The 144,179-nt window shown below is 37.5% G+C and overlaps 2 protein-coding genes across 9 annotated transcripts in view; one reads left to right on the forward strand and one right to left on the reverse strand.

Annotated features, from left to right (window-relative positions):
• Window positions 1-15,990: 15,990 nt before the first annotated feature.
• On the reverse strand, window positions 15,991-111,789 carry Nnt (nicotinamide nucleotide transhydrogenase). Of its 4 annotated transcripts, none has more exons than XM_074077514.1 (22): window positions 111,525-111,789; window positions 104,913-105,117; window positions 100,888-101,117; window positions 98,631-98,848; window positions 95,646-95,733; window positions 91,077-91,165; window positions 86,392-86,579; window positions 70,413-70,546; window positions 69,820-70,011; window positions 69,169-69,322; window positions 66,169-66,330; window positions 64,871-64,981; window positions 63,514-63,659; window positions 61,714-61,909; window positions 59,025-59,258; window positions 57,777-57,937; window positions 55,557-55,736; window positions 38,594-38,753; window positions 35,927-36,008; window positions 20,130-20,248; window positions 18,707-18,822; window positions 15,991-16,929 (listed from the first exon to the last, which is right to left on the reverse strand). In XM_074077514.1, exons 2-22 carry the CDS (start codon window positions 105,061-105,063, stop codon window positions 16,780-16,782), a joined length of 3,261 nt encoding a protein of 1,086 aa, XP_073933615.1. In that variant the 5' UTR covers window positions 105,064-105,117; window positions 111,525-111,789; the 3' UTR covers window positions 15,991-16,779. The 4 variants fall into 4 exon arrangements, with proteins under 4 accessions (XP_073933615.1, XP_073933613.1, XP_073933614.1 ...); XM_074077512.1 differs by lacking the exon at window positions 111,525-111,789 and adding an exon at window positions 111,226-111,380; XM_074077513.1 differs by lacking the exon at window positions 111,525-111,789 and adding an exon at window positions 110,707-110,876.
• A 25,779-nt stretch (window positions 111,790-137,568) lies between these two features.
• Window positions 137,569-144,179, forward strand: part of Paip1 (poly(A) binding protein interacting protein 1) — a 25,257-nt gene continuing 18,646 nt past the window's right edge. Inside the window, exons 1-2 of one of the 5 annotated variants that reach the window (XM_074077521.1) lie at window positions 137,569-137,696; window positions 139,039-139,208. In XM_074077521.1, the coding sequence (XP_073933622.1) occupies window positions 139,110-139,208 (99 nt within the window). In that variant the 5' untranslated portion in view covers window positions 137,569-137,696; window positions 139,039-139,109. Of the gene's footprint in view, window positions 137,809-138,053; window positions 138,537-139,038; window positions 139,209-144,179 lie in introns of those variants that run through there. The other 4 variants (XM_074077519.1, XM_074077520.1, XM_074077516.1 and 1 more) reach the window with 4 other exon arrangements.

Genomic DNA, 144,179 nt, shown 5'->3' on the forward strand with positions numbered 1-144,179 from the left:
CATCAGACAAAGGACTGATAACCAGAATATACAGGGAACTTAAAAAACTAAATTCTCCCAAAACTAATGAACCAATAAAGAAATGGGCACGTGAACTAAACAGAACTTTCTCAAAAGAAGAAATACAAATGGCCAGAAAACACATGAAAAAATGCTCACCATCTCTAGCAATAAAGGAAATGCAAATTAAAACCACGCTAAGATTCCACCTCACCCCTGTTAGAATAGCCATCATCAGCAACACCACCAACAACAGGTGTTGGCGAGGATGCGGAGAAAAAGGAACCCTCTTACAACCACTCTGGAAAAAAATTTGGAGGCTACTTAAAAAGCTAGACATCGATCTACCATTTGATCCAGCAATACCACTCTTGGGGATATACCCAAAAGACTGTTAATCCAGAGGCACCTGCACATCCATGTTTATTGCAGCACTATTCACAATAGCCAAGTTATGGAAACAGCCAAGATGCCCCAGCACTGACGAATGGATTAAGAAAATGTGGTATCTATACACAATGGAATTTTATGCAGCCATGAAGAAGAACGAAATGTTATCATTCGCTGGTAAATGGATGGAATTGGAGAACATCATTCTGAGTGAGGTTAGCCTGGCTCAAAAAACCAAAAATCGTATGTTTTCCCTCATATGTGGACATTAGATCAAGGGCAAACACAACAAGGGGATTGGACTATGAGCACATGATAAAAGCGAGAGCACACAAGGGAGGGGTGAGGATAGGTAAGACACCTAAAAAACTAGCTAGCATTTGTTGCCCTTAATGCAGAGAAACTAAAGCAGATACCTTAAAGCAACTGAGGCCAATAGGAAAAGGGGAACAGGTACTAGAGAAAAGGTTAGATCAAAAAGAATTAACCTAGAAGGTAACACCCACGCACAGGAAATCAATGTGAGTCAATGCCCTGTATAGCTATCCTTATCTCAACCAGCAAAAACCCTTGTTCCTTCCTATTATTGCTTATACTCTCTCTACAACAAAATTAGAAATAAGGGCAAAATAGTTTCTGCTGGGTATTGAGGGGGGGGAGAGGGAGGGGACGGAGTGGGTGGTAAGGGAGGGGGTGGGGGCAGGGGGGAGAAATGAACCAAGCCTTGTATGCACATACGAATAATAAAAGAAAAAGGAAAAAAAAAAAAAGAAAGTAAGAGAGGGAGAGAAATGAAAAATAAAGGTTCCTTTCATTCCTTTAAAAAAAAGAAAATACAATCTGAGATGCATATTTGGTAAAATAAAGAGGTCATTGTCGACTTTCGAGAGTAATTTCATTGAATAACTAGAGTATGAGTTAATAAAAAGTGTTTAAGTGATGAGAATGTGAGTAAATCAACAATTGGAGAGTTTTGACTCATAAAGAAGATAATTTTTGAGTAGAGAAGATGAACTAATATTGGATTAATGTTAAGTTCTTCTGATTTTAAAAAACTGATAATTTTATGCAATTTTTGAGAAAACAAAAAGTCCTATGATTAAACTCAAGAGCTATATACTTACTCATCCTAGATTATTATCTAGCTTTAGCAAGGCTCTTCCTCTAATAATCAATAGTTTTTTATATTTTATTTAATTTTACATTTATCTTGTACATAAGCATATCAGAAAGACTATGAGTTAGTATATAAGAACTACAGATTGTTGAAGCAGAATTATTGAGCTAACTGTGAGCAGCAACAAATGAAAGACAATTTTCTGCAAAAACTATCAGCTCTCCTGTGAAGAAACAACCTGTGTAGAGAACCTTGGCCAGCATAGGGCAAAGAAGATCAAAAGATGATAAAGAACACAGAGAATAAAAGGAAGAGGATCAGAAATAGAGGACAGAGAGCCTACCCAAACCAGGATAGACTATAGGTTTTGTAATTTTCTAATAAGCAAAAAGTAGTAGTTTACTAGAACCACAAAGTGGTTGTGTAGTTGAATTGTTTCTGGTTGGGTACATGTGTATGCTTAAGGTCTACAGCTTTTTCATGAAAGAAGAAAGGGAAAATTGAAGATAGGGAGAGAGAAAGAAAGAGAGAGAACCCAAGAACAGCCTGCACTTCAGAACAAGCCCAGATCCTAGGAGTGACACTCATGATTCTTCTCATGAAAGCTGTACCAAAAAGAAGGATTCTGTATTCCTAAATGGTGAAAAAAATCTTTCAGAAAAATTGACTCTGCCAAACACATGCATGAAATTAAACAAATGTCAAGTTACTACATTAGTCTGTGATTCTTTGTTTCTTTGTTTAGTATCCTGAAGAGTTCCCAAATTACAAGTAGTTTCCAACTTACCAAGAAGTTATTTTGTTTTTTAAAAACTATTTTATCATTTTTGCATTTACTTAAATGTGTTTTCTAAAACTTAGCTAGCAAATCAGTTCTATAACAGCATAGTATTGCAGTTCCAAACGTAGCCAGAGGGCCCAGGTTCAAATCCTGACTCCACCACCTTCTTAATTAACTGGACTAACATCTGTAAAATGGGATATCTACTTGAAGGATTGTTCTGCTGTGGTTGAGTTATAACATGGAAACTCATTATGCTCTTTTTTTTTTTGGCAGCACTGAGGTTTGAACTCAGACCTCACACTTGCTAGGCAGGCACTCAACCACTTGTGCCACTCCATCAGCCCATGGAAACTAATTAGAACCACTCCTGGTGCTCAGTGAGTGCTGGATAAATGTTAGCTATTATGTCTGCATCCTTATGGAAAGAGGAAAATGAGAAATGGTCCCTAAAACAGCAGGATCCTAGAGCTGTGGCTGTGGGAATTAACAGGAGCGAGATGCCATGCCACCAGGGATTTGATCATATACATATCTGTCTATAAGCATAAGAGGAGGTTTCCCTAAGCTACATCTCTCAAAATATTTAGAGGAATCTGTTTAAATTTCAAAGAACTCACTGAACCAAAAAATAATTTTTAAACCTTAATTAAACTTAAGAAGCCATGACAGTTGGAAATGTTATATAATATGTCTTCTCTCCTTGGAGATTTACAGTGAATATTATCAATCATGGCTTTAAAAAAGAAGAAAACACCATTAATTTTGTTTCACCCACATTTTATAAATTTGTGTGACCTCAAAACCCATTTTTCTCTTACCTGCCATTAGCAGAAAATGCTCCTCTAGGCTAATTAATTCCCAGATATTCTGAATTGAAGAACAAACAGAGGACATCCCCAGGGGAGTAAAAGGGGAGGCTTTTGACTCATACCCCCCAGAGAACTATAAAAATGCTATTCATAAGTTGAATATTGGTTAAGCCATGATTACTATTCTTGCTCAACCCATTCAAAGTCAAAATAACAATGCTAAAAAATCTAAACCTCCATCACTTCCCTTTTCTGCTCCTATTAGTAAACCCACTATAAATAATTTTGTGTTTAAATTATTATAGCCTTTCATGAAGATAAATCTGAGCACTGAAAAATGTATTAAAGCATTTTAGTTCTTCCTTAACAAATCTGATATTATCTAATTATAAAAGAAAAGGAAGCTTTTAACAATTATTGCATGAAGAACAGGAATAATACTTATGGCATCCCAGTGATGTTTTTACAGTGCATGCTAGTACAATGCATGGTAGCTCTTATTAGTTTTCCTGCTTCTGGGAATGATATTGTTCCTGGGTAGACTCTAAATGGATGAGGCATTGTAAGGGAGCCCACATTGGTCTAACAAGTCTTTGTTTTAGCATAGGACTCTGAGCTTTAATTTTCCCTCTTGAACCACCTCACAGAGCTTTTAGGATGTCAGTTGCTTGCTTTCTTGACCCCAATAAAACACTAAGTGCAAGCACAAGAATTTCACTGGGGAAAAAAAAAGGAATTTCCAAAGTAAGAAGACAAAAGAGAGAGTCCAAGTGCTCAGCATCTTTGTTCGTTCATTCATTCATTCATCTAAAAATGGTCAGAGTGCATGCAAGGTACTGGGATACAGCAGTCCCTTATCCACAGCTTCACTTTCCACGGTTTTAGTCACATACAGCCAACCACAGTCCAAAGTTATTAACATTTGTCTTGATCCTTCCAAAATAGAGAGAGACCATAGTCACATAATTTTTATCACAGTATATTTTTTAAATTATCCTATGTTATTAGTTTTTTTTAAAACTGTGCCTTATTTATAATTTAGACTTTATCACATATGTGTACACATAGGAAAAAATATAGTCAGTACATAGCACTTGATACTATTTGTGGTTTCAGACATTCACTGGGGGTCTTAGATAAAATGTGTCTATTAGTCCTAGGCAGTATAAATATAATATATATAAAGAAGTTTGAATTACTACTACAAATAAGTGCTCTAAAGAGTAAATAGTTGGTATTATGAGAGCTATAATGAGAAAGTGGACTTAATCATAAGGGTCAAGGACCAACTCCCTAAAAAAGACATTAATAAAGTCGAGAGGTAAAGAAAGCCAGGTACAGTGGCTCATATCTGTAGTCCCAGCTCCTTGGGAAACTGAAGAAGTAGGATAATTTAAGGCCAAGGATTCAAGACCAGCCTGAACAACATAGCAAGACTTCACTTCAAAACAACTTTTTTAAATAATAAATAAATAAATAAAAGAATTGAAGGGAAAGTAGGAGGTTAATTGCATAAAGAATGCAGAAAGAGCCTGACAGACAGAAGTTAATGTGTGGGCAAGGCCTCTGGAAAGTGACGTCCTTGTAGGCAATCTGGCTCAGTTAGCTGTTTCCTAGGAAAGCTAACTGACAAACTAATCCTGGCTCAGTGGTGAATGACAAAAAACAGTGCTCTGTGTCCAAAGATAGTTTCATGTTCATTCTTAAAGACAGAAATTCTTAGACAAAGGGAAAAATTCATTATTTATGTAATGTTGAAGTTTTCAAGGACTGGGACAGGCTGTGAAAGATAGTCTGGGGTAAGCAGGGCTTGCCAGTGGCTCCCAACTCACTCTGCCTACAGGATCAACTTTCCATGGAAAAGGAAAGTGTAGACAATAGGAAGAAATAAGAAAACCAAGGAGAGAGAAAAAAAGGAGAATGGATAATTTTGTTGTTATTTTTAAAGAACTAAGTTTTTTGTTAAAGCTCTGCCATTGCTTGTTTCAGTCATCCACAAACCTTCCCTAAACAACAATTTACTATTTCTCAGATTCTGTTTTAAGGGACTCTGGCAAGGTTTCACAAGTGGTTTGCTCCATGTGATCCTGACTCATCAGCTTCCTTCATCTGGTATGGCTAAGACATCCTTAATTCTCCAAGACTCTCTCCACGTTGCCTTTCATGATTCAGCCCAAGCTTTTTTATAACATGCCATCTGCCTACCTAGATGGAACTTTCCAAAAAGCCAAGACCCAATGCACTAGTACTCATCAAGCCTTTGTGTGTGTGTGTGGTACAGGGAATTTGAACTCAAGATCTGCACTTGCTAGGCAGGTGTTCTACAACTTAAGCCATGCCCTCAGCCCTGTTTTGCTTTAGTTATTTTTCAGATAGGGTCTTGTATTTTTGATCAGGCCATCCTGAGACTATGGTCCTCCTACCTATGTGGGTGGGATCACAGGCACAAACCACAATGTTGCCTTGTTTGCTGAGATGGAGTCTCACTAACTTTTTGCCTAGGCTGACCTCAAACTACGATCCTCCTGAAATCTGACTCCCATGTAACTGGATTATAGGCTACCATGTATGGCTCCCAAGGTTACTTTTGCTGTCACTTGTCAATGACCCATGAGCCAACACAAGTTGTATGATCAAGCCCAATTAAAAAAGGGTTGATTCACATTTGCAGGGACAGTGTTCTTGGGATTTCTAAAAACTATGTTACCTTTTCTCTGTACGCACATACTGTCACCAAAATGTCATTTAAAATCTTTAGCTGCCTCCTTTTTTCTATCTGTAAACATTCTCCACAAACCCCATGTTCTGACACAAAAGAAAATGGATTTTGTAAGTGTTGAAGCTCCTGTGGTATTAAATTGTTTTCTTTGAAAAAGTGATCACTTTTTTGGTTTTTGGTGGGGCTGAGGTTTGAACTCCACTTGCAAAGCAGGCACTCTAAAGCTTGACCCATACCTCCAGTCCATTTTGCTGTGGTTATTTTGAAGATGATGGTCTCTCAGTTTGCCCAAGCTGGCTTTGCACTGTGATCCTCCCATCTCAGACTCCCAAGTAGCTAGAATTACAGGAGTGAGCCACCGGCACCCAGCTGAGAAGGAGATCATCTGTATTGCAGAACTAACTGTACTCATCATTCAATCCACATATAAAAGGCAGTGAAATGAGTCACCTAATTTTTGTGTTTGTTAGAAGGCATTGAAGTTATTAAATGAGATGTTTTGATCTCCTGTAATTTCAATGATTTGTATCTCCCAATTTCTCACCACCTTTAATAGCCATAAATAAGCTTTATTAGCATTCATGATGTGTTATACCAGTTAAGATTTAATCAGAGAAACAAGTACTATGAGTGATGGAAAGAAGACTTACCAGGAACTATACTTCACGTAATTGTGGATGTTGGTGAAGTCCATGAAAGGCTCTTGGATTTGCTTCTGGTGGTAAGTGGGCCTGAAGTGACACTAGATGAGCAGGGCTGCCAGGTAAACATGAAGTGGTGAAAGCAAGGACAAACTGGAACATTCACCTGTCTGTTACCACCCTGACACCCAGCAACAGAGGGGACCTTAAGAAGTTGCTAGTGCTCCTCCCCATGCAGCTGTCTATAAGTCTTTGCCATGATGTAGAGAAACTGAAGAAAGACATCTAGCAGGAGTTAGAGGAGCTGTGGTCCCAGCTGCCATGCCAGGCAAATGTATAGCCTTAGAGGTCAGTCACATAGCACACAGAGCTACAGCAGTGCTTGAGCATGGATCAAACCTTCAGAGCAAAATAGTGACTACTTCTCCTCATTTTCCAAATCTCACACAATTTCTTTTAGGGCTAACCTAAAATTGAACAAGGAAATAAATTCTGGGAAATACACTTTTAGCTAAACTGGCCCCAAACTACAGTGACTATTACCCACCACCAAAACAAGACTATGTCTTGCCTAATAGAGCTTCTGAAATCAAGCTAGCGGCAAATAAGACCCCAGAAGGTAGAGAATGATGTCTGGTTTCAATTGACTTAATATTTTCTTGGTAAATTGAGCCTTCTGTAAGGCAAAGAACATAGTGTTCTTCCTTCACTCATGCTCTGACAAAGGCAGAGTAAGGAACAGATTTTAAAAAATAGTGGGAATGCTAATTTTTTAATTTTATTTTTGTCTGAGAATACATAAGAGAGGTCTGTCAATACCAAAGTTGGCAAATGACTACTGACAGGTAATTTTTAAAAATACTGAAGCACATATATAGTCCTGACTACTTGAGAGGTTGAGGCAGGAAGATTACTTGAGGCCATAAATTTGAGGCCAGGCTAGACAACAGAGTAAGACCCAACCTCCAAACAAACAAAACAGTGAGCATTCCAAGAGTCACAGCCCCCTCCTCTCAATGACCTGAAAAATGATGCAGTACTCTAGCACAAGAGATTTACATAAAATTAACTATGCAAAATCTATATTGTCTTACCTCTGTGAAATTTATTAATTTGCTAAATTTTCATATTTTTCTTCTTCATTGAAAGATTATACCTGGTCCTTCTTTCTCTTTCTAAGCATCTCTTCATTGTCCTCCAGAACCTTTCTCCGCAGGAGCTCCCCAGAATCCCTCACTCAGACTATGTTCCTCCTCACAGTCTCTTCTATGATCTATCCCAAAACATGTAAGTCATTTAATTTTACACTGAATGGCGATTGAGTTGTGTTTATATGCATCCCATATACATTTCAAGGTTCTTGAAGACAGGAGCCATATCTCATGTATTTGTTACTTAGTACAGCACATAGCACATAATACATAATGGTATGCTTGTCACTGTCACTTGATCATATATTTTGTAGATGGGAGACCAAAGTGAATTAACACTGGCAGGAACAGAATTCAAAACATTTCAAATATAAGCAATTTCTCACATCAATTTACAATCTAAAAAATGCCATTTACTGTCACAATTAGATCCTTTTACAGCTTCTAGTTTGAATCACATGCCAAAAGGCTCTAATTTTTCTCACCTTTAACATCCCCTACCTCCATTTTGAATCTAAAAGAACTATAATACTTCTACTGAATCTCACAAATGCACTTTTGGTCTCTCTTCTTCCCAGGAGCTTTTCCTCCCTATCTCATGGAATATGGAAAGTCCTTTATACTTAGCAATGGTCACTTCACTCTTCTCAACCTGTGTTCCACCTTGACAAGCCTCTCTCATCCTGCTGGCTCAAGTACATGCAGAACATCTATTATGCTACTTCTCCATGTCTTCCTTTCCATCTATTCTAATTTCATGCCCAGATGGTAGTATGCAAATATTTAGTCATGGCAATTTTAAACATATCTACCTTTGCTCCATTTTATTCAACTTCTTTTATTTTTAAAGGGGGAAAAAATATTATTATAGAGGAGGAAAAAGATTATATATAAAATAGGAGACATGACATTTACTGAAATAACCAAGCACTTATCATTTTACCAAAAAATGTAGCTTATTGGCAGAAGATATGATTCTTACTATTCCATCTGCTATAGAGTAATTAAAGGAAGTTTGTGGTGTTTTCTGCTCCAATTTCTGCAGTGAAAATTATAATTAATAACATACACAGGAATCATTTTGGTAATTATTTCATGAGTAATACATCAGTACAAAAAAATCAGATGGTCTAGCAATGCTAACTTGTGTTCTTAAAATGAGAAATAATTATCAACAATTGTGCTTTGACCTTTCTGTTTCATATGTGCTCCATCTATGAATTGGTGATTCTTCTCAACTTTTGTCACTGCTGATAAATTAATAGCATTGCTAATAAAGTAATAGAAATTAGATGACAGAGTGATTTTTTATTCCTCATAGGACAGGAGGAAAAAACCTTCCCCAAAACAACTTAATATTTCACTAAATTTCTAAAAGTACAGAATTATGAAGTAATTTATTTTCCTTGTAGAAACAGTACTAATATTCCATTCTCAGAGGCTTTTAAATTTTTCACCCCAAATGTACATTGTAGTAGTAAGAGAAATTTGTCCAAATATGTTGAGATTATCATGCCCTCCAATTTGTGTATTTCCTTCTTCCAAATCCATATTGATTTAAGCATTAAAGTTTATTGATTTAAGCTTATTTAGACCAAAGATGTAGAGGAGTTTAATGTACAAAAATATCAGTAACCAAGAGACTGAACAGATGAAAACCAAAAATCAAATTTCCATCACCAAGGACTCAAAGGAGGAATTAAGTTCAGTTGTAAAGAAAATAAAGTCATATTTGGCACATCTAAATTTGTGACGTATGAGATGAAAATCCACAGCAAGAAACTCTTCGTCTAGCTGTGATACAGGAGGGTGTAAGTCAAGGCCAGCAAGGAGGTACAGCAAGTATGGTCATGGAAAGAGAAGCCCAGAGAGGTGGAGTCTCTGCCTCTTAGTTAAGACTTCCTTTTCTCTGCTCCTAAGGAGGAAGTATTCTCAGGGCTTGGGCTTTTGTGTATAAGACAAAAATAGCAATAGCTGCTTGAAGAAAGAATGGGTGGAAGCAAAATCATGACTAACCAACAACCTTCCTAATGTTAGGTAAAAACAGCAGGAACTTATTTTCTCCAGGAAGTTGCCAACATTTCCCTCAGTCATTTAGTAAATGGATCACACCTTCTTGCTGAGTCCGTAACTGGAGTTATTTTTAAGAAATGTAAGCAATTCCGTATGACATGGTTTCCCCCTTTCATAATGTCATCCTTCATTTTTGCTTAACAGAAGTCAATAGAGTGGTTAAGTGGACCTCACTATCGGCCAGATCTGAGTTCGTGTTGTAGGATGCCTTTTTCTATTGTAGGATACACTGAAACCCATAGGATGTTGTTTGGCAGTAAATAAATGCACATTAACTGGTAGCTATTCTTATTGTTATCAACCTGGTAAGTACTAAAATGAATGAGAGCAGGCTCTTTCCATTTCGAATATAAAAATAAACAATAAACTTACAGATGAGTCCTGAACAGAAGTCAATATGAAAAAAAAGTCAATGTGAAACATACATAAATGTACATGTCCCTCCCACTCCCCTACATGTGTGTGTATGTGTTTGTGGTGTGTGTGTGTGTGTGTGTATTATGTGTGTATGTGTTTGTGGTGTGTGTATGTGTGTATATGTGGGGCAGTTGTGTATGTGTATGTGGTGTGTATATGTGAGTGTGTGTGTGTAGTAGCACATACATATATAAAATGTCTTTGTGCTTACTTTATCAAGATGTGACCCATCTAGAAGTATAAATATGTGATTTACTATGTAGAAACAGTAACACCTCTCAAATATGCATCCCAGATTCAGCACTAAAATCCACCCAATAGTGCTTCTTGTACAGACAGTATGCTGGGTAAGATGCATTACAGAAAGGACCAAAGACAGTAAAGATAATCTAAAATGTTTATGTGAATGATATCACCATAACAATTTTATTATAGTCTTTGAATGTTCTATTGTTCTCATTTACAATGAAGATTCTAATCTTTCTAAGATCATGTTTCTAACCTACTATAAGGACACCCAATGTTAATGAAGCAGACCTTTCCAAGCAGACTTAAAGGTGTGGACCTGAAGTATTTTTGTGCTTCCAGGCCCGCATAAATCACAGAGCTAGCTATAATTTGAAAGCACAAAATTTTCCATGAATCAGTAAAGCCCAGAAAGCTTTAAAAGGCCATTTCTAGAAGGAGTGATTTTTGAAGCATAGTGTTCCAGTAAACTCAGAGACTAGTGACAAAACATTCTAAAGATAAAACCATGACATTCAGTTTCACCACTCTGGGGAAGAAATCATCTCCCTCCTGACACACACAAAGGGGTTATTTAATCCCACACTCTCCCATTCTCTGCAGAGTTTTAGACATGACCTTTGCATTCTAACTAGCTGAGCCTGCTGTCTCATTTGTGTCACAGAGAATAAAAAAACACAAGAGCTGAAGGGAATTAACCAGGAAGGGCCCTGCTATATTAGTGTTAAGTACTATGTTCTTATGAAAAGTGCACTTCCTAACTGGGAGAAAGAAAAAACAAAAATGCTGGCTGGTAATAACCATTGGCTTTTGGAAAATCAATTCCAGAAAAGAACATGGTTTATATAAAAGTTCACTGACTGCATCTTGCTCTATGCCTTGCTCAGACATTTCCAAGTTTTTTTTCTACAATAAGCCAAAAATGAAGTGGAAAATAGTGAGAAAATGGCCTAATTTCAGTTTCTTAAGGATCTGTTTCCAAGGGCTTTTATAACTCCCTGCATCCTATCATATGGCTACTGCATGTTTTTCATTTTCCCAAATGTTATGGAAAGGAAGATGAGAAAGGGCATATTAAATATTCATATTCCATCTGTATACAGGGGAAAATTGGAGCAACTCTAACCCCTGCTCTGAATTCTCACTGCCCTTTCCACTGATCTACCTTGTGAGAAAAGGAATTCACCACTATCATCCTATGTGTCACCAACATTCCCCAATTACACATTTCCTCGATTCTCAACGTCCACAACCATCATTTCTACTCCCATAATCCCAAGACTGCAACAAGCACCCTCTCCCCACCCACTGCCCAGAATTCAGTCACTTTAGGCAAGTAAGATCACTTTTCTTCTTTCCATCCCAATGCCTTCATGTTTTTATTTTCATAATCCCAAAATAATACAGTGTGAGTACACTGCTCTCTGGAGATCTAGTTTTGTCTATGGGTAAAATATGAAATATCTGGGAGCAAACTGGCTACACATCCTTTAGGCAACTTTTCTATGAATATTTTTTGTACAAAGATGCTTTCAGCAAGAACTAGACAGCAGAGTTCAAGGTGGTAATCTTTGACAATATGCAAAGTGCTAATATTTCATATAGAATGGAGCAAAGTTTTGACAATTAACATGACAGAGACAAAATCTCTTGCCTCTAGACTTAGGGTTCCAACTTTTAAACTTCTCCATAGTCATCAACTAGCTTTCTTTCTCTTGTACGGTGTGATTTCTCCTAGACACTCACATAAATTATCTATTATGATCTATTTTTCCTACACTATTTAATCATTATATTTAATATCTTGTATTACTTATTTTTCAACAACTACCTACTACATTTAAGAGTTCCAAATATTGGCTACTTTCCTGTCTTATCATATACCTCACTATGTTGCTAGTCTCCAAAAGATTTTCATTCAGAATTATAATGTGCAACAAGTTAAATGTCTCTAAGCACCTAAATTGTGCTAATTACACATTTAGCCAATGTGTAATTTCTAAAAGATGAAAGTTTAAGAACAGAATTTTGAGTGCCTTGAAATTTGTGTGTGACCATTTCTGCTGCTTTGCTGAACCAACACTTTAAAAGCTTCACGTAGAAAAGTTTTGTATTCTCCTTGTTAATTAACTTCTTTTTTTCCTTTGAGAATCTAAAGAGCATCTGGATTATGCAAGTTGCTGCCACTGGAGTAAAGGATTTAGGTTTGGGGCTTTTTAGGGGGGGTATGTTTTTCTTACCACTCTGGCCCAATGTTTGTTGGCAATGTCTCTCAAAAACTGGCAGGAGCCATAAATTACATATCTACACTACTCTCCCTAGTGATACAAAAGAGCTATCCAACTTTCCAGCACTAAAATGTTTTAATTCATAATAATATGTCTTAGGGGACTAGAAAATCTGCCTCTAAGTTAATTGAACATATGGGTTATGAGATATTAATTACACAGAATAAAGCTCAGGGATCAGATAAATTGAACCAAACCCTAAAGCTGACCGATGCATAATATATTCCATATTTTTGTTGGATGAGAGAATACAGCAAAACCTAAATGTTAGGGTCATGACGTGGGTGGAATCAGAAAAGCCAAGGTCCGGATTAATTACCAAATACTTAACTGATACCCCCTGACTCAGTAAAGGGCTGCTAAACGCCTACTGTATGAAGAAAGTCCTCTCTATTCTAAACCCTAGGAGAAAAAATTGTCTATAGAATGATAAAGAGATTCTATATATAAGAAAACTGTCCAGATAGCTATATAGAGATATAAACATCTATGTGTGTATTAAAACATATATATTTGCTTATATACATTTCTACTTAGATGAGTAATTTTTTAAAACTTCCAAGTTAAGACAAACAAGAAAAAAATAAAGGATGGTTAATGAAGCTAGTCTACATTAGGATTTTTACTACCTGAAGGTAATTGTAAGGCATAATGGAATATATATATGTAATATATATATAATGTAAATATATATATATATTTATATATATGTAATAATGTAAATAAATAAATAAATAAATATATATATATATATATATATATATATATATATATATATGTTCATGTGCTGGAAGCTTGGTCCCCAATGTGGTAGTCTTGAGGTCTATTAGGTGGGTCCTAATAGAAGGTAATTAGGTCCACCCTAATGAATGGGTTGCAACTATCTCCAAGAAGTAGGGCAGGTCTCCTAAGGGTAGATTAATTCCCTTAAAAGCAGGTAGTTTATTAAAAAGTAAGTCGTGCCCCTCTTCATTCTCTTGCTTCCTTCCTTGTGCTTGGGCTCCTTCTGCACAACAGCAGTTTCCTCTTCTGCTTCTCTGAACCACCTTGTGACACAATCAGATGTCAGGTCATGCTTTTGGAACTTTCTGGCCACCAGAATCCTGAACCAAATGGGCTTCTTTTCTTTAAAAAGAACCTCAAGTACTTTGTTACAGGAACATAAAGCAAACTAAGACCTTTGAATATCAAAAACATATAGTGAATAATACAAAAATAACTTATATCTGTATTTGAATTTCTTATAAGGAAAGAACAAATAATAAAATAGCATATGTGAAAATAATTTTCATTGTTTTTAGATTTTGCCATAATTAATAATCTAAGACCATCAACCTTTTGGAGAATTTAAGAAACTATGTATCTTAAAATCTTTTAAATATCCTAACCAATAAAGTTAAATAAATCCAACTGGAACATTATTTTCAGTTCCATTAACACAGTTGGATAACTAAGGATTGGAAGGTATCAAAGAATTAGAGCATACTAAATAAAAACTACATATATCTACGCAGATATATCTAGATCTATATCTATCTATCTATCTATCTATATCGATAGATAGATAGATAGATATGACTACTATAAGTGACCAAAATATATAAACCTAACTGTGATTATTTATTTTTCTTTTTTGAGAAAGGGTTTCACTATGTGAGTTCTAGGCTGGCCTGGAATTCCTGATCCTCCTGCCTCAGCCTCCTTAGTGCTGGGATTACAGGTGTGCACCACCACTTCTGGCTCTGTTTTTGTTTTTGTGTTTGTTTCCTTTGGTGGGGATCCTAAAAGCAACCAGAACTTAATCTGTGAAGCCCAGCCACTGTTTCTGGGATAAACACTGGGCTCTGTCTTCAGCATTGTCTACCATGACTACATCATCTTTTTCTGTCCTTCATACAACTAGAGGACTTTTGTCTGGATGAGGAGGCCAGCCCTCACTGTACTCTCTGCCCTAGAGAATTCATTCATGCCATCTGGATGAATGGCACTCAACAGCCAATAAGAGCACAGGACTCAACTCCAGGTGTGTGTCCCCTGGGTCAATTTAATTTTTCCTATTTTTGTAGTTCTCAAAAGCCTGAGATATTTACAGTAGCAAAGACCTTTATGTACATTTTCAAAGTCCTTTCTTCTGCTGCTAACAATCCTTGAAGGCAAACAGAACTCCATTAATCATTGATAGGCTCAAGGGAAAACAAAGTGATCATTGTTGTGCTATCCTCACTGTCCCCACCCTCCCCCTTTTCTGGAAAATTCAGCTTCAACATTTGATTAAACAAATGATAACATTTTTTCATGTAAACACATTGTGTGTCTAAATGCACAATCTCCATGCTTCAGACAGCATAAGTAGTATACCACGAAGAAAAAATAAGAGCAGAACAACTAGTGCAGACCAAGATTTCTTAATCTTGGCACTATTGACATTTTAGGCCAGACCATTCTTTGTGACTGGGGGTGGGGGACTGTCCTGCACATTTTAGGATGTTTAACAGCATCCCTGGCCTCTGCCCATTGGATACCAGTTGTACCTCCTAGTTGTAACAAACAAAAATGTCTCTAGACATTGTCAAGTGGTATCTGAGGGAAGAAAAACAAAATCTCTCCTCTAATATACTTAAGTTTAAATTGAATTCAGGAGCTACTTTCTTTAAATCAAGTGTTACTTTCTAAAAATACCTACAACTACTATAAGAGAAAGAACAGGACATGAATAGAGATAATGTTCAATTTTTCAAATATAACTCTCATGATAAACTCCAGTTCTGAGGTTACTAGTGACCTCAGATCCATTAACAAATTCATTTACTACTTGTAAATTTAAAAGAAATCTTTCCTGCTTTAACACACATACACACACACCTTAATCTCAGGCACAGCAAATGGAAATTGTTTATCAAACCAATAGATACCATGCATTTTAATAATAAATTTTACATCAAATATTTTTTCTGATTTAGAGATAATTTTTAATGAGTTAATAATTATTTTAAGAAACTTGGTACCAAATAGAGACAGATACTCTAATTATGCATCACACATTCTCCTACATCTAGAGATTTTGATATAATTGCAAAGAAAATCTAGAATTCTATCAAAGACAGAATCTTTACTGGCACTTGGCACTTAGATAAACAAAGAGGTAGCTTAAAAAGTGTCACCATTTCTCTTAAATGTTATCAAATTACATAATTCCTCAAAATATGCTGCAGTTTGAAAAATACCTATTCTTATAAACAGTTAAGACAGATTAATTTATTTCGTGGTAGAAGATTATAACGAGATAGAACTCATTACTATGTTACCAGTGTTAATAATTTTAGCTTTTTGTCACCAGAGACAATTGGTACATCACTTGCAAACATGATAAACTCATTTTATTAGTTAAATGGTTGAATTCCACTCAAGTGCACTTAATACAATACTACACATTATAAACTGATTGAAATTAAAGAGATCTCCAATTGGAAATATGGGGCTTTCAAAAATACAATTAATATTAATTTCAAGTTATCTGTTTCATTGAATATGTAAAGCAAATGATTTGTTTCCAGCATCTCTTAAAGATTATCTATTCTTTTCATATATGAAAATAGAAGTGAGAAAATCTAGAATCTGAAATAGTTCAGTCTGAAAAATTGAAATGGATTTGTCATGATCAATTCAGACGATGGTAAAAACTCAAGGGAACAAGTCAGGAATTGTTAAGTTTCAAATTAATCACATTTGCTAAAAAAACATAAATGTAGGTACCTGCAATGCTCATTTTTCAGACACAGGCATAATGCAGTCCTGAAATCCTACATATTCAACTTCTGAGAACATTTCTGATTATTGAAATGGAATTAAAAAATCCAACAGGATTACATCTAAAATGAGGCTGTTTTTTCTCCTTTTATAAAAAATACTTTTACTTCTTAACACAAAAAATATGCACAGATAGATGCTTAGAATTTTCAATCCCTTTTTCCAATTGCAGGTTTTCTGCTCTTGAAAAATCCCCCTCAATCTACTTGCTTCTTTCAGTCTTCCTTTTCTTCCAAGAGCTTTGCTACAGATGTGTATCAGCCACATGTACTTATACTGTGCCTTTTCCTACAATACAGAGGTTGCTTTATTAGGCACTGGCTTGCTTTTTTAACAGTTACTTCTGATAGGATTCTCTAACTTTTGCCTGCAGTGCATCACATGTCTTCTTGGCATCACCTAGAAGCATGGCTGTGTTAGGTTTGTAGAAGATTGGATTGTCCACTGCAGCGTAGCCAACACCCAATGATCTCTTCATGACAATGACCTAAGAACCAAAGATTAAATGAGAGAATATGTTCAACAGACCTGGTAAGAATATTTGAAGCATACAAACATTAGCCTTCCCTAACTTTGTTTTTCTTATTGTTGTTGCTGTTATTGTTTTAATTTGTACATTCGTTTTTGAATACTTCAGATTTATCTTTAAGACATATGAAAACATAAAATTGATCATTTTTATAGAGTACTAGATGATGTTTCAATACACATATACATTGTGTAATGTTTAAATCAGGTTAAAGATATCGATCTCCTCCAATATTTATCATTTGTTTATGGTGAAAACATCCAATCTCCTTCCAGCTTTTTGAAACACACAGTACAGTATCTATAGTCACCCAACTATGCAAACTCAGCAGAAATTCTACCCTAACTGTGAACAAGGCTTGTATTACTACTAACTCTTTAGTATAGAGACTTTTTAAATACACCAAGAATATTTCTAAATGTATGTTTACATTGTGATAATGTTAATTTTTAAAGTATGCCTATACGGACTCATATCCATTAGAAAAAAAAAAGTCATGTTAACAATAGTTTATCTGAGTGATAAGATTACCTCGATTTTTTTTTCCTTATCCTTTTCTCTTTAATGACAATGAATAACATTTTCTAATCAGAATGTTTTAATTTATTATCATTATTATTTCTATCACTTTAAAATATGTAAGAAAGTTCTAGGGCATAAGGCCAAAAAAAGCAAATCAGCTTCTATCAAGGACAGAGCTAATAACTAACAGAATGCTCTCACTGAACACAATGAAAGGGGTAAGTGGATCTATAATACTGATGTGGTATTAGTATTTATAATGACATGAATTATGGGTATTGCTGTCCTGCTGAATCTCAAGTCAGTTCTTAATGAAATTAAAAGACTTTCTGTGAGCTCCTAGGACATGAAATCTATTCAAAAATGAAAGCAATGAAAATTTATTCATATATTACATAACATTACTATAGCAATGCACTTTGTATACTCTTAAATATTGACTATGGATGCAATAATATTCCATATACACATGAACAAGTATATCTTGTATATACTCAGTCATCTCAAATACTAAGTTTTAAACTCATATATTCACAGCAAAAAGAAACAAAATTAAGGGGGGAATGTACTTTATGTTATTATAAATCTTAAAATGCAGACGTGACTTGGAAGTGCTAAAGAGATGTACCCCCCTCTGTGGCAGAGGAAAATTTACAAGTCTTTTAGTTCTCCAAAATCTAGCAATTAGTTATTTTCAGGACTAATATGCATGAGTAAAAGCCTCCTTCTTTATTCCATGTTAGTGTTTGGATTTCTAAATCACCTTTCTGCTAGACACTCCATAACAACATACAAACTCCCCTTCAAAAAACAATAAATTAAAAAAATGTGCTCCTCTTCGTAAGTGAAGGCGTTGATACTGACTCACTGCCCCAGAGGGAAGTCATCTGCTTCCCTGGGCTTGATCTGGAATGTGCCAGACTCATTCCAAAAGCTCACAGCTTTTTTCAGCTGTGGTTACAGATTTTGTTAATCCACCCACATAATCTCATCTGGTTCTACTCATGACAAGGCATTCACTTGGGTTCTCTGGTGGCCAGAGAACAGACAGAAGCTGGACACAGGACACAAGGAAGTAGGCCCTAACCATGTTCTTACTTGTGAGCCTCTTAAAGGCATCATAATTTCTCATCAAGTGACTTTACAAAGTTCTGTTTACATATTTCAAGTGGCCTTTGATAATCAGAATAAAATACAAGTCTGAAAATTGTACCTGCTTTGATTTCCAGACCTCAAGGACTGGCATGCCTGCAATGATAGAGTTGGGATCTTCTTGAGCAGCTGAATTAACAGTGTCATTAGCTCCAATTACAAGGACCAAATCAGTGTCTACATTAAGAAAAAAGAAAAAACAGAAAATACAAAGGGGTCACTTTCACTTCTTTCAGGCAAATTGTAGTGATCTGACTTCATAATGGCAACAGTAACAAAAACTAGTATTTAAGATACTCACTTGTGCCAGGCACTTTACAAACAGCTTTATCAGAGCGGTTAGTCAACATCGCAGAGCTAAAAACAACCAACAGTTGGTCCTGCGCAGAACTTGATCAACTTGACTAAACCCTTCCCCTCCCAATGGATCTACTTAATCTGACTTTTTATTTCTTTTATTATCTCAAAATTATGTGGCTATTCACATGATTTTATAAGATTTATATCCATTTTAAACTTTTAAAATTACCAATTAAGATGCACTCTAATGTCTAAAAGACAATGGTCTAAAAAGTCTGTATTGTATTAAAGTTGTGTCCATAATTTCTGAAACTGGCTGATTTTACACATAATTTAAGAACAGTGATATTAAAAAGGGGATAAAATTAGAATGGACTAAATTCTCTCTTTAAGGAATATGACTTAAACTACCTTAGGATGTTGCCAAAGCATGCTAAACACACACATGATGTCATGATTTTTTCTAATAAACAGTGTTTTTTTAAGTTTATACTGGATACATGCCAGAGGGAACTGATCTAATTTTAACAAACATGATCTTGGGCCAAATGTCATCACCATTCAACATCTACCCAATGATAGCTATAAAGCATAGCACCTTATCTCATGAAGTCCTAGTTCTAAAAGAAGAGAAAAGAAAAAAAGAGAGAGAGAGAAAGAAAGAGGGAGAAAGAAGGGGGAGAGAGAGAGAGAGAGAAGAAAGAGGGAGGGAGGGAAAACAAAAGAACAAAAGAAAAAATGCTTCACTGACCATGAATTAATAAATCAAACACCAGTAAAATCTCAGACACTGGCAAGAATCAGACACCAACTCATCAGCAGAAGCATTCTGTTAATGAGAAGCCTGTGTTAAGTATCAAGTTCAAGGTCACGAGCTACTGAGTCAGTTCCTGGATTCAAAAGCCAGGTCTGCCAGGTCTAAGATTCATCTGTGTTCACATACTAGGACTGTCACCATCCTTCAGTTGTTCACAGAGAAACAAAATTTAACTGTGCTACTTACAAATCTTATGCACCTTATTCAATACCATCTTTCATTCAGTTAATTTTGACTGCCTAACTATATACAGACGATTCTTCCTCTTACTTGTCAGTCTTCGCTAATTACACAACTGATATTCTAGGCCTGACATCACTTTATGCACAATAAGAATGTTAAACTTCATGACAGTTCCATCACTTACCTGGGAAATCATGGTTGATCTCATCCATTTCCAGCACAATATCATAGGGCACCCCAGCCTCAGCCAGAAGCACATTAAGCTGACCAGGCATTCGGCCTGCAACTGGGTGAATTCCAAACCTGGACATGAAACAAATGAGCAGCTGGCCTTACTTGATAGGCCAAACCGTACAGAAACCCCAATATCACCTCCAAATCTGTACACTTTGTTCTTGGCACTTCTGCTTTCTCCTGGTACTATCTGATCTCTACAGGCAGAAGTACAATTAGTCCAGATATATAGTCAATCTACAAATGCTGAAGTTGTAGATTTAACATCTTAGTATACAAAAACTATGACTTCCCTCATAAAAATAAGAGCATAACTTTGAAACCTGACTCTTCCTTTCAGCAATATGCCTTTCAACAATGAACTTTCTTTTTTTTTTATTCATATGTGCATACAATGTTTGGGTCATTTCTCCCCCCTTCCCTACCCTCTCCCTTACCCTCCCACCCCCTCGCTACCTGGCAGAAACTATTTTGCCCTTATCTCTAATTTTGTTGAAGAGAGAGTAAAAGAATAATATCAATAATTAATAAATAATAGTCCCTGACATTTAAAAGCATATGTTCTCTCATGATAATTTCTGACAAATCCTACATCTTTAAAAACAATAAATCAATCTGGAATTAAATGTTTCCAGTGAAAAACCAATATTATTCCATTAGAAGTTGATGCTACCCTCAAAGGTGGGAAAATAAACTATTATCATATTCATGATGTTAAATCCCTCTGTAATCCTTCAGAGAATGACATGAAAACTTTACTCCACATCACAGATGAAATGTAAGGAACACACTGGGATATTTAAAAGACAGCGTGGGTAATGCAGAATCAGAGTTCCACATTCAAGTCAAAAGAAACTGAAGCATCATCAACCAATTTCTTTCAACTACAGATACAACAGAATCTTTAGTTTATTAATCCTACCTCTTACCCACTGTATCTCTCCATACTGGGAACAGAATCTGCCACATAGGAAGAGCTCATAAAAAGTGAGTAAATAAGTGGATGATTTAATGAAGAAATGCATTTATAGTATTGCTTGGCAGGGATCCACACAACCTCAGCTTAAATACAATGACCAGAAACTTAACTCCCCTCTAAGGTCTAGTTCATTACTATAAGCATACATATATATGTGTGTGTGTGTTCATTCATATATCATGTGTATTTATTCATATTAAACCAAAAATAAATAAATTTTATATGTGTATACACATAAAGATATATTAAGCAAAAGACAAATTACATCTAATTGTTTTCCAAGATCTATAGTTTTGCTGTGCAGAACCACTCTCACTTTCATATGTAAATTTCTTTCAGCTGTCTCTAGGATGCCCACTAAGCAAAACATCCTTAACTCTTTCAACTCTTCAATGAATGACAGGACTTCCTGACCACTGCTGTTTTAGCCCCCAAAGGACTATAAGATGCTGCATGTGATCTGGATGCACAAGGCACAGAAAGAAAACCACATCCTCAGATCCCTCATTGGTAAAGCCTAAGTCTGTATTAGTATTTATGGCTGCTACAGCTTATTGCTGGATTCACACAAAACTTACAGTCATTTAAGATGCCCTGTTACATTTCACATGGAATGATGCCAAGTCAGCCTCCAAGCTCCTAACACAGGCCCTGGTGTGAGAACTGACTACTCCCTCCCAAAAAGAAAACCTGAAAGGAGCTGTAAAAGATGGCCATGTATTTTTCTCACATAAGTGATAGGATTTTCTACATCTTTAAAATTAATAATGAAGAGCTTAAATTATTGTAATTAGAGGAGAAAGACATCAAGTGACAGGTATTCCCTTTTATCAAACTCCTAGCTATACAATTTCCCATCTAGGATCACTGAATGTTCCAAAATAACCTATCTATATTTTAAGAAAAATAGAATCTTTAGATGTACAAGGAAATGAAACAGCTATTTCTAGATGAAGGTACAATAGGTAATCACTTTATTTCTTCATTTCTAATTTTTTTTCAAATTTTCTATGAGGATATGTACTTTTTATAATGGAAAATTTAACTTTTCATTTAAAATAAATTAACACTTTGTGCTTTATGTTCTGTTACATTCTGTAAAGTGATTTCTCATTCATTATTTCATTCTATCCCTAATAATCTTTAACAATCTCCATCTGGAATTAGGATTTAGAGCAGCTGATTTAAATTTAGTACCTAGTTAAACTAGCATATGGTTTGGAATAATGGCTAATACTGATGGGGCATGGAGTGAAACAGGGTCTCGTTATGTAGCCCAGGCTGGCTTCAAACTCAGGATCCTCCTGCCTCAACATTCAGAATACTGGGATTACAAGTGTGAAGCACCACAATAGGCTGAGTACTGACTTTTCCATATGTGTTATGTGGTTTGCACAACTTCTTTTTAGTAAATAATGAAGATGGGATTCAAACCTAGCTTCTTTGTTACAAACTATAAATTCAAAAATTAATAGATACTTCATGGTTGAACAGACACAGGGGGAAAAAAGGCCTTTTAGGATGTAACCTGTCGATAACAAAGCTAAAATAAGAGCAAAACTTTACTTTATTAGGTGTCCTATAATCCAAGTTGCCACCTATGCTCCAGAAAAAATCAAATAGTAAGAGATGCATAGAGCAAGGTTTGCGGAAGAGGAATAACCAGAAATTCCACACATCATTCTTCCAGTACCTCCATATGTTCACCAACCTACAAACTCTCTGAGGGAGTGGTACATGGAATTTGGCTGTTCCTGAGATGCATCGTGTATAATCATTTGGCAAATATAAGTAAAGTGTTCCTCTGGAGTTTGTGAGCTGTTCTAACAAATTATTAACCCTGAGAAGGGTCTGATTGGTTAGAAGCATAGGTAGCAAACTGAGACTTGTGACTGGCATTTGAAGTGGGAGAAATCTTGTGAAACTCAACCTGTGAAGTCTCATACTCAGTTTGGGTAGTTGGTGTCAAAATTGAACTGAATTATAGGACACCCAGTATTGGGAGCTACAGAATTGGTTTTGGTGTCAAAAACCCCACAAATTTGGTATCAAAAGTGTTGTGAGAAGAAACACTATCAGACCATCCCTACACTAATTTGGGAGGAATCAAATTCCCCAGTTTAAGGGGTGCTTATAAATTATTTGCTTTGTAATGGATTAGAGGCATCATTTCGCAACCATGGTATTGGTACTAGTCTATGTTCAATGGGGGTCAGCGAGAAAGAGGCTCAATAATTAGAGCAGAGGTATACCACCAGTTCAGTCCCAAGTGGATTCAACTTCTAACTGCAAAGGACAGTTTGCAGTGGTCATGATGAAGACAGTTATAGCAGCCAAGACAGCCCTTCATTTATGGAAGGTGGGATAAGGGTCCCTTCCAACAGTTTTAACCACTAATAAGAGAAGCAGCTCAGGTATAACCCAGGATTTCTAGAACACCTGAATGGTGTTGCTTTACCTTGATCCTATACTATTAATTGCCTCTCAAATTCTTCATGTGTTCTTTTTGAGATGTTAATAGTAATCTTGGACAACAAAATTTTCTCCATGTTTCCCAATCTTTCTGATTTTTAAGTGTTTCCTACTTTCCTATTTCCCAAAATCTGAATAGTGAGGCTTAACAAAGATAAAGAACGTGCATTACCTGACACTTAAGGTCTGTCTCAGTTTCATATTGCTACTGTTAAGTAACTATGACAATTTAGTATCTCAAAACAACATATCCTTTTTACTTTACAGTTCTGGAGATCAAAAATCCAAAATCACTTTCCCAGAGCTGAGAAATCAAGATGTTGGCGGGCTTTAAGGGAAAATGCATTCCTCATCTTATCTGCCTTTTGGAGTCTACTCCCATTCCTTGTCTTGGGCCACATCATTCCAACTTCTGTTTCCACTGTCACATTTCCTTCTCAGACTTGAAACTTCCTGTCCCCCTCCTATATGGATCCCTGTGTCCAACCCAAATAATACAAGATAATCTCCTTAAGCTCAAAACCCTCACTTTATAAATGGATGGTACTGGAGAACATCATCTTAGTGAAGTTAGCCAGGTTCAGAAGGCCAAAAATCATATGTTCTCCCTCATATGTGGATTATAGACCTAAAACAAATGCAGTAATATTATTGGACATGGGTCACACACTAAGGAAAGAGCGTGTACAGAAGGAATAGGGAAAAGGAAAGAAACCTAAAACTTGAAAGTGTTTGACGTGCCCACTGTAGAGGAGCTAATAAAGTAATCTTAAACTGACAGAGGCCACTATGGGAAGGTGACCAGGAAGTAGTGAAGAGGCCTGGTAGAGATAAACCAATTCAGATTGTAATACACATGTGCATGGAAGCAAAGCTAGGAATCTCTCTGTATAACTATCTTTATCTCAAGCTAGCAAAAATGCTATGTCTTTCTTATTATCACTTATGTTTTCTCTTCAACAAAAGTGGAGAAGAGGGAGTGGGGGAGGGGGAGGAAGTGGAGGGGCAGTGGGAAAAAATGGCCCAATGTATTCACATATGAATAAATGAATAAACAACTTTTTAAAACCTCACTTTAATCAAATATACACAGTCCCTTTTGCTGTGTAAAGTAACATGTGAGGTTTTAAGGATTAGGATATGAACATCTGATGGGAGGGGTCATTATTTAACCTACCTCAAAGCTTCCTTTTCAGTCCCAAAAGTCCACAAGCTAGGGTCTCTATTGTAGCTGAATAATCTAATATACCCTTTGTGATTTACTTTTGGATTTCGATTTTGTGTGCTTCCCTTGATTCCAGTATTTTTTATTTAATTTAATTTTTTAAATACTGCCTTTGTCATCTTTAAATTAATTTATCTGGCTACCATCTTTATGCTTTTACAGCAGTGTCTTGAACCAAGTAAAAAATGAAAGTCCTCTAAACATATTAGTTCTTATTCTAATGTCTTGATTAGCTGCAGACTGCATAAAGACAATGTTTCTATTCCGCTAGTTGTCATAGGTTAATAATCACCAAACTGAATATCCCGAAGGACAGATCATTTTATATCTGTTTGCATAACTTATTATACCAAGCTGTAAGACTCAAAGTTCAGAGAAAAATACATGTCAGATTATTAAAAGAGAATGCCAATGTTTTAGGAGAAATAAGAGAACACACTCAAATTTGTAGAAATGTATATGCATACTGATGAGTCAGTGTGAGTTTGCAACAATTCTGGCCCATGTAACTGGCTAATGTCCAGACTATGTATTAAAATTAATTATATTAGACACAGGCTGGCCATGACCAGCAATTTCCAAGAAATTATGGCCAAAGCTCATCAATGTTCCATCATCCCATGAAGCATATCCAAAATTCTGAAATTCAAAGTCTTTTAGTTCTTCCCTTTAAATAATGAAAACGATCGTTTATCATGCACATGCTTAAAAACAGTCAGCTATCCCTAACCATGACATAATCCACAGAAGGAAAATAACTACTCAAATTAGATCACAGAGAGATCTTCCATGCTCTCAAAACCCTTTCATTATGAACCCCTCCTCACCTTACGACATGGCTATGCTCATCCAACTGAGAGCTCCTTGAGTATACGACCCATGTTATCTTAATCAGTCCCACAGTACCTGGCACTCTATTGCAGGTACTCAATTAAAAGAAGAGAGGGAAGGAAGGGCTTTTAAGCAACATAGTGCTCCAGTAAGTTACACTCATTTATAAACTCTACGTCTCTTTTTAAAGAAAGAATTTAGGGAAGCCAAGAGTGATGCTGTACACAAGTAAAATTCCAACACTCAAAAGACTGAGAAAGATCCTGAGTTTGAGGCCAGCCTGAACTATATAGCCACACAAAAACAAAAACAACAAAGGTCCAGGCATGGTGGTTCATGCCAATAATCCCAGCTATTTAGGAGGCAGAGATCAGGAGGATCACAGTTTGAAGTCAACCTGAGCAAAATGTTAGCAAGTCCCCATCTCAAACAACAGCCAGTCATGGTGGTGCGTGCCTATACTCAGAAGTCATAGGTAGGAGAATCACAGTCCAAGGCTGGCACCAGGCAAAAAGCAAGATGCTATGTGAAAAAAAATAACAAAGAAAAATGGCTAGGGGTGTGGTTCAAGTGGTAGAATGATTATCTAACAAACAGCAGGCCTTGTGTTCAAACCCCAGTAATGATAAAAGGGGGAGGGTGGTGAAAATGATCCTTCCCTAAAAAGACTTCAGGAAAATGGGGTAAGGTGGTAGTTGAGAGTTTAAGGTTACAAAAGCACTCGGGCAATTTACTTTTGTGCTCCTGTTTACTCGTGTACACAATACAACTGATAACAGAATCTCTTCTGAGGATTATTGTGAGATTTAAGGGAGACAGTTCATGTAAAGAGTTTTCCATACAAAATGCTTTGGACTAGCATCTGACAGATAAAGAACTTCAACAAAAGCACATCGCAATTATACTATTCTATTCAAATACATTTTGATAATATAAATGCTCAACTATAATTTTTCACATAAATTCATATTTTCTAATGCTCACCTAATACAAAGAATCACACATTTTCACATTAAAACAATGTTTGTTTTATACAAACACATTCTAGGTTGTTTTTCTAATTTTTAACTTGAAATATGAATAAATTATCTATATAGTCCAGTGAAAGTCAGAAGGTCTTTGTACTTTCAACAACGTCAAAAGAGTAGAGAAGCTATATAGTCAGTGCAGACTGATGCTGGTAACTACAGACACTGGATTCACTGGGTACTTGGCCATAACTAACATTCAAATACACATTTATGCTGGGAGGAAAATTTCAAAAGGCCATTTATAACCACTCAATAACCACTATTAGACAAAAAAAAGAAAGAAAAGGAACGTGGAACATGGCTTTACTTGAGAGATACAAGTGTCGTCATTCAAGTTAGGGTAATCTTTAGTATCTGAGACAAGAAAAAACAGCACTTTTTGTTATTTCCCTCTCTCAAATAAGAAAATGATAATGTCTTTCATGGAACATTATATAATGAAAAACAGTTCAAACCTGAGTCAGTAATTAAGCATAGACCCAGGCACAGTTTTTAAAAAGTGCAATAATCTACTATAATCAAACAACCTGATCTTCCAAGCCTTTTAAATCCAGAAGGAATCAAAACAACCTATTGGTGAGTGCTGAGTAATGGGATAAAATTTGGGAAGGAGCTATTCAAAAAGCATCACTGTGATAGCATCTTTTATAATCCATGATGACATAAGCTCCATTAGTACAGTTTTTTGCAACCCACATTACATTTCAGATACCACATGTTTCAAGGGGCACAACATGAATGTCCATGACCTCAGGCTGCGGAGACAACATGTCCTGAGCAGGACGGGTCTCAGTAGTTGTTCGTGGGCATGTGGGGCTATTAAAAAATACAAGACATTCACCACATGACCCAAAATCATTGACAACACCAAAATCAACCACATTTTCTTTTTAGCACCATGGAAATATCCAGATCTAGGTCAGTAATGAACCATTAGGAATAGTTTATTGAATTAGCATTCTAATTCAACAATTAGACAAAGACACAGTTGGGCCCATTTTTAAATACTGACAGCGTTTGACCCATTTTCAGCCTGTTGCTATTTTACATACTCAAAAGGATCACCAGATATTCTCTGAAAAGAAATTCTTTACAACCTTCAACTGTTTGGTTATATGTTTTGGGAGTCACTGCACAAAGTGGATTCCTATACTCAGGATATTTAAAGGATTAATTTTATTTTACTGTGCATTACATTTCAAAATCAAACGTATATAGGTCAACGTATATGGATACGATTTTAGCATTTCTGCTTTCCCAATATCATCACCCCACAATTTTCCTACATATATTAACCCCTTAAGAGGTTGACAAATTAACCAGCAAAAAGAGGGCTCATTTGTTGAAATCTTACTCCTCTAGTTTTAAAATCATAGATATTTATAAATCAATAAAACTGTTGTTGTGAATACAAGTCATTTTATGTTGCCTCAGCTTTCATTTTGAAGAGAGGGTTAACTATCTCCTACAAGAAGCAGAGCTTAGTCATCTTTGACAGTCCCCAGCTCTCTGCCTCCTCCTCCCTGTGGTCGAACCAGGTATCTGCCTATACAAACACCCACCTATGGGACATATAAATGCAATCTTGGTGACTCCCCCCCACCAACCACCACACCCTGCATGGACTGTGTACACATGCTACTCTGTAGTAACATCATAGACCCAGTGTCCTCATGGGGACACTGCTAGGATACTGACCCACATCCCAACAAAGACTTTCGCATACAGGTTCTCCTCTTTCTTGCTTCCCACCTGCTGGTTGAACATGACATCCACCCTCCAATCTTCCTGTTAGCCCTCATCTTACACCCCTCTTCTCTCTTGGATCTGTAATAAAATCTGCCTATTATATCACACGTTTTGTTGGGCTGCCTCTTTTGTGTCTCACCTGATACCTCAACCTAACTCTCCTACTGTCAGAGCTCCCCCAGAGAGTGGCCATTATTAAACTGTGCACAGGTCAGACAAGAGCCACAAGGGTGTCTACCAGTCTAAGCAAGTTCCCTGTGTGAGGCACACCTGGGTCACAGACATCAGGGGACCACCAGAATACAAGTGTCCCATAAAAGGCACACTGTAAACATCCACTACCACTAACCCTAGAGCCTGTCAGGAAAGGGCTAGGCTTCATAGTTACCCTTTTAAGAGACAATGAGACTAAAGTAGAAGAAAAATCACAACAACCTTAATGGTGAAAATAGACCTTAAAATTCCTCCAGTCCAGTTGCTTCCTGGGGCAGGAATCCTTTATTTGGTATTATACCATTTATGTTTACAGTGTTCTCTCACAAAGCAGGATGGAAGTTCCACTGCAGGTGCAGTAAAGAATACTTCAAGGACCTATACATCCTGTGTTTGCATGTGACAATGACCCATTCTGAGGAAAGTCCATGGAGGTAACAAAAGAATGTGCTACTCAAACTCAATTGTTTTGACATTTAACTATGCATTTCACCTGTGAAAAATATTACAGACTAAAAAGGCAAGTTTCTTTGATTTATCACATACTGATCAGAACTTCCAGTTGACAGGTACAGATTCCTTATTAAAAGCACAAAGGAAAGTTGCTTTAAGTATAATTTCAATAAATCAGTTTAGAATAAAACTTTCTAAAACACGAAGTCAGCATGGTAAAAGTTACCTAAATTATCCTAAGTAGTGAAAAGGTAGGGACTAACTGCATTGGGGTTATTCTATCTAGCTGAAGAGAAACACAGTAATGAAGTGAAACAAATTTTCCCTTGGGCCAGGCATAGTTTGTCATACCTGTAATCTCAGCTGATTAAGAGGATCACAGTTCTAGGCCAGCCTGGACAAAAAGGTTTGCAAGATCCTATCTCAACCAATAAACTGGGCATGCCAGAACATGCCTGTAATAATCTCTGCTTTCCCACAGTTCTAGGCCAGCCTGGACAAAAAGGTTTGCAAGATCCTATCTCAACCAATAAACTGGGCATGCCAGAACATGCCTGTAATAATCTCTGCTTTCCGGGAAGCACATATAGCAGGACCATGGTCTGAGGCTCATCCTGGGCAAAAATGCAAGACCCTGTCTGAAAACTACCTAAAGCAAAAAGGGCTGGAGAATTGGCCTAAGTGCTGCCTCACAAGCACAAGGTCCTGAGTTCAAATCCTAGTAGCAAAAAAAATCTTCCTGACAGGGCAGTTGCTATCTGAAAAAACTGATTAATAAGAGAGGCTTCTTAAACAAAACGAAAGACACCCAGCTTTTTAAAATTGTGAAAGTCTTTAGAAGGAGTAATTCAAAGTCACTCATATAATTCCACATAAATTCATTTAATTTCTGATAACTTTCCAACAGACAGAATTAGAAAAGGCCTGGTGCCTTTCTTTCTTTCATTTGAAAACAATTAAGGGCTGAATTGATGCTCTTGGTTCTGATATCTGGTATTCATCCACATCCTTCCCTTCTTCAGAAAAATAGCTATGAATAGCCAAGAGCTTGTTAAACACCTCAGAAGCATAATCAACCTTGTTTTATGAATGTGAATATGGATATGTCTGGCAGGCTATGGTTGCATTTTTCATCTATCCATGTGGCCTGTGACACTTGAGGCCCCCCCCACAAAGAGAAGAGAAGTTGTCTACAGAGGATTAGGTACAATGATCCAATGCTAACCTGATGTGCACTCCTAGACAGCAGCAGACAACGCTACCTTTCCCACTCTGAGCAGATTAATTACAGATTATGCTCACAGCTGGCTTTTCTACAACTGAACCAAATCCTGCTACCAAGCCCAGAATAGAGACTGCATAACTACTGACACTCTTATTTCCAAAATAATTAACAAGACCATGAACAATTATATCATAGGAACAACTAAAATTCAATTTGTGAATAATGTTCTAGAATATTGTATTCTGGCATATTGAAGAGAGGTAGTTAAAATTATGCATGATTTCATCCTTCTGCCTGAATAACTTTAATGATGCTGTTGAATGGCTCTTGGGATGCAATAGCTAATGAGCACCATAAAATAAAATTATAAGCAAGATACAGAATTTGAACATGAAATTAGAAGAGGGGTTTTTTTTTATTTATACTCTACTCGGTACACATGAACCTCATTGAATAAACTCAACACAAAGAGTTTATTATAATACTTGAACTAGAAGCCAGAAATCACCCTGATGGTCAGAGACATGGCTTCATCCAGCATCCCAGACCTCCTGGCATGCCAGGGCCAGGAGGGTCTAAGGAATGGGCTCCAGCATGGTCCGGCTGGAAAAGACTTTACAAGCACCAAAAGTCCTGGCCTTTAGCATGGTCTTCACCACACCAACATGCTAAGGACAGTGGAGAAGGCTAAAAACTGTAAATTGAAAACTTCATTTGCTAGAAACTTTGAACTTTACAGACACCTTTGACTGGAGACATTACTGGCATCCTATATGACAGGTTTGACATGTATGCAAATGAATGGACATACTTTCTTTTTATTCTTTTTTTAATTGTGCTGGGGGTACACTGTGTCATTTACAAAAGTTCTTACAAAATATCATACCTGAATTCACCCCCTCCATCACGCTCCTTTATCTCTCTCCCCCATTGCTGGAATAGTTTCCACTTACAAACACATATACATGATATTTGCACCATATTCACCCTCCTACACTCTTTCCCAACATCCTCCCCCTCTCTGGTACCAACCCCCCAGCTAGGACCCATTCCTCCTGTTCTCAGATTTTGTAAAAGAAGAAACAAAATGACATTTCTGGTTGTTTAAGATAGCTACACAGGGAGTTTCCCTTGACATTTCCATGTGTATGTATGTATTATAACCTGAATTGGCTCATCTACTCTATTTTTCTCCTTTCTACTTTAGTCCCCTTCTTATGTACACTTACTTTCTTTGATTTTTCCTCTTTACCACCAAAAGTTTCCCTCATTTGCCCATTACACAAATACTCTCTATCATACTCAACCTCTTTCTATGCTTTTCATGTATGTCTATGTACACACATACACATATTAAACCATTAAATTTAAACCATACAACTTTAAACACATTTTAAAAATTCATATGTACATATATACCTGTTTTTACACAGATATACATGCATATATACATACATGCACATTTTTTAACCTGAAAAAAAATTCATGTTATGAGTAGTACAGAAAATTAAAACTTTTCTTTAGGCAGTTAAATTACTCCTCTCCTTTATATTCCTACCCTAACTCTACTCTACTTGGCTTACTTAACATACCATCATATTAAATGGAACTCATTAATTTGCTTGTTTTCTTCATTACTATAAAATTTTGAGAATGAGAGCTAAGCTTATGCAGTTCTCAGTACCTAATAAAAACATTTCTATTAATAAGCTAATTAATAAAAAGAACAGAACATTAATATAAAAGTAATGCATAACATCAGTTACTCAGTCAAGGAAGTTGAAAGTGTTTCCACAAATTCAAAAGACTTCCGTGATAATACAAGCAATGTAATGTGTTAAAGAAAGAAGACCAAGTAATTATTAATTACTAACGAGGAAAAAAATCACACACATTTTTAAGATATACTGATTGGGAAAGCTATCATCTCTGCTTTATAATGAAAAACCTATCATATAATCAATCCAAAAATTGACAAGTAAATATTGGGAGGAAAAAATGTCTGTTCTTGTAGCCTAAGCTTTTTTTCATAAAATGCTTTTCAAGATCCAGCATAAGTTAGGTAAGCTGCACAGGCATTCTGGACAACTGTGAAGCAATGACATCGTTGCCATTAAACAAAGTTGAAGTCAGTGAGCTTTCATAATGTCAACATCCTGAAATGAGTTCTTGTCATGAAATGTCATGCACTTTGTTACAGAACCTCAGGCCTTTGTGAGCATGTTATGACTATGGCCGAAGCAAAGGAAAACAGGAGTGTCTCTAAATCAATCATGGGCCATGAAGCCAGACGACTGTATGACAGTTGCAATTTTTCTTGGCACCACTTGGGCATAACTAATTGATGACAATCGTATGTCCACACTGGCACATTTCCACAGGGGATGTGTGCAAATATGTCACCACATCTGGATGCTAGGCATGCTGGGTCCTGAGGCACAAAGACCTACTAAAACCAGAGGCCCAGCAGCTGTGCTCAATGAACACCAAGGGAGCGCCACAGAGTGATGAAAGGGCTAAATTACCGCAGACTGTAAATACAGATTTATTTCATTAAAATACAAGGTAACTACTGTAGCCATCACTTGTTCAGACAGACATTTGCCTCTTTTTAAAGGCTAGCATCCTTTGTGTGTGTGTACATATATATGTTATTTACATATATATATATATACACACACACACACAAAATCCTAACTTCATCAAGGAAATCTGCATTTCACCTATGAAAAGATGATGACACACAGTATGCAGCAAAATCAACAAAGTGTGTGATTCCCTTTCAGTTAAAAAAAATTCCACACAGAAGCTAGAAAGGAAAAATATGATAGTCTATTGTCATCATGTTTGTAAGAATAGTCCTCTTTCATTTAATTCAAATGCAAGATTTACATAACTTGTTACAAAGCTTACACTGAAAATTCAACATCCTATAACAAAAATACACTGCAACATATTATTATGTAATTATACATTTAATATGGAAGACAAGTGTACATAAATTGGTAATTTTCCCTAACACAAATATAGAAAACAGAGTAAACAATAATTTTATTCTGACTCTACACTACAAAGTATTAACACAATAATAAATTATTTAAAATAAATTTTCAATAATTATGCAAAATGATAAAAAGTTCTCATGAAAAGCTTTCTTTCTATTCACAATATTACTTCAGTAATAAAAACAATTTATAACTGAGAATCCATCCATATATATATATATAGTTGAATCTTCTCATAAATCTTAAATAATTACTTCTCTCATGCAGAGTAAAAGAAATTATCCTACAACAGTAGTTTATCTATGTCCTCACAATAAAACTCTAATTTTTATCAGGTCAGAAACATTTTCCTAGCAATGCTAGAAATCTCTCTGTATAGCTGTCCTTATCTCAACTAGCAAAAAATGCTATGTCTTTCTTATTATTCCTTATTTCTACTCTTCAACGGAACTGGAGAAAAGCACAGAACAGATTCTGCCTGGAAGCGAGGGTGGGGGAGAGGGTGGAGGCAGAGGGCAGGGGGGGAGAAATGACCCAAACAATGTATGCACATGTGAACAAATAAATAAAAATAAATAAAGATGGATGGGGCCCTAGGGAAAAAAAAGAAACATTTTCCTATACCTTTTCTTTTCAGACAATTTTTCTTCATCTCTCTCATTTGTTTCCTTCCTTGTCCTGCCTTCCTTTAGAGCTGCCTAATAATCTTATTTTAAAAATCCTCATATCTGTATCCACCAGTCTAGCACTGGACTGAACTTCCAAGATGTCTAGTTAACCTATGCTGATTGGTGGGTAACGAGAGGTACGCCAAATTAAGCAACCCCTCCCCAGAGGATAACTGAGACGTGAAAGCCATCTCTCTCTATTCGCTAAACATGTACATGGTAAAGGAAGGCATTACTAATACATTAGACTTTTCCACATGTGGATTAAATAAAGAAAATAATTTCTTTTTAGAAAAATCATAAAAGGTTCTTTAATATACCCTTTTCACTTACAGGTCTGCAAATGCTCTAAGTAGCAAAACCATGACTAAAAAGATGGCATCATTTAATATCTTATATGAAAAAAAGAATAAGTAAGTAAAAGGAGACTTCTTATATGATCATTAAAAATAGTTGATGACTTTTCTCATAAATTCATCTAAGATTATCACTTAACATGAAAATCATCCACATCTCAGAGATTCTGGTCCCACCATAACATAGTATCTCAACTCTATGAATTTAAAAAACACAAATTATAGATTTCAGGAAAGGGTGGGAGAGAAATGCAGACAAAAAAGGAAGGGTAAGAAGGAAAAAAAGAAAGGAAGAAATAAAATGCAGCTGGTACAGCTGCTGATGCTAAGACAACTTAGGTACCCTCTGACTTCATCATCTATATCACTTTTACCACCATTGACAGCTGGGACATCCAGGTCAAAGAGTAGAATTCTGCACCCAGTCCAGCACAGGTCCTCCGACTAGGTCTAGGTGCACTATTTGGCTTATTTCTTATCATCTGCCTCCAGACTGTAAGGTTGACATCTAAAGCGATTTTTTTTTTTTTGTAGTGCTAAAGATTGAACCCAGAGCCTCACAAATGCTAAATAGGCACTCTACAACTGACTTATACAAACATTAACTATTTGGTCAACAGATGTTAACAGTTTAGTAAACAACCTAATTCTATTTAATGAGTTATCCTGTCCCACGGATTTATGGTGCATGCATTGTAAATGCTAGTGAACCAGCCTCCCCACTAAAGGAGCAGCAGTGGTCCTACTAAGAATGACTCCAGCTGCTCTCTTCTCTGACTTCAAGTAACAGCAGAGCAACAGAATGGGGTTGCAGAGATGGACAGGACAGGTGCGAATACTGTAATGGTCATCAAGTTCATCGCCCAGTGGCCCTGTTTTTTTTCAAACCCTTTTACACAGGGTCACGGGCCTTGGAATGTAGAGTCCTCCACTTTCTATTCTGCCTAATATCTTCCCAAGAGCAGAGCCCAGTGCCCAAATGGCAAGTAACAGGAATAGATGTAGTGCTAATTCAGATTTCAAAAAGTATAAGGCTTTAGAAAAAGAACATTTTCAGCAATCTTTTCCACCCCAAGAGTTGAGAGCTAAATCAACAAACAATGCCCAGCCCACAGGTTTATTACTGGGACTTACACAAACCTCTCTGGTGGCCCTTTGTTTTTCAATGTGAACAGAAACCAAAAAAAAAGTACAACTTAATGGATTTCAAATGCTTTGCTTGACCTCCTTCCCCAAATCAAACCACAGAGAAACACAACTTTTGTTTTTCCCAATTAATAAATGTCCTAGAATTTGGAACAATCAAATTTTCCTTTCTAAAATGAATCTATATTTAGGTTCAATGTTATTTGCCAGAAGCAGTGAAAACTAAGTAGTAAGAGGCTTAGAGGTTTTTTGACAACTTCATTTTTTTATCTACAATTATATGTGTAAAATGTCACTTTAAAAAACAGTCATCTTTTTTTAAAAAGTCACCTATTTGTATGTCTTCATGCCCGCATCATTATATGAACTGCAACCTCTCACTGTAAACACTTACCTGACCTTTTTGCCTTGCTCAGTGAGCATCTTTACCAAATCAGCAATGGGGTACTGAGCTTTGGCTGCGCAGAGTCCATAGCCTGCAAAGAACACCAAGAACACAGAAGAATGTGTTTTTTATTGTGAAATCTGAGGAATTACAATTTCTCTCTTGATCAAAACATATTACTATGCCAACACAGGCAATCAGTTAACAGGACTAGAAATGAAAGCAAATTTATAATTTGGACTTTAAAAACTATTAGCCTGAATTTGAAATTCAAAACCTAATGATCTCTCCTCAGTCTTTTTTGGGTCTGATGCTGCCAGGTACCCCATGCCCACATACCACACACATAGTTGTCCACATACTCTCTTCTCTCTCTCCCTCTTGCACACATTTTTAAATTCTGCATACTTGGTTTTGATGACACTAAAGTTCTGTGGTTTCCTTCCTAACTTTGTTACTATTCTTCCACAGATTCTCTGAATGGTTTTTTTCTCCTTCTGTTCTCCCTAAATGGCCAAGTTTCCCACAGGGCTTTAAGCTTGTCCAGCACCTCTCATTAAATCTCAGCTCATCTCAGGACTACAACAACCATCTGATGACTCATGTAGGTAAACCTGCCATTTGAGCTCTGTCCAAACTTAATGTCTCAAAAAAAGAAAATTTAAAGTCCTTCCCCACACCTAAGTTAAAATTTTAAAGTTCTCTATACTAGATTTTATTTATTTATTTATTCATTTATTTATTTTATTGTTGTGCTGGGTGGGGGTACATTGTGGCATTTACAAAAGTTCTTACAACATATCAAATGTATCATACTTGAATTCACCCCCTCCATCATTCTCCTTTGTTACGGGTACAATCAGGAAAGTTAGCCATCTTCCTTCTCCTTTAACTCCTACATTTCTTCCATTCTCCCTGTACAATGATTTCACATCTATCCTCATGTTTCTAGCCTGCTTTTCTTCTATTATTATTATTGTTTTTACATTCACTCACATGTGCACAAACTGTTTGGGCCACCTCCTTACCCCCACTTCTGGGCAGAATCTGTTCTGCCCTCTTGTTCCCCAATTTTGTTGAAGAAAATATAAGAGACAATTTGAGATGAAGATAGCTATACAGAAAGATTCCTAGTATTGCTTCCATGCACAAGTGTATTACAACCCACAATGGTTCATCTCTAGCAGAACTCTGCTATTTACTGGTCCCCTTCCCATAGTCACTCCTCAACAGTAAGCACATCAAGCACATTCAAGTTTTAGGTTTCCTTCTCTTTCCCTATTCTCCCCTTAGTGTGTGACCCATGTCCAATAATATTACTGCATTTGTTTTAGTTTTATAATCTACATATGAAGGAGAACATGCGATTTTTTTGCCTTTTGAGCCTATCTTTGCTTAAGACGATATTTTTTAGTTCCATCCATTTACTTGAGAATGACAAAATTTCAATCTTCTTTGTGTCTAGCCCATTTTTCAAATGTCAACATTTTGCTCAAGTTATTCCCTCTGCCATTCCCCATCCATCCTCTAAAACTCAAAACAAATCCTCACTTCCCTACAAACCCTCCTAGGTTTCTATGCCTTTCAATTTACCCATTATCAATGACCCACCTTGCATTATACCTATCTGACTTATTCACAAGATAGAAAATACCTAAAGGACAAGAGTATTTCCTCTACATCTTTGTACCTTTCTACTACAGCACAGCTTCTCAATAGGTGCCACTTTGGGACAATTCATTATGCAGGTGTGTCCCACACATTACAGTACAGTATAGTTCATCTGCTTCTATCTAGTATTGGCAAATAGAAGTCCCATCTTTGTGGCACCCAAAAACCCAAACTCATCTGTTTTAAATGCCCTTTAAAAGTAATACTGTCCCAAATTGAAAGGGTTTTCACCTTAATATTCAATTCAGCTAATGTTTGTTGCTTTTATTTTAGCATGTAACCAACCAGTAAGCTACCCACAAGTCAAATCAGTAGACTTTCTACACATAAGACACCTATGATAGCATGACAGAGTTAAAATCTTGATCTGAAACCAATTGGTTGTCCATAATACTATAACATTCTGTGATTAGAGTGAAGAATCAAGATACAGCTTAGAAAATTGGAAATTGAGGGCTAGTCAGTTAATGTCATGTCTTAGTCAATCTCATGACTTCATCAATGCCATGCAGACTGTTAGAGGCAAAATTAAGAACAAAAAGATGTTACAACTCCCAGACTAAGCTCTTTCTAGTAGGCCATGTTGTCTCGTCTTATTGAAAATCATGTGATTCTTAATGATTTTTTAGATATTCATTTTTGAAAAGAGGACTAACATTTACTGAACAAGTCTAATGAGTGAGCCATACATTTTTTTTACTATATCTAACCTTGATACTAGACCCAAAATTTGCCCATGAGAAAAAATAGCCAAGACTCAACACTGACTTAACACATGTACAGAATCATAGAAAAATATGTCTAGAACCATTATGTCAATTGATAGATTATCTATATGATCCCAAAACATTAACCTAAACTGAGAAAAATCTCAGTATTTCTCTCTTAGTAACTATAGAACTACTACTGTTTCCATTGTTTCCAAAAATGAGGAATTTCCAATTCTACTTTTTCCCTATTACAAGAATTTTGTTTACTTTTTTATTTTAGCTTTTTTTTCTTTACCTGGAGTAATAATAATGCTCTTAGCTTCTTGAATCATGTCAATTGCATTGTCAAGATTGATTTCTGTATGTGTGCCAGAAATTTCCATTGGCTTTCCACCAGCTGTTGAAGTGGTACCATAGCCTCCAAGAATCACATTAGCCAGGGAGCGATTCATTGCCTAAAAAGCAAAATTATCAGCTGTGAGAGTTTAGTCCACAGAACTCTGAAAATGATACATACTTTGTGCATATGATATCCAGAACCATTCAAACAGGTTTATTTGATCATTTAAAGCATTTCCATCAGATAAATTTGAGCCCAAAAATTATTTCAAAATTTTAAATGACAGAGACATCTGAAAACACATCACTTTTTTAGTAATGAGTCAGTTGCACACTGATATATTTTCAGGAAAAAAAATTAAAGAACAAAGCATTTAATGAAAGTTACCAGTAAAATTTAGAAATTTATGAAAAAATAGGATCTACTATTACTGGCTGAGAAAATTTTCTCCATATATTTACATGTATTTCACCAGAGTGATAAAGGACCAAAGGGAATGAGACAAAAAAAATCACAAAGTGACCCTACAGATCTCTGCAGTGAATTCTACCACCAGACACAAGCTGTCAAGAGGCAACAGAAGGAATCAAAATGATAAACACACATTTCATTTAGAATTCTGCTGCCTTCTGAATTCGAGGGAAAAAATAGAGGTTGACACTCTTATTTTCCAAATGCACTACTGTTTCAAGAAATGCTATGCTTAAGTTGTCATAGTAGATAGACTTGTCATTAGGATCCTAAATATTTCACTTGCCAAGAGGTGGATGAATAAGATAAAGGATAAGGGTATACACTGTTTAAATTTATACCCACCCTTTAACTAGCTCAAAGGAGAAAAGTAAAAGAAAGACACTTTGTTCATTGCATGCTCACTTACAATCATCCCACAATGCATTATATGAATGCCACAACTGAAATACATGAAAATAAGTGCTCTGGTTTGGAAAATAATTCATTTGTTTGGAGGTGGGGTGGTAAAAGAAAAAGAATCTAGATATTTTAAGAAACAAAACTTATCTCAAGAATTCAAATCACTTAATGTACATGAGTCAAAGCAGTCATTCTAAATGATTAGAATGGAATTTATCACTTCGGAAAAAAAATCCCCCCAAAATTTTAAAGCTTATCTTAACAGTTGTAATAAGTACATCCACTTTACCACTTAAAGGCTATCAAGCGTCAACTTATTAATTAAAAAAACAAAACAACACTATATAATTTAAAAAAGAAAAAACACCTAGAGATCTTCAAGGATAAGCATTATAGCAGGAGAAAATCATGACCCCCTGTAAGATGACCCAGCCAGAGACACCACTTTGTGCAAATACCTGCATAGCTGCTGAAATATGACGATAAGGCAAGGAGGAGAAAGAACACAGAAGATAGCAAAAAGCGTGCTTAATAAATGCACAAGTTTCAAAGATGATAGATCAAAATATTGTCAGAATTTAATATTACAAACTTTTTGTCAATAATACATAAGGATGGACAATAAAACCATGAACTATTTTGCTATATTTTTCTTAAAATTATTTTTGAAGTTTGCTTATTAGCTTAAAACCTTATCATATTTTTAAAAATCATCTTTAATAAGTATAGACTCATCCTAGACCTATTTAGATTTAATTTATCTGTTGGCTTTAAAGAAATCTTATTATAAAAGAAAAAAAAAGAAATCTTATTTCAGAATGATCACTAAATAGAATAATGCTCGTGTATTAGCTAATGTAAGTGAAATATCTCTTAAGTAAGATTGTCTTTCATCTAACCAAATTAGGGCATGCAGTTTAGTTTGGGTGAGAAAGGGAGTAAGAACTGATCTTCTATTTTTATGATTATTATTTTACTGTTTTTACATTTACTCACATGTATATACACTGTTTGGACAACCTACTCCCCCCAATCCCTCCCGCTTCCAGGCAGAACCTGTTCCACCCTCTTCTCCAATTTTGTTAAAGAAAAATCTTAAAAGATAATAGCAAAGACACAGCATTTTTGCTAGTTTGAAATAATATAACTATGCAGAGAGATTCCTAGCGAGAACCAATCTTCTTTAATGCTCTGCCTGTTTCAAAAACAAGATTTAAAGTGGCTTTTTACAGAATGCTGTGAAGGTAAGATGCTCATGGGCTATAGAAAATATTAAAATAATTTGCTTGGGAGTTTGCAGTCACTACTGCCAAATTTTGTAGGGCTCTTATAGTTGGGGGTTTGTGCTCCCTAGCTGTGGCTGTGTTGCTTTCTGGTAAAGGGGGATAGCTGGTGGCCATGGCCTCTGGGCTAGGATGAACTGTGCTCCCAGTGGGGCTGAGCCTGAGCCATGGGCAGCACAGTGGCAGCAGTTGAGCTACACTGCTGTTGCACGATTTACAGGCCATTGTGTCTTATAAGTCATGAAGAATATGGAGTCTCAAGTAAAACAGGTTTTTCAAAGTCTACCAAAATCTGCCTTCAGTAGTGGCTATTACAGAGAAGAGCTTGAATCCAAAATGACAAACTGGGAAGCAGCATTAATACTAGATTTAAGTTTAATTTATGTGTGTCTCTGAGGTTAAAAAAAAATTGCTTGGGAGTAACTTTTAATCTGAAAAAGACAAAGATGTCCTGAGTCACATTAAACATGTTACTGTGATTTGGGACTATAAAAACTTGAAGACAAAAACTGATGAAATGGTTTCACTAAATATATAACATTCAATGAGAAAACTGCTTAACTAAATGTGAGAATTAAATAGATCTGTGAACTTTATTTCCTCAGTAACCATTTTTGTTTTATGTGAAATGATTTCACATTTAACTTTTGCCTAAATTGTAGCAGCATGTCATTACTTTACTTTGAAGGGTATTTTAGTGTTGCAAAAAACTGCAAGTAAACCGTTTAAGTAATTCTGTCTACAGTAGTAATAAAGTTCTTGATGCTTTTTTAAAAAACAGAATTTAATTATTCTTTCACCTAAGTTAATTTATCAAACACAACATTCTTACTTTACTGAGCGCAGTCTGATAAATTAGTCTAAGATTATTATAAAAATAAAGTCTGAAAATATCTATATCTATCTATCTATATAACAGACTCTAAAGAGATAATACTGTCAGAAAAAAATTAAAGTAATGCTTTTAATTAAGTTCATAATCCCAACCTGAAATGAAGCTTTAAATTCGTAAGTGAAAACCGAAATAGCCACACCTAAGACTTCCCAAACACCCAAGTTTTGATATTTACAAATCTTTTACTCTTTTTGAATTACAGATTTCTAAAATTAAGTTATCAAAAAATACATTCTACTAAACATTTGCTTTTAAAACTTGATTCAAAACTATTTTAAAAATTATTTTAAATGGAGGGGATGAACCAATTTGGGATACAATACATATATACACAGAAATGTCATAATGAAACTCTCTTAAATAAACAAAAGTGTCTTCTTTTCTAAAAACAGAGGACAAAAAGGTAAAGCAGGTCTTGTCTGAGAGTTGGTACAGGAAGGGGGAGAATATAAGGAAAGAGTGAAGAAGGGTGAATATTATAGAAATACTATGTACTCATGTATAAAAATGGGGAAATGAGACCTGCTGATACTACTCTAAGAATGGAGGGAGGGGGAATAAAGGAGAATGATGGAGGGGGAAATTCAAATATGATACAATGTAAGAATTTTTGTAAATGTCACAATGTATCCCCAGTACAACAATAATATAATAAAAAAAATTTAGACATTGAGATATTTCTGTCATAGGTAATGTACTTATCACATAGCCATCCATGCAGAAGGCTAGATCTCAGAGAGACAAGACACAGAGGAATAGATGTATAGGGGACATAACCACGTAATTCTAACTTGGTTTAAAAGGAAGGAAGCATTATTTTAAAACTAAATGGAAAAGAAGGAAAAATTTCTGAGGACATTTAATTAAAGTGTACCCACTTCTGATGGCAACTTAAAGAGAAAAAACAGTGAGTCCCACAATAGTTTTAACAATCAAAGTCTATTTGTTTGAACACATAGTCACAATTATATCACCATTATGTTAATTCTGTGTGGTCTCTTAAAAACTAACTTATTTTTTCATCTCTAAATCTGCCATTGCAACATCATGTCCTCAACAAATGTTTAAGGTTTATGGATTTCTTTCTTTTTTTTTTTTTTCCTTGCTTAAGTGATCCATGAAACTATCCTGTGGCAGCTAATCCACAGATTGAAGAGTTCCTAGCTTCCAAGACAAAAAATTTACAACACTGTCTAAGACTGTTCCTTTTAAGCTAATAAGACTTATAATAAAACTTTGATTTTACATTAAACAGAATCTTAATTCACATAATTCCAAGTACACTGTGAGAAATAAGTTTGAAAACAAAGGAAAGATCATAATACAAGAAAGCTGAAGCAGTAATGTATATGCCATTTACCAGCATCTTCAGTAGTAGGTACCAATTAATTAATCACAAAGCAAAAAAGAAATTATTTTGGGTTTAGCTTTTGATTCACTTCATTCTGTTCCACTTTCACTTGAAAACAAGCAGTGAAGTACAAAGATCAGAAAATTTTGTTTGAAATGTTGTTCTAGTTGTGCAAGACCTCTGTTTCCCAGGTAATCAGCAGAGGGGCTATAAAATTACAAAGAGGTTAATGTCTATTCAATACCTGGATATAAAGCAAATCTAATTTGCACTTATTGTTTAGACACTGCCAATGTTTCTCTGTTTTTATAATATGGGATGTTATACAATCGCAGCACTGGGCTCAGAGCATACCCAAAGGAATTCATTGTCAGAACAGAAATCCAATTTTAGAGATGGCTGGTTAGCCACTGGGGAGCATTCCATTTCTTCCCATATAGTAAAACTACCCTGCTTTGGTTAGGACTTACATGTTTCCTTCAATAAATAACAATGATGGTCAGCAAACTTGTATCACGTTAACTCTAATATTATCTGTTACCATAATCTATCTATGGAGCATTCCAAAACATTAAATGAGCTAACAACATATTCATCTAGTGTTCATTTAAAAAGCATCATACCCATTTGAATGTTCCAGGTGCTTGGCCAGGTGAATATCTTACATACCTCCTCTGCAAAATGCAAAGAATATTTCCTACCTCCGGAATTACTGTGAGAATTGAATGAGCTAACATTTGTAAAGCACCCAGCATGTTGCTTGCAGTATTGCACTAATGCCCAATTTGGAGCAGCTATTTCATTTTCATTATTATTCTGAACTATCTTGAGCCACTAAGCACAAACCATAAAAAAAATTTCTTATAATAAAGAAACACAAGCTAAGAATCAGTAACAGTTAAAGAAAAAAGTCAGAAATCAGAGAAATTTGGAAGGAAAGAAAATTGCTGTCATTAATATTTAAAAATGTAGCAGACTTGTTTTTTGTTGGTTTCTTATTGGTTCCTAGTAACACCTGTGAGTAGAGCGTACAGTAAAAGAAAAACAGTTCTCATCCCCAGTAAGATCTTTGGCTCTTGAACATTTTGTGGAGATTAAATTTGTCAATATCAAGGAGATCCCAAGATGGCAACCAGAGGGAGGAAGCAGAAAGCATGCTTCCTAAAGTAAAATCTTGGAGAGACGCTGGAGATACACCTTGCAGGAAAAACCACCAAGAAAAGGCAAAACTTTGACCCCTCCACGCCTCCAACCCACGCATAGCATCCCCACTTCACATTAAACAGAGAAACCAGGGGGTCTCCCGTGCCTCCAGACGCCAGCTTCTAACCTGCTTGAGAGAAGCAGATCAGCAGGTGAGCTAAGTGGCATGTGATACTCCCACAGACAAACCTGGGACAAATCAGCATAGCGCCATGGACAGACTGACTCCCACCCAGGGGAAAAAACAAACTGAATAATAAACAAGCAGTTAGAAAAAAAAAAAAAAAAAAGACACATAGCAAAGAGGGTGGGGCGCCCAAGCTCCATAGAGTGGGGGAGGGGCACTCCCTCACGTGAACTGTAAATAAACAAGCCGGCCAGAGAAGGCAGGAGTGGCGCACCCACCCAGCAACCTTGGAGAGGGGAAAGCTTGTAACAGTGGCTAAAGTGTGGCACACTCCACCAGAGTGGGGGTAAGGGCACTCCCCATGCAAACTGCAAATAAACACACTGGCTGGAGGAGGCAGGAGAGGCGCCACCTCCCCCAGTGTGCTTGGAGAAGGAAAGGCTTCCAATGGTGGCTAAAGTGTAGCACGCTCCAATGGAGAGTGGGAGAGGGGCACAGCCCCACGTGCCCTCTAAATAAAAAAAGACTGCAATTGCAGCAGGCAGGTAGGGCTGTATACTGGAGAAAACAAAAAGGGCATGCATCCAGGAGAACTCTAAATAAAAAAACCCTGCAGGGCCAAGTGAGTGTAAAGCTCATTCCTGAGATCTGCATAAATAAAGCCTGCAGCAGCAGATGGCTGAAAGTAGCTGGCAGGTGAGCCACAGCCTCAGATAGACATCACAAAGCTGTCTCTAGACTCTTTTTTTTCTCTTCCTTTGATGAGACAACAACAGAACTAGGACTGGATGCTGAAAGACTAACTGACACTGTACTGCATTTGAACTTGGGATATTTTTGTTGTTGTTGTTTTGGTTTGGTTTCTTCCCCTTTGCTGAGACAACAACAGAACTACTTCTTAGACACCAACACCAGGACTGAAGGCTGAAGGACTAACACCAAAATTATTAAGACTGAAACTTTATTGTATTTGAACTTGGAGATTTTTTTATTATTATTATTCTCTCTCTGTCTCTCTAACACCTGTTTAGCTTACCATTGATTAGTACACTATCTCTCCCTGTTTATATCTTTGGCTCTGTTTTTTGCTTATTTGTTTGTTTGTCTGTCTTCTTTTGTTTCCCTTTTTCTTTACCTTCTTTGCTTTCCCTCTGCTCTCACCCTTCCATTCCAGATATCACCATTGTTATTGTTCCAGGCTACACAATAATGAATTACACAAGTACAGAGACGGTAACAATAGCAAGGGCAATGATAGGAAGAAAGAAAAAAGAGGGAAACCATTTTCTCTCCCGTAATAAATTAGTACAGGGACCAGAAGGAAATGAAGAAAACAGATACCCAGATCCAGACTTCAACAAAATGAAGATAAATGATGCCAAAGAACCCAATGAAGCCCACAAGAACAACCTCAAAGAAGAAATCCTGCAAGTAATCAATGAGAAATTTATAGAGATGATACTGAATATGGTCAACCAAAATGTCCAGAGACACTCAAGAAATTCCAAGACAACAAAAATAGAGAATTTGAGAAAGCACAAGAACAAATAAAAGAAACTATAGAAGCACTGTATAAACAGCAAAGTGAAACAAAGAACATGATAAATAAAGAGATAAACAAACTCAGAATGAAAATAGACAATATCAAAGAGGAAGTGACTCAGGATATGGAGAACCTCAGAAAAAAGAATGAAACAGAATTGCAAAATAAAATGGAAGGCCAATCCAGCAGAATAGAACAAACAGAAGACAGAATCTCAGAACTCAAAATGAAATGGTAATTAAAGGAAAAACCAAAGAACTATTAGTTAAAAAACTCAAGACCTGTGAAAAGAAAATGCAAGAACTTACTGACTCCATCGAAAGACCAAACCTGAGACTCATAGGCATTGAAGAAGAAGAGGTGCAAGCAAAAGGAATGCGTAACATAGTCAACAAAATAATAACAGAAAATTTCCCAAATCTAGAGAAAACTGTGCCCATGCAGGTACAGGAACCTCCAGGAACTCCAAACAGACCTGACCAAAATAGAACTACCCCATGACATATTATCATTAAAACAACAAGTACAGAAACTAGACAAAGAATATTGAAGGCTGTAAGAGAGAAAACACAAATAATATACAAAGGTAAACCCACCAAAATCACAACAGACTTCTCAACAAAAACATTACAAGCAAGAAGAGCTTGGGGTGAGGTCTTCCAGGCACTGAATGAAAATAACTTCAACCCTAGGATACTCTACCCACCAAAACTATCATTCAAAATAGATGGAGCAATAAAAGTCTTCCATGATAAGCAGAAACTAAAACAATATATGACCACAAAGCCACCACTGCTAAAGATTCTTCAAGGGATTCTGCAAAGTGAAACCCAACATAACCATGAAAGGGCAGGCAGTACTACACTACACAAAAAGAAAAAGCAAGAAAGTAGAGAGTAACATCGATTTAGCTACACACAATCAAACCTTCAAATAACTAAGCCAACTAAATAACAGGAATCACCACATACCTATCAATACTAACACTTAATATTAACGAACTTAATTCCCCCATCAATAAGCACTGTCTGACAAACTGGATTAAAACAGAAGATCCAACAATTTGTTGCTTACAGGAGACCATCTCATTGACAGAAATTAAACACAGGCTTCAGATGAAAAGCTGGAAGAAGATTTACCAAGCCAGTGGCCCCCAAAAACAGGCAGGAGTAGCAATACTTATCTTGGACAAAGCAGACTTCAAACTTACATTGATCAAACAAGATAAAGAAGGACATTCCATACTAATAAAAGGGGAAATACACCAAAAGGAAATAACAATTATCAACCTATACGCACCCAATGTGAATGCACTCAATTTCATCAAACATATCCTGAAGGACCTAACAGCATATATTAACTCCAACACAGTGGTCGTGGGAGATTTAACACCCCACTATCATCAATAAATAGGTCATCCAAACAAAAAATCAATAAAGAAATCCTAGATCTAAACCATACCATAGATCAAATGGACCTAGTTGATGTATACAGAACATTTTATCCAACTTCTACACAATATACATTCTTCTCATCAGCCCACAGAACCTTCTCCAAAATAGATCATATCCTAGGGCACAAAGCAAGCCTCAGCAAATACAAGAAAATAGAAATTAAACCATGCATTCTATATGATCACAAAGCAATAAAACTAGAACTCAACAACAAAAATAAAGATAAAAAACATGCAACAGCTGGAAACTGAATACCTCATTGCTTAATGAGCAATAGGTTATAGATGAAATAAAAGAGGAAATTAAAAGGTTCCTGGAAGTCAATGAAAATGAAAACACAACCTACCGGAACCTATGGGACACAGCTAAGGCAGTCCAGAGAAGAAAGTTTATAGCCATGAGTGCACATATTAAAAAGACTGAAAGATCTCAAATCAATGACCTAATGATACATCTCAAACTCCTAGAAAAACAAGAACAACCAAATCCCACAACAAATAGAAGCAGAAAATAATAAAAATAAGAGCTGAAATCAACGAAATAGAAACCAAAAAAACCATACAAAGAATTAATGAAACAAAAAGTTGGTTCTTTGAAAAAATAAACAAGATCGATAGACCCCTGGCAAACCTGACTAAAATGAAGAGAGAAAAAACCCAAATCAGTAAAATCAGGAATGCAAAAGGGGAGATAACAACAAACACCATGGAAGTCCAGGAAATCATCAGAGACTACTTTGAGAACCTCTATTCAAATAAATTTGAAAATCTTGATGAAATGGACAGATTTTTAGATACTTATGATCATCCAAAACTGAACCAAGAAAACATAAATCACCTGAATAGACCTATAACACAAAATGAAATTGAAGCAGCAATCAAGAGTCTACCAAAAAAGAAAAGTCGAGGACCTGATGGATTCTCTGCTGAATTCTATCCAACCTTTAAAGAACTAATACCAACCCTCCTTAAACTGTTCCACAAAACAGAAAGGGAAGGAAAACTGCCTAACACATTTTATGAAGCCAGTATTACACTTATCCCAAAACCAGGCAAAGACACCTCCAAAAAGGAGAACTATAGGCCAATTTCCTTAATGAACATCGATGCAAAAATCCTGAATAAAATAATGGCAAACCGAATTCAACAACACATCAAAAAGATCATTCACCACAACCAAGTAGGCTTCATACCAGGAATGCAGGGGTGGTTCAACATATGAAAATCAGTAAACATAATAAAGCACATTAACAGAAGCAAAGAAAAAAACCACTTGATCATCTCAATAGATGCAGAAAAAGCCTTTGATAAGGTCCAACACCATTTCTAAGAAAACTAGGAATAGAAGGAAAGTACCTCAATATTTTAAAAGCTATATATGACAAACCTACAGCCAGCATATACTTAATGGAGAAAAACTGAAACCATTCCCTCTAAAATCAGGAACTAGACAAGGATGCCCACTATCTCCACTCCTTTTCAACATAGTACTGGAATTCCTAGCCAGAGCAATTTGGCAAGAAGAACAAATAAAAGGAATTCAAATAGGTAAGAAACTGTTAAAATATCCCTATTTGCAGATGACATGATCCTATACCTTAAAGACCCAAAAAAACTCTACTCAAAAGCGCCCAGACACTATTCAACAGCTATAGTAAGGTAGCAGGATATAAAATCAACATAGAAAAATCATTAGCATTTCTATACACTAATAATGAACAGCTGAGAAGAAATATAGGAAAGCAATTCCATTTACAATAGCCTCAAAAAAAAAATCACATACCTAAGTGTAAACTTAACAAAGGATGTGAATGACCTTTACAAGGAAAACTATAAATTTCTGAAGAAAGAGATTGAGGAAGACTATAGAAAGTGGAGAGATCTCCCATGCTCATAGATTGGTAGAAACAATAAAACTGTCTATACCAATCTACATGTTTAATGCAATTCCCATCAAAATCCCAATGACATTCATCAAAGAGAATGAAAAATCTACCATTAAATTTATTTGGAAACCCAAGAGGCCACAAATAGCCAAGGCAATACTCAGTGAAAAGAACAACACTGGAGGTAGCACAATGCCCAACTTCAAACTATATTATAAAACAATAGCAATAAAAACAGCATGGTACTAGCACAAAAACAGACATAAAGATTAGTGGATCAGAATAGAGGACGCAGATATGAAGCCACACAATTATAACCAATTTATCTTTGACAAAGGCACTAAAAATACACAATGGAAAAAAGCCTCTTCAACAAAAACTGCTTGAAAAACTGGTTGGCAGTCTGCAAAAAACTGAAACTAGATCCATGTTTATCACCCTATATCAGTATTAACTCAAAATGGATCAAGGACCTTAATATTAGACCCTAAACTCTAAAGTTGGTACAGGAAAGAGTAGGAAATACTTTGGAACTAATAGGTTTAGGCAAGGACTTTCTCAATAGAACCCCAGCAGCTCAGCAACTAAGAGATAGTATAGATAAATGGGACTTCATAAAACTAAAAAGCTTCTGCTCAACAAAAGAAATGGTCTCTAAACTGAAGAGAACACCCACAGAGTGGGAGAAAATATTTGCCAGCTACACATCAGACAAAGGACTGATAACCAGGATATATAGGGAACTCAAAATACTAAATTTTCCCAAAATTAATGAACCAATAAAGAAATGGGCAAGTGAACTAAACAGAACTTTCTCAAAAGAAGAAATTCAAATGGCCAAAAAACACATAAAAAATGCTCACCATCTCTAGCCATAAAGGAAATGCAAATTAAAACCACACTAAGATTCCACCTCACCCCAGTTAGAATAGCCATCATTAGCAACACCACCAACAACAGGTGTTGGCAAGGATGTGGGGAAAAAGGAACCCTTTTACACTGCTGGTGGGAATACAAACTAGTACAACTACTCTGGAAAAAAATTTGGAGGCTTCTTTAAAATCTAAACATAGATCTGCCATGTGATCCAGCAATACCACTCTTGGAGATATACCTAAAAGAATGTGACACAGGTTACTCCAGAGGCACCTCCACACCCATGTTTATTGCAGCACTATTCACAATAGCCAAGTTATGGAAACAGCCAAGATGCCCCACCACTGACAAATGGATTAAGAAAATGTGGTATCTATACACAATGGAATTTTAGGCAGCCATGAAGAAGAACGAAATGTTATCATTTGCTGGTAAATGGATGGAATTGGAGAACATCATTCTGAGTGAAGTTAGCCTGGCCCAAAAGACCAAAAATCGTATGTTCTCCCTCATATGTGGACATTAGATCAAGGGCAAACACAACAAGGGGATTGGACTATGAGCACATGATAAAAGCCAGAGCACACAAGGGAGGGGTGAGGATAGGTAAGACACCTAAAAAATTAGTTAGCATTTGTTGCCCTTAACGCAGAGAAACTAAAGCAGATACCTTAAAAGCAACTGAGGCCAATAGGAAAAGGGGACCAGAACTAGAGAAAAGGTGAGATCAAAAAGAATTAACCTAGAAGGTAACACACCCGCACAGGAAATTAATGTGAGTCAACTCCCTGTACAGCTATCCTTATCTCAATCAGCAAAACCCCTTGTTCCTTCCTATTATTGCTTATACTCTCTCTACAACAAAATTAGAAATAAGGGCAAAATAGTTTCTGCTGGGTATTGAGGGGGTAGGGGGGAGAGGGAGGGGGTGGAGTGGGTAGTAAGGGAGGGGGTGGGGGCAGGGGGGAGAAATAACCCAAGCCTTGTATGCACATATGAATAATAAAAAAAAGAAAAGAAAATGTGGTATTTATACACAATGGAGTTTTATGGAGCCATGAAGAAGAATGAAATGTTATCATTCGCAAGTAAATGGATCGAACTGGAGAACATCGTTTTGAGTGAGGTTAGCCGGGCCCGAGAGACCAAAAATCGTATGTTCTCCCTCATATGTGGACCTTAGATCAAGGGCAAACACAACAAGGGGACTGGACTATGAGCACATAAAAGCGAGAGCACACAAGGGAGGGGTGAGGATAGGTAAGACACCCAAAAAACTAGATAGCATTTGTTGCCCTCAATGCAGAGAAACTAATGCAGATACTTATAAAATGACAGAGGCCAATAGGAGAAGGAGACCAGGAACTATAGAAAAGGTTAGTTCAAGAAGCATTAACTTAGAAGGTAACACACATGTACAGGAAATCAATGCAAGTCAATTCCCTGTATAGCTATCCTTATCTCAACTAGCAAAAACCTTCCTATTATTGCTTATACTCTCTCTTCAACAAAATTAGAGATAAGGGCAAAATAGTTTCTGCCTGGTAGGGAGGGGGTGGGGGGTCGAGGGTGGGAGTGGGGGAGTAAGGGAGGGGGTGACAGGAAGAGGGGAGAAATAATCCAAACATTGTATACACATATGAATAAAAGAAAAAGAAATTAAAAAATAATAATTTGTCAATATCAAAAGTTAACAAAAAAGGGTGGGTGATGTGATTCAAGCTGTAGAGCACCTGCCTAGCAAACTTGAGGCCTTGTGTTCAAACCCCAGTACCATCAAAAAGAAAAAAAGCCAACAAAAAGATTTCACTTCCTCTGGCTATGTAATTACACTTGTAAAAAATGAGATTTAAGGAAATAATCAAAGATGCACAAGGAGGAATACTACAACCAAAAATTTTTAGAAGTTAAAGACTGTTTTTAATATAAATTCAGATACATTATGGTATATCTATTTGCTATAGTTATTTTAAATGTCAAAAATCAGAAAATTACACAAATAATAGAATGTATTTAAACATATGCACATGAAGAAAAAAAACCCAGAACTAAAATACTAAATGTTAACAGTTAAATAGTAATGGGAGTTAAGTCTTTTATTTTCTTATTCTTTTCTGTTTCTTCCAAATATCTTACATTAAACATCTCTTACTTTTGTAACTGGAATATTTTTATTTAAGGTTTTAACTGTCATTGAATCCAAATTAATAGAAACTTGCTATTAAAATTTATTAATATGACCCAATGTGATATTTATGGTCTCAAACAGCTATAAGAATATGTTATTAGCTATATATACAGTACAGGAATAAAAGTAAACTGTAAATGGCATGCTTTAGTAGTGGAAATAGAAAAGAAGCAGTAGGACCGGAGATATAGATCATGAAATATGAAACAGAAAGATGAGATAATTTCAGAAGTACACGTAGAACAAGTGCCTCTTACTACCTTATTCAAGTTACAGAAGTGTTACTGCAAGAGTTACTGCAGCTGCCAGGTGTTGCGGCTCAAGCCTATAATCCTAAATACTGAGGAGGTGGGACAACTGTGGCTTGAGAGATCTGCCCTGCAAAAAGGTAGCAAGATCCCATCTCAAGTAATAACTGGGTATGGTGGTGCACCTGTCACCCCAGCTTATGTGGGAAGAGGAGGATCATGGTCAAAGCCGCTCCACACATAAATATGAGACCCTATCTCAAAAATGATCAAAGCAAAGGGTTGTGGGGCATGGCTCGAGTCATACAGCACATGCCTAGCAAGTGTGATGTCCTCGATTCTCAATTCAAACTCCAGTACCAGGGGAAGGATTGGGGGAGAAAAACAAAAATAAAAACAGTTACTGTCATGACTTAATAATAAAAGAAACTAAATAAAGATGGAAAAGGAAAGAAAGAGACACAGAAAGAAATTTGGGAGAAACTGCTGATAAATTTAAGAAACAAGGAGGTAATAAATACATGAAGAAATGTTCACAGTCCTTAGCCATAAAGGAAATGCAAATCAAAACACTTAACATCTTGATGGCTATCATCAAGAAAAAACAACAACAAATGCTGGTGGGGGCGGGGGGGGGGGGGGGGGTAGGTGTGGAGCCAGGAGAAAGTATATACACTTTTGGGGAGAATGTAAATTAGTATAGTCACTATGGAAATCAGTCTGTAAATTCCTCAAAAAATGAAAAGTAGGAATTACTATATCATCCTCCTATACCAGTCTTGGGCATATGTTGAAGAAATGTAAATTAATAGACAAGAGAAACCTGCATACCCCTATTTATAGCAGCACTATTTACAACAGCCAACATATGAAACCAGCCTCAGTGCCCAAAATTTAATGGTTGGATAAAGAAAATATGGCATATATACACAATGGAGTATTATTCAGCCATAGAGTAGAATGAAATTATAGCATTGACAGGAAAACAGAGGAACTGGAATCACCATGTTCAGCTAGATAAGCCAAGTTCGGAAAGACAAACATCACGTTTTCACTCATATATGAAGTCTAGACCTAAAATAACAGTAATAGGACATGCTTATAAAAGGGGAACTGTGGGGTGGGGGGGAAGAAAAGAAAGGGCAGGGAAAGGAGAGGGTGATGGGATGAATATGGCTGAAGTACATTACATATAGCACAATGAAATCCACTCAAAACTTTAAAATGGGGGATGGAAGAGAGTTAAGAAAGAGGAATACAGATGGGGTAAATTTGATCACAATACACTGTATGCATGTATGTTAATATCACAAGGTACACTTACTGTATGTGAATGAAAAAATTTAAGTGAGAAGCCACCATGATGACATTTCAAAAACTAGGTACAAGTTTCCTTTTCCTCCCTATATCAGTACAACACTAACTTTGAGAAAGTTCACATTTTCTTGCTTAATTTTAAAATGAGTTTCCTGGCAAACCACGAGTTTAAGTAATAATGAAAATCTGCTGCCCCCTGCTGGTCATTCAAAAATCTCCAAATGAAGTAGTCAAACCAAGGGTTAAGAGTTCATTTTTAGAGAAAACTGCATTTCTAAACAATTGAATACATTTTTTCTTCTTTAAAAATATTCATATTTTAAATACCCAAAAGCTTGACAATTTTAAAACAGGATACACAAGCTTTCCCCTTTCCAAATTCGCTAAACAAGCTGGGTAATTTAATTTAAAAATTTCTTAGCTTGTTTTGAATTTGAGCTACCAAATCCTTTGTATTAGAATATAGTCAAGGAAACAAAAATATTTTTATTATAAAAAGATAGCCTCAGCATTTAAATTATAATAAGATTTTTAGATTAAAACAAGGAAAATGCTGAGCTATAAAGTACAGGGATTTTTTTTAATTGAAATAGCAACGAAGGTAGATTAGTATGTCTTTTCTATCTAAATTATTTTTCAGTGTAAAATCATATTCATATCTACTTAGTTGCATACTTGTTCTTTAACAGTCATCCAAAACTATTGTGTAGAGAATATTATCTGTAATTTGAACTTTTCTGTAGTGAACCCTAAATTACTGTCAGGTTATCTTCTTGCCATCAAGAAGAGAACAGAAATTAAAAGAAAGCTAGGAAGTATTTATGGTGTTACTTTTTTCTGTTCTGGTTTCTTTTTTTAAATCATGCTGACCATAAAACTTCAAAATAAGTATTCTCATAGCTACTAGCAGGAATGTAAAGTAGAACAAGCTTTTGGGAAACATGGCAGTAAGTATAAAAGGCCTTATTAAAAAAGAGCACACCTTTCACTTCTAAGAATCTATCTAAAGACAAAAGTCAGAACCCAAACTGCCAAAAATATGCTTATGTATAAAGGGAGGCAAAAAAAAAAAAAAAATCAAACAACCTAAAATGAATAGCACTAGGTGAAAAGTAAATGAATTTTGTACATCCACAGGGTGGATTACTGTAAAGCTTCTTAAAATAATATTTTAAAACATTTTAATGGTTAAAAAAGTTGGGACTATCATATGTAAGATTTTAAAAATCTGAAGTAAAGCTGGGTGTGATAGCACATGCCTGCAATCCCAGCTTCCCAGTACTTGGGAGGCTGAGGCAGGAGTGTCACAAGTTCCAGGCCACACAGCAAAACCCTGTCTCAAAAAAATTTAAAAAAAACCTGAATGGAAAAAGCACAATACGATCAGACAGATAAATACATAGATGCGTTAATACACAAAGAAAAAGAATGGAAAAAAACAACCAAAATCTTATGTTTATCTACAAGTGGAGAAAAACATTAGATTTTTATCCTTATTCTTAATTTCCCCAATTATCTACAGTTGAGTACTTTAAAAACAGAAATGTATTCCAATAAAAAATCTGGTATTTCTGTTTAAAATAGAACCTGTAGATTCATTTTTACTGAGAATAAATGGCAAGCACATCCACACGTCTAGAAAGTCAGTTTCTTTTCTTCTGCACGTGTTTCTTACCACACACATGATGTATGACAGTATAGCACCAGAGGAGCCAATGAGTGCGCCCACGATGGTCAGCAGGTTGTTGTTAAGCAGGAAGCCCTCTGCACACAGAGCCCAGCCTGAGTAGCTGTTCAGTACAGTGATGACAACAGGCATGTCCGCACCCCCAATAGCAGCTGTCAAAGTCACACCCTAGCACAAAAACCAAAGCAGAACTCAAAATTAATAATACAGACATAAAACCTCTGACATTTAGTGTCTTGGTTCTTAATCATTTCAGTTTTCCAATTAGGATAGTTTCATATATGATCCACTTCTGGTAATGACCACATCTTCTATCAGACCAACTGTATCACAGATGTAACAACTGTAACCACTGAGCAACTATCCCCTCCAAGCAAAATTTTCCCAAATAAAAGCAATGGTGAACAAACAAGCAGAAACTGAAGACCAGTCTTTGGAAAAATGTATTGACACAAAGTGAATTAAAGCAATGGCAAAAGGTTTCTTAGTTCTGTTTCATATAGGTGTATGAAGTCCATCTACCATCACCTTAATCTCTTTCTTTCACCTTCCCACTACCACTAGTCTCCCCACCCCTGCACACACTGCCTGTTTTACATTCCTGGTTTTCGTTATTAATATTTAAGCTGATGTTCAAAGGCGTGCTTCAATGTATGCCCACTGTGAGTGTACTTTACTTTGGTCTGGTTCAACCCCTTCCATTACTCTCACTTACCCCTTTACCTCCCACATCCCCCCCCATTTTTCAACAGCCTTCAATACACATCCTTATATCCTCTACCTTCACATCTTATGTTATGCAATATTACTGATGTGCTATCATTTTCCTTTCCCTCCTTCCCCAAGTTCCATAAAAGAATCTTTCAAATATCATATCACCATTTCTTAAAAAATAATTCCTAAAGTTTTACATGTCTGTACTACATGTTTGATTTTGCGACTTTTAAGCTCTTCTGCCTTATTTGATTAGAAATATGAAAACATTTTTCTATTGTTTAAAATAAATAAGACAAAAATCATTACTATATAAGAGAATGATATAGTTCTCTTATTATGTAAGAGAAGAAATTGGATCAGTATTCACATTAAGATGGAATCTTAAGTTATTTTTCAGGGTTCTAAAATTTCTGTATTAAAATCATGAACTAACTCAGAACTGCCTGAAAATAAGTATCATTTTTGTACTGTAAGTCTTGAGTTGCTGAATCAAGGAGTCAGCAAGTGTTTAATAAGCAATTACTATGATTACTATATACTATATTTTAAGTATAAAAATTAAACTCTGTATACATAGTATATATCAGTGTAGAAAGAACATAAAGAAATCAGTGAACAACACAGAATTGCATATAACATCTTACACTGATACAATAAAATGCTAAACACTGATATAATAAAATGTTATCTATAATATACAGACAACAAAAAATACTGTTACACACATATGTACAGGAAAGCAATGCAAGTAAACTCCCTGTATAGCTATCCTTATCTCAACTAACAAAAACTCTTGGTCCTTCCTATTATTGCTTATACTCTCTCTTCAACAAAATTAGAGATAAGGGCAAAATAGTTTCTGCCTGGTAGCGAGGGGGTAGGAGTGAAGAGGGAGGAGGCGAGGGAAAGGAAGGGGGCAAGGGGAAGAGGGGAGAAATGACCCAAACGTTGTATGCACATATGAATAAAAGAAATTTAAAAAACTGTTACATATCAATACACTACATGCAAAAATTAGAGGAACATCAAGCCTATAATGAAAGGCTGAACTCCTTCACTGGGCACATGGTGTTTATTAACTGCACTTTATTTTATATAATAATTTGATTTGGTACTCTATCTTCCAATGAATGCGAGAGCAATTAATGGGCAGTGGCTATCTTATATGTAATATCAAACTCCAAACACTATTTTTGTAGACGTAGTTAATGAAGTGGACACTCTTGACTCTTTTAAACTCCTATTCACCAACACATTCATCCAGTCCAAGCAAAACAAGATGTCACGTGACAACTTTTAAACAATCGGTTAAGAGAAATTGATTTTCTTCATATCTTCTTCTGTATTCTCTAAATTCTAAAGAGATGAATATGTAAAAACATTTTAAAACAGGGGTCTGGAAGAGATAAAAATATAATTAGATTGTAATCTAACAAAATATTCCCAGTTCCTTGCTTGGTATGTGCTTTTCCATCTCTAGCTTCTTCTTACCATGACAGCAGAGAGAGCTGACACAGAGCCCAGACAGGTAATGCCAGTGGTAAAGCTGGGGTCCACCATAAATGGGATTATCCCACCCACACTAGCAGCCAGCAAGCCTGCATTAAGTAAGTGCCTTCCAGGTAGTAGGAGAGGTGCAGACTTCAGGATACCTAGACCAAAGCACATGGTAATCAAAATCCAGGCTATGTTGTACAAAACCCCCTCATACATACACTCAAGAGTATGTCATTTAATTCCAAACTTCAAAATTTAGTATTATAATAAAAACATGACATATAAACTCTCACTTTATATCACTAGATATGAAACAACAAAGAATGAGTTATTACACGTAACAAACATTAATGGAGACAGGAAAAGTTTGGTTCAACTTAACTGTTCTTTTCCCTGCTTTGACACATTATTTCTTTACTCTGTCATGGAATCTTAAAAAAGTTATTCCCCCTCCTCCAATACCAACACAGAAGTTGTTAAGTGTGGTTTTATTTATTTAAAACTTCAATACAGGTCCTGGTACATTAGCATTTCTGATTATATCATCTGAGCCCAAAGGAGAAAATCCTTTGTAGTTAGTTTCTTCTAAAGAAATGACAAAAATGTTTTAGGCTTGAAGTTCTTTTATGTTTGTTAAGTTTCATGGAAGTTTCCCACTTAATGACTTTATTACTGAGAGGCAAGACCAGATTTTTTGATCACCATCTAGTTTCTCTGGGGATTCATTTGTTTCTGAAAACAGCCTTTCTGGATTTTTCCTCCACTTCCATTTTCATGATTCACCACAGTAGTAGCAAAAGTTGCTGTGGTAGAACCCTAAAAATACATATTTGTTTTCAGAATGAATATGACTTACAAATCACACGAACTTACTCAATAAGCTTCTCTCTATTCTAGGATGTATATAAAGTTCATTTATGTGAACTCTACATAGACATTTCTAAGCAAAGATCATGAAGATGTTACTTTGTCACATGTATCAGCAAATGTCAACCAGTCCTACACAAATGTCTGTGTTCTAAATTTCCTCTATTAGCTGTCTGCAGAAGAAATAGCTACAAAACCTTGGCAATCGTTAAGAATCAATAAAAAGGAACCATCTTTATGGGGGGGGATCTTTTATATATCTCTGAGTATTATGTAACACTCTTTACCTAACAGCTTCTATTGGGAAGGTGCTTTATGAAATTGAAATGGACCCGTTAATAGATATTTACCTCTTCATCACGTTGAATCACTTACCCTGTAATTTTCCATAGGCAACAAGAGACCCACTAAAGGTGACTCCACCAATGTAAGTGCCAAGGTAGGCAACAATCTTGGTGAGATTTGCTGTAGCATCCATAGCAAAATGTGGATACTCTATGATGTACTCAGCTATACAAGTAAGTACAGCTGCTAATCCCACTAAACTGTGGAAAGCAGCAACTAACTGAGGTAAATCAGAAATCTGGATGCGTTTGGCAATCGTCAATCCTATTGGAAAACAAAGGTCAAAGTGAAATTAAAACAACAGGCCTTTGAGAAGCAGTAACAACAAATCACACATAGAGTTTCCATCAGTGGCACCAATAAATATTACATAGTTCCCAGTAGGGGCCAAATATTCTCTACAGAGGCTGTACAGAAGGTAAAGACATTGGCTACATATCTATGCTGTTTCAAAATAGTTGGTTTTCTCAACACACCTAATGAAGGCCCAACTCCAAATAATGCAACATATGCTTCTTCCTTTCACAAACTCCAAACATTCTCCTAGCTGAGAGTTTCTTCAAATTACCTAAAGCTCTACTTAGATCCCTTTATATTATCCCTACTGAAAGAATATTCCAGGCCTACTTCTCTACTAAAGCAAATGCTTGCTCCCAAGCACATAAAAAATAGATGGAAAGTGGGTGGGTGAGAGCCAAGTCCAAAAGTGAAGCAATGCAAAACTCTGGGCAGTGAATGCCCAAATTAGGAGAGTCTGAAGGGGTTTCTCAGCTATAGGTAAGTCAATAGAAGGAGTGGAGCTCAGAGTACACACTAAGATCATGTCTAAAGAATTTCCCACCATGAACTTACAGCACAGTCATTTTCCTTCAAATGCCTTCCTAGGAATTGTAAAGAAAGAACTCAAAACTTCCCTGGGGAAGTATAAAAGGAAGCCTAAAGCTAACACTGTGCCAGAAAATATTCAACAACCAGTTCATAGGGGAAAAAACTGTGTGGATATAAATACATGAGTCTGATATAAAGGAATAGGCACATAACTTTTAAATAATAAAATATACAATATCCTTTATTCCAAGTTCCATATAGATTACCGACTTTCATAGAATACTTTTATTGACTTTTGCTAAACAACTCTTGTACTTGTAGCCAACCTAGTGTTTGCAACTGATAAACAAGCATACATAAAAACTTCCTACCTAAAAACTTAATACTTTTGCTTTCATTAACAACTATGACAAAAGTAAAATATTATGTTTATGGCATGTATACATGTAAGATGTATGTGAGGATTTCACCCGTTTGTCAATCATGTAAGATACTTCTTCACTGAATCTGATAACAGTTTGCAAATAAAAGGATACTATTTGTTCAATTTTTAGGCTATTCACAATATGACTATAGCCCTCACATATTTTAAGCATCAGTTGCATTTTTAATATTTTTCCATCTCTTTCTTAGGTCTGGATAAGAAATAAAACAATAAATCAAGCCCAGATTTGTAGCATGTGTTTTATTTTCATGGTATAAATACTTCTACCCAGGATAAATGCAACCTGCCAATGTGGTGTCATTGAATGAGGAATTGGGAAGAAATTCACAGTAGCCCACTACTGCATAGCTTTTCCACTATTCATGTACCATAGATTATAAATAACCTAAAGGGCATAGTAAATAAAGTCTAGTAAATTCATTAAAATGGTATGTGTTTTAGTATTATTATCTTTGCTTTTAATATGATTACTTAGCTTATGCAATTTAATTTTTAATAACAGGTATACTTATAAAACAGCTCACACAATTCCTGAAAACTTAACAACAGCCCCAGCCCACCACTGAACAAGATTAAAACAGTGGTTTCTCTGTTCACCATGTGCTTCTCGATCTTTTAGCAGATTTATAAAGCAAAATCTTCTGCTGTGATTTATAAATAGCAGAACAAAGGATAAGCCCATCTATGGTAAAGATATTCTAATCCCCCTTCCTATTATCAACTTACTGGGCACAGTCAATAAAGGAAAATAAGCGCTGAGCACCAGGTGGAATATTAGCCCTGTCTTCAACTTAGTTGATAATTTTAGAAAATGTTTTAAAACATTTGGGTGAGAATGATAAATATGATAATATTTATTGAAGCAACTGCCATGAAGGCAATTAATCCCCTCATCAATATGAGCCTTAACTCAGAAACTGAATTACTAGTAAAAGGACCAACTCCTAACAAAGAAAAGCTTCCTAACAGGACAACCATGTGCCTCGTAACAATGCTTCCGTCAACAAAGAGCATAAAAACAGGTTCTACAGTACAGATGGAGAAGAAACATTCCTATTGCTTGGTATTTTTACTACACATTTTCTATGTTTAGATATAAAAATATTTGCAAATGTGTTGCAACTACATACTATATGTAGTTCAGAAATATGCTATAAACATGAATAAAAAAAAAGAAATATGCTATAAAGATTTGTAGCCTAGAAACAATAGGTTACATCACATAGCACAGAAGTATAGTAGGCTATGCCATCTAGGTTTGGATAAGGATATGCAAACACTCTATGCTGTTTGCACAAAGATGAAATTGCCTAAGGAAGCATTCCTCAAAATGTATCCTCACTGTTAAGCAATACCTGATTATACTCTTAAATTTCTGAGTTCAACTGCCTTCAGGTGTACAAAAGATATGGGTTCACATGAAAGTTGAAGCCCACAAGTGCTTACCAATGGTACCACCCAAAGCCATTGCTCCAGACATCTGAGCTAACAATTCTGGATCCGGTTTTAGGCCTCCAAGTGTAGCTGCCAGGCCTCCAGCAACCCCAATCATGCCCAATGCATTACCAAGACGAGCTGTTCCCTGAGAGGAAAGGCCAGCCAGGGCACCGACACAGCACAAGCCAGAGCCTAGGTACATGATCTTTTCAAAGGAAAGGGAAGACAGATGTTATTAAACCCTTTAGTTATTAGTTTAAAAAGGACCTCTTTTATAGAACATGATTCTCTAAGGATAATTTAAGTTCAAATAATAGAGGGACAGACCTGAGCTCTTATTTTACTATTTCAATATATTTCCCTATCCATTAGGAATATTACATATTAAGTACTTTAAATTATACTTGCAATTATATTATTTATGTAAATTAATTTCTTCTAAATTTGATACTATGCACAAAATACACATAAAAGTACCAAACGTAAATGGAATTACTGTTAATCTGAAAATATTAAACCTGACCAAATGCTACAAAATAGCCAATCCCTGACATCATAGGTGCCAGGAACTGTACATATACTTCACTTACACTGTAACTTACTCTCATGAGATCCATATGAGGAAAGAACCATTATCCTCAATTTACAAAGGAGAAAAATCAAAGCTTAACGAGATCACATAATTTCTCCAAGGTAAACGATCAGTAAATAACAATCTGGAAGTTAAGACAGGTCTCGCTAACTCCCTGCTTCAACTCTTCTCCAAAATTTTTGTTATTGAAGTAATACCTCTTGTTGGGAACGCAGAAGAAACCAAGAGAGACATGATTTTTCTGCTGTCAGAGAGGTTGCAATCCAGTGATAGTTACTGGAAAGAAGTGGAAAATACAGAGTTCAGACCAAAGTTAAAGATCTATTATATTTCGGCTGGGAACTTTCAAAGTTCAACTTGACTCTCTCTCTCTCTCTTACACAACATTTTTTAAATTATCTCTTTTAAATGAATTGGCATAACATCTCTTGGTATAAGAGATGATGTGCTAGATTTACAGAGGAAGAAAGTAGAAAGGGGACTAATAGTATCCTTATAACAATCCAGTCAGGTACATAAAAAAGGTACTGATACCTTCTTAATTCTTTTTACATGTAAAAAACTTAGACACAAACAGGCAAACCCATGCTAGCAGGCAGTTCTGTCTCTAGAATCCAGAGCCCTAACCCAAGGGAATTGGAATGCTCTGTTTGAACAAGAAGCTTCCAGGGTTATTACTGTACTTGCTTGATAGCGTTGTATTTTCTTTCCTATTTTTTTCCATTTTTATTAGCATATATTACTTGTTCAGGAGGGGTTTCATTGTAACATTTACACATGTGCTTACAATGTACCTTAATTAGATTCACCACTCCAATGTTCTCCCTCATTCCTCTCCCCCAGTTCTTAACACACTTTCAACAATTTCATTGTTCTATTTTCATACATGTATACAAAGTACATTGACCATTTTCACCCTCCTTCACCCTCTCCATGCACCCTACCCCTCCCACTGATATCCACTCTCCCCAAAACAGGATCTGTTTTACCTTCCTGTCCTTCATTTTTTAAATGTATATTGATTGTTAAATGGGGTTTTGCCATGGTATTTCACATACATATATATTGTACATTAATCAAATTAACCCCCTCTATTACTTACTCTTTCTCTATTGCTCTGCTCCCCTATTGTTCAATAGCTATCTTGATAGTTTGAATTTTGGTACTAATGTTAAATATAACAGTGGTAAAAATAAAATTTTCAAAAGGCCTCTTACTTGTTCAATGTTATAACCACTGTAGAGGGCAGATAGATATCCACCCACAAAGGTACCAGCAGGAAGCAGATACAGGTAATTGTACTCTGGGGGATCCGTGGGGCGCTTGAACATGTCCAGCATTCTCTGAGTCACCAGAAATCCACCTTTTCAAAACAATGAAATGAGTGAAACATAAAAGAGAAAGGGATCGTTGAGCAGTGTGATTTTTTTTTAAGTGCTACAAATTTTTCTATTTGAAGCATATCTTTATTACCTAGGAATAAATATAACTTAAACATTTTTAGAACCTCAAAAACAAAGGTTATTCTACTATTCAAGTCAGTTCCATTATGTGAGAAGAAAAAGCAAAAACTCTAACTATGTTCAGGAAGAAAACTTGCTATCAGGATGCAAAACCAACCATTTCTGCAAGACTAAAAGTAAACAGCCACTCAAAAAGCTTGAACATCCAGGAGATTAAAGGTCAATATTTGTTCTAATAGGTTATTCCATTTCTCAAATTCGGTAATAAATGATAAAGAAAAAATACCATATTAACAAGGCACCAGGTTTCTTGAACAGCTTTTAGAATTTTTAGCTACAAAACAGCATCAAATAAATAAGTCTCATACATGAATGATATGCTAGGCTTTCGGTTTTCAGGAACAAACATTGGCTGTGATAGGCCAATTTTATCTAAAATTATATTCATTTATAGATGTCATGCTGATAGTGCTAAGTCAACATAACTCAAATTATGCATCTGATAGTTTTCCAGTTAACTCACAGCAAGACATCATTATGTTTGTTTAGGGTTGTGGGGGGTAGTTGTTCTTTTATCAATAGAGTTCCTAACACTTACAGATGGGCAGAAATATTTAATTTTCCTTCATGAAGAACATTTATAGTCTGAGTGAAGTATCTTTTAAAAGTATAATTCTTAAAATTATATGTCTACTTTATACCAATTTAGATTTGCTTCCTATGTCTCCATTAAAAATAGTATTCTGGTAGGGCTGGAGGAGTGGCTCAGGCCTATAATCCTAACTACTTGGGAGGCTGAGGTTGAGAGGATCGTGGTTCAAGGCCAATCCTGGGGAAACCCCATCTCCAAAATAACCAGAGTAAAAATGCGCAGGAGGCATAGCTCAAGCAGAAGAGCCCCTGCTTGGCAAATGCAAAGCCCTGAGTTCAAACCCCAGACCCACAGACAAATAAATAAAAATTTTAAAACAAAACAGCACTCTGGTAGGGGTGGAGGAATAGCTCAAGTGGTAGCACACCTGCCTTGCAAGCAAAAGGCCTCTGAGCCAAACCCCAGTAAAGGAAAAAAAAAAAAAGCACTCTGAGTTCTTTCATTGTTATCATAACTTACCTGCAATGTTGATTGAGGATATGAATGTAGCAAGAGCAGCAAGACCCTGAGAAGTTGTAGAAGGATACAAATGTCCTCCCATCAGTGCCAACCCACCAACTGCAGTCAACCCTAAAAAGAAAGCATCAACATGGTAAATAACTGTAGTGACACATCCAAATCAAATGTCATAGCTGAGGACACATGGATTCACAAAGAGGAAAGTTCTCAATATCAAAAAAAAAAAAAGAAAAAAAGGCAGCTTTCTGGCACATTCATTAAAATAACATAAAAAATTTTCTTGATGAAGACTGTTGACAGCACACCTTCCTACTTTTCTCTTTTGAAGCATTATTGCAGGCAAAAGGTTAACAAAATCTTTCCTCCTTTTGCATAAGACTCTAAACTTCCTTTAACTTTCTAGCTCTGCTCACCTGATAAAGCTATAAATCAGACAGGAAGCATGGCTAAAATGGCAGAGCATCTATCTATCTATCTATCTACCTATTTATCTATCTATCTATCCATCTATCTATCTTTCTATGTGTCTATATTACTAGACAACATTGCTTATGGAGAAAAGTAACTGCAGGTGGATACTTTGTAACTGTACTAGAAAGAACTAAATATGAACTATAAATACCTGAGAGAGATGCTATAGTTTTGAGCTGCCCTGAGTAAAGTGCCTCTTGAAACTGGATATGTTCCCTGCAGAAATTCTGGAAGCTATGCCTAAGACAATGTTATCAGAGATGACCAAGCACCCTGGTGCCTATCCAGTGTGGAACTCATTCTTTCATATCTGAGCCATCACTGGGGACCAAAGAAAATAGCCCCTAGGCAACCATGTGGACTGCTACATGGGCTGATGTGAAGACTCACACCAAAGAGAAATGCCTGATGCTCTCCTCCTAACAAACCAGATCCTGTCCCAAGCATCACTGTGAACCAATGCCACATGTGGCCTACTGTAGCCTTGCTAGGTTGAATGTTTAGCTAATTCTAAGAACAGACCGTAACAGATTTTGTGAAACACTGGCTTTCAGATTTCATCAGTGGAATCCTTTCCTTAAAGGAAACCATAATGAAAGAAATACCGATGGATCCACACTGTTGAAATGGGAACAGCCCAAAGGTCTGACCTGTTCCCATGGCCTCTGACTTCACAAGCCCACCACTCTTTCAGAATCTGTGAGTCATCACAACAAACTGCCTCAACTACCAAGCAAAGAGGTTTAAATGCACAGACTTTATAAACCTCATTGAAAGCACACCTAGATGCCTATGAAAGCCTAAAATGATGCAAAGAAAGAACAAACCTGAGATCGCATTAGTCACAGACATCAGTGGTGAGTGGAGAGCGGGGGTCACTCCCCAGACAGTATGGTACCCCACAATGCCAGCCAGGCCAAAAGTGGTTACCATCTGAGAAAAGGCTAAGTTGGGAGCCACAAGACCCAAACCCAGCATCCCAGTGAGACCTAGAGAAAGAGCAAAGAGTGTGAGATGACGTCTAATAATCTCTGTAAGATCAAAAGCACACAAACATGTCAATTGTTATAAACAGTCAATGTTACAATTCTACATCCCCACAAGTAATAAGCACATTGTTTTAGACATGTGACAATTGAGAAGTAGGGAAGACAGAGAGATATTATGCATAAAACCCAACTCTCTGACCACTCCTCCCCAATTAAATTATAAAGATCCAATAATATTTATGTCACCTTAATAACAATTTGCACAATTTCCTCTGCATAGCTTTTGTCCTCTTCCCTGTTTTAACTTTCATTTATAATACCACATGTGTTTACACAAGCATTTTTATTCTAGAATTATAGGCCTATAGAGAAGCTACAAAGCACTTTCTACTTAGGCAAGACATAATCTTTACAAGACAGGACTTTTATGAGGCCAATTTTATGTCACTCTTCGATTTGGCTGAGGAAGAGGGATTTTAAAAGAGTAGGAAGGATTTCATTCACTGCAGTACCTCCCCAAAACATATGGCTTCCACCCACCCAGGACAAAAGTTTTGCAATTGCTCCTGACTCTGGACTGTACTGCTGGCTAGGGCAGTCAGCTCCAGCCTCAACACCAAGTCAGCAAACAAGGTTTTACAAAGGAAAGAAAAAAAATACAAATTAAATTAAGAATGTGCAGAATACAAACAGTCAGCTCTGAACATACATCTTTAATTATCGCCTTCTTTAATAACAAACATGTGGACAGCTGTTCTGCAACAAGAGAAAGGGTTACCTAGTGGTCAGTTAAAAACAAAAAGACAATCAGTTACAGGGGAGCTGGAATTTAACGTCCCTGAATAAGGAGCTTTTTTCCCTTGGTAAGAACTATTACTTACCAATAGCATGGCTAAACCATCTATAAATTGACATCAGTTTTACTTTAAATCATTCAATAAGATTAAAGTTTTTGTTTTTGTTCTTGTTTGGGGGGAGTTGCAGTACTAGGGTTTAAACTCAAAGCCTACACCTTGAGCCACTCCACCAGCCCTTTTCTGTGTAGGGTTTTTTGAGATAGGGTCTCACAAGCTATTTGCCTGGGCTGGCTTCAAACCTTGATCCTCCTGATCTCTGCCTCCAGAGTAGCTAGAATTATTGCAGTGAACCACAGGCACCTGGCAATAAGACTAAAGTTTTAGTTTATATTTTCCTACCACAAACAATATCTCCAAAGTTCTAATATATGGCCCGTTAACCTTCCAGAGGGAGAATCAGATAAAATGTTTTGCCTTTCACTGAAAAATCAGAGAGGCTGGATAGGGTTGTGGCTAATTATGCTTTCTTAGGTCAGATTGCCCGCTTAATATCCTCATTTTGCTGCTTGCTACCTGTGTGATCTTGGGCAAATTATTTAACCCCTCTGTGCTTTGGTGTCCTCATCCATCCAATTATTAGCCCTCTTGGACTTCATCTGAAAAAGAATATAGTAATACCCACCTTATTAAATTCTTATAAGGAATAAATGAACAAAGGCACATGCAGCTAAACACCTAGCACTCACTAAATGTTACTTATAATTCTGATCACACTCGTAGGAAGCACTAAATTATCATAATCCACAGTCTTCTGTGAGCATCAAAGATATGAGTCAAAATACACATGTGAAAGTTTTCTTATCAACTGTGTAATAACCTATTAGAAGGCAAAATATCTTGAGTAAACAGATATAAAAGAAGCCTAGAAAAATAAATCATCATATATGCCTCGATGTATTTTCTTATGAATCTCAAAGAGAAATGGAAATTCATAATTCAACCCAAAAAACTCTCTATGTACAATACAATGATCTAGTTTTTTGGATTTTTTTCTTAATGAATGAGTGCAAGTAGGGACACTGACCCCTGTAGTCACAACATTCACAACCAGAAGCTTTTTTTTTTTTTTTGCTCATTTTGCTGAGATTTGCTCTTTATCCAAGGAGAGTTACACATTTAGCTTCATAACATCTGGACTCACATGGGAATTTGGAGAATGCTGAGGCTACAAGAATTCTGTGTGCCTAATGCTGGTCCCTTTAATTCTTGATAGCTTGCTTTTTTGTTTTGTGTTGTTTTTATTTTGGCACTAAGTATATCTAAACATTTTAAATTCACTCTATGAGAGAGAAACCAATTTAAAATCAAATACACATATTTTTCAGCTTCTAACAATGAAGAACCAGAATGAATATTCCTCACTATTTTACAATAATTCTTCAGTGTTTTCACAAAGATGAATTGGAAAGTCAAGAACTTATGATAAATTGTAAAGAAAGAGACCAAAATTAAAATACTGAATTTTTTTTACTAGGTGAATAACTTCAAGTGTTAGTTGAACATTGCAGGGCTATTCCTCACCTTGTAGTGATTATTCGTCAAGGCAAAACATTTGGCTCCCCACTTTTATCCAGATGTACAGATAATCATGGCTGATGTTTACAGAACACAAAGCCCTTAAATACACTTATATGTATTTAATGCCAGCATCATCTGACATTTGTCACAATTCAACATATGTGACACAGATAAGATTACTGACTACATGTAAAATGTTTTCTATAAAAGGGAAAGTATTAACAGCCTGTGACGTATTTCACCCATATTTCACATAGCACCTGTGTCACTTGGGATAGTCAATGCAATCTTAGACTCCTCAGAGATGGGACAAGCAACATAGATAAAAGTCAGGTCTATCAGACTCAATTACTAATAGAATCCAAAGAAGAGCAACTGCATTTCATTTGCTAGTTTTGGCGAATAGTACGTTATAAACAAAATCCAAGCAATCCAGACTAAGTGTGATGCATAGGGTCCTCACCAGCTGCACACACAGATGACGTAGTCATCGTCTTCCTAAATGGAGTGATGGCAGCTGCTTTTTCAGCGTCCAGCTCAGCCACTGTCTTCTGTTTTACTGGAGCATCTTGAGGAATATTTTTTGGTGTGGGGGCTGGGAAAATCACATTGCCATCCTAATAGAGAGGAGAAAATAGGTTTTTTTAAGTTGAATTAGCATCTCAGAACAAAAGACAGCTTATGTTGAAAAAAACTATATAATTTTATATAAATATATAAATTCATGTGATTTATAAGATATATAAATGTGTAGTTTTTGCTATATACACAGATACATAATCTGTATTGCCTGTGGCATATATAGAAGAATATAAACCAAACCTTTAAAAGCAGATATGTGGGAAGAACATTTCATTTTTATTTTATTCAACTTCTGTTTGTTTCTGGTTTTTTAAAGCAATGTGTATTTTCAGTGAGTTGTACATGCTTAAGATTTTGAAATATTTTTCTTTAAGTCATTCTACATTCTTAAACAATTTTAATTGGCATAAATATGGCATATAAATGCTTTACTAGACTATATCTCTACTCCAAAACAGAATCTTCCATGAACAGAAATCGTAAAACAAATATACATTTAAAACCACAGGAAGAAAAAGATATCTTTACTTACCTTCATCACTGCAGTTCCTCTAGTGACATGACCCATTGTACCAAAGTCAAAGTCATCTTTCACTTCAAAATAAAAATTATCCTTGTCAGGGCTGATGGCCTTCAGGAGTTTGGTGATGTTATTGGAATACAGAGTGCTGGCCTGAGTGGCCATTCGGCTGGGGAGGTCTGTGTAGCCTATGTGAGTAATTCCCTAAATGAAAAAAATACGTAGTCAAAAACGTTTACTCTGCTAAGTTCCCATTCTCTCTAGGGCAATTCTCATTCACATTGAGTGCTAAGTATAGAAATTACATGTCTTTATAGATATACACACATACAAACATAAATATAGTATTTCAAAGGAATCTTTAACCATGTCTAGTTTTAATTTTTAAAAGTTTCAGGCCTCAATTTCTCCATATACTTATAGGAATAAACATATACACACATCCTCACAGGGAGCTAAGGATATAGCTCAGTAGTATAGCTCTTTCCTAGTATGCATGAGGCCGTGGGTTCAATCCCCAGCACTGAAAAAACTAAAAGAAAAACACTGCAAATCACTAAAGATATAAGAATTGATTCATAGGCAGAAGATTTATTTTACTATACCTTATGAATATAAAGTTCTCCTGGCTTAGTGGTTTCAAAATTTCCACCAGCCTCTGCAGCTAAATCCACAACAACTGAACCTTCCTTCATTGACTCGATCATTTCTTTACTAAATAAAACAGGAGCTTTTTTGCCTAATAAAATCAAAGAAAACAGTACAACTGATTTTACCATTTAATAAAGCCTTATATTCTTTTAAATGTTACAGTAGTCTCTTCACATTTGAGAATTTAATATCTGAAATATAATATCTGAATTTCCAAGATAACGTGAGATTGGTCATCATCTTCAGAAAAAAATAGGAGTATAGGCTGCAAAGCAAGTGTGCAGGAGAGAGCCACTTAGCTTATGAGCCTTACCATCTGTTCAGTATGGGCATCTCAGCCCTGCTCTTCCCAGTTGGCTTATATCCAGTCCATTCACTTAGAGATTCTGGTTAGGTTTTTTAATGCATAATAATAAGCCATTACAGAAACAATGGTTATCCAAACTGAACAATTCATACAAGTCACAAATGTTAAGAATATATTCAGTACTAATTTGTGAATTACAACTAGAATGTTTCCACTCATGACAAATGTCACCAGATTTTCCAATATGTTGTAATAATATACCTTAATTTCACATGGGATAACTTCTAGGAGCGTCAAGAAAGAACCATGAAATAAAAACCATGGAATACTACCACTCCAAAGGTTTAGAATTCACTTATACACTTTTATTCCCAATTATTGATTCTGTGCCTAGGGTGAGTCAAGCCCTAGATCTGCCTGTACTGGGAATACAGAAGGGATAAACAAAAAAGGTCCCTGTTCTCATGGTGCACATTTACCTCATGTGATATTTCACATTTTAAATTCACAATATCTTTTTAAGAAGTTTACTAATTCTTACATAGAAAATAGAGCCCCAAACATTAGAATTTTTCAAGCTAACTTAATCAAAATATTCAACAGGAGCTCACAATGTAAGTATATTATCATATCTCCAGTTCATAAAACAATGCAAATACCTAAACCAAAGAAAAATGAAAATAAATAAACTTGCCAGATTATTAGGATGAAAGCAGACTAAAATAACCTGATTGTCTTCGTCTATTTTTGAATGTTTTCAATTCTCTGTTTACAGACTTAATAAAAAACACTGTCAGTTTTATAAATGGAGATCAATTTAAAATGGAAACATAATGGAAGGGTGAATTTGTTCAAAGTACACTGTACATATGTACAGAATTATGCCAATAAAATGAAACCCCCTTGTACTGTTAATGCATTCTAAAATTCAAAAGTAAATTTTGAATTCAAAAGTAAAGTATATTTTAAAAAAGAATTGGAAGCCAAAAATAATATAAAAAGTAAGTTTTGCATTATAATCATCTGTTTTTCAATCCACTTGACTGGAATGCATGTGATTCAAAAAGTAAAAAAAAATACATGTGAAAAAATATAGTATAGATACAAGTGAGTGTTTATTTGGTACCTCCTTCTTTTTGCTGCAAACTTCATACTTCCAAGATAAAGTCCAAATCCTAAGGCTCTTACTACTGAAAGTCTTCCTTGTTGGGTACAAGTGCTCTTTCTAACTTGCTCTCTCATTACTGCCTCACTGAACCTTGTATCCAGCCACACTGGGCAAACTGCCCATATGATTTGTTGGCTAATATAGTTCTCTCTTCTGAGTTTCATCAACAGAGAAAGAATCAAGAGACATTTCCCCCCAAACACAACATCCTGAAGTTCCAGTAGTTTTACCATTTGTCAAAACTTTCTGGAAGTGTCCATTTCCCTTCTCCTCCCCACACAGTTTAACAAAGGAACCTTTAATATTTAACTAAACTTCACTGGACCATAAGAATTTGAAGATGCAAACCATGTACATCAAGGACTCTTCCCATGGCATGAGGCCATGCTGCTCAGATCTCCAAGGACTAGTGGCTATTAATCAGGGCAGCTTCGTTCACACACACAGGCAAATCTAAAGTGCTAACCTGTACTCTCCAGGTATGTACTGTCATCACCATCCCCACTCTCTCATCCAAACCTCTTCTCTATCGACCGTCTTTTCCTGAACTTGATTTGTACCCTCCAGTTTTGGGCTGAGATATCTAAAACTACTTTTTGGATTCAGGTCCACTTCAGCCTGTCTCAACTTTGTACCCACCAATCTCACAATTTGGCATCTAACTAATTTCTTTTGCCCTAGAAATTCTGGATTCCTTTTTTCTTCTGACACATCCATAGCTAAGGATCAGTCCATAAGCATTAATGCTAGTGCAAGACATCAAGTGGCCAAAACCACTTAGGCTTCCTAGAAAACATGAAATGCACAGTCTATTTGTCCCTTGTTATTACTATTCAACATGCATAAAACAATTGAGCAGTGGCTGACACAGCTTTTAAAAACATACATTTCAGGGCCACACACATAATTCCAGCAACTTAGGAGGCAGAAATTGGAGGAAGCAGTTTAAGATCAGCCCCAGGCAAAAACATGAGACTGTCTGAAAAGTGACTAAGTAAAAAGGGCTGAAGGGGTGGCTCAAGTAGTATAATTCTTGCCTAGCAAGTGCAAAGCCCTGAGTTCAATCCCTAATAGCATTTTTTTAATGCACATTTGCATCTTTGAGATAAGTTAGGTATTTTGCCCATAATATTGCTCTGAAATTTAATCACTTTTGAAACACAGCATATTCTTTCACAGCTTAGTATACAGACCAGAGAGAATAATTAGAGTAATTTAAAAATCTACTTAAGTCACAAAAAATATTTAAAGACAAGAAATTAGGGCTAGGAATACAGCTCAGAGGTAGAGCGACTGACTAGCATGTGCAAGGCCCTGGGTTCAATCAATCACCAGCACTACAAAAACAAATTAACAAACAAAAAAGACATGGAATTATTATGAATAAAAAGCACATAAAAATAATATGATGTTTAAAATATATATTTATACATGAGTGTTTGTACATATATACATAAAATATGCCATATTTTATACAACTTGTAGTAAATTCTGTCATATAGTATTTAATACTATAGGAGTATATTTGAGTGGTAAGACTAATTTATTTCCTTCTCTGTACTTTTGCTTATCTACAAATGTTCAAATTTTAAAATTAAGAAATCTTAATAAGGGCTCAGGGACTACAATGATGAATGTCACAATGCAGCCGCCTGGTAAGTACTTACATGTGGACCAATTTTTTTTTAATTCTGGAAAGTGAAGAAATGAAAATTGAAAACAGAAGGGTAAAAATCAGAGCCAAAAGAGAAGCAGGATAGTAAATACAAATTCCAAATGAGCAAATCCTCAAAAGAATAGGTCAAAAGAGAAAAAGATAGAGAAGACAATTTCAAAATATTATCTTACTCTAGTAGCCTAATATGACAAAATTTAAAAGCATTTTAATGTGGTATCACAAAATGGAGGGAACTAAGTAAATAAGATGATTAGTTAGGCATTTGGGGAAAATTTTTCTACTCAAACCTAACATTATACTTTAAACTCTAGAGAGATAATAATTTATTTAAGAGAATCCATAAAGACTAAGAGAAAAAAACAAAACTTGATCGAACATCTCTCTAGTCTATGGATACAAAAGTACTTCCTATATTTAAAGCAATGAAGAAAATTACAAAGGAAAATATCAGCAGAATTAAATTTGAAAAATGTATATATAACAATCCTAAAAAAACTTAAATGAAAAAATTTATAGAATAAAAGCTCACAGAAATTTAAATAAAAGCAAAATACTGAAATCCTAATAGATAAAGGAATAATAAATACACATGTTCTATTAAAAGATGGTAACAAATGGGAAAAAATGTTTAACCTCAATAAAATCAAAGAAATATTGGTATACAAGTGAAAAACTGTCTTTGGCCTCTCAAACTAGCAAAGTCAAAAAATAATGCTTGATTTTGAAATGAGACAATTAACTGGACTACCCATTGATAAAATTATGAACTGTACAACATTTTAAAAGAGCAGTTTATCAAGTGTGTATGAATTGGCCAAAAACATTGAGATTTACCCTTCTAGTAATCCTACTTCTAAAATTTGATTAATTGAAGGAAATAAATGAAAACTCAGTCAAGGAATTATGAAGAAAAGTATTGTAATAGCAGTATTTTTAAATGGCAAAAACTGGAAGTAAACTAAAAGCCCAACTTTTGGAGAATGGTTAAATACAAATACGGTAGATTCCAATAACAAAATTCTGCAAAGCCATTAAAATATAATTGACAAAGAGTTCTTAATGACGCATCATACTGTATCAAAGGAAAAAGGTTATAATACAATACTAAGTAAGGAAAAATGCAACAGCTTGATCTGAAGATTATAAAAATGCACTGAAAAAGGCTAAAAGTACAAGATAAAATGTTAATAGTGTTTTTCACTAAGTGGAGAAACCAAAGACAATCTTTTTTTTGTGGGACTGGGGTTTGAACTCAGGACTTCATACTTACAGAGCAAGTGTTCTACTGTTTTGGCTACATCCCCAGTTCATTTTGCTCTGGTTATTTTTTCTGGAGACAGGGTATCAAGAACTACTTGCCTGGGCTGGCTTTGAATCATGTTCCTCCCAATCTCAGTCTCCCAAGTAGCTAGGACTACAGGTGTGAGCCACCTGCACCCAGCTCATAGGTGATCTTTATTTTATACTTTGTACTTCATCTCTAAAACAAAGTCACATACTATTTTTATTTTTAAAAAATAAAGTGTTCCTGCATAATCACAATCTACTTCTTTAAGTGGTAAAAGGTAAGGCTTAACATTTGGTACTAGGATAACCAAAATAACAGCAAGAAGCAATGGGTCAATCTATACCTAACAACTGAAAAGGCTTTCCACAAAATCACCTGCCCTCCCTGCTACACTGTTAGGACAATCTAACTATACCCCCAAACACATAGATAGGGAAGCTGAGATATGATTAAAGATGGAGAACAGGAAGATACATACAGGTTCCTCACAGTGTATAACATGGGAAAAATACATTCAATGTTTACTGCAAAAATCTTTCAAATATAAATATAGAGTTCTGTGTCCTAGAAATAAGGATACGAGATAAAGGAAGCATCTGGGGTACTTTATGACATAACTGCAAAAGAAGGCAGAAGAGTTAACAAAAGAACACAGATAAGAGGTATTTCTGAAGGCCCAATTGAGCTTTCCCATTTTGAAACATGATTCTGTGAATTTTGTCATTTATCTGAAAAAGATAGGATATTCAAAAAGAGCCAAGATTGTTATATTTCCGAACACCATCCATCTTAAAAAAAAAATAGCTATCACAAAAAAAATGTAGTAAGGATAGAATTTTTTTAATATTTCCTGGCACAAGAAAAACTGGGTGAAAGATTTGACATGTTGCCCAACTTCATGAAATATTTCTTGTTCCTTTCTGGTTCATGGACATTAAGTTCCCTTGGCAATATTGCTCAGCTCCTTCCCAGGGGAGCTATTCCCATACTTCTGCCAACACAATGGTAGGACAGCAGCACTCCACTCAGTCATCATTCAAATATTCACTCAGTCATCATTCAAATATTCCCTCATTCACCGATTCAACTAAGAACTATTTAGTGCCTCTCATACTTAGACTAAATCAGGGAGAAAATGTTTACTTATAGATCTGGGATCTATAAAAAAATTTTAATTTATTTTAATTTTTTTGACAGATTTAGAGCTAACTGAAAGATGTTGCATTCAAAAGTCAGTCAACAGTTTCATTGCTTAGAAGAGGTGGGTAGTTAAAGGCCTCCTCTAGGGCTGGTAGAGTGCCCCAAGAGGAAGAGCACCTGTCTAGCAAGCATGAAGCCCTGCGTTCAACTACCAGTACTACAAAATAAAATAAAGTAAAAGTCCTTATCTGAAAAATTTAATTATAGTTTTCCAATTGGTTGGTCATTATTCGGGATGAGTACAAGCACTCTGGGTTGGTATGAGGCCTCTTTGACCCTCTATGGGCACCACAAATTGATTGAAGGCTCTATAAATACATGTACATTCACTGTTTCCTTATATATGCACAAATGGCTATAATTCATATGAATTCATTTTAAAATGTTATTGAATTTATTGTATCTTTTTGTAATTACATATTTTCTCAATAAATTTACAATAAGATGTTTTACAAGTATTAGAATTAAAAACTATTAGAAAAATTACTAAACTCTAAAAATAGCTTCAAGAACATTTGCTAAGTAGTAAAAGAACATATGCTTGGCTTCTCTACAACACTAAATTCAAAAGGAGTTATTTAGCTTAAAGTAAATACCAAAGGCTAAAGATTTACTGGAAAATTTTGTAAGATATCGCTCTGAATAAATCCAGGCCTAATACAATCATCTGAAGTCAATAAATTCTCAGATTTTATCCTACTGGGAAAATAATCAAGCCCTCACAGACAACTTTAATCACACCAAAAAGGAAAAAAGAAAGAAAAGAACTTAAAAAGAAACCACTGAAAATATTAAGAACAAAAGACACCAAGATGAAATGGGTACCACAAAATTTTATAAAGACTCCAAAGAACATTTAGCATTATTTACTGGAATTAGTCAATGGCATGTAATCATGAGGAAATTCCTGGCTTCCTGGCCTGTAAAACATCAAATTAGACAAAGGCTCAATAAGAACCCTCCACTTTAACATGAACATGACACACTTAACTCCATACTAGCAAACAGACAAGTAATATAAATTATAAAATATATTTGTCCAAGCCAAATATTTCTCATGAACTAGGAAGACAAAGTTTTTAATGTAAGGCAGTACTATATATTGACTAAATGTAAAGTTGAGCAGTGAAAGAACAATATCCTGAATGTCAGTGTTTACTTTTAAGAAATTCCATTGTAACAACACAATTTTGCACCGAGCATGGTTAGTATCTACCCAGCAGCCATTCCCTCTTTTTGTCACTGATCTCATTTTTGTCTTCCTCATATGATCTTGAGCTTCAAGGGACATGATCATTCCAGAGGCAGGCCTAGTGATGAGGGTAATCTCATCACCTTAGTAGTGACTGGTTCAGAGATCCAGATGTCAGCTGAGGCACATCTATTTGCCCTACTACATAGATTGGTGTAGAAATGGGCACATACCCCAATTAAGGCTAATAAGAACAAGGATAAGTTCGCCAAGAGCTTCTGAATAGGTTTCCTTGCTCTTCAAGAGGGAACCATCAGAAGTACCTTGTCTCATCCTCTAGGTGTTGGGTTGAACAATTTGGAAGCCTGAAACTGCTGCTGCCTTCTTCATCTACTGGGGATGAAGCCAACTCAGAGCAGGACAAAGCTTCAAAGATACACAGAAGCACATCCTCAGACCTCCTCACCTCACACCTCTCCATAGATATAACTAGATTTTGTCCTATTAACATATCCCAAGAAATCACCTTTCTTAAGGCAAATTATGTTGGAACTTCTGCTTCTGGCAGCCAACAGTATCCTAACAGATTAACACCAAAGACTCTTGGAATTTCAAAACCACAGGTAAAGTATTGTGTCTTAAAGTTTAAAAGGTGTTACAGATGAACATGAAAGGGGTTTTTTTGCACATATATGTAGACTGGTGAGAAAAAGAGATGATTGATTATGTAATAAATAGAGTGGCAAGAAATAGCTAAACATCTGATCCACTGATACATTATCTAATGACTCTCTGATTTAGCCAGCTTTATAGTAGAACAAAACACAGATGCAATCCCTCCATCTTTGTATATCTGGAGAGAGGCGCTCAATGGCTGTGTTCATGACCATGAACCCAAGTCTAACTAGCTAGGCAGAGAACTGTATATGTGAGCTCTACCCCTGGAACTAAAGGAACACTTTCTCTACATAATTATTTGTATAAGATACCAAACAAGAAATTGTAACTGTTGGGAAACAGTGGGTTTTTACAAATTGCATGCCTTGTGCTATTTATAGATGTAATGCCATACTTACAAAATATGATTTTATCAATAGCATATTTCAAGCAGATTGGAAATATTCCTAAAGATCTATTTAAAGAAGAAACATATAAACAAGCTTTTTCCTCATAATTAAACAGCATGTTTATAAAAAATTTTTAAAGATTATCTTAATAATTTACCTCTTACAGCTGCAAATTTCTATAGAGATTAAAGCAAAAATAATCAAGATTTTACATGGACTCATAAAATGTAGGAATTCTCTAAAAAAAGAAAATAAACTGTTAAACTTTAAAGGCACAACAAATAAGTAAATATATTTTCATAGAAATTATAAAATTCTTTATGTTCCCTCCATATGTCTAACATATAGATGTACTCTAGCTATCAAAATCTTTAAAAATTGAAGCAATAAATCCAGACATGGAGGCTCAAGTCCTTAATCCTAGCTACTTGGTAAACAGAGATTGGGAGGATCATAGTTCAAGGCCAATCAGGGCAAAAAGTTCAAGAGACCCCTGTATCAGCCAGTAAAAACCAATCTTGGTTGCACATGCCTATCATCCTAGTTATGCAAGAAACATAAATAGGAGGATCACAATCCAGGCTCGGCCAGGTATAAAGTGAGAGCCTATCTCAAAGATAACGAAAGCAAAAAGGGATAGGGGCATGGTTCAAGTGGTAGAGAGCCTGCCTAGCAAGCACAAGGTATGAGTTCAACCCCTACTACTGCAAAAAAAAGAAAAATAAAGCAATGAATATTTATTATACAGTCTGATTTTATTATTTTGTTAATATAAAAAGAAAAAGTATTTTTAATAATAGAAATAGTATTATCTATTTTCTTATGTCTTTCAACTTAGATCAGAATTAGGTTAATTGGTAAAAGTATCTTTAAAAAAGATACATTCAGAAAATACAGATAAAAAGCAAGTCATGTCTCCCCCCAGAGAAACCCATGCTAGCTTGCTATCAGATAATGCTGTTATTTAACCTCATGAGTAGATCCATAAACCTGATAATCTCAGAGACCATCTTTAATATTCCATATAATCCTTGACAATATCTGGACTTTTATTATAAAACTCAATAACCATGCTAGCACTGAGTGCCATGCACGAGACCAGGCATCAGAATAAAGGCTGCTAATGCTATCTATACTTAGTCCTACCCTAGGGATTTTCTTCACCTGTTCCTTGAGATGCCTCTGCAAAGTAGAAATTTTGTGCCAGGGGCTGGTAGCTCATGTCTACAATCCTAGCTACTCAGGAAGCAGAGGTTAGGAGGATCTCAGTTCCAAGCCAGCCTGGGTGAATAGTTTGCCAGACCCTATCTAGAAAATACTCATCACAAAAAAGGGCTGGCGCAGTGGCTCAAGGTGAAGGCCCTGAGTTCAAGCCCAAGCACCACAAAAAAAAAAAAAATTCATTTCAGAGATGAGGATTCTGATCTTCAGACAGACAAATCAGCTGACAAGCAGTGGAACCAGAATTTGAATCTACTTGATCTGGCACATGCACGCATGCGCGCACACACACACACACACACACACACACACACGTGCCACAAACCAGTCATATGTTGAAGCCCTAATTCCCTGTACCTCAGAATATGACTATTTGGAAACAGGAGCTTTAAATATGTGATTAACTTAAACTGAGACCATTAGGGTCAGTCCTAATCCAATGTGACTGGTATCCTTAAAGAAGAGGAAATTAGATACCAAAAAAGATACCAGAGATGAAGGCACACAGAGAAAATATCTTGTGAGAACACAGTAAGAAGATGGCCATCTAAAAAACAAAGATGGGAAACCTCAGAAGAAACCAACCCTTCCAACATCTTGATCTTGAATTTGGACTCCAGAAGTATGAGAAAACTATTTTCTGTTGGTTGAGCTACCAGGTCTATGGCATCTTGTTATGGCAGCCTTAACAAGTGAATACAATGTTTTCCTGTACCTGAGCACACAGCTAGGCAATAATTCCTAACTTCCTTCACAATTGACCATGTGACCAAGTCTTGAAGTAAGAGTAGAACTGCCACTTGCAGGCCTCCCACATAACTCCTCAAATAGAAATAGTACCCAGTGTGACCCTCAGTCTCATCATGATGACAGTAACACTGTCATAATCTGAGACCACAAATGAACATGGGAAGGAAAGCTGCCCACCATCATGTAAGCCTACCTATTAATATTAACTGAGCAAGAAGTAAGTTTCTGTAGTATCTAAACAGTTAGACACTTTATATTTGTTATAGATTTAGAATAAGTCCACCCTAACTAATGTTGAGGCATAGACATTATAGGGAAATAGGAGTAAGAAGAATCAGAAATGCATATGGTGGGAAGTACTAGTAGATTAGTGGTAACTATCAGTGCTATTCACCAGAGAAAGCCTCAACTTCCCAATTCTTCTCAACTCAGGGACCATCAAGGAGAAAAGCATTACGCTTCTCAATCTTACAACACTTTTGGAGAAATAACAGACCAAACCAGAATATAACTCTGTGCCATAAATTTTCCTAATAGAACATTTGCTAAATTTGGCCCAGTCACCCACTGTGTTCAAACACACTCTAAGGAATCAAGACTGACAAATAGCAATGGAAAAGCTCCACAATTCTGGCATTCTCCTCTTGATGACAAGTTATCCTGTCTGTGTTGAAAGCTACCAAGAGGTGTGTAGACAGCCTGTGGTTACCAACTATTGATGTTGCAACATATAAGCATTTCTCCCTGTCCTTCAAAATTCTCAAAACAAGTGAAACTTTGTGGAAGTAATATTACAAAATTCCATATAGCCATAAAATGCATTTAAGGGAGAGTAGGAGAGTATATAAATTAGATAATCAGTAAAAAAAAAAAAAGCAATATAATTTCAAAAAAGTTGGGTATCACTGATGTATAGTCTACAATTTTGACCTTTAAGATCATAATGCATATTTTAGAAAAGGGACAATATAAAAAATAAACCATTATTTTTGAGGAAAAAAAACTTTGTATAATAATCAAAAAAACAGTTATCTTTGTGGAAGTACATAAATGGAGGCTATCAGTTAATATTGTATTATTCTCTTGCCTAAAGGTACAAGCTTGCAAATTACTGTGGAAAGCCAATCTTTTGTACTACAGTTCCACTCCATATGAAAGATGGGCTCAAAAAAAACAAGAAACATCTATGGAGAACCAATGTGAACTTTCCAAGATGCTAAAATCTCTCTGGTTCAGTCTCATATATAGAAAGCTCTACACATCATAGGAAAATCCACCCCCAACTCTTCAGAGTTATGGAAACACAAGTGTTCTGTCAAAAGGGTATTTTACAGACTCTAACTAGTATAACCACAAAAAGTACTGCTGCCCTAATTAAGGTTATACCTAAAAAGAGATCCAATTATATATAGCCTAAGGTATTGTAACTTATGATCAAGCAATGAGTATCTTCCTTCCTGACAAAATACTGTCCAATTCCTGAACAGATTTCCACTACTTCCTGATTCAATCTCCTGGGAGGTCTAGCTAGTCACCTCAAATTGCAGACTGGGCATAGATCCTAGTTTTGAATAATTTAAGAAAGCTAAGTTTCCAGTCTTAAATTAGCCTCTGCAATGTTCCTATCCAAAAGTGAGCTGACAGAGTGTTCTATCCATCTTTCCTTAGATAGCACTGGAAAAACAAAAAGGATTGTGCCAACCTAACCTACATAAGGCACATAAAATCATGAGTTCAGCAACATTTGCTGAGCCACCACTGTACACAAAGCACTATACCAAGCACGGCCACAACAGAGACAGATGGACACTGCTGCTGCCCTCACAGGGAAACAGGACAATGAAAAGCTGATGGGAATGAGCACTGCTGTAATGTGAAGCACAGGCACGGTGCCATGAGTACAGGAGAAAGAATGTTACTACAAAGTAGGACGAGGTAGACACTGTGGAGGAAGTGGTAACCGAGTGGAGTAGAATTTCAAGTCAGGAAAGGTCAGAGATGGCATTTCAAAGAAAAGGAAAAATATATGTAAAAGTATGAAAGTATTTGGCCTATTTGAAAAGTAATAGCAGCTTAGTGTTTCAACTACTGACTGAAATCCAGTCCAGACAGGAAGTAAGACATAAGCTCAACATGAAACCTGAAACTAGGACTTAAAAATGAAAGGCAAATAGACACCTTACTAAGGAGTGCAATCTTTACAACACAGGTAATTGAGGAATGCAGGGAAGGGAGTGCTGTGATCCAACCCTGATCAATTTATATGCCTTTCACCTAATGATTCTGGGAACCCAAGAAATCCAAGGTACATCTATCATTACTAAACAAAATCTCAGAACTTATAGTAGTCCTGTGACTCATTAAATTGATCAGCAACCATTAAACGGGAAGGAGAAAGCAGGAAAGTTATATGATCATATAATGATCATGATTTTTTTTTTGATTAGGTGATCACCAGGAAAGATTTTCAATGGAAAAGGTGGCTTCTGCCAGGGTAAATCTAGCATGTGCTCCACAGTACTCTTAATTCTCAAATTAGGTGAAATTTGCCCAAGACATAATCAATGCAAAATCACTGGATTTGTCTTCACCCTCACCTCAATATTCCCTCTGTCTAGTTACCAAAAAGATTTTCAACCTGAGTAAATAGTCTAGGTCTCTCAAAGAGAGTTCTAGTTCATAGAGATGCTGAAAAATCTCTTATGTCTCAAAAATCTTAGCAGAAAAGATTATGAACACAACTTGAACATTATCAGAAAGCTGAGCTGACTTTTTTCTTAATGGTAGCTCCAAAGTCAAAAGCTGGATAGGTGGCACTGCACCACAAAATAAGATACAGCTAAACTCTGACCTGAAATCACTGCATAAGTAAAATTCTCATTTTTAACTCATTACCCAATCCAGTAGGAGTTTGCATACCAGGCAACAAAACAATTCACTAGCTATAGAACTTTAATTATACATACAATCTATACTTTAGTATAAGGTCATTGTCTTTTTCAAGTCCACTGACTAACATGAAGCTGCTGCCTGAAAACAGTTATTTGCCTGTGTCCTGAACTATGGAATCTCAGCTTAAGGAATTCCTGACAGTTGCTTAATGCTCTTTGAATCCACTCAAAAACTCAGAACAACTTCTGCTCTAAGTCTTTCAGGAGCTGGATACACCATGAGGTGACCTCGTTCAGAGCATAACATGAGGTGACTTGGTTCAGAGCATAACCAGGAAAGGTACAAGGCCAAGGACAGTGTTTTCCAAGGGCATTTGTACCTTTATGTAATCGTTTCATTCTTTTTTTAATATTTATGTTTTCAATAGTTGGTCCTATAGGGATATAAAAGAGTTTTCAAAAACTTTCAAAACCTTTTTCCTTATAATATATAAATTAGCTTTTCTTTTTTTGATTAAAAAAAAAAAGGAAGAGAAAAGTCCTTTTCAGCCAGCCTTTTGAGAGCAAGCTGAGTTAACACACTGACCAAGGACTTTGTACAAGTGTCATATGAAACAGGAAAGACTCAGTGGAACAGATTGATTAAACCTTCTTTAATGTTCAAGACAATCATACAATTTGATCTTGTACTAAAGTACAGACTATAAACTATTTGTAAAATAAGTAAATAAATAAAGGCTGTCCAGGTGGGATGGTACACACCGGTAATCCCAGCATTTGTGAGGCTGAGGTAGTTTGAGGGCCAGCCTAGGTGCATTGCCTGACCTGGTCTCAAAACAAACAAACAAAAAGCAACTATGGAGGGAGGCCTTAAAAATCTAGTGTGTTTACATAAGAAATCTTGATTTGTATCACTCACTATTCTCTTTATAATCAATAATAAACCAATCTACGATGTCCAAATTACTCCCAGTTCTTTATTAAGAGTATGAGTTCACTAAACCTAGCTTCCTGTCCTTATCATTTACTCCAGAAGTAAATGTTTTGGCACCCTCTACTGGCCACTTATTACAGCTAGTCAGCGCTAAGGCCTCTCCTTCCCACCATGCAGCTGCCTCTCAATGAGGTGATGGTGACTACAGCATAGGTCTTCCAGTCACTTCTTCAAAGCCACCTGTGTAAGAGCTGATCTGAAAGCCACTGTCACAAAAGGAAGGGGAGAATCCTAAAGGGCTCTCCTGCCACTGCTTGTGCATGACTTTTTTTTTTTGTCTTCCTTTTTGTTAGTATATTCATTGTACAAAGGAGTTTCATTGTGACATTTCCATACATGCTTATAATGTATATTGATCAAACTTATCCCCTCTAACTATTCTTTCTTATCCTCGTAATCCCTTTTCAAAACAATTTTAATGGGTTTCCTTGTCCTGTTTACATACATGCATATAAAGTATTTCATCTCCCTCCACCTCCACCCTCTCCCCTTTCACTGGCTCCTACCCCAAAACAATCCCTTTTTACACTTGTGACATATATTGTTTACTTATATCTAGATTCTACATATAAGAGAGAACATGCAACATTTGTCTATTTCAGTCTGGCTTATTTTGCTTAACATGATAGTTTGAAGTTTGTCCATTTTTCTACAAATGACATGATTCTTTTTTATGGGTGAATAGTGGTCCACTGTGTATACATATACTTGTTTGTGACTTCTGTCCTTGCTGACAGATTTCCAAACACTTCTCTAGATCTGTGGCTCCTGGTCTGCATCACCTAACCATAGGCTTCCTTCCTACACTTACAGATGCATCCGTGAGCTGAGCCCCATAACACCCTTCTGCCTGTCTGCTTCACCTAGCCACTCTGGTGGCATGTGGACATCTGTAAGGACCAGCTCATCTAACACCTGAATAAACAGAGGTCAGAAAAAGAACTGGGGCTGGGGGCTTCGCTCAACTGGTAGAGTTCCTGCCTAGTAAGCATGAGGCCCTAAGTACAAACCTCATTACAGAAGAGAAGAAGAAAGAAGGAGAAGAAGAAGGAAGAAGGAGGAAGGAGGAGAGAGGAAGGGGGGGGTAAGGAAGAAGGAGCGAGGAGGGAGGAGGAAGAGAAAAACCACCATGAATAACAAAGTAGGGAGCATATTTCACCCAGAAACTCATATCTAATTGTAATCAATTCCCTGTCCTTATGTTTACATTCATCAGATTTTCTAGTGAGGAAGAGTGACAGCATTTCTCCTCTCCCCTGTGGCCTCATGACAAAGCAACTTCTAATTCTCCAGCATGATATTCATTTTTCAATAACAAAAGGAAAGGACAGAGGAAGAGGTAAGAAAATAAAAGGTAGAGAGTTTCTTTACTGCAAAACCTTGCCAGATCAAGCTACTACTTATTGATAAATACTTATTGAGTTTACAACAAGCATTGAGTACAAGCATTCTTCAGAAAATGATGTAAAGGATCTAGAGAGCAATTCCTGCCACCAAAAAAGTTCACAATTTGGTTGGAAAGAATAACAGGAAATAATTAGAAAGTGATGAAGTATCCTATCCATAAGTAAAAATGCACACTGGAAATTCCATAAATAAATGCATCTACACACACCAAGACTCAGTATCTCCCTCTCTCTCTCCCTCTCCCTCTCCTTCTCCCTCTCCCGCTCTCTCTCCCTCTCTCTCTCATATATGGAAAAATTCACCATCAAAATATTATTAATGGTTATCTCTGATGGAACTTCTAATGATACATACTTTTTTATTTAGATTTTTCAGTACTGTTTAAAGTTGCTACAATAAGGATACAGGGTCTTAAATAAAAGAAAAAAATTAACAATTTATCAATTTATCAAGGCCTTAAACAAAAGACTGCATATGAATAAATGAAAAAAAGTTTTTTTAAAGACTGTTTACAAATAGAGTACTGTACATACAGAATGGTCCATGAATATAGTTATATAAAAACATTTTGGAAGAAAACAGAACAAATTATTGATGGCTTATCTCCAGGGGTACTATGATTTGTGCCATGTGCTGTATCATTTTCTAGCTGTTTTATAATAGAAAAATTGTTTACTTATAGAAATTGAAATGTTAGACTATTCACCCTCATTTAAAAAAAAATCATTAGTAAAAGTACTTTACAGATAACCATTTACTTAGTGGCTTACCTGGAATAAGTGCTGTGCTGATAAGAATGTCCACTTCCTTGCATTGCTGAGCAAAGAGTTTCATTTCAGCTTCAATGAACTCTTTGGACATCTCTTTTGCATAGCCTCCCTGACCTTCACCAGATTCCTTCAAGTCCACCTCCAAGGGCTCAGCACCAAGAGACTTGAACTGTTCCAAAGCTGCAGCTCTGGATTATTGAAGGGGAAACATTAGTCATTTTAGGCCCCTCTAAGTCAATAAAAAACTTCATTTACATAGACATTTTTAAGAAGAGCAGACTAAACATAGTCAAAAGTTAAGGGGTTTTCTTTTTTTAATTCCTCTAACTGGACTCTCATTTTCTTTTTCTAGAAGCCAGTAATGATATTTTTTGCTGGGAAAAAAACCTGGGAACTCCAACTTCTACTTAAACTGCAAAAAGAATTACATTGGAAGTAATCAGATTATGTCCCCAGTAATCAGTTACATTCCTTGTGGCCCACTATTGACAATGACCTGATATCAGATATAAATAAAATTTAATCAATCATATCACCCAACTTGAGATTTTTCATTTGTAAATGCTTTGAGTTTGCTCTTTTTAAGGGTTTTTTTTTCCCACAGAAATGACTTTTTTACTTAGAAATATTTTAATGCAGTGATTTGTGCCTCCTGTCCTCATTGTGTTTTTAAATTATAAGTAGTAGTAAATGGTAAAATATGAAAAACCAACATAGTAAAGTTATGTAAAAAATATTCAGTATAAAAAATAAATGCTATGCAACCACTGTATCCTGGTTGGAAAACAAAAACCAACAAAGATTTCTGCTGTCGTGCAACTCAATTCCCACTATACGACAGTAAATCTCAAACCTCCCTAATGACAACACTCACTTGAGGCACTTGTTAAAAATTTGAATTCCCAAGTCCCTACCCAGAACCACTGAATCATAATGTCTAGCACAGTAGCCAGAAGTGATATTTTTAGCAAGAGCAGCAGGTCATTCTTGTCATCAGGGAAATTTGGGAAACCATGATCTGAGCCAATAAATCCCTAGCCACCTTCATAGTCTGGTGTTTGTATTAAGAATAGGATACACAGTCCATTATTAAGCAAGAGGTTCTCTCTCTACTGGCTTGAACAAGGTTTCTGGTAGCCAAAAGTACCCATGCAGGTCAAGTTGCAACCACAAATGGAAAAGCCAAAGCTGAGGGCAGAAAAGAGGAGCCATAAAGAACAGGTTTTTCATATCACCAATGAGTTAGTGACTCCAGTGTGAAAAGGGAGTCATTACCATCAATTTTCAGTTAGGAAAGACAACGGCTTAAGCTAATTAAGTTGGTGTTTTCCATTCCTTACATCCACAGAGATTCGACTCTTTTTAAAGTTTCAGAAATGTTGGCAGGGTAAGGTGGCTCAAGCCCATAATCCTAGCTACTCAGGAGGCAAAGATCAGAAGGATCCTGATTCAAGGCCAGCCCAGGCAATAAGCTCCAGAGACCTCATCTCAACCAATGCTGGATGTGCAGCTACATCCCAACTACCCAAGGAAGCACAAATAGGAGGACTGCAACCAAAGATAATCAATGAGGCTGTAAGTATGGTTCAAGCAGTAGAGCACCTTCCTAGCAAGAATGAAGCCCTGAGTTCAAACCCCAGTACTGAAAAAATTAATTTTCTGAAATGTCTATTAATAATAATAAAAAATAAGATCAACCTAAAATCTTTGTAATTATCTGATACATGTTATATGATATATACATATCTTATGATGTTTTACATACATGTATAAAATGATTCCAATTTTATACAAAAAGTGTGTGTATGTGTGTGTGTATATATATTATATATATATAAAAGTTTGTAAGAAATAACACTAAAAAATTATTAACAATTATATATGGATGGTAAATTATAAAAGGTAGTTTCATTTTCTTCCTTATGTTTCTTTGCATTTTCAATAATGAACATGCTATTTTGGAATCTTTGCTCACAAAATAATCTCATGTAAAAACACTATATCAAAATTAAAATGTGTATGTCTTTGACACCAATATTCCATTTCTATGAATTTCCTAAGGAAATAATAAAATATCTCCAAACATATTGTTCCTGGAGAGAGAGAGAGAAATAAATGGATATAGATATATGTAATATTATTTTATAAATAACACAGATATACATCATAAATACATATACATATGTATTCATATATGCAGTACCATTTATATATAGCAAAAAAATGTCCATTTTGGAGGACTAATTAAATAAATCACTAATATGATAGAATCCTATGCAGTCATTAAAAATATTTACAGGTAAAGAAAGATCTTCATGATCCACTCTTAGATAGAAAAAGTTAAATAGTATTATTAGCAAAATTACATTTTTAATTAGTATGTAGAAAAGGGAATATACATTAAATGTGTAACATGTAAAATGTATTATAAAATATAATATATAAAATGTTAATAGTTACCTCTAGGCAGCAGGACTTTAAGGGTGTTTTCATTTTTATATTTTTTTCTGAGTGGTTAATAATCATGTGTTATTTTATGATAAAATAGAAGTCAAGCTTATATTTTTAAACTTTGTAATATAGGCATTAGGTAAGATAATTGCTATTGTTAGAAGGGTAATCTTGTAGTGATGGCTTCTGTTTGCTTTTTGGTGCCAGGGAGGTGCCCAGGGCCTTATGCATGTTATCATGTGCTCTACCACTGAGCTACCTACCCAGTTCCTAGTTACTATTTGAAAGAATTCAAAAATCACACTCCTTAGTTCAGTAAGCAATGAATTATCCTTAAATTTTCAGAATTTTTAACAAAAATAATACATCATTCAATCTTCCTGTAAATAAGAATTTACGATCAAGTATGTTTTCTAATACATTTGGATCTCATGTTTATAACATATCAAACCCTAGTCTCCAAATAATGACCAGGTAATATCACTTCAGCCACACCTCTCTTCATTGTATACTTGAGTTGCCTGTATAATAAACTTAATAAGTTATAAATAAAAGTAGAGTTAAGCAACAGCCCTAATCTATCCACCATCAATATACTAAATTCTCAGTATTTCACCCACCACCAAGTTTCAAATCATCCTTGAGTCAAATATATTCATTTCTACTTTAATACTATTGTCCCGTATGATAAAAATATAAAGAACTTGCTTTCTAAAGGCTTGAAGGTCTGGAAAAGTCTTCATATCAGCAAACATTACAAATGAAAAGACAGGACTATTGACATGTTTAGCCTGGCTCTCCTGAGTTTATGACCTGGTTATTTGGGAAATGCCTTATTTTTCTCATTTTAGTAGGGCAGTTTTTATAGCACATCACCTCTCCAAACTCCAGGTAAGGACTGTTGACCATATTCTATAAAACCATTCTTTATCCTAAAAAGTCACACTTCTCAAATTGTAATCTTTCTCTTTTTTTTCATTCTGCATTCCAGATTGGCAGCAGAAGGCTGCACCTCAGTGACAGAGCATGTGCTTAGCATGCACAAGGCCCAGGGTCCAATCCCCAGCACCAGAGGCAAATGAATGAAAGAGACTGGCCATAGTATTACTCCTCCACTGCCCTCAGCTGCTAATAAATAACCACCTGCTTCAACCTCAAAAAGTACTGCAACACCTAGCTAATCACAGTACTCAACGAGCATTTCTTAAAAACCACTGTCGAGTGTCTTCAGCAGTGAAGAAAATTTTAGTCAAACTTCTCTTTAACGATAATCTAGGAAAATGTTTATATACTTGCTTTAGAGAAATATAAAATGAATATAGGTAAGTACTTGGAGGCTCTAAAATTATCAGATCAAGACATTCAACTCTCTCTTTACATTCAAAGCAGGCACCTTAATATCAATAATGCAAACATAATAATTCATGTGTTACTACTCTTAGGTGAAAAGTGCTTTGCACCTGTTGCCCAAGCTTCCATTCATTCAAGGCAGGGCACACTCCACACTCTATCTGCTGAGATGGCTCCTATGCCACTGTCTTTCCTTGTATTCAGACAGCTTTGCTCACACCCTACCTAGGGCCTAAAAGATTCTGAAGAGAAACAGGACATAGACAAGCAACAAAGAAACTCAGGACACAGATAACTCTAGTCTCATCGCCAATCCACACAAAGAAAGAACTATGAGTTGGGCGCTGGTGGCTCACACCTGAAATCCTAGCTACTCAGGAAGCAGAGATCAGGAAGATTGCAGTCAGTTCAAAGATTCCATCTCGAAAAAAATACCTAACACAAAAAGGGCTGGTGGAGTGGCTCAAGGTATAGGCCCAGAGTTCAAGCCCTGGTACCACAATTAAAAAAAAAAAGAACTATAAGTTGTTAAGTTTTCAAATCTTTTCTTTATTATTTCTGCTGTACTGAGGCTGTGCCTATTCATTTTTTTTCCACTAAGTAAGACATTTTCACTTAACTTGGCAATACAATAGAGGGGTGAACTTGTTCAACGTATACTGTATGCATCTATGAAATTATCACAATAAAACCTCATTGTACTATAAATATGTGCTAATGAAAAATAGTTAAAATACAAAAAAATAGAAACATTTTCAAATTGAAAAAGTTTACATGACAGTTTCAGTGAGCTATTACAATTTATAATTCCAAGGAAAATATAATAGAACCCATTTGAAATAAAATGTTGTCAACACAATGACAATCACTAGTGAAACGCTCACCTCGTATCAAATCCTCGGACAATTGCACCCATGGACTTGGCTGCACCTGCAGAAGCGAGTCCAGCAACACCACCACCAACTATCAGAATCTGGGAAAGAAGAGAGAACCAATCATGTTTTCATTAAAGTTCATTATCAATTGATTATAAAAGATCACCAGTTAACAACTACTGGTGCCACCATTAATAAATGGTGGTGATGGTAGTGGTGGTGGTGGTGGTGGTGATCAGCCCTCCATACATGAATGGGAAAGACAAACTATTCTTTAGCTGAACCACCATTGTTTTTAAAAATTTATCAAGGGAATAACTGCTGACAATGACCACCAAAATTCACTAAAAATAGCCTGACAATCAGCATCTCAGAGTAAAAGCTACTTGAGCACAATCAGTGTTACACATGTTAAAGTTTACAAGTTCATTCTCACTGTACAAGTTACTTCTTCTATGTTCAGGATGGCATCCTAACTATCTCTCCCCTCTCAGATTCTAAGGTTTTTCTGTGTTCACAAAAATACCAAAACATGTTTCAAAGATGGGCACAAATTTGGTGAAACATTTACCCCAACTCTTATTTTGAGCTTCTGAGTAAAACAGCTGGAGACCAACCACATAATTCAGAATCATTTTGAATGAATACCTGAAATCTGAAGTGCTGTAACTAATCTACCTAACCATGGAAGGATCACAGCCAAGAGAATCAAAGAATTCCTCAGAAACAAGAGCCTCCTCTGCCTTCACAGAAATATACTGAGAACAATGATGTGTTTGGTCTGGAAAGGGCCTTCCAGACCAAAAAATATTCCTGTTATACATCCTAAACAGTCAATTGAAGGAAACTCCTTGTTCCTGTAGAAAAAAAAATCTACCCATAGAAATAGTGAAGCTTATAAATACCTACCCACCCTTCATGCCCACATCTCCTTCTGCTTTTTTAAGAAGTCTAGGCTTCTCAAAGCTGTGTGCTCCCATGAATGAAAACTGTTGAGATTGTTAAGATGGGCGTGGGAGGATGAGAAGGAAGGATAAAGGGGGTGAATTTGAGCAGGGTACATTGCATGAATGTATGGAGATATCACAATGAAACCCCTTTGTACACTTAATACATGCTAATAAAGTATAAAAATAATTATAAAAATCTAAAAATTGTGCACCCCAGTGACCTGTAGGCAGTGCCTCAGAGATCATGTCAATTGATCCTGATGATGGTGGATTGTCTGAAGGATGGGCTGGGGGGAGGGAGAAATCGATCAGAATGCAGACAGAGAGGGAACAAGTAGGTTCTAGGCTGCAAAACACCAACTCTATTCTACACAAAAGTTTCAATGCTACTTTTTAAAAAAGTGACATTAAATAAGTAAAGATCACAGAATTAGGGCAATTATCTTGAATTCAGAAATAACAAGAATGCACAAAATCCTAGAACTTGGGAGGCTGAGACAAGGAGAGGGATTATGGGTTTGAGGCCAGGACTACATATAGAATTCCAGGCCAGCCTGGGCTATATAGCAAAATCCAACCTCAAAAATTAAATAAAGAAAAAAGAAAAGGTGCATAATTACAGTTAGGCGGAATCAATTTCAAAAGATCTGTTCCACAGAGAGATAACTAGAGTTAATGATCACATATTCTAGAAAAATGTAGACATGTGCTCTCACCACAAAAATGATAACTATGAGGTAATGCACCTGTCAGTTAGCTAGATTTAACCATCTACAATTTATATGTATTCAAAACATCATGCTACACATAAAAGTTACCCTATATTTTCAACATAAAAAACATGCTTAAATTTGAAAAAAAAAATTATATATATATATATATATATATATATATGAAGAGACACCATAATTTAAAAGACAGAATTACACACCAGTAAAACAATGTAGATGCTACATTAGAAATTTACTCTTTCTCTCCAGCAAGGGGTGAAGAAAAAGACACAAAGATTGAGTGAGCTCAGGTTGCGATCATGATCCTCACTAATGAGCTCTGGGTGATCTTGAACAAGTTGCTTAGCATCTGCAATACAGCAGTCAAAATGCCTTCTGGAACGTTTTTACATTAAATGACAGGAACTAACAGCACTTAACTGCTAACTGGCACGGTGTAGACATACATTTAAAAAGTCACAGGGAAAGCAACAAGAGAAAGGAACTACCTGTAGGAATGTTGACATTGGGTCAGCTGCCCTGCTCCTCCTCTCTGCTTCCCAGGCTCAAAGCATTAACCCTGCACAATTGCTCTAGTCCTAATGGAAAGGTCATCTTGAATCCTCCCTTTGCACAGATTCCCAGTTCCAGTCCATCAATAAGCACTCCTGGTTTAAACCCCCATAAACCACCCCCAGGTCATCCCCTTCTCCATATCTCTGTTGCCACTCTCTTCCCAGTACAACCAACTCCTAACTGATCCTGCTCTTTTCACTTCTATCTGTTCCCCACCCCCTAGGACAGCCAGATTTTTTTAAATCCTGAATGAGATATTTCTCTCACCTACAAGAGAATCTGAATTGTATAACATGACCTGTGAGAGATGCTCCACATAATCCTGTCAGACATTCCTTCCCCACATCACCTCAGATCACCCTCCACCTTGTTCACCACACTCCAAGGACAACAGCCTTTATTTTTCTAGGACACACTAAGCTCCATCCCATCTCAAGATCTTTATATGTCCTATTCCCTTTGCCTAGCATCCTAAATTCCTGGTTTCTTTCTCCCCCATCCTTCAAGTCTCTGTTCAAATGTCAAAGAAGGCTTCCCCAATCTCTAACTTATGCAGTTGACATGTTTTTATTATTCATCATTATCTCATTTATATCTAAAGTTTATTTCTAAAATTATTTAATATTTTCATCTGTTTTTTGTTAACGTGCATCCACACTGTGAATGGAACTTCTATGCAGCAAGATTACCGTTTGTCTTATTCAGGTCATGTCTGCAGCTCCTAGAACAATGCCTCGCATATCATAAGCCAAAGCCTCTATGATTAAAAAAACCCAAACAAAATATTATACATGATGGGCCCAACTGCTGTCTAATTGTTCGGGTTTTTGTGGGTTTTTTTTTTTGCGGTACTAGAGTTTAAACTTGGGGCCTTGCACTTGATAGGCAGGTGCTCTACCACTTGAGCTACTGCACCAGCCTCTCTGTCTAATTCTTTGTTTTTTTTTTTAACTTTCTTTTTCAGTGTGGTTTCCTAAGCCATTTTCTTTTTTTTTTATTCATATGTGCATACAATGTTGGAGTCATTTCTCCCCCCTTCCCTCACCCCTCCCTTGCCCCCCCCACCCCCTTGCTACCCAGCAGAAACTATTTTGCCCTTATCTCTAATTTTATTGAAGAGAGAGTATAAGCTAAGCCAAATTTAAATTCTAGGAAAGATAATCACTTTTCTACCTTTTAAAAGCTCCCTCACTCTCCTGCCTTTAAGCTTCTTATCTTTGGTTTCACTTTTTGATCACATACCACAGCTCAACTTCCACATATTTCTAGAAAGACTAATCAAAGCTGAGTGTGGATTTGTGCATCAAAGTGTTCAGCCAAGTTTAAGAACTGCATCAAGATGTTGGCCACCTTGAGAGCCAGATGTTTCCTTATGATCCTAAAAAGAAACTGAAATTTACTATTTCATATATCATATCTAGGTTGTTTGCTCATATTTTCTTGCTAAATACTCTGGCCTCCATTTAAACCACTTGCTTTTTTCTCTTTCCTGGCCCATTTTTTGAAGCAATATATGACTAGATTTCTCAAAGCTGCTTTGGTATTTAACTATTAGGTGATTAGTCTCAGGGCCTATATTATTATTTAAGGGTCACAATATAATCCCCTATTCTTCTGCATAGCCATCCACACCTTTCATTACTAACTGCTTCTCTCAGCTCCCAATCTAGAGTTAAGAAGAAGCCCCGCAGCCCTCTTGCCCTCTGCCAAGTGCCCTGATTACACCACCTCCAGTTTTCTGTTTTCTTGACCCAAAAATTAACAAAGAGAGTGGGGAAATCAAAAAAAGTCTTTCCTGTGAACTAAATGTCAGAATTTGTTGAACAGTATCTTGAAGCTTTTTTTCAATGGTAGTAAACATACCTATACCCACAAACTAAGTTATCCAAATCCCTTTATGAATTCAGGTTAGTAGGTAAAAAACAGAAAGGGTGGGGAGAAAAAAAAGACTAGAACTTCCAGAAAAGTCAAAATTCATTTCCTTAAAGCAAGGTTTGTTTGTTTTTTTCTTTTTGTGGCAGTACTAGAAATTGAACTCAGGGCTTTGCACTTGCTTGAGCTATGCCCTGTACCAAATAAACTTTTTTTTTTTTTTTAGCAGTTAGTACCTGAACTCAGGGCCTCACATTTAGCAAGCGCCATACTACCTGAGCCATGCCCTGAGCCCTTCAAGCAATCCTAAATATTCAGCTTTGACAATCCACTAAAAATGTACGAATACCACAGAAGTCACCAGTGAAACTAACACACAGCAAAACTTACAAATAACTGCATTTTAAAACTATATTTTTCTTACTTTTAATTAATTTGTATTATGAAGAAAAATTAAAAGTTGTACCTACCTTAGCTGGAGGAACTTTTCCAGCAGCTGTAATCTGACCAGTAAAAAACCGTCCAAAATGATTTGCTGCTAGGACAACAGCCTTATAACTTAAAAAAATAAATAACAGACAATTCCATAAAATGAAAGATCTCAGGCTTATATATTATCACAAGTTTTCAATTATGCTTTAAGAATGAGACTAATTGCTAACAGTAATATAGCATTTACTATGTGCAGACAATAGTTCTAAGTGTTGTGTATGTATATATATATGCATATATATATACACATTTATATATGTATATATATATATATATATATATATATACTTAATCCTTTAACCTGAACAAGGAGCCTCTAGATATGTATAATTATTACTTTCATTTCATCAGTTAGGAAACTGAGACAGAGAAATGAATAGACTTGCCCAAGTCACTCAACTAGTAATAGCAGAGCTAGAAGTCCAGCCCAGGCAGCCTGCTTATGGAGACACACTCTTACCCATGATGCTACCCGCCTCTTCATAACAAATGCTGCAGTAGATCAGTTGAGATAGAAAAAGTAAAGAAAGAAAGACATGAAAATGCTAACAATGCACCCTTCAAATTTTGCCTTTTACTTTTCTATGTTGTCCAAATTTTCTTTGATGACTATGTACCACTTTTACAATGGGGTGGGAGACTCCAACTTTTGTTGAAAACCTGAGATTTTAGGACAAACTAACTGATTTACTTTCTAAACTTGGACAAATTCTTAGTTCTTGGTCTCCTCATCTATAATATGGAGACAAGAAGAGCATTTATCACTGAGAGTTATAAGACCAAATGAAATAATGTCTGTCATATAGTAAATGCTAGATTAAATATTAAGTGCTTTGGCTTTTAAAGAAACAAATTATGCAATAAAAACTAATAGTCTGCACCACCTTTTCTTTAATAGGAATTTTAAATATACTATACTCATCTCATTGTCACATAATTTTATATTTAAAAATAGGGTACATTCTCACTCAGAAATACACACTCGTAACATTTCATATGTTCAAAAGACTGCAGCCAAAACCACTGTTCTACAGCTACTGGTTTTGAGATTCTTTCACTTATTTGCATTTCAGATGACAAAATCAACAGAACCCTTAAAACTTCACATTGACTATTTTCCATATAAAATTTTAAGTTCCACAATGCATTACAATGCAAAATAAATATGGCAACAATTTATTTTGTCTCTTGGCATATTATTTACACCATAAACAACATCTTCAAACAAGCCTTTTGCTATATTACATTAAGGACAAGGAAGAGGTTTTTAACTTGCCGTTTTTGGTTATGGCATCTCATCCATATAAAAAGCAAATCACTGAAGTACAAAGTAGATTCTGTGGCATGTTTGATATGCTACCTCTTAAATATAAAACCTAAGAAAACTTTCAGATCATGTATCAGTCTGTAAAAGACCATTCATATTAGTCTCTACATGCACTATTTTTTATTTTAATAGTTTCTTTCATTGGTGCCTCATTCACATTAGCAAATTGTCTACAACTAATAGCCTTCATGCTTAAAATCTAATATAATTAGTTCTCTAGAGAAGTTGATTTCATAAGCATTACCCTATTTCCAGACTCTTCTTACCTCCTCAAGTGAAGTTAGCAATACATGGCAATCACAGTTATTTCTTTCCCTCACAACATGACAGAGGCATGATTGCCTCTGAGTAGAATACCTGTACAATCCTTTTCTACATAGCATTACAGACAGTAAAAAGCAAAGTAACCAGTGCTAGCAGGCAAAAGAAGATAATCATCACCGTAGCCTCCCAGGTAAGAGGACATAGCCCTCACTTACACATAAGGACTTTGACACCAGACAAAACTTCAGCTACTACAGATGTTTTCTCTATTCATTCGTTTATGAATATACCTAAACAAAACCTAATTAAGATGGTCAACATGGGTGTGTGGTAGCACTCAAGAGGCTGAGGCACAAGGACTGTGAGACTGAGGACAGTCTAGGTTACACAGTGAGTTCTAGGACAGCCTGGACTATATAGCAAGATCCTATCTTAAAAGAAAAGAAAGGAAAAGAAAAGAAAAGGAAGGGAGGAGGAGGGAAAGGTGAATGGAAAAGGAAAGGGGAGGGGAAGGGAAGGAAAGGAAAGAGGAAGGAAAGGAAAATGGAAGAAAAGGAAAGGAAGAGGAAGGGAAGGGAAGAAAAGAGAAGAGGAAAAAAAGAAAAGAAAAAAGATGGTCAACCAGCTAATGTGTATGTACAATCAAGCATCCCTAATCCTACTCTAAACTCTTAAAGCACTGACATGATACCACAAGTAAAATGACCACAATGGACCTCATGGGATGTGTCACAAAATACAGATGCCCAACACAGGTTTTTCAACATCCCCAAGGGGAAGGGAATTAAAAAAAAGACCCTTCAGCTATAACATACAAACTTTGTTTTATGCATAAAATTATTTAAAATATTTTATAAAATTACCATCAGGCTATGTGTGTAAAGTAAATATGAACCATAAATGAATTTCATGCTTAGACTTGGGTTCCATCCCCCAGATATCTCATTTTATGTGTACAAATATTCCAAAATCTGAAAAAAATCAAAAACAATTCTGGTGCTAAGTTTTCCATGGATACTTAACCTATATTACTTTTAACCACATACACTGACAGTATTCAACCATTTTTAACATAAAGAAAACAGCAATTTCAATCTAACACACAGGTACATACACACACATGAAAATACAGAGTATTCCTCACACAAATAACTTGATAGGTATTTCCTTTAGTAGATGCAAATATTATTTCTCTCTACCCATGAAAAATAAAAAGAAGTATATAATAGAGTTCATTCCCTATGTGATGATCACTGTGAAACAAAAATCTCCTACAATTATTACAAGGTAAATTACTGGGAGAGAGAAAAGCTACATGTGAATGTCTGTATGTCACTTCTGTTCAACTAAAATGGAAAAAGAATCAACCTACCCAGCAATGTTAGCCATGGAGCTCAGAGCGTCATATCCCTGAGCAATTGTGACTCTTGGAACCTGATCCATTGCCAGAACTGTAGTTTTTCTTTTGGATAGTTTATTTAGCAGGTCTGGATTTTGGGCTGGGTAAATAAAACTAATCAATGTTCCTGATGTCTTTAAAAGGTCAGCTTCATGAACACCTAATGTTGGATTAACCATGGGGGCTCGTACCTGAAAAGAAAGGCAAATCACAGATTAAAAATATAACTACCTTCATCATATTTTTGAACAGGACAATTTAGATAATACGCCATCATTGAAATAATACTGCAGAAGAAAATCTTTCATCAATAAATGTCTGCCTAATTTCTTAAGCAAGGTAAGACACGCTGTTGGACTTACGGAATGTTGTGTGTAAAGAACGCCAGGGAAGTACACAACACTGAGTCAGGTTTGAAATAATATGGAGGCTTTACAACAAACCTGTTCTCTCAAAACCTATTACTCTGCTAAAATTAAGAGAGATTAGAATAAACACAGGAAGATTTTGTTGTGTGTTTAAAGATTCGATCTTGCTAATTTTGGCAAGCATAAACATTTGGAGTACTGAGGCATTAGGAATGATGTAAACTAAAGACTTACATGGCAATAAGAATAGGTTTATGTCACCTTAAAATTCCAGATGACTATAAGCAAACACAGTTCAAACTAATAGCTTTGCTGAATTGGGCTTAAGCAAAAATTCACACTATATTCTGTTATGTTAAGAAGTTTCAGGCCAGAACTGGTGGAGCACACCTGTAATTCCAGCTACTTGAGAGACAGAGAAAGGAGGCCCAAGGTTTTGGGCCAGCCTAGACAAAGTTAGCATGAGACTCTATCTGAAAAACTAATTGAAAAAGCAAAAGGACAAGGAGTGGTGGGGGGCGATTTATAGCTCAAATAGTAGAATGCAAGCACAAGGCCCTGAGTTCAATCCCCAGTACCACAAGCAAGTTTCATTAAACTTCATTAGTTCCCACCTTGCAGTAATGCTTTTAGGCAAGTAAACACAGAAAACACAGCCTCTGGGACTTATGTTTTAAATACAAACACAAACAATTGCTCAGTCATTTCCTACCACAGCATTTCACCTCAACTAACCTATAAAACACCTTCGTCTGTTATTCCCATTTCAGGTGTTAGCCTGGTAATGCATGTGATTCTAGGTTGAGGACTTTAGTTAAGACTCAGTGGACTCAGTGGTAGAGCACCTGCTTGGTATGTTTGATGTCCTGGGTTTAATTCCCAGCACACACACAAACAAAAAAAAAAACCTCTTTCACAAGGTCTATTTTTTCTCCATGAAAACCTAACATACATTTTAGTAGAATTAGAGGTCAACTCTGACTTGATTCTACTGGACTGGCCCCTATCAAATGCTCAGCTGAGACGCTCAGCATCTGTCCTCCTTTATATTTCCCTGTTTGCCTTAGTTGTAGGACATTTAAGACTGAATTTAATGCCCAGCTCTGCTTATTATCTGTGCTAGACTCTTGATACAGTCTCTCCTTCTTTATGTGGTTTTTTGCTTCATAGTTTAATTCCGATGTTCTTTAACATATAGATTTCTACTATCCATTACCTCAAGACCTCAAGGCTACTAGCCACTCAGTCCAATGCTGCTTTCTTCAAAACAGGCCCCATCTAGAAATAGCATTACGTCGGTGTAAATCACTGCACCTTCAAGTATCAAGATACTGTACAGTGAGTCCCAGGCTGGGTTCCACACCTTCTTTCCATCCTAGCAGTCATTAAATACCTGCCTGTGGGTATTCCGGATACAGATGGACCACGTAGTGCAAGTTTTCCCTAGTCAACTAAAAGGGAATTTCCACAGAGCAAATGTAAAAATAAAGATCACTTTTTCTCTTCTCATCGTTAAACATACATCATATTGCCTGATAGAAGTTCTACCACGGCATGAGGAATATTCATGACACAATCCTTTCTTTGAGGAAAAAGGGCATCATTTGAACATAGGAAAAGTTGAAATGATTAATGTTTAAAGTGATGAGTATGCTAATTACCCTGATTTAATTATTGCACATTGTACACATGTCTCAAAATATCACACCTCATAAATAAGGAAAATTATCATGTGTCAATTATAAAAAAGAAAACACTGGAAAAGCTTTAACACCACAGAAAATTATTTAAAGTTATTTTTCTATGAAAATATGTCAAAGAGTCAGCATGCTATAAATGAGAGAAAGAACAGGATTAATTACTTTGACCACCAAGTCAGAAGCCAGCACTTCCTTCGTCCCCTGGATTTGGGCTCCTGCTGCCCTGTAGTGATCATCTGAGAACTTAGAAGCTTCACCGGCACCCGATTCCACAACGACATTAAAACCCTGCTTGACTAAGGCCTGAACACCAGCTGGAGACAATGCCACTCGCTTCTCATTTTGGAAAATCTCCTTGGGGACTCCAACAGTCAGTTGCTTATATGGAATTCCTACAAAAAAATAAATAAGGTAGAAAACAAACAAAAAAATTTGTTGAGTAACAGATTTCAGGAAGTGGAAATGAGAAGTCTGTCCTTCATAATTACTTCACTCAAGTTGCTATTCAAAATGACGATTCATAATCATAATTCATTTACCCTTTTTGAAAGATGAGAAATTTTTATGCCCACTCTCCTAAAACTTCTAAATATTTTATTCAATCAAATGGCTCTCTTTAAGGCACATGACAAGCTTAGTTTATTTTTAGGAGAAAAAAAAATGAGCTGAGAGATCGCACAGCATACTAAATTAACTCTCTAGGATTATAATCTTAAATAAATTGCTGCTTTGAAGAATAGTCCTATATACTTTGGTGGCCTACCACATCCAAAGTCCCTTTCCTGGCAATTTCACCACAGGCAATTCCTCAAAAATTTCCAAGTGTTGTATCTTGAGACTCTACATAATTAAGCAACTGATTAGACAAGACATCAACTAGGTCAAAGACAACAATCTATAGGACAGACATGAGGAAAGCCAGCAGCCCAGCCTCTGATATGACTTATAGGGGAATTGTGCTGGAAGGCACTGTGCTGGCCAGTGACTACTCAACCCAATCAACTTTTCTAGAGGAAGCAGGGAAGGAGTTGAATGGGAGACACACAGAAAGAGAAAAGGAGAGTAGAATGGTACTGAAGTTATTTGTAAGCAAAGCCATAAGTCAATCAATGGGAGGTCAGTAGCAATGGTGGTAGACATAGCAGTAGTGGATATTTAAAGAGAGAAGATGAGTCATAGCTATGAATCCAGAAAGACATTCCACTTCTCCAAGAAGTACATGAGGGGTTTCCTGGGTTCCCATTCTTCCCAAGAATCCACACAATAAACTCTCATCACAGACTAAAACCTGATGTGATTCTGTTCCTGCAATCCAAAAGATCCCGTAATATAGGTTATATTTACAGATGGTTCAGGCCAGCTTGAGCTAAAAGACGGGCATCTTTTTGAAAACAGAGCTTTCTATATAAGCTTTACTAAAATTTAAGAAATCCACTCCTGCAACTTAACTCTGAATATATATACATATATATATACATATATATATATATATATGTATATATATATGTATATAATGAAAAATTAGCTGAATTATCAATATAGAGTAATTTATTGGGACATTAAAGAGATTAAGCCAGCCTAAAAATACCTGAATTCAAATACAGTCTTAGATTCCCATACTGCTTATACATTAACAATTTACATTAGATGGAATAAAAGGCTACAACCCAACAAATACAGGTGCTCTCCAGAAACTAGAAAAGGCAAGGAACAGATTCTCCCCGAGAGCTTCCAAAAGAAATACTTTGATTTAGGCCCAGCAAGATTCATTTTGGACTTTGACTTCTAAAAGTATAAGAAAATAAATTTGTGTTGTATGAAGTTACTAGGTTTGTTTTATTTGTTATAACAGAAAGAGGAAACTATTATATAAGGGAACCACCTGATTACTAGCAAACTTATAAAGAATGAGAAAGAACATTTATCCCATCTTTCCAGTATAATCTCAATGTAACTAAGTAACAAAGGAAAAAGTTTTTCTTTTAGAAACATTCTAGCTAACAAATGAAGATGGAATAATGGAAGTATTACCATTTTGAAACTCCAAAAAAAATCACAGATTCAGTTACTGACCATAGTCAAATCACTGCTATGGCTTCAAAGTACAAAAAAAAAAAAAAAAAAACCCTGATAGATTGTGTGATAGATCCCAAACTCACTGAGTTATCTTCCTGATGCAATGCAATAGTCCATAGCACTACCAATGAAGTATTCTTGCAAAGAGATAAACCTGGGTCTGACTGAGCCTCCAGATCTAGCCAAATGTTACAGAAAATACCAGAAATAGAAACTGGTTAAACAAAATTTAATCAGCCAAACTTTAAACATAGGAAATTCTACAGTGTAACAACTAAATTCTTCAACGAGTAAATTAAAAGGAAAAAAAGTGGAGGGGGGGACTGGGGATGTAATTTAGAGGTAAAGTGCTTGCCTAGTATACTTGAGGCCCAAGGTTCAATTCCCAGCACTGGGAAAAAGAAAAAAAATGTACAGGAAATCTATCAAAAGAGACCTAAGAGAGAGAGACAGCAAGCAAATACAATATATAGACATCTGTCTGGGTCATCCTCTGTACAAGTCAACCGTGAAAAAGAAAGAATAAAAGAGAAAAGAAGCAACTGAGAAAATATGAACACTGACTAGAATTACTTTTCATGCTTTTCACTGGGGTAATGAAACTGGTTATATTTATTAAGGAATCCTATCATTTACAGACAAAAAATAACTATCTAGGAAATGAGAACCAGAAATCAATCCAAAAAAGTCTTATATATATATTAATATGGAGATATTAAAGTTCATAGATTTACTCACAAGGACAATTCTCACATCCTCAACAGTTACTTGCTTTTATTTTATACACAATTTTGTCATACTAGATAACTGGCTTTCCAGAGCAGCGTAATACAAAATATCTGAAGCTAAATTTGAGGGCTTTTGGGGAAAGGTACTCTGCCAACAGTAACTTGTCACCTGAGAACAAGAGGCTATGAGACCTAGAGCTGGGGATGCAGCTCAAGTGATAGAGTGCTGGTCTGGCATGTACAAGGCCCAAGTCTTAATCTCTAGTACCACAAAAAGAAAAAAGAGGCTCTGAAATCTATTTTAAGGCAGACATAAGAACTCAAAATGCCTAGCAGCTTAAGGGTCCTTACAGAACAGACAACAGCCCTAAAACTTAAAAAATGCAAAAGAGCACATCCATGCTATGCGGCACATCCTGCACTTTAGCAATGGAATGCCATTTTTAGCTGGGCATGCTGCCATCTAGAATAAAGGACTAAATATCCAAGTCTCCCTCCTCACAAACAGCCACATTCCTGAGGTCTAGCCAATGAGGGATACATAAAAGTGCTGGGATGGTCTTTGGAAGACTGCTAAAATGAAGGCGACTAAGCTTAAAAGGGCCTCCTTTTAGCCCTTCTCCTCTGGCCTATATCCCAGAACAGAAGAAAGTGAGGGTCATACCAGGGAATACATTACAGGCCACTAATAAATCTCACTCTCACTCTATATGAGCTGGGATGCCAGTAGTGAATTTTGAGGAGAGAAGTAACATGATCTTACAATTTAAAAAGCTTATTCTCAATGTCATGTGAACAACAACCTGTAGGGGGGCAAAGGGAGAAAGCAGAGACAATTTAAGAAACTGATGTATCAGTCCAGTGGCAGATAAAGATGATATGATAAAAGTGGCAATGGGGAGAAGAGGATAGAATCAAGATACAAAGTAGAGATGACCTACACCTACTCAAAACACATTGGTTGACGCCAACATGGAGATTCCTGACCTGAACAACTGCAATGAAATTGCTATTTGCTAAATTAAGAAACACTAATATTAATCAATTAATTCCCAATTCCTGAGCAGAGCTGAGTTATATATGATACAATTCCGCAATGTTATCGAGGCTCAAGAGAAGGCTGCAGAGAAATGAGCAACTGTTTTTCAAGTACAGTTCAACTACTTTATCTTTTTCTATTATTTTTTTCTTCTCTGTTAGAAATGGCAATCAGGAAGTTCTATACATGGAAAATATAAGACAACACTCATTTGTTGTTGTTTTTTTTAATTTAAAATAATCACTCACAAGCACCAGGCCATGAAATTGAAAGATGCTTTTACCTATCATCAAGAGATCTATGAATTCCCAGGACTTGAAGCAAACATCAAAGAAAGACTTTACCTGGCTTCACAGAGGATTTACACCACAATGTCTGATGAGTATGAAATGATCGTAAGAAATTCTTCTTCCCAGGCAGAACCTTACAGGGACCCAAACTGCTAAGTAAAGGGCATGAACAGCCAGTCACCACTGTTTTCAGTAGGCTTGCCATGCTGATGTAAGCTCCAGGCTTTTTGAATTCCCCACTCTCCTTGAAGTCAAATCACTAAGAGGAAAAGGAAAAAGAAAAATATTTAAATGCCAAAAAAAAAAAATACTTTGTCTTTTGAACATTAAGAAACACATAAACTGATAATCTAAAGAGCTTATACAAAGGTTATATGCAAACATCCAAAAAAAAATTATTTACCAGGTCTTTTACTTCAAAGAACTTGAAGGTAATTCAAAAGTTGATTTCCAGTTCAGGTTTTTAAAACTTGGAATCGTCTTTCCAACTAAAATTGAAGTTATTCACTCACTATTCAATTCCAAGCCTAAGCCACACAAGTCTATTTGATCCTTAATGTAGTTGGAGAGTTTATATACACACACACACACACACACACACACACACACACCCCTATAACATTTTACATGAAAGTATCTTCTAAATCAATATGCAAAATTACAGTCAAAGCAAAAATACAGTCAAAGTTACCTTTGAATTTCCCCTAAGTTATTTAAATACTATAGTATTTTATAGTGGATTACATTTAGCCACCAGATTGTACAGGAAATATTGCCATATTCAAATAAATTGGACAGTTCCCAAGAGAAGTTCAAATGGCTGACAAATATATAGGAAATGTTCAACATCCTCAGCCATAAAGGAAATGTAAACCAAAACAACACTGAGATTCCATCTCACATCAGTCAGAATGGCAATTATCAAAAAAAACAAATGACAACAAATGCTGATGAAGATGCAGGGGAGACAGTACCCTGATACATTCTTGGCGGGAATGTAAATTAGTGCAGCCACTGTGTAATCAGTGTGGAGATTCCTCAAAAACTAAAACTAGAACTATCATATGATCCTACTCTACCACTCCTGGGCATATACAGGTACAACAGAGATACCTGTATACCCATGTTTATAGTAGCACTATTCACAATAGCCAAGCTATGGAATCAACCTAGGTGCCATCAGTCAATAAATGATAAAGAAAATGTGGCATATATACACAAGGAAATATTATTTGGCCATAACAAAGAATGAGATTATGTTATTTGCAAGAAAATGGGTGTAACTAGAAATCATCAAGTTAAATGAAATAAGCAAGACTCAGAAAGACAAATACCACATTATCACACATTTTCTCTTATCTTTCTCTAGATAAGGTCTTATCTAGACCTAAAAAAAAAAAAATGACATGAATGTAAAAGGGGGACTGCTAGGGTGGGGAGGTAAAAGGATAGGATAATAGGGATGAATCTGATCTTCATATGTATAAAAATAGAAATAATGAAACTGATTATAATTGTTTCAAAGGGGAGAGGGTTGAGAGGAGGATAAGAAAGAGTAATAGAGAGGTGAACTTGATCAAAGCACATTATATGCACATATGGAAATATCGCAATGAACTCCTTTGTAGAATTACCATATGTTAATTTAAAAAAAGAAACTGCCATTCTACCCATTGCTCAGCCAGTGTGATCCCTGAACTGAGGCTGACTAAGTGAACATGAGATACACATTTGCCAAGTGCACCTCTCAAGGAAATTAAACATGCATGGGATATGACTCCAAGAAAAAAAAGAAGAAAGAAAAATCACATGATATCTTTTCCACATAGGCTTGTGCTGCAGATGTGAGGGTAACCATGAACTTTTTTGAAAGCAGATCTCACAAGTGGCCCCTTTATGCCACCTCTAACAAGGCTAGGTAAAGTGCCACTGGCCTTTGCAGTTATTGAGGCACTTTCCCTCACCCTCTTTGCAGAACCCCAGGCATGCATGGAAGGCACTCCCACCATCCTCACTATTCCCGATGTCCCTCCACCTTTCTCTTTTTTCCTTCAAGAATGAAAAGAAGCTGAGCACCTGGAACTCTAGCCATCAAACTTGGCTCGCATCACCCACTAAGCCTGTAAATCCTGATCCAATCAGGTAGGCACTCATGGGCCCAAGCATGGGATCCCAGCAGACTCCATCAACACTCTTTCAGACTCAGGAGGAAAGGGGATTGAGCTTGTTTTTAATTTCAGAACTGCTGCCTCATCTCCCTGAAGAAGCTTCTTTAAAATGCTTAAAAGGAGATACCTTAAAAGCAACTGAGGCCAATAGGAGAAGGAGACCAGGAACTAGAGAAAAGGTTAGATCAAGAAGAATTAACCTAGAAGGTAACACACATGCACAGGAAATTAATGTGAGTCAACTCCCTGTATAACTATCCTTATCTCAACTAGCAAAAACCCTTGTTCCTTCCTATTATTGCTTATACTCTCTCTTCAACAAAATTAAAGATAAGGGCAAAATAGTTTCTGCTGGGTATCGAGGGGGTGGGGGGAAAAAGGAGGGGAAGGGGTGGGTGGTAAGGGAGGGGGTGGGGGCAGGGGGGACAAATGACCCAAGCATTGTATGTACATATTAATAATAAAAACATAAATAAAATAAATAAAAATAAAAATAAAATAAAATGCTTAAAAGGAACATTGGTAGCAGAAATTATTGATCCAGGCAGTGCTTATTCTTAAAATGTTCTTTACTTCAACAAATATGTGCCTGAGGACAGAATCTCAGAGACACTACCTCTAGGAACACTTGTAGAATAAAATAAGACCGGATCAACCACTTGAAGATAAGAAAAATCAACAAGCAATAATATTATGAAGCAGAGTGAAGCAAGTTCAAAGTTCTTTGATGTACCAAAGAGAAGGCAATCTAGTTCTCTTAGAAGGTTCACAAAAGTGAAAGGCATTTGAGATGGACAGAATTTAAAAAAGAAAAAAGATAAGGAAGAAGGAGCGTGCACGATGTCTCAGGCACGCAATTAAAAATGTGTATAAACAATCCTTTGCATTTGAATGGATGACTTTACATATACAGAATCTTCCCACAACTGTAATCTCATTGCAGTCCTAAAAGTATACCCAAGTCAAATAAATACCCTCCTCATTCATTCATGGGTCACATGTACGGTTATTCACATCTGAGAATGAAGAGAAAACAAGTTCAAAATTCAGTCAAATGTTGCCAGGTGGAGTCATACCTGTAACCCCTGCTAGTGAAGTAAAAAGTTAGTGAGACAAACAAGCCAAGGTGTGGTGGAACACATAAGTAATCCCAGCTACACAGAAGGCATGGGTAGGAAGACTGAAGACCTAGGCTGGCCCAGGCAAAAAGTGTGAGAACCTACCTGAAAAATAACCTAAAGCTTTTTACTTTAGGGTTGGAGGTGTGGTTCAAATGATACAGCACCTGGGGGTGTGAGGCCCTGAGTTCAAACTCCAGTACCACCACCAAAAAAAAAAAAAAAATTTCAGCCAAATGTTCAAAACATTTATTGAGTTTATGCCAAGAAAGAACATATATATATATATATATATACACACATATAAATACATATTATTTATATATAAATAATAATGCTTGCCTTAAGGGAAGAATTTTTCCTATTATAACTGAATGACTTACTCCTATCCCAACCTATCTAGCTTTCTCTTCTTGGACCATTCCAGCTCCCCAACCAACCACTGTTCTCACAAGGCACACAAAGATTCCCAGACCTCATTAGCAAATGAATGAAGCTGGCTCCAAAAGAGCTCAGTGCTGTCCAAGTCTGCCACCCCTGCTGGCTGACCTGAACCTCTGTGGCCTCAGTCTACTCTTTTATAAAGGTAGGGCAAGGCCCTTTTTAAGATCTGGAAATTTTATTAGATGAGATTTTTGCAATGTTTTAAAGCTAAGGTTCTATTTCATGGCCTGGAGTCAGAAAAATTTGTCCTGCCTATTTGGAAAATGGTAATTTGATGTGTTACACATCTCTGATAGGGGCTTCAGACCAAGAGGACCAAGGCCTTCAGAGACAAATTTCTAGAAAATTTCCAAGTTGTAAACATACAGGGCAGAGATCAGGAGAGAGTTTACTGACTAGAGCAGACGATATCACTAACTTTAAATTAAACACAAATGGCTCTGAAAGATAGTCGGAGAATATCTGAACCATCTTATCATTGGCCGAAACATGTTTATACCAGACACTGCTCTGTCCATCTTAATGGTCACATTTCTCCCATCTCCTAACGTTTAATCATTCCTGTGCTTTTGTGGCTTCGAAGCAATAATGATAAAACACTACAACTCAAAAATTGCAACTACTTTCTTTAGAATGGCATACACATGGCTGTTTAATGTAAGCTAAATGGGTAACTGTCTCCCCAATGTATCGCACATGCTTGTGTGTGCAGGTGGGACTGGGGATGGAATCCAGGGCCTCACACATGCTAGACAAGCACTCTCCACTGAGCTACACCTCCAGCCCTCCCTTAACGATATTAAAATCTTTGAGGGCAAACACTCCACTTAGCAAAGGACAATAGCCTAAAGGCTAAGAGCATGAACTCTGGATTGGAAGTCCTTTCTGCAACTTAATAACTGTGTGATCTTGCCTAGTCACTTAACTTCTCTGTACCTGATTTCTGTACATTTAAAATGGGAATAGTGCCTACTTCACAGGGTTCCTCTGAGGATTAAAAAAAAAAAAAACACCCTGATCTGGGGTTGCTGACATGATTAAAAGAACACAACATTCACAAAGGCTTTTGTATTCACTTTGGTATGACCTGTAGCCTAGTGCTTTGCAAAAAAAAATAGAAAAGTCAGTAAGTACTTTTTGACAGAAGGACTGAAAAATCAGCTAAGTATGCTGAAGCCTGGGTAGCTATTAAACACATTGTCCAAAGAGTTTCATGAAATTTCCTTTGAAAATAAAATATTTGGCAGGGCGTGGTGGTCCTTTCCTGTAATCCTCTCTACTACTGGAGAAGTGGAGACAAGAAGATCCTAGTCAGAGGTCAATCAGAGCAAAGTTAGAAGAGGCTGTCTGAAAAATAAACTAAAAGCAAAAGGACTAGGGCATGCTCCAGTAGTAGAGGTAGCAGGAGGCCCTGAGTTCAATCCCCAGTACTACAAAAAAAAAAAAAAGAAAGAAAAGAAAGAAAAAGAAAAACTTAAATTCTTGTACAGCCTTGAGGAAAACCGATCCCATCAGCCATGGTAAGCAGCCTTTGCACACCTGTTGATATCATGATTCTCCTAAACTTCCCTCCAATAAGTAAAAAACAAACAGTCAAGGTTTGCAAATAAAACGGGTGCAACGAAGGAGAAGCCAATAAGAGTAGGTAAGCAGTAAGTCCCATCCCTCCAAAATAGTCTGTCCTTCAAGACTCCTGACAAACAGCCTTCTAAGGACTGCCCTGCCTCATAGGGCGAATAAAGGACACCTACATGCATAAACAAGCCATGCTTTTAAAAGCTGCATATACCCAGAAGGACACAATACCCTACCCAGCAAGCTGAGCCTAGCAGGCCATGTGACCTAGCCCAAAGCCACCGATGCCATGGTCAGTGTCACAGGTTCCCCCCCCAAAAAAACAACTAAACTGCCACCCGCTGGCACGTGCACTGGACCGCTATTTATAACCTCCTTGGGAAGTACTTTTGCCCAGACTGCATAGCAGTCATTCTTCCTCTCGAGTTTGAAGCAACTCTGCCTAGGCCCCTCTCCCCCGAGCCCTCAGCCCCCTGGCAGTCTCTCCCCTCCCTCGGCTTCACAGAAGCTTGCACCCCCAACCTTCAATCCGCCTTGACGTACAATCTCGACTTCTAAATCTCAACTTCTGCGCGCTCTCTCCAGTGTCCCCAGCCTGGCCCGCTCTCCAAACTCCTTCAAGCTTGCTCCTTCAAGCTTCAAGTACAATTTGGGGACGTCAGCTGCTCTCTTTCTGGATGCACCGCCCATCGAAAGTCCTCCACGACCTTTCTCTTCACCTCCCCCACACACGACTTTCGCCAACCCCCCAAAAAAACCCCAAGATCTGCACCTACACAGCTGTCGCCTTATCCCCTGCCCTCTGCGGGGTCCCTGCTCCCCAATCCACCCGCCCACTCCCTTCCACATAGTTCCTGCAGGACACAAGAAAGCACAGTACTCCTTCTTCCCAGCCACAGTCTGCCGCCGGCGGGCGCCCCAGTGCACCCCGCTTCCGACCCCGCCCCTTCTGCTGTTTGACAGGTCACCTTCCCCCAGAGCCCTGGTGGGCAGCGCAGGCCCCGCGCTTTTCCCCAGCGCACTCCCTGCGCGCCCGAGCCCCGCCGGCGCCGCCACGCTCACCTGGGCACGAACCCGGCGGCCGTGGGCTGCGCGCTGCGAGCTGCGAGGCAACGCCACGCCGCGCTGGCAACCCCGGGGCCCGGCGGTTCAGCGGCTCCAACCCGGAAGAACAGCCCCAGCCCTGCGGCCCCGGGGACGACCACGTGATCGCAGGGCTGCCCGCACCCCGGCCCCGCGCCCCCTTTCCTCGTCCCTGTCCAGCCCCACCCTCCTCCTGCAGGCCCCCTCGGTCCGATCGCCAGCCCTAAAAGCGACCTCAGGAAATGTCCCTATTTGATCGCAAAGGCCGGTTTACCCACACTGGGTTCTTCAACTCTCAGTGGCAGCCAAAACCTCTTTGTCTGCGCCGGGGCCGGGGCCCTCAGCACTGCCTCGGAGCTTTCCCTCCGCTGGTGCCTGTCAATCAAATCTGGTGCCAAAGGCGGCCGCTGGAGTTTTCAGGAATTCATTTGTCCACTCCCTCTGGACAGCAAGTTACAAAATGAGATTTCCTCTCCGATGTCCCACCAGAACAAAGAAGCTGATAATATAACTCCAGTCTGATTATTGACTCTCCTCTCTCTAGGAAAAAATCCGAATTTCTGTAACAGGAGAGGACCAAAGGGAAAAGGGGAGGAGGCAGAAGGAGGGAATGGGGGCATTGTTTCCCATTCTGGTTGGAGAGGTGGAGTTAAATTCCTCATAAACGTTGTCAAGGCCTGAAAATTAACACACATCTGCGTATTTGTCTTCCAACACCAGAGCCGAGAGGAAGCCGTGCGTTACTGTTGTGTACCCAGCGTCTGGAACCACACTCAGCGGACGTTGTTAACCCCCTGACCAGGCTTCAGCTGCTTTCAGCAGAACTATTAAAGGACTGCAAAACATAATGAATGACCTAATTGCTCTTTTCACATAATTCTGTTACTTATTCTGCAGGTGTATTCTAACTAAAGTGGGGGGAAACAAAATATAGTGTAAAATGGTTCACTTACCCAAAACTGAAACATAAAGTGTCAGGTCATTCTTTTCGTTTTCATTGAAATATTCAACAGGCAAAAGGCAAAACCGGTATTTCAGATCTTTAAAAATAAATGGGCCACAAAAAACCCTTACTTTTAGATCGTGTCATATGTTTAACTAACACAAAAGATCATTCAGCTAATGGACTCCCCACTGCAATAAGGTACAAGACCATTGTCCCTGAAGAATCGGCAGGCAGGAAAGGACCTGGTCCATATTTTAAAATAATAGTGAACCATGGCAACTTTAGAGACAGTTTAGAGTTACTGCAGGTGCAGGGAAGCAGATAGGTGAAGATTAAAAACTTAAGTCTTGCTGGAGATTTAGTTCATTGGTAGAACGTGAATGCCTGAGGTCCTTGGTTGATCTCCAGCACCATAGACTAAAAGGAGGGGGTGAATCTAATAAAGATACATTGTAAGCACAGATATAAATGTCACACCCCTGTAAAACTAATATATGCTACTAAAAATAAATAATAAAACAATAATAGTAGTTGTTGTAATAATAAAACTAAGCTCTTGTTATAAAACAATTTTGTGTGTGGATGGGGGGAAGGTTGCTTCTTTCTCTTTCTGAGCTAAAAAAATGGCTTCCACCTGTGAAAATTTTTGTTCCAAGAAACACAGCAATGTTTGGAGACATTTTGGTTGCTACAACTATAGAGGGAGACATAATTGCTAATCTAGGGATGCTCCTAAATACCCCATATTTTTTAGGGCAAGCCCTCACGGCAAAGAATTATTAGGCCCCAAATGTCAAGAGGGCCAAGACTGAGAAATCCTAGCTTAAATTAATGCTTAACATGTTATTTAATTTGACTTACTGCTTATCACTTTTGAAAATGGTGAAACGTAAGCATATGATTTTAATAGCAAGTGTATGATAGTTTATTTTATTTTGCTCATTTGTACAACTTAATTTGGTTGCCATTGCTTCAGGTGAAAACATTTGTCATTGGAAGGCTATGTTTCAAGCCTTTATGCTCCCCACATAATTAGGTATGTTATTCATAGAGGGAGTCCCCAAAGAATACTAGATTAAGATAAAAGGAATTTGCTTGTAAATTGCTTCTGAATCTTCGACACTGTCTGGGATACTATCTTGGGTACAATTTTGTAAACATTTTGTATTCCCCATTAAGTTGTAAGAGCCTTAACTGTTTTGCTGTCTGCTCTTTCCCCTCTGGCTATTTAGACCTCCAGATGCTTACCTTAGAACAGAAATGTCAGATTCTGGGCTAGACCACTCTTTATTTTGGAGTCTGCCCTGTGCATGTAGGATGCTGAGGAATCTCCTAACGTTTACCCAGTGGATACCAGTAACAACCCCTTCTCCCCAGCTGCACAATCAGAAGTGTCTCTAGATGTTGTCAAATGTTCCTGGGGCTTGGGAGGGAAATCAAAATAGGCCACCCCAAAACATACTTCTTTAGCATATTTCAAGGTGGCTATTCAGAGGGACTGCAGACACAGGAATAGCTCTGAAAAGCTGCTCCTTCTGTGGGGAAGATTTGAATCTGTAGTAGAAGTAAACAACATGTGCAAACAGGTTTTCTCAGAGTCACACACACACATCCATTTGCTGAAGAAAGAGCTTTTCACAGGAGGAAGAAATTGGGGTTCCAATTCTGGCCCAAAGATTGCCACATATGTCCTTCTGATGACTGTTTCCCAAGAGACTTCATCTGCATGATAAGATGACCTTTGCTGGATGCATTTTTCTCCCACCCTTCTATAACTTGCATGGACATCAGCTCAAAATGCTACTTGAACTTCAACCATCTGAGTGTCTTTAAGTCTCATGCTTCTCATTTATGGCTCTCCATGTTTCTACGCATTAATAAATTTGTATGTTTTTTCCTGTTAGTCTATCTATAGTTCTAATTTATTTCATAGGCTAAAATTATCAAACCTTTAGATAAAATTTAAAAACTTTCCGACAACCAAAAATTGGGTGGCTTAAGCAACAAAAATGTGCTGTTCTCTCACAGCTCTGGAGTCCAGAAGTCCAAAGTCAAGGTGTCAGTAGGGTGGATTCCTTCTGGAACTGCAGAGACAGAAACCATCTCATGCCTGTCTCCTAGCTTCTAAGTGTTTTTTAACAATTCTTAGTTTCCTTGGCTTGTAAACACACTTGAGTCTGTTTCATCTTCACAACACCTTCTGTGCATGCCTGTGTCCAAATCTCTCACTCCTTTCTCTTATAAAAACACCAGTCAGTTGCCTTCAAGACCACCCTGAACCCAGGAGGATTTCATCTCCAGATCTTTAACTAATTACAGCAGCAAAGACTGTTTTTCCAAATAAGAGTGACACAATTTGGAGTGGGTGGCAATAAAACACTATTCTACTCGCTACATGGGCATTCTGTGTGTTTAAGGATATCACAACGTAAAGAATGTAAAGAGTATTTTTTTAAGATCGATAAGTTAACTAGTTCTTGAGTTTAAAGTGAAAATTCAAATTACCTGGTGAAATTTCAGGTGAAAGATAGAAGAATTTCCTTAATTATATAATTGGTTTTCTTTTTCTTTTTCTGTTTTTTTTTTTTTTTTTTTTTTTTTTGGTGGTGGTGGTAGTACTGGGGATTGAACTCAGCAGAGCTTGCTGGGCAAGCGCTCTGCCACTTAAGCCATGACCCCAGTCCTTTTAGCTTCTTTTTCAGACAGGATCTCATAATTTTTCCCTGCCAGCCTCAAACTATGTTCCTTCCTTCTCTACTTCCTGAGTAGCTAGGATTACAGCCATGCCCATCATACACAACCCTTGGTTTGCTTTTCTAAAAACCACTCAACTTAATTGAATTTTTCCTTTTTTTTATATATTATATTCTTATCACAATTATCAGACAACCTTATTCCAAACTCTGTAACAATTAACATTATTACATTTTTTATATTTATATTATAAATTTTAATATGAAATTCAATATATTCTGAATATTTTACATTTTAAATATTGCATCAGACGGAAAACTGTAATTCAATATTTTTAAACAGTTTTTGAAACATCATATCTTTGAAGATTTTTTTAATGCAAGATGTTCTTATGACAGGAAAGCAAAAAAAAAATACACCAGAATTTCCTACCACCACTGATTTTTTAGTTTAGTTTTTGTTTTTTTGTCATATCACCTTCCTATCTTCTGCTTCTTTTGTTTTTTTTTTTTTGGTTTGAACTCAAGTCTTCATGTTTGCAAAGTAGGCACTCTGCTTCTTGAGCCACACCTCCAGTCCATTTTGCCCTGGTTATTTTGGAAATGTGGTCTCATTAACTATTTGCTTGGGCTGGCCTCAAACCAAGATCCTCTTGCTCTCAGCCTCCCAAGTAGATAAGGCTACAGGCATGAGCTACTATGCCCAGCTTCTCCTGCTTCTTGAACCATTCATTCTCAGTTCTTTGTCCACATAAATGTACAGATGTTTCAAATGTTCTCTTCCTTTGGCCTTCTGCCTTTTAGCTCCCTATCCAATGTCACCTGTGCTAACAACCCCCAGGTCCAGCCCAGACCTCACTCCTGAACCTCAGACTCATGCAGCCAACAGCTGCTGTCACTGCTATTGAGGTTTCCACATATATCTCAAGTCCAAAATGAGAAAATTCCCTTCCTCTTCCCTCCTTTTAGCATGTGCTGTTTCCTGAAAGTATGACCCTTCCCAGCCTTTTAACATGCTTTTCTTTCCCTCTGGAAAGAAAGTTCTTCCTGCTCTCCCCTTTCTTTGCAGACTTGTGCACATCCTTCAAGGTCTAGCCTTTGTCACTTCCTCTGTAAAGTGTTCCAGGGAGCCTTGTTCAGCTCTAAAGCCTCAAGCTTAGCAGTACTTGGCACAGAGCAAAGGCTACTAACTAAAAGTTATCTAAATAAATAAGCAACTTCTATAGAAGAAAGAATGGAATCCTGACTCTGGGCTAAGTAACCTTGGGAAAGTTATTTAACATAAAAATATGGAGACAATAACTATTTTGCAGGTTGTTATGAAGGGGAGAAAGGAATATATATATATATGTATATATATATATATATATATACATATATATATATATGTATATATATATATATGTATATATATATATATATATATACATATATATATATATGTATATATATATATATAGCTAAGAGTATATATGTATATATATATATGTATATATATATATATGTATATATATATATATAGCTAAGAGTATATATGTATATATATATATGTATATATATATATATGTATATATATGTATATGTATATATATATACATGTATATATATACATGTATATGTATATATATATATATATATATATAGCTAAGAGTCTGGAAAAATCATAGATTTTCAAAAAACATGCCCAGCTGACTTTGACAAAGATGCAAAAGCAATACAATGAAGAAAAGACAGACCTTCCAAAAAATGCTGTGAAGAAATTGGACAACTGTAGGCAGAATGAACCTCAACTTAAGACTCATCGCTTCCAAAATAATTAACTTAAACTGGAACATAGACCCAAATGTAAAACCATAAAACTTTCAGTAAAAAATAGGAGAAAATCTCCAGGACCTAAGGCTAGTCTTACATGAAAAGCACAATTTATAAAAGGAAAAATAGATAAGTTGAACCTTGTCCAGAAAATAAAAACAAGCTCAGTGGTAGAGCATATGCCTAGCATGTGTGAGGCTGTGAGTTCATTCTCCAGCTCCTCTCCCCTTCCCCTTGCCTCTCCAAAAAGAGTTTAGCTATGCAACAGAGGATGGAAGAACAAGATACAGAAGAAAATATTTGCAAGCCACATATCTATAAGGGACTTGTCTGTAGAACATATAAAGAACTCTCAAAACCCAACAGTAAAAAAAAAAAGCCAAATAGAAAATGGGCAAACTGTATGAAGAAATATTTTTCAGAACAGGAAAATAAGTACACAAAGAGATCATTAGTCATTAAAGTCACAATACCTATAAGAATTTAAAAAAATTTAAAAAGTGACAGTATCAAATCCTGGTAAGGATAGGGAAGAAACTAGATTACTTATATATTGTTAATGGGATTATAAGCTGGTATGACCACTATAGAAAACAGGTTAATGGTTTCTTTTAAAACTAAACTTAAAGCTACCATATGACCCACAGTAATACTCTCGGGTATTTATCCCAGAGAAATGAAAATTAATGTTCACAGCAAAACCTGCATATGAATGTTCACATTAGCTTTATTCATAAAAGACAAAAACTAGAAACAACCCAGATGCTTCCAGTGACTGATGAACGGTTAAAAAGACTGTGTGTATCCTTACCATGGAATACTGCTGGACAATGAAAAGGAAGGAGCAATTGATAGACACAACAACTTGGATGAGTCTCCATAGAACTATTCTGAGAGAGAAAAAACAATCTCTAAAGGCTGCACATGTACAATTCCATTTACGTAACATTCTTGAAATAGCAAAATTATGGAAATTCAGAACAGATTAATAGTTTCCAGAGTTTAAGAGGGAAGTGAGGGCAGGAGAGAGGACAAGCAAGGGATCCTTGTAATGATGGAAATTTTCTACATCTTCATTGTACCAATGACAGTACCCAAGCTATGACTGTCCTATAGTTCTATAAGATGTTACCATCGGGGGAAACCAGGCAAAGAGTGCAGGGGATTGATCTGTCTTATTTTGTTCACTGTCTATGAATCTATAATTACCTCAAAGCAAAATGTTTAATTAAAAAACTAAATGTGGTAGATATAGTAAAATATTAATGAATCTTGATGGTAGATGCATAGGTGAGTATATAAAATCCTTTCTAATCAGCTGTATTTAAAAATATTTCGTAGAAAATTGGAAGAGGAATTTATATTAACTATTATAGTTATAACCTAGTATTGTGCCAATAAATAAATAAATCTTCAAAGTATTCAGAAGTGTCTATTTTCCTGTGGTATAAGTTTGTTAAGTGAGTTTGCCCACAGAATAAGAGAACAACTCCATGAAATGGTCTCTAATCAATGGGGTTTTTCCCAAAGTAGAGGAAGTGAATGTTGCTGGTTCAGGAAGCCATCCTCAATTTAGGGATAGAATGGTTTTGCTACTCTCTCCTCCACCTCACTTTTATTCAGCATTTCTAACATTTATTTGTCCCCATTATCTACTTCCTCTTTTTGCTAGTTGTTTTCCCAGAGTCCAAGGTTCTCCAAGAATTTCTTTGCTCAGACATTCTATTACTTGGTACTACATTAGCTGTCACATCCTCCCCGTGGTGGCTTTTGAGTAGAGGACAGATTATAGCAATTTATGGCATTAATCAACATTTTAAGTAGTTTTAGTGAAAATTATTTGGGGAGCTTTATCTTGGGAAAACTGAAAATTACCTATAAATCCATGCTGACTGTTAGGGATGCTTTGCTTCTTAATCTTCATAATGTGCACAAGGGTACAGATGCATAAGACATTGTTGTGATTTGGATATGAAATATTCCCTAAAAAAGCTCATGTGTTGAGGCTTGGTTCCTTCCTGGTAGTGCTATTGAGAGGTGATTAGATTATGAGGCTGCTAACTTCATCAACAGTTTAATCCATTGATAAGTTCATACAAATGGCCAATTAGGAGAAGAGTCTCGCTGGAGGAAGGAAGTCCCTGGACAGTGCCTAGGCTGCTTCCTTGTCTTTCTCTCTGTATCCTGTGAGCAGAGAGCTGTGAGCTGAGCATCTCTGCTCTTCCACATACTCCCTGTCATGATATTTTTTCAAACCACAGTCCAGAAACAATGCAACCAAGTAACCAAGGACTGAAACCATGAGCCAAAATCAATCTTTCCTTCTTCAGGCTGATTTTGTCGGTATTTTATCACAGCTATAAAACTGACTAATACCAGAATGCCAGCTTAGGACCGTAAGTTTAAAAATCTGCATAATGTTTTACAGTAAATACAGCAATTTGACACATATTACTATTTCCAGTGGATGAAGACCAGGAAGGTTTCAGAGATAGACTAAATTGAGACCTCTACCAGGTGTTTGCAGGTTCTTGTCAGACTCAGAGAAAGAATTCAGAGACAAAGTAAGGAAATGGGAAAAAGCTTCATTGCAGGGAGAAAGAACACAATCAAGGAGTGAGTGTGGGTTTCTCAAGAGAGACCTATGCCCCAGGATTTTAGATCATGTCTTATAAATGATCTTACTACAGGGAGGATTATTTATGAGTTGAGAGGTGGGGAAAAGACAGGGAATTCCAAGAATTGGTCAAGATTTTCCCAGAATGGGGTTTACCCCCCTTTTTGTCCTTTTCTGGGGTTTTTGGGTGTGTCATGGCATCAGATGCATGATGGGAACAGGCAATTTTTCAAGGCTAATGATATGGTGGCATAATTACAATGAAGCAAAAAACTTTTAGTGGTGATCTTGGTCATCCATGCCCATCCCACCAGTTTTGGGTGGTCTTGGGAGATACTGCTTTTTACTGTTTGAACAGTCAAATGATGTCCTGTTATTCTACAGCTCTGCAGTTGCATTAGCCTCTAGTCTACCTCATTATCTAATTTGATCATTTCAATAACTGTGCTATTTCTCTTTCAAAATGAAGAAACTGTGCTCTAGGGTCAACTGACACATCTACCTACAAAAAAGAAACTTAGAAGATGTAGGTCTTCTAAGTTTGACATTTCCTGGTAGTGAAGAGTATCTCAGAGAAAGAATGCTAAGATTGAAACCAGAGTTTTGGACTCCAGACCAAACTCCTGGACTTCCACATGTGATGTTCAGCCACCCACCCTTATATGCCAAATAAAGAGACATGCTGAAGAGTAGAGAAAGGAGATTTCTTACATGGCCTGGGACATGGGAAGAGGTACTCAGCCCATTTTCAGTCATCTTCAGGCTACTGACATGAACTTTAGCTTTTTTGGTTTTGGCAGTACTGGGGTTTGAACTCAGGGCCTCAAAAAAAAAAAATGAACTCAGGGCCTCAGGTTTGCTAGGCAGGCACTCTACCATTTGAGCCCTACCGCCAGTCCTTTTTATGTAATGTGTGTTTTCGGGATAGGATCTATTTGCCTATTTGAACTATTTGCCTGAGCTGGCTTTGAACCAAGATCCTCCTGATCTCTGCCTCCTGAGTAGCAAGGATTACAGGTATGAGCCACCAGTGCCAGCTAAGCTTTAGCATTAAATAGACAAAGAATTAAAGCAGGGAATAAAAGGTATGCCTAGTTAAACAGTCCTAATCATGGGTGTGTTCCAGTGGTCAAGAGGGGCCTGGTTGACTGTGGGGCCTGGTTGACCTTTATCTCAGCCCTTGTTCTTCAAGGATTCCAGAGAATTTGTTATTGCTGTCATCACTTGAGGGAAGCAATCTGGTCCCCATGCTATGATTACTCCTCCTTCAGGGTGCAGCTTTATCGTTATACGTACTTATCCTCATTTTGGGTTTTGAGGGTTCCTCTCCTATAAGGCTTTATTGTTCCTTAGGGGTCCTTTAAGTCCCTTGTCATTAAGATGTTATTGACCATTCCTGCCCTTCCTTGATTCCAAGGTAGTTGCAGGAGAGAATAGCTCAGAGCAAAGGACAACGGGTACAAAATGGAGACAGAGATGAGAAGTTTTTTTCCTGTTTTTAGTTAATTTATAAGTCAGGTTAGGAGTCAGTGCTTTTTAGCAAAGGCAGGTTAAGCTCCTGTTTTAAGATAACTGCCCTGTGTGAATGAAGTTACCAGGAAAAGCAAGGAAAATAGGAGCACTGACAGAGAAAAAGAAGGAGAAGAAAGAAGAAGACAGGAGAAGAGAAGAGAGGAGAAAAGACAAGAGAATGAGGGAGGCCTCTGTGAACATCAATAGATTAGTTTTCTCCTTCTCATTCATTTTCCTGTGAGGCAGGATAGATAGATGAGGAAATGGGGAACTTATATTATTTTAAATAGATATTAAAAAGGTCAGATTCAGACATTGAAACAAGGAAGTAAAAACTGAAAAGTCAGAGCACCGTTTTACCTCCTAGAAGTTAAGCTACAAGAATAGGGAGACATAAAGATGCTACCTGCATCTTTCTTCCTCTTTGAGATGTTAACAAGCTACAAAGTTCCTTGCATGGGTAGAGGGACAGAAAGAACTAAAAGCATGTCTGGCAAAGGGAAGTCCTAAAATTCACCTATTTTCCCTGTGTTTTGGGTAGGCCTAGATCACATCTCCATGTTTTAAAATAATAAACAGCACCCATCTTGGCCACCCAGATCCATTGTCTAATGATTAAGGGGGCTGTTAGATGACATGATTATGGTATTTCCCCAGCTCAGAAAGTATAATCACTACACTTCTTGAAGACTCCCATTTCCTGCATGGGGATGAGGAAATGTTTCTTCTTTGTTTCCCCATTTATCCCTACTTTTATGCTGTTATACCTTGTCAGAATTTCTTTTTGTGTGTGGGACAACTTGAAATTCTTTTCATGTTTGTGAATCTCAAATACCTGTGATTTTGCATGGAAACTGAGAATGTGAGGGGAACCCTTCCAGTAACAATATTATTTTCACACTTTTGAGCCAACCTGCTTTCAGCCTATTGAAAGAATATTCCTTCCCTAATAAACTTCACTTTTTCTTTCACTGCATTTCTGTGTCTTGCCTGAATTCTCTTGCCAGACTCAGGGAATACTAATCATTCATTTTATTTGAGATGAAGCTTTCTCACTGAAGCCTTTCCAAACCACCCACGATTGAGTTAGGTGACCTCCCTAAGACACGATTTTTTAAAAATTATTATTCATTTATTCACATGTGCATACATTTCTCAAGACACAAATTTTAACATTATTATAGCATCCACCACTTTGTGTCTTAGTCTATTTGTACTGCTAAAATAAAAACAGAAACTTATTCCTCGCAGTTCTACAGGCTGGGAAGTCCCAGATTAAGGCAGGGACAGATTTGGTGCCTGGTTTGGACTTGCTTCCTCATAGACAACCTCCATGGCAGAAGGAACAAAGGATGTCTTCGGAGTCTCTTTAATGAAGTTACTAATCCTATTCATGAGTCCATCTCTCAAAAGCTCTATTTCCTAATACTATCACTGAGGGGATTAGGATTTAAATATATGTATGTGAGGATGTAAACATTCAGTTCATTACACTGCATTATTATTGCCTATTTGTCTGATTCCTGCACTTAAAGGTAAGGCTCCTTGAAGACTTTTGTCTTATTCATTAACAGACCATCAACACCTAACAAGATATCAGTCTTTATTAAACAGTCAACAAATAGTTATTAAAAGGAAGAAAAAATTGAGTACCTTGTATGAGGTAAAATGGAAGATACTACTTTTGACTGCCTGCCAACAAAAAGTTCAGTTAATAGACTGAACCAAAGGGAGAGAAACAGAACATGCCAGGGGCCAAAGACCTCCTACTTGATATTTATGTATTAAATATTGACATTCCTAGCTGTCTCTTTAGTGCCAAACTTGGACTCTGTTCATCATCTGATTAATGAGTATTTCTAGCTATTACATTACCTTGCCGCTGGCCAGCAAGCACTCAGTTCAATTAATTTAATTGTGCAGTTTGTAAAATATTGCAAGCTGTAATTATTCAAGTAGAACTTCCTCTAAAACTTTAACTTCTTTATTTCATGCTCTGACCACCACTTTCTTTATTTCCAGCTCCTTTATTTCCAACTCTTGGTCCCCTTTTCCTTTAAATCTATCATCTGCTTTCCCTTATTAGCCTAGCCCGTCTCTATCTAGCCTCAAATATAAACAGCTTCTTAGCCCTGTCTTTATCCTTCTGTTTCAATTGCATGACAAAACTATATTCCTACTAGCAGGCTTCAAAGTTCCTACATCGGGTTGTCTCAAAATGGTTTAGAGTGGTGTCCCTATAAATCTTTAGTATCCAACCTCAGCTAAGCCTCTGTACTAGCCAGCAGGTCTCCTATGACCTCTCCCTCTTCCTAATTGGCTTCCTCACTCAGGGAAGCTTTTATAACCCTTATCACTTTCTGAAAGCTCCCTCTTTTTAAGGCTCCTCCCACCTAGCAAAGACATTTCCTCCTTTTTAACTGAGGACAAGGGGATAATCCATCTTAAATTTCCAGCATTCTCCCTCTCCTGCAATATCTGCATCTGTTTCAATTTCTTAGTTAAATAGCTTTCTTCCCTTCCAGTTATTCCTGTTGCCTGTTCTTTGAATGTGCCACTCTCATTTAATCCTTTACTCCCTCAATTTTTACCCTTTCTCCTTGTGTGTTCCTTTGTCTCATTGTCTTTAACTGACATACTCGTGTATGTGCCATCTTAAAAAAAAAAAAAAACTTTAATGCATTTGTCTTGCAATCTAGTCCCATATCTATCCTTCCCAATTCACTTCAGTCTTTGACAGAGCTATCTACACTGTCTATACTTTCTAACACTGACAACCGTTTGCAACCACATTACTCACAAATCTATATTACTCCAATTCTAATATCATTGGAATGCCTACATATTAATTTATAGTGAGAAATGTAACTTAAAGAGAATGTAATGTTTTCATCAGAATGATCCATTTCTTCTGAAGGCAAAGTGTAGACCATTGTTTAAGCTTATGGACTCAGTACTTAGAACTGGGCTGTTCACTATTTATGTGATCTTGGGCAAACTAATTAACATCTCTAAACCTCAATAAATATACATATAATGATGAGATAATAGTACCTACCTTATAAGGTTGCTTGAAATAACCCATGTAAAGCATTTACTTGGAACATAAGTACAAAACATTAGTTATTAAGATTATTGTTATTATTCTCAATATACAAATTTAGGCAAATAGCAAAATTACAATGATAAGATTGCTTAGTGAAAATGCACTAGATTCCCAGAGGTGGTTGGTTGTTCAGTTGCTTAATGACCTCAGGCAAGAAACACCCAATCCAGGGACTAGAGTGTTCAGCCTCAGGGTAGGATGCATTTTCATGAACCCCTTAGAATCCTCTTATATGACACTCTGGGGCTCTCTCTCTCTTTAGCCTTTTCTTTTCTACTGGCCTTTTTCAGTTTAGTCTTCTGTAAACACAGGAAATGTATTTCTCTCCCATCAACCTAGCTATTACATTTGGTGCTTGTCTTCCACTTTTGCCTCTATATACTTTTCTTAACTAATCTTATTCTTCTTTTGTTTTTAGCTATTGAATCCCTAACTCATACAACATCTCTCTGAGCTCTAGCACTTAACTGTCCACTGAACATTTCCACTTGGATGTTCCAAGTGTCAACATAAATGTTCCAAAATGAAATCAGAGAGAGCTCTTTCTGAACCTGCTCCCTTCTGGTATTCCCACTTTAGCTGGGTACCAAGTCAGAATTCTGAGAGTTAACATTATCTCTGTTCTTTCATTAATGCTTCAAGCACAGTCAGTCAACTCCTTGCTGAACATCTATTGAATTTGTCCATCTTTCCAGCTCCACCACCACTACCTTAGTAACCATCATACTTCTTAGAATTTCTGCAACAGCCAAAAAACAGGCCTTCCAGCTTCTAGTCTTGTATGTCCTACACCTACTAATCTCACACACTTACATATCCTCATCACCTACAACAGTGTCGGCACAAAGAATGTGTGCAATCAATATTTGCTGACTGAATGCATGAATTTCTATCCTCATGGGGATACAGTACAGCTCAGAGACCAATATTAAGTAAATAGTAGATATCGGGGAGATCTTAAGCAACATTCCTGCTACCTGAGACTCTTCAATGGATTGATGCCCTGATCCAAATGGGAGTTTCAAGTGCTAACTGGATGGGGTTATAATTCATAGTGGGCCCAAGAGACCAGGAGAGGAAGATAATTTATACAGATGAGACCCATGAGAACAAACACATCAGCTAATTCTTCTTCTCTCTCTTAATGATGCCTGCACTCATTTATAATGGTATTTAAATTGCCATGATGATTTGAGTGGGAAAAAGTGAATTAGCTAGGAAAGAATTAAGAGTGATACAATAAGATGGAACAAGATTTATCATATTTGTTTGACTTTTCATCACTGTGACAAACACCTGAGAGAAACAGCTTAAAGGAGGAAAGATTTATTCTGTCTCACAGTTTCAGAGGTTTCACTCTATGGTCAGCTGGCTCTATTGCTTTTAGGTCCACAGCAAGGCAGAGATATCATGGAGGAAGGGACTGGTAGAGGAAAGCTATTCACCTTATAGATGCCAGGACACAAACAGGGGATAAAGGAAAGGGCTACAGCAAGACATAGTCCCTAAGGACACCAGCCTCATACCCATCCCTAGTGATTTACTTCCTCTACGTAGACCCTATTTCTTAAAGTTTCCCAAGCCTCCCAAAATAGCACCAGCAGCCAGGGACCAAGCCTTCAGCATATGAGCCTAAAAGGGACATTTAATATTCAACCCATAAGATTCCCCGCTGCCCCCTAAAATCTCATGTCCATCTCATTAAGAGAAATGTACTTAGTCCATCTCCAAAACCCACAAAGTCCCAACAATTCCAGTGTTCAAATTTAAAGTCTCCTCTAAGACTCAAGGCAAACCCTTAGGTGTGAATCCCTGTAAAATAAAATAAGATAAAATAAAATATTATGTATTTCCAGTATACAATGGATCAGAGTAAACATTCCTATCCCAAAGGGAGGAATGGGGGCATAGAATAGAGAATAGGATCAAAGCAAGACCAAAACACAGATGGGAAAACACTAAATCATATAGCTCCATGTCTGGTATCTGAGACACACTGTTGCATGATCTGATCCCCAAAGGGCTTAAGAAACCCCACATCTATGGCCTTGCTAATTATAGCCCACTTGACTTCTCTCCTGGACTGGTTCTACTTGCTTCCTGAAGCTTACCTCAGCAGAAGTTCCACACTCCTGACGTCACTAACTACTTAGAGTCTCCATTCCATCTTTGGCTCCACCCTCATAGCTTAATGCATCACTCTCTCAAAGGATGCCAGTGGGGATTCTTTCTTAACCCTCTCACCCATTGAATACCCTTGCAGGCCTTCTTTTGAAATATGGGAGGAAGCCTCCATGACATAACTTTTGCATTTTGCATGCTTACAAAACCAGCATCATGTGCACAAAGCCAAGATCTGCTTTCAGCTCAAGTAGTAGCCAAGCCCCCTTTGACCCTGGCTATAGAGACTTTTGAGTGCCTAGGTGGCCACACCTGGTGAAACAAATCCTGGGGAAAAGACTTCCCAGGCAGCCTTGTGCAACCCGGTCCTCCAGAGTGCTTTCTTCTCAAAGGAACACCTTTAAATTTAACTGAGATATATTGTAAGCACTGTTGTAAATGTCACAATGTACCTCAGTACAACAATAATATGATAATAAAAAATACAAAAAATTTAAAAAAGGAAAGTCTTTCAAATGAGTTTTTCATGTCCTTGAGCCTGTGATGGGTGGGAGTCTGGCCAATTTCTGAGATTCCTCAAGGCATCTTTCCTATTGTCCCACTACAAAGTACTTTCCATCTTTTTAATCACCCTGATATCTTCAGCAGCCACATTTTCCTTGGCCCCAACTTTACACAGACTTTTCTGACAAAACTGCTCTTTTTTCCAAGTCGTTCTGCTCTGCTCTTTGTTCTTATTTCCTATGAACCTGGCTAAAAAGAGCCAGCAATACCCATGCCTTAGTCTGAATTCAGAGCTGCCTGAAATGTCCTGTGCCAGAATAATTAGCCCATCATCTTTTATTTTTTCATTTTTATTAGCATATGTTCATTGTTTGGGGGGATTCATTGTGACTTTTTGGGGGGTACTGGGGTTCAAACATAGGGCTTTATACTTATTAGGCAGGTGCTCAACAACTTGAACCACTCAGCCAACCCTAGCCTTTAAATTCAGCCTCAGAAAATAAATACATAAACAAATTCAGCCTCACTGAAAGTCTCAAGCCATAGACAAAATGTGGACAAGCTCTTTACCACAATGTAGCACACATGGCCAATAGTCCGATTCCAATGGACTCATTCCCATCTGAACGGTCATGAGCACAGTCTTTATGATTGAATTCCCATCAGCATTCTGGTCTTTGGAGCTTCCACAAGAATCCACCAGTAGGCTCTGCTTACAGCATTCTAAGGGAGCCCTAGGCTGCATCTCCAAACTTTTCTAAACTCCTCCCACAAATCAGTTCCAGAGGTCTCTAAACCACATTTTGAGGTAGTCAACATCAACAACCTCACTTCTCTGCCAGTAATTTTCTGGTTTAGTCAGATTTTTTTCTTTGTTTTGTTTTGGCAGTACTGGATTTGAACACAGTGCTCTCTCTACCACTTGAGGCATCCCCTCAACTTTTTTTGCTTCAGTTATTTTTCAGATAGGATCTCAGGCTTTTTGCCTGGTATAGCCTCAAATCACAACCCTCCAAACTACATCTCCTGCATAGCTGGGATTACAGGCACGGATCTCCATGCTTGGCTTGTTCTTTAAGATAGAGCCTTGCCTACCAAGGACTGGCCTTGAGCCACGATTCTCCTATCTGTCTTCCAATTATGGGGGATTACAGATGTGAACCACTGCATGTGACAGCCAGACTTCTCATCACTGGCTCATAAACTACTCTAGGGGGAAGCACTTATTTGGTTCCCTGATTTCAGAGCATTCGGTTCATGGTCAGTTGGCTCTACTGCTTTCAGGCCCATGCAAGGCAGAAACATCATGGAGGAAGGGCATGGTAGAGGAAAGCCACTCACCTTATGGCAGCCAGGAAGCAAAGAGGGGAGACACGCAGGGGTGAGGGCAAGATAGAGCCTCCAAGCACTTACTACCAGTGGCCTACTTTCTCCAGATAGGCCTTACTTCTTAGTGTTTCCAGAACCTGGGGAGGGTGAATGAAAGAGATGAAGGTGAGGGACTATGGTTGATGGGCTTCAGATACATACACGAAATAGAATGATGAAACCTCTTGCAATTGCTTTAAGTGGGGAGAGGAGGGAGTTGTGGCGGGAGGAGATGGTGGGGTGATTTAACCAATATACAGTGTAAGGCTATTCAAAATTGTTACAATGAATCGCCCTGGTACAATGAATATATCCTATAAAAAAAAAAAAACTTCCAGAACCTCCCAAAGTAACATCACCAGCTGGAGACCAAGTCTCCAACATATGACCTCTGGGGAACATTTCATATTCAAACCATAATATTTAGGTTTTTAAAAAATTTATTTAGAGACAATTATAGATTCACATGCAGTTATAAGAAATGATAGAGAAATCTTGTTTACTCTTTACCTAGGTTCTCCCAATGGTAACATCTTTCATAACTGTAATGCAATCACACAATATACCTACCTTAGTTTTACATGCACTAATGTACATGTAAAATTAGAATCTATGTAACTTTTAATTTTGTAGCATGTGCAGATTTGTGTTCCCAGCACTATATACTACAGTCCAGAAAAGAATACTTTAAACACAAGAATACCTACTCTTTAAATAAACACACCCAGCTACTTGGGAAGTTGAGATTGAAAGGACACCGGTTCGAGGTCAGCCCAGGCAAACACATCTCCAAAATAACTACAGCAAGTTGAACTGGCAGTGTGGCTCAAGTGGTACAGCACCTACTTTACAAGCACGAAGTCCTCAGTTTAAACCCCCAGTCCCACCAAAACACAAAACAAAATAAAAAAATACCTCCTCACCTCCAAACCCCACCTTTGTTGATCACTGGCAATCACCAATCTGTTCTCCACCATTATAATTTTATCACTTCAAGGTTATATAGATGGAATCATGCAATAATCTTTTGAGATTGCCTTTTTTCACTCAGCATAATTTCTTTGATGTCCATCAGTCATTGTATCGAGTTATTCATTTTTCTTGCTGAGCTGTCGTCTGTGGTATAAATAAATGTACCACAGTTTATTCATTCGTTGAAGGATATCTGGGCTGTTTCCAGTTTTGGGTTATTATTAACAAAGCCACTGTAAACATTTAGGTATGTGCAAGTTTTGTGTCGACATAAATCTTCATTCCTCTGGAAGAAATGTCCAGGAGTGCACTTGCTGGATTGTATGGTAGTTATGTGCAAATGTTTTTTAAGAAACTGTCAAACAACTTTTCAGAGTGACTATACCATTATGCATTTCTACTAGGAATGTATGAGTGGTTTAAGTTTCTAGTTTCTTTACATCCTTGCGTTTAAAAAAATTTCAGCCATTCTGTGTGAGTGGGTAATAAAATACTATTGAGATTTTAATTCTTATTTACCTAATAGCTAGTAATAGTGAACATTTTTTATGGGCTTAAATGCTCCCTTATATTCTTCTCAGTGAAATGTCTATTCATGCAGATTTTTTTTCCATTCATATAGTTTGCCAATTTTCTAACTGAATTGTTCTTTTATAGTTGAGTTTTGAGAGATCTTTATATTTTTCAGATACTTATCTTTTGTTGGATATGTGTTTTGCAAATATTTTCTCCATATTTATGAAATTTTTTTCCTGGTAGCTGGACTTGAAAGGCTGCAGTGTCTGCTCCCATAAGATCCAATGATGAACCTGGAGTCAGTAACTTCTGAAAACCAGTCTTCTTTACGGACAGTATACTGGTGACCCAAGGAAAGGCTGGACTATTGGTAATGAGTCCAGTTATTGTAAAAAGCCTATATGGACCAAGTGCTGGGCTAGGATATAAAGGTGTAGAGATGAAAAGGTATCTTCTGCCTACAGGCCAGTTTAGTGGAGGAGACAGATGTTAAATAAAGCAAATACTAACAATTTAGTACATTAAGTGCCAAGACAGAGTTCTCCCAAGTGTAACCATCACAAGGGAAGGAATCTAAGATTAGGTAGATTGAGGAAGGCTTCCTGGGGAATATCTTTTGAGCCTAGTTGAAGGAAACAACTTTGATATCGTTCACAGCAGGTCCATTTCCACATTCCAACACATTTTCTCTCTGAATTTATTCCTCCTACACTCCTTCTATTACAAATTAATAATAAAGGCATAAATGTGGAGGAGTAGCTTTTCTGATGATTCTCTTCAGTGAATCCCATATGGTACTCATATTTTTGTGTATTTGTGTATGTGTATCCTCTTGCCATTTTGCAGTACTTTAGCACCTGCATGTTAGCACTATGACCGTCCCCAGATGGATCTAAGCACTTGTGATAACTTGTTGCCTTTTCAGTAAAATGAGGGATATTGGACTGTCTACTTCAGAGGGAATGAAGATTAGATAAAATAATGATGGTAAAGTTCTTGAAACACTAGCATGCACATAATAAAGAGCTCAACATGTCCTATTGTTATTATCACAATGCTTAGGGATAGCATGCATGTTAACCCTCCTAAGAATCCCTTTCACACATCAGAAGAATGGACCTAAAGCCAGCGTAGTGGCATACAACCATAATCACAGCACTTGGGAGGTGGAGGCAGGAGGATGGCAAGTTCCAGGCCAGTCCGGGCTACATAGAAAGACTTCATCTCAAAAACTAAAAAAACAAAACAAAAAACCCAAAAAGAATGAGGCTACAGCTACATAATAGCAAGTAGGGAGGATGCCAAAGATATCTCTGAATTAACTTATCTAACAAAAGGAGAAACCTGACATCACCATGGATTCAGAATAATCTTATTTTCACATAGGGAAGTTTCAGATGTTAGAAAAACGTGCTTTCCATCATAAAAGTTTTAAAGGGAAGCGCTGGTAGTATAGCTCAATAGTAGAACAGGTGCTTTGCATACACCATTCTCTGGGTTCAATCCCCAGCAACAAAAACCAACACACTGATAAGAGTAATAATGTCACCATTTTGTGAGTCTGCCAAAATGGCAGCCCCACCCCTTAACAGAAACTCCCCTGCTCTAAGACAGCCCCACCCCTACCAGAGACTCCCATGCATGCCCTAACTTCCTTAACATTCCCCTTATATAAAAGCCATGCATGGCCCAGAGTCTGTGCTGCACCATATTTCCCTGACCAGCCTGGCAGTTTGAGCCTGCCATTAAACTTTGCTCTACGGACGTGAGACTTTTCTCGTGAGCTTTCTTTGTGAGCGGCATTTTTTCTAACATTTTGGGGCCATGACTCAGATCGGGTGCACTCCTGGCACTGACCTTGCTCTCCCGACCTCCCCCACCCCATCCCGCTCTCTCTCTCTCTCAACTCCCATTCCCTTCCTCTGGGATCTGAGCTGCTTTGCTGGAACCCCTGATCCTAGAAAACACCACTCTCTCACAGCTCACAGGTAATTTCCTCCACCCCAGCACGCCTCCAATTGCCATCCACCACCGGCAAATCTTCCCTCAAGGTCCTCTCTTGGTGAGATCTTCTCGTAGGCAGAGCCGTGATCTCTTGCTCTCATTTCCTCAAAATCCTAGCACTAGGTCTTGGCTCGCTCCTGTCCCTGGGAACCGGGTTCCCCACTAGGGACTGTGGGCCACCCCCTCCGTGGTGAAGACGTTCCCTCTGGGTGCTCCACATCTACTCTCTCTCCTGAGGACCTGATATTTCGGGGATACCCGCCATATCTCTTCTCAGGTCGGGCCTCACCATGGGAGTTGGACCATTCAAAATTCCTTCAGACTCCCCATTTGGATGTCTTCTGGCCAATCTTGGGCCCCTACGCCTCAGGCCTGATCTTAAGCCCCAAAAGCTCATTTTTCTCAGTAATCAGGCCTGGCCCTAATACCCATTAGGCAATGCCTCCAAATGGCCACTCAATGGCACTTTCAATCCCAATATTTTAAGGGATTTATACAATTTCTGTGAGCTTGCTGGTAAATGAAAGGAAATACCCTATGCCCAATCCTTTTCCTATCTCCACACCAAACCCTCCCTCTGTACTTCCTGTTCCCCTGCACAGGTTCTATCAGCCTCTAAACTAGCATCTAAACAAACCAAATCCTCTCCCGAACCTCCTCCCTTCCCATGTAAGCAGACTTCTTGAGCTGCTCACTCTGCTTGTCTCTCCCTATCTTCCTGAGGGACTTTCCCATCATGGTGTTAAACCAGCCACTCCTTGCCAACTCTGGCTTCAAGGTGATTCCAGCTCTGGGGGAGCTCATGCTCCCTCCCTGTGGGCTGAGACCAAGCTTGGGGTTTATTCAGGTACACCTCATGCTACATTGAGGGAGTCCTGATTGATTATGGCATCTGATGACTGCTTCTCTTTCCTCCCCCCATCTAATGCCCCTTTTTCCTGAGACAGCAACTGGAGAGTGGAGGTTTCATGTTGCTGAAAGTGTTCCAGTACCAGTCAATGGGAGCGACCTAGAGGCACAGGTGATCGCTAATCCCTCAGGTGTGTGTCCTGCCTCCAGGCTCTGCCTTCCCCTCCCTTATCTAAGATGTCAGGACACCTTTTCTTCTTCCTCCATGGTCTTACCACATGTCCTTTGTCTCTGTCTGCCTTCCCCTCCCTGGGCTTACTGGGACCATGCCTCCTATGAAAAACTTCTAGGATAGTACCTTATGACTTAAGTTATTCCAACTAGTTCACCAGGCCTCTCCGTCTAAAGTAACTTTAAATCAATTGCTAGGCAAAAGCACTTACAAAAAAACTGCAGCTGCCATGCTAATGCCCTAATTCTATCCCCACAAGGGGAGGAGGGAAAGCAAATAGGCATGCTCGTGTACAACGGAAACACCTGCCATAGCTAAGAGAATCCATAGGCCAACACAACACACATCCTAGGCCACCGGCCACACATGGCACTGGCTGTGGCCCGCTGCCACTTCCCCTAGAATAAACACACGCAGAGGACACAGGAAGGGGGGAGGGGCAACAGGCCACAGGATCAGGCCTAGGCAGTCAGGCTCACTTGTCCCGGGTATGTGTGGAAGGGGTCAGTGCCTTAAGCACACCCTGCTCCTAGCCCCACCTCACACCTTGGGGCACTGGACCCAGCCCTTGTAAGCCAATTGTTAGCTCATGGTTATAGTCCCAAAAATCTCAAAATGGACAGCATGGTACTGTTATTGGCCCAGGATGCCCTCTGAATGCCCTTCTCTAACTTTATGGACGATTTATTCCTTCGTTAAAAAGGTAGCCTTTATTAAAGAGGCTGCTTGCTGTTAGCTAAAAGACAGGATCCTAGCATTTTGTTCTTTCTAGATGGGATCTGCACCTTCCAGTCTTCTGGCTTATAGATGTTGGAAGCTTTGTACTAAGGCCTGGCCTCAGTATGCCTTGTGTGATCAAGAGAAGTGGCGTTCACAGGGTTCCTTAAATTACAATACCATACTCCAATTAGATCTTTTCTATAAAAGGGAAAAAGTGAACTGAGGTCCCCTATACAAATTTTCTTTCATCTCAGATTAGCTCCACAATTGCTATTTAGATACTCAAATGCTGGCCATTCTTTGTAAGCCACAGGATAAACATGGAAAGGAGGACCAGAAAAGCCCCTTATCAATGACAAGGCACACCCCTACTGCTCCACCCTCTGCCCTACCTTTTAAGCCACCCCAATATTCAAAACGTCCTCTTAGTGGAAGAAAGTAATTTAACCTAGACCAGATCCCTCATTCTTCAAGTGAGGAAACGGAGGCCCAGAATGGTTCAGAGACCTGCTCTTCAGAGTATCAGGTGTCAATGTGAAATAACTACTTTGCTTTACAACAATGCCCTGAAGAAAATCCCTTTACCTTTCTGTAGCATCTTAAGGATTCTATCAGAAAGCATACCACAGTGGACCCAGAGTCATAGGTGAGAGAGGTTCTCCTCAAAGATAAATTTCTAACACATCAGCCCCAGATACTCGTAAAAAACTCAAAGGCTGTGGCTGAAGGAGAAAAGTCATTGAACCAAGTAATACAGCTAGCCATGTCTGTATTTATAGCTATGTCTGTATGTCCCCGACCTTACTAACAGGAGAGAAAAAGATAAGAGATACCATGGCCTCATTGCTGCTCTCAGAGAGGGCCCCACGTGATGGGGCGTGTATCCTGAACTTGCTACCATGTGGACAGGAGAGGCACTTCTGCAGAGAATGCTTAAAGGGGGACAGCCTGGGAGACAGCCCTACCCCCAACTGGGACCCTGCCCTCTCTGCAAAGGTAACCACCGGAGGTCTAAGTGCCCCAGCCTCCAGATGGAAGGCGAGGTGCCACCTCCTATGGATTGATGGGTCCCAGCCCCCTGTCCATGCTCCACTTCTTGGCATCAATGTTGAGGAGCTTCGGGGTAGCCATGATGGTAGAAAAACAAATGATCATTTTCCTCCTAGACAGTGGAGCTCATTTCTCTGTCTTACCTTTCTCTCCCGGTCCCCAGTCCAATGACAGAAGTTATCATTTGGGGCAAATCTGGCTAGCCCCTAGAGCGCTAGTTTACCTGGGCTCTGGCCTGCTCTAGGGGAGACCTCCTCTTCTGTCACCCTTTCCTCATAGTTCCTGAAACTCCAGTGACTCTGCTGGGATGGGATTTAATATCTCAATTAAAAGCTCAAATTCTCCACCCCCCAGGCAGCTATCTCTGCTGCCTCCTCCTTCAGGAACAAATAGATTCCACAGTGTGGACTGATGAGATGAGTTTAGGGTGATCCAGGATGGCCCTCCCTATTCAAATACAACTCAAAAATCCCTCACAGTTTCCACATCCAAAACAATATCCCCTCAAACCTGAGGGACGATGAGGCCTTAAGCCTAACATAAATTCCTTAAAACAATAAGGGCTACTAATTAGTTGTTCCAGCCCCTATAATAAATTCAAAATTCTTATAAAAGTTAATTTTAAAATACAAGTTACAAAGTAAACAACTGGAAAGGATATAGATGGGTAGTGAATGTATTTTTTGAGAAGTTAAAGGAAAAAGGAATTTTTTTGGATGAGAAAGGATTTTGTAGAGAAGGGTTTGTCCTAAAGATTGTTTCAAATATGGAGAGGAGGGATAAGGACAAACCATCAGAGGGTTTAGTATGTTGTATGAAGGTCTGAGTAAGTTTTAAAAGTGTATAATAAAAAGCTTTGGTGTGTGATAAAGTTAAAGTTGACTATAATCTAAGAGCTGCCAAAAAGATTTTTAGGGTCATGTCAAACTAAAATCAAATTCTCTATGTCTATAAAATAATAAGGTTATCTTAATATTGTTCTGCTCTTAGTAACTTCTACAGAAAACTATTACAGGGAAAGATTTGATTAAAGAAATTATTTGTGTTTTCTGCTGATCTTGTCAAGCTTTAAGTACTACTAAATCAGAGTTCATTTACATACTTGCTTATGTGTCTTAAATGACCACCTTGTAACAGTGTTGTGCCTATACTTTATCTAGATACAAACATTTACAAAGTTACATAAAAAAATAAGCTAGAGCTCTCTTTTATCCAAGAGTGTTACATTTAAATCCTGACAGCCCCTGCCTCCCACAGGTCACCTACCTAAGTGTGGCCTTAAAGGGACAGACTCACTCCCTGAGTCATGAGTATATCAACCCAAACTTCTGTTTCCCTCCCCCCAAGAAAGCTTAGAGCTTTCTTGGGAGTTACAGGATTTTGCAGAATCTGTATCCCTAGATATTCACTCCTTTAGCAGACACCTTTTATGCTCCTAATAAACTTGCCTCCAACAGACTCTGCTCCTCTGGCTGACTACCTACCTTATCTTAACCTCCTCGGGGAACTTCTCAGAGAGCATGCAGACAAGATCCTGCCCCATCCTATAACAATTTCTGTTAAACCAGGGGATCTTGTTCTCCTAAAGGATCTTCTACCCTCTCCATTGGGACTTTGGTGGACCAGCCCTCATCTGGTCATTCTCACAACACCCACTGCTGTCAAGCTCAATGGGATCCCCCAGTGGCAGCACCTCTTAAGGAATGGACTTTTGGAATACTCTAGGGAACAATATTTCACAGTGGTTCTCCTGGCCAATGCCCATCCTAATGCCTATGTTTCTTGCTCTCCTGTTCTTAAGCTTCCTTCCTTGTATCATAACCAGTTGTACCTCCAGGGTTATCAACCTCTCCAAAACCGTACAGAGGACTGCTATGAGGGCCCCCACCAGGATGCAGGAGTCTGAGGATCTTGCCCTATACAGCAGCCCCTGCCAGCAGGAAGCAGCTAAGAGGCTGATGCTTCACCCCAATTCCCGATCCTCAGCCTCTACCCCCATCATTATTAAAGAAAAAATGGGGGAATGATAGAGTAATAATGTCGCCATTTTGTGAATTGGCCAAAATGGCAGCCCTGCCCCTTAACAAAAATTCCCGAGCTCTAAGACAGCCCCACCCCTACCAGAGACTATCATGCATGTGCTAACTTCCTCAACCTCCCCCTTCTATAAAAGCCATGCCTGGCCCAGAGTCTGTGCTGTGCCATCTTTCCCCAGCCAGCTTTTGGACGTGAGACTTTTCTTGTGAGCTTTCTTTGTGAGCAGTGTTTTTCCTAACACACAGCACATGCACACACAGGCACACACACACACACACACACACACACACACACACACACACACACTTTTAAGGGGAAACAAAAGGCCAGTGGGCACAAACAAAAGCCTGGGACAGTTACTTTCGAGGAACAGTCAGTACACCTCACTTTCAGTTTTGAGCATAATGTATGGTTCTTTCTATGTAATAGAGAAGTCCAGGCAAAAAGTGACTGACAACCACATACAATGACTCTTAAAACAGTAAAGCATTACTTTACCTAAATTTAAAATTGTAATCTTGTCTAACATTAACAGCATGAATCATAAATGATTCATTAAAGTCATTTTTCCCTCATTGATTTGGTAAAGGCTACTGCTTTGTAAGTGAGAAAAAAAAATGATTCTTGAGATGATCCTGAAGACGGAAAGATTGAAAAACATTAGTCCCTGCTTGAAACACAGGGCTACAATCAGAATTTGTGGAGATGGTTCAAGCTCTTTTTATTTCCTGCTTTTCACTTCTAACATTCATCCTTCGTTTGGCATTAGCACCATCAGGCCTGATGAAAACAGTAACTTACACATAATTACTAAAATTGTGCTGTGCAGTTTGGTAGCCAATAGCCAGATACAGCTTTTGGGTATTTGAAATGTGCCTCATCCCAAGTAAAAGACAACTAACATGAAAAAAAGAAAATATTCATATTTTTACACTAATTACATGTTGAAATGATACCTTTCGGACGTAAGTTGAATGTATTAAAATTTATTTCACTTGTTTCTTTTGATTCGTTTATGTGGCTTCTGGGACATTTATAATTACACGAGTGGCTTGCATTTGCCTCTCGCGTTATATTTTTACTGGACAGCACGGGCAGAAGATGAAAATGGGGGGGGGGGGATGACCACAGTAAAACAAAGTGCATTTTCTCAAAACTTCTGGAGAGGAAGAGGAAAGGGAAGGGATTGGAGCTTGGTGACGGTAGGTGTGCCCGATGGTGATACCTAGCTCCTGGAGGGAAGTAGAGGGAGGCGGGTTTCGGTTCTGCTTCCACCCCCTCCCCCCAGCTCGCACAGCAGATGGCCGCGCCGGTCCCAGGCCCGCGTTTCCCACCAGCCCGCGGGGCCGGGCCGGAGCAGGGCTATTGAACACACCTGCGTGCCCAGCGAGGTGCGCGTCCGCGAACCCTGCCGCCGGACTCTCGCCCCCTCCCCCCGGATTTTTATTTTCTTGGCATCAACCGTCGGTCTTGCACTTCTCTCTCCTGAGCACCGTCGAGTAGGTGGGACCCGCCGGGGGTAGGCGTTCGCCCACTTTCCCCCCGAGCCTGGCCCTGGGAGCCGGGATGACCGAGTCCCGCTCGCAGAGCGGCCTGCTGGGCCGCGGCCGCCGGCCATCCGCGAACTCGAGGAGCCGCGGCGGGGGAGGCGGGCAGGCGCGGCCGGGGCCTCCGGGCCGCGGGGGGCCGCTGTGACCGGCCGTGGCCTCCTGCCGCGCCGCGGGCGGGGGAGCGGGGTTTGGGTAGAGAGTCAGAAAGCCGAGGGGGACCGAGGGGGGCGGCGCTGTGGTGCGGCGGGGGCTCTGGCTGCCGGCCGCCCCACCCGAAGCGCCGCGGAGCGGAGCAGGGCCCGCCGCCCTCCTCCTCCATGAGGCGTGAGTGAGGTGCAGCGGCGAGACCGGCCCTCGGCGCCTCCCCCCGCGTCCTACCCGGCAGCGGCCCCCGGAGGAGGAGGAGGAGGAGCATGTCGGACGGTTTCGATCGGGCTCCAGGTGCTGGTCGGGGCCGGAGCCGGGGCCTGGGCCGCGGAGGGGGCGGGCCTGAGGGCGGCGGTTTCCCGAACGGAGCGGGGCCTGCGGAGCGGTCGCGGCACCAGCCGCCGCCGCAGCCCAAAGCCCCGGGCTTCCTGCAGCCGCCGCCGCTGCGCCAGCCCAGGACGGCCCCGCCGCCAGGGGCCCAGAGCGAGGTCCCCGCCGGTCCCGAGCGGCCTCCCCGGTCCGGGGCGCTCCCAGGTACGGAGCAGCTCGGGAGGACCCGGTCTTCCTGGGCCAACGCTTCCCGCGCGGCCTCCGAGCGTGCCGGGCCCGGCGCGCCGCGTCCCCGGCTCCCCGAGAGCCTTCCCCGCGGGGCCCGCTGGGTACGACCCGGACCCGGGTTTGGAAGGTGGCTGCTGGAATCCTTTGTGCGCCCGGCTGGGGGAGGGGCCGCGCGCGGCCGCCGAGTTCTGCGGTCCCGGGAGGAAGTGAGATCGCCTCCCTGTCCCCTGCGGGGCCGCGGGCACAGGCCCGCGCCACCAACTCCTTAGGAAGGGGCGGGGGAGGGGGTGTCAAGCATTCATTTAGGAGGCAGGTGCGTTCACCCAGGAGCTAAGCAGGTCTATTGTTCCTTTTTGCAGCTCTCTGTACCCAGCTCGTCGAGAATCTAAATTTTGTATTTAACTGTTAAAATCCCGTGGTTCTCAGATGGTTTTTACAAAGAAATGAATACATCTGACCCTGGTGTTTTCTTTCTCAGAACAACCTCGGCTCCTGAGAGCTCCATCTAATTCACAGGACAAAATCCCACCGCAAAACTCGGAGTCAGCAATGGCTAAGCCCCAGGTGGTTGTGGCTCCTGTGCTAATGTCTAAGCTGTCTGCGAACGCCCCCGAATTTTACCCATCAGGTTATTCTTCTCATTATACAGTGAGTGCACTCTTTTCCTACAACTCTGGGTTAGTACTACAGGTTATTCATCAGACTATGCTGCTATTCTCTGTTCTACCATAAATATACTTTGTTAATTCATTGAACTCATGAGGAAACAACTGATTCAGATATATTTTGAAGGTATATTCAAGGTATAGGCATGTCAACTTGAGGGTAGGAATTCTTGTCTGTGTGGTTCACTGCCGTATTCCCAGCACCTATGGAGTACAATAAGCTAATAAATCTGATGTAATAAGCCTGGTGTCAGGACATCTTCCATTTGTAAAACTATTTCCTGGTTTTATGGACAAACCTGTAATGACCTACCAAAACTCATTTTAAATTTTATTTTAGCAAGATAACTGAATATTCATTGGTGATTTTAGAACAAATTAAACAGTGATTTTGCTGTTAACTAGTTTTTTTGACTGTTGAGAAGTACACATCTGGGTTGTTTCTGGTGGCTGTTTAAATAGAAGAATTTCTGATGCTAGTTACCTATTGTTCGTGGAAGTGTAAGAGTTTGCATAGTTTATGTAGTTATAAAGAACTCTTCAACTTTGAGTTTCATCTTTGTCAGCAATATAACATTTTTAAAATTGGTCATTTTTTTTCTTAGCAGTAGCAAGCACAAAGCTGGGATGTGTAGAAAGGAATTGTGCTAAGTAAGCTCCAGATGAGTAAATGCACAGGGATTAAATGTAAAGAATTGGGGGAGGGAATCATTCTACTGATTGAAAAAAGGATTAATATTTTAGCGTACAGCTTCTGTTGCTTCTTAGTTTTATTGAAATGTAATGTACATAAGGATTAGCTCAAAGTTTCACAAAGTGAATGCTTGGGTAACTAGCATCCCAGTCAAGAAATACAGCATTATCAAGGTCACTAATCATTACTCATGTCCAAGGGTAGATAACCACTTTTTTCTTGTTCTTGTTTGTTTTTGTTTTAGACAGGGTGTCAGTATGTAACTCAGGTTGGCCTCAAACTCACTGCTCACCTGGGATTACAGACGTGCTATCGTGTCTAGGTTTGGCCACTGTTTTGACTTAAAATAGTTTTGCTTGTTTTCAAAATTTATGTAAATGGAGGCATATAGAATATATTGCTTCTTACTTTTTCTGCCTGCATCAACATTCATGTTGTAACACATAATTTGAGGTGATTTATTCTCATAGCATGTCATTTCATGATCACATCAGGGTTCCATTTATCTGTGACTCTACATTGGGTAGCTTCCACTTTTGGGCTGTTACGAATAGGATTGCTATTCCTATCCATTGCCTGGTGAATATATTCCTTTATTTCTGCATGATACATCTAAGGAGTAGAATTGCTGGAACATAAAGTAGCCAGCTTTAGTAGTGACTTCTGTATAATTTTCCAAAAAGATCATTCCACTGTTACTCAAGTATATGCTTCCTACTTGTTCTCCTTCCCCAGCAGCACTTGGTATTTCCTGTTCAGCCATTCTGATAGGTATATAGTATTGAGCTGTGGTTTCAGTTTGTATTTTTCTTACAACTAGTGATGGCACACCTTTTTTGTAACCCATTTTTGGCTCTCTCCATATTTGATAGGGAAAATACGGAAAGACTGTAGTTCATGGGAACTTCATGTACAGGAAAAAGCTTTGGAACTGAAAAGGGGAAAGTATAGGCATGGCAGGAAGAGTATTTGATTTGGGGTAAAAAGTAAAGTAGAAATGAGAGAAGCTTGGGTTCTTGCCAGAAAATTGTATCTGGCTCAGGGAAGGAAGGAACCATCGGTCTGTAGGTACTTGAATAATTCTTAAGGATGTTTGCCTTTTAGCAGCCACAGACATTTCTGCATTTACTTTCTTCCCTGTTCACTTGATCTGTTTTATGATGGGCTTGCAACAGTTTTTTTTTCAAAGTCTTAAATATAGTTCAAATGACTTTTGGGCTGTAGAGCAATGTATTAAGTCATGTAAGTCCACTTACTTTGAGCCATTTTCATCTTTTAGGAATTCTTTGCTATCATTTAGTACATCAGATCCCTCTCTTCTCAGTTTACCAGAACAAATTGTGAACTGCAAGCCTGTGTGGCCCACAGGTGTATGTTCTTTGGCCCTTGGTGTATGGTTTTTAAAGGTGTTTTAATTCGTTACCAATATTTAAATTAGATATTTCAAGTCTGAGTTTTCTGGTTTCTGTGGAAATCATAACAACTAGCTACAGTGAACTGACATTAAAAAAATCAGTCGGAGCAGAGTAGAGGCATACTTTAACAATTTGCTCCCTTGACTTTTCTCATTCATTTGTAGCCCACCTGGATTCCATAGATAATTGGGCTTGCTACCCTGCTCTGGTTACTAGTTTATACTAACATTTACCCTTTGTCAAGGCTAACAGTGTTTCTTACAGAACAGCAGAATTCTTATATTTCCCTGACTTCAGGATAAGATCTTGTGAGGGCAACTTTTCCTATAGTGCCCATAATCCAAAGTTAGCTATATTCATACACTCACTCATTCAACAAGCAGTTGAATACTTACCATAAGTCAAACACTGGACATACAACAACAAATAAAATGGGCAGAGCCTGTTTTCTAGTCCCAGAAATTCCTTGTGTTTCCTTTCTTTCTCTTATAAAAATTTTACAGTTCTGGGATTTGAGCTTAGGGCCTTGCACATTCTAGGCAAGCAGTTTATCACTTAAGCCACACATGCAACTTTTTGCTTTAAGATATCTTACAGATAGGGTCTAGTGTTTTGTCTAGGACCAGCCTTGGTTTACAGTCCTTCTACATATGGCTCCCACATAGCTGGGACTCTAGATGTTAGCCACTTACCCAGCTTTGTTTGTTGAGATGGGGTCTTGCTAACTTTTTGCTCCAGCTGACCTCAAACTATGATCCTCACAATTTCTGCTTCCCAACTAATTGGGATTCCAGGTGTGCATCACCATGCCTAGCTGAATCTTCTTTTTTTCTATATATTGCCTGGTGTTGCTGAGGTACATCTCTCTTAAGAATAACCTCTTCATACAGTCTTTTCTGTACTTTTTAACTCCTTCAAAGCCCCAAGCCCTTTTCTCTTCAGTCCTTCCTGTAATCCTGCTGCTAGAAATTCCTAATTTGTATACTCTTAAAAGTGATTTGCAGTGACCATCTATTACTGATTTTTGCTTCTCAAGAAGATATGCTTTGAATATTTAATCATGGTATACTTAACCACTACCAAAAGTTTCACATAGGAATTTATAAAGCATTTATTACGAGATGAAAGTCTGTCCCCCATCTGCTTCCAAAAAAGTCCAATAGCTATATATATATATAATATATATATATATTTTGTCTAAAGCCATCTCCCTTTAAGTTACTGCCCAGTTTTTCCTCTTAGAGTAGTTAACAGTCTCTAATTCACCATTGGCACTACTACAGTGAGAGGTATCTCACTGATTATGCAAACCTCTGCAGTCTGATCCTCCAAAGTGTACTGATAGTATTTTGTAGCAGTTAATGACACTTCTGGTTTTTAATCTATGGACCTCTTAACCTTCATCTTAGGGCTTGAACACAGTCCATAAACACAATGTGATTTATTCAGCTTAAAGTTCCTAATGTGCCAAGTCCTGTGCTGGATGTCAAAGTTACCATATTTTAGTCTTTCAAATCTCTTTAAAATTTTATGAGAACTAAATACTTAAGATACTAATTTTGTTATAATTTTTTCTTTGTATGTTATCTCCTTTACTCCTAAGACTGTGTAGCCATCATTCTCTTCTAGATATTAAGCTACTAATGTATTCAGCATTTGATACTGACTTCTGTGGTGGTACTTTCTTTTTTGTCCCAACTTGCATATCATTCTTTCTTCCCTCATATTGCAGCCCCTGAGGTTCTATCTTTTTTTCTATTTTATTTTCTCCCTTGTGAATCCTGCCTGCCTCTAGAATGTGACAGTTCCCTTCCTATGTGCTAATAACCCTCAAATCTCATTCTTCCTCAGAACTCCAGACTTGTGTTTGACTTCATGAAGATCTCACATTAAAATCAAGTATAAAACAATTTATAAGACAGATCTCTTCTTTCTAACTAGTTTAGACCACAATCTTGGTGTATTTATTGACTCAACCTCTCTTCTTCACACCTTCCCTTGTTCAGTTCAGCTAACCTAAGTAATCCTGACTCTGGTCAGTTGCCTTTCCCCATTGCCTTTTGGACCTCATCTTTTGACAGCTCATACAAAGTATCTACCATGAAAGGCCTGTTGTCTAACTGATGGTCCCTGGTAATTTCTGCAATAGAATTATAAGAAAATAATGCTTGAAAAGTATTCCACAGCTTGGAAGCCATTTGAGTCCACATTGAACACTAAAGAAATTTGTACTTTGAAAAATCTGTGTTAGAGAACTAATGCAGGCTTTGATTCAAACATGATGGACTGCCTAATTGTTCAGAATATTCTGCACCTTTTTAATTTAAAATGGTAAGCTTTGGATCAAATCCTCTGTTCTGCTATATTCAGAGCAGCTCTACTTTCCTTTTACTTATCAGACTTCAAATTTTCTTGAAAGAATTCTGTTGACTTTACAAAAGAAAAGACTGGAAATCAGTGTCCTAAACTACATTTTTGCTGCAATGACACTTCCTAGAAACTGAAAATTAGTAGCTTCAGCTGGGACCTACAGACTTGCCTTTTTGCTTTTGTTATCAATAATGGTAGATACTACAAGTCTACAGAACTATCAGATGTCTATGAAAAACTTTTAAATTATAAAATTCACCATGCATGTGTTTAAAATTAAGTATATTAAGTAAGGTGTGCCATTCCCCCCCCACCCCGCTTTGGTGGAATCGAGGTTTGAACTCTGGGCTTTGTGCTCTACTGCTTGAGCCACACCTCCAGTCAATTTGGCTGTGGTTATTTTGGAGATGAGGTCTTGGAAGGTATATACCCAGGGCTGGCCTCGAACTGCAGTCCTCCTGATCTCAGCCTCTCA

The sequence above is a fragment of the Castor canadensis genome, chromosome 6 (assembly GCF_047511655.1).
Source record: "Castor canadensis chromosome 6, mCasCan1.hap1v2, whole genome shotgun sequence".
Taxonomy (NCBI): domain Eukaryota; kingdom Metazoa; phylum Chordata; class Mammalia; order Rodentia; family Castoridae; genus Castor; species Castor canadensis.

Coding starts and splice junctions, on each gene's coding strand:
- Nnt (XM_074077514.1), bottom strand. CDS start 105,063: ATGGCAAGCCTACTGAAAACAGTGGTGACTGGCTGTTCATGCCCTTTA. Junction 101,118..104,912: donor TAAATCCTCTGTGAAGCCAG/GTAAAGTCTTTC, acceptor ATTTTTTTGTAG/GAATTCCATATAAGCAACTG. Junction 69,323..69,819: donor GAGGAACTGCAGTGATGAAG/GTAAGTAAAGAT, acceptor CCTCTCTATTAG/GATGGCAATGTGATTTTCCC.